The sequence below is a fragment of the Salmo salar genome, chromosome 09, assembly GCF_965601325.2.
Source record: "Salmo salar chromosome 09, fSalSal1, whole genome shotgun sequence".
Lineage (NCBI taxonomy): Eukaryota > Metazoa > Chordata > Actinopteri > Salmoniformes > Salmonidae > Salmo > Salmo salar.
The window spans coordinates 128,775,762-128,886,572 of record NC_138299.1 but is presented as its reverse complement, the minus strand read 5'-3'; the positions used below and the strand labels follow the sequence as shown (position 1 = coordinate 128,886,572).

The 110,811-nt window shown below is 42.5% G+C and overlaps 4 protein-coding genes and 2 long non-coding RNA genes across 11 annotated transcripts; all 6 read right to left on the bottom strand.

The window, feature by feature from the left end:
- Positions 1-6,867: 6,867 nt before the first annotated feature.
- Positions 6,868-54,871, bottom strand: LOC106612542 (ubiquitin-associated and SH3 domain-containing protein B-like). The gene is made up of 14 exons (XM_014213775.3): positions 54,512-54,871; positions 32,664-32,717; positions 27,924-28,110; positions 27,126-27,324; positions 25,917-26,086; positions 25,381-25,589; positions 25,007-25,154; positions 22,992-23,115; positions 22,684-22,806; positions 22,473-22,565; positions 13,064-13,208; positions 11,786-11,892; positions 11,319-11,428; positions 6,868-11,083 (listed from the first exon to the last, which is right to left on the bottom strand). The coding sequence occupies exons 1-14, from the start codon at positions 54,637-54,639 to the stop codon at positions 10,946-10,948; spliced, it is 1,935 nt and encodes a 644-aa protein (XP_014069250.3). The 5' UTR covers positions 54,640-54,871; the 3' UTR covers positions 6,868-10,945.
- A 250-nt stretch (positions 54,872-55,121) lies between these two features.
- Positions 55,122-66,942, bottom strand: gkup (glucuronokinase with putative uridyl pyrophosphorylase). Of its 3 annotated transcripts, XM_014213779.3 has the most exons (23): positions 66,712-66,942; positions 65,270-65,376; positions 63,670-63,714; positions 63,324-63,477; positions 63,133-63,204; positions 62,910-62,998; positions 62,609-62,765; positions 62,247-62,324; positions 61,926-62,017; positions 61,690-61,795; positions 61,476-61,555; positions 61,318-61,386; positions 61,106-61,166; positions 60,820-60,836; positions 60,570-60,627; positions 60,385-60,477; positions 60,187-60,247; positions 57,199-57,312; positions 56,825-56,882; positions 56,305-56,373; positions 55,941-56,004; positions 55,768-55,839; positions 55,122-55,442 (listed from the first exon to the last, which is right to left on the bottom strand). In XM_014213779.3, exons 1-23 carry the CDS (start codon positions 66,766-66,768, stop codon positions 55,344-55,346), a joined length of 1,872 nt encoding a protein of 623 aa, XP_014069254.2. In that variant the 5' UTR covers positions 66,769-66,942; the 3' UTR covers positions 55,122-55,343. The 3 variants fall into 3 exon arrangements, with proteins under 3 accessions (XP_014069254.2, XP_014069255.2, XP_014069256.2); XM_014213780.2 differs by lacking the exon at positions 65,270-65,376 and having other exon boundaries at positions 66,712-66,920; XM_014213781.3 differs by lacking the exons at positions 63,670-63,714; positions 65,270-65,376 and having other exon boundaries at positions 66,712-66,921.
- An 881-nt stretch (positions 66,943-67,823) lies between these two features.
- LOC106612551 (upstream stimulatory factor 1) lies at positions 67,824-74,449 on the bottom strand. Of its 4 annotated transcripts, none has more exons than XM_014213793.3 (11): positions 74,296-74,449; positions 73,570-73,637; positions 73,336-73,385; positions 73,068-73,219; positions 72,777-72,890; positions 72,333-72,486; positions 71,352-71,439; positions 71,057-71,115; positions 70,801-70,913; positions 70,474-70,602; positions 67,824-68,370 (listed from the first exon to the last, which is right to left on the bottom strand). In XM_014213793.3, the coding sequence occupies exons 2-11, from the start codon at positions 73,575-73,577 to the stop codon at positions 68,281-68,283; spliced, it is 957 nt and encodes a 318-aa protein (XP_014069268.1). In that variant the 5' UTR covers positions 73,578-73,637; positions 74,296-74,449; the 3' UTR covers positions 67,824-68,280. The 4 variants fall into 4 exon arrangements, with proteins under 4 accessions (XP_014069268.1, XP_014069269.1, XP_014069270.1 ...); XM_014213794.3 differs by having other exon boundaries at positions 70,819-70,913; XM_014213795.3 differs by having other exon boundaries at positions 73,101-73,219; positions 74,296-74,448.
- A 3,788-nt stretch (positions 74,450-78,237) lies between these two features.
- Positions 78,238-90,030, bottom strand: LOC123744728 (uncharacterized). The gene is made up of 4 exons (XR_006771159.2): positions 89,921-90,030; positions 85,181-85,243; positions 79,429-79,782; positions 78,238-78,438 (listed from the first exon to the last, which is right to left on the bottom strand). It is a non-coding gene; the product is annotated as an uncharacterized LOC123744728 (long non-coding RNA).
- Positions 90,031-91,129: 1,099 nt separating this feature from the next.
- Positions 91,130-91,862, bottom strand: LOC106612561 (uncharacterized). The gene is made up of 2 exons (XR_001330319.3): positions 91,584-91,862; positions 91,130-91,471 (listed from the first exon to the last, which is right to left on the bottom strand). It is a non-coding gene; the product is annotated as an uncharacterized LOC106612561 (long non-coding RNA).
- A 4,482-nt stretch (positions 91,863-96,344) lies between these two features.
- Positions 96,345-105,389, bottom strand: LOC106612552 (murinoglobulin-1). The gene is given in 12 exon segments (XM_014213798.3): positions 96,345-96,557; positions 96,722-96,861; positions 96,945-97,011; positions 97,226-97,459; positions 97,706-97,876; positions 98,019-98,069; positions 101,681-101,852; positions 102,275-102,488; positions 102,588-102,881; positions 104,143-104,199; positions 104,706-104,862; positions 105,192-105,389. Coding segments are annotated over 12 exon segments (1,917 nt in total). The 5' UTR covers positions 105,354-105,389; the 3' UTR covers positions 96,345-96,359.
- Between the last annotated feature and the right edge of the window lie 5,422 nt (positions 105,390-110,811).

Genomic DNA, 110,811 nt, shown 5'->3' with positions numbered 1-110,811 from the left:
GGCCGTCATTTAAAATAAGAATTTGTTCTTAACTGACTTGCCTAGTTAAATAAAGGCACAATACAATACAAAATCTTTACTGAAGCACCTTTGGCAGCGATATCAGCCTCAAGTCTTATTGGGTATGACAGTACAAATCTTGGCACACCTGTACTTGGGGAGTTTCTCCCATTCTTCTCTGAAGATCCTCTCAAGCAATGTCAGGTTGGATGGGGAGCATCACTGCACAGCTAATTTCAGGTCTCTCCAGAGATGTTTGATCGGGTTCAGATCCGGCCTTTGGCTGGGCCACTCAAGGACATTCAGAGACTTGTCCCGAAGCCACTTCTGCGTTGTCTTGGCTGTGTGCTTAGGGTCGTTGTCCTGTTGGAAGGTGAACCTTCGCCCCAGTCTGAGGTCCTGAGTGATCTAGAGCAGATTTTCAACAAGGATCTTTGTACTTTGCTCCGTTCATCTTTCCCTCGATCCTGACTAGTCTCCCAGTCCCTGCCGCAGAAAAACATCCCCACAGCATGATGCTGCCACCACCATGCTTCACCATAAGGATGGTGCCAGGTTTCCTCCAGACATGATGCTTGGCATTCAGGCCAAAGAGTTCAATCTTGGTTTCATCAGAACAGAGAATCTTATTTATTATGGTCTGAGAGTCCTTTAGGTGCCTTTTGGCAAACTCCAAGTGGGCTGTCATGTTCCTTTTACTGAGGAGTGGCTTCCGTCTGGCCATTCTACCATAAAGGCCTGATTGATGGAGTGCTGCAGAGATGGTTGTCCTTCTGGAAGTTTCTCCCATCTCCACAGAGGACCTCTGGAGCTCTGTCAGAGAGACCATCAAGTTCATGGTCACCTCCCTGACCAAGGCCATTCTCCCCCGATTGCTCAGTTTGGCCGGGCGGCCAGCTCTATGAAGAGTCTTGGTGGTTCCAAACTTCTTCCATTTCAATGCTGCAGAAATGTTTTTGTACCCTTCCCCAGATTTGTGTCTCGACACAATGCTGTCTCGAAGCTCTATGGAAAATTCCTTCGACCGCATGACTTGCTTTTTTCTCTGACATGCACTGTCAACTGTGGAGCCTTAAATAGACAGGTGAGTGCCTTTCCAAATCATGTCCAATCAATTCAATTTACCACAGGTGGACTCTATCAATTGTAGAACCATCTCAAGGATGATCAATGGAAACAGGATGCACCTGAGCTCAATTGAGTCTCATAGCAGTGTCTGAATATTTATGTAAATAAGGTATCTGTTTTTAGTTTTTTTTATACATTTTCAAAAAGAAATCTAAAAACCTGTTTTCGCTTTGTCATTATGGGTTATTGTGTGTCGATTAATTAGGAAAACGTAACAAAATAAAAGTTTTTTTTACTGCAGTAATTTTGCAGTATAACTGAAGTTACTGTGCAGTTATTATGCAAATACTGGTCCAAAAAAGTTGACTGCAGTAACTGCATTTTTACTCCTGTTTAACAACTGACATTTTTTTTATAAGGGTAATAACAACATGCACAGTTGTGCAAATACAATGACATAAATTACCATGAAATAACAGTTCAAAGATAATCAAAACATAAACCTTCATCAGAGCCAATTGAACAGCGTTCTCAACAGTAGGTCCTAAAGTCCAAGACAGCCTACAATATAGTTCGGACCAGAGCAACCAACAACACTGACTGGATTGTTGAGGGCAGCCAGCTCGCCTAGAGGGGTTGGAGCGTTATGCCTACCACACAAGATGGCTCTCCAGTGACCCCCACAGGATTCAAATTGCACATAATTTCACAGGCATTTCGCTTTCAGATTTTCTATCACTCGTTTGTCATTTGACGAACGTCCATGCCTGATCATTTATCGATGTCATCGCCAGTTAAAGCCACAAAGTTCATTCTAGAAAAAACTAGAAATATAAATTATAACCTCACACATCTCACTGAATTAGAATACCTGCATATACAACCAGTCTCTCCACTGATTCAGTCGGCACCCAAACATTTGCAGAAAGTCCATTCAATAAGAGGGGGCCTTATGTCAAATGTATCAATGATGTACTGTATGTATAGTGTACACCTTATTATTGCCAAAAGACCCCTTTCATCTTGAACACCATATATTATGCAAATATAAACTTTCCTGGAAACAATCAGAACGTTGAGACACAAAAAGCCGAAATCATGCTGAAATGACCTCTTGATTATGTTTGCCATAGCCACCTGAATTCAAACAATATAGGCAGACAATAAACATAGACCCAGATTTCGACCTACATTTTTGCGTTAATTGCCTGATTACTAAAACTTTAATTGATTAATAATTATGCCATTATTATTATCATTATCAGCATTATTATCATTATTATCTTACCATTATTATTATTACAGCCTTTAATAATCAAATAGGCCAATAAATCAAGAATGGTATAGCATTACCTACCTGGTAATATAGCCTATCGCTTAGCCTACGCGTCAAGTGCAGCGCATAGTTTGGTCCTCTTTTGGTCCCTAATTTTGTCAGAGAATGGTCAGGAGATATTCTTTGGTCACTTGTTATGGTAGACTAGCCTACAACTGAGTTTGCCAGCATCACTGATGCAGGCTAGCCTTTATACTGCTTGAAAAACGAAGTCCACTTTTATAGCCTATCCTAAGGCTCGAGGCAATGCAATTGGCGAATAGATTTCAAGGCAGACGAAAGCAGACCTCAATTGATCTAGCGCTGAAAACAAATTCATTGTCATTGAGGACACCCATTCTTAATGTTTTACTTTGTGGGAGAATGGCGATTCACATCCAAATAGCTCACATCAATTGCGCTGGTCATTGAGAGCAACTCCTGTCACGTGCCGCCTGGACAGGGAAGTCCAGGGGTTCTTGAGCCAACATTTTTGACTCACGGCAATCAATATTTAGCCAATTAGGAGTCGTTTCTTTTACCATTTCACTGTGATATTGGTACATGTTGAGCGATCTTCTAGGTCTAGGATATTTACCTTGGAAGCAACAGTAGCCTAGGCTATGGAACCATATTCAATTGTAATAACAATGCAATACTGATGTATTTCATGCTAAATTGTTTGGTTATTTAGCAGTGCTTTCCATTATTGCACCATCCAGCAGGTAATATTGGGTGCCTGATGCTTTATTGTTGTGAAACAACCTTCTTTATTGGGAAAGGGCACAATGATTATTCAAACGTCTTGAAGTCTATTGACTCAACCAAACAACGAGCAGAGTCGACCGTTTGAAAGTTATAGCTCTTTCAATCAGAGAAAAGGCGGGGGGATGTTTGAGGTGGGAAGTACAGCTGTCTCGAGAGCCTCCGTCACCGATAATTAGCGATCAATCACGAATTAGTTTAAAAGCTTGAGAAGAACACCGAGAGCACTATTAGATTGCAAAGATTCACTGCTTCCCAATAATGACTTGTTTTTTTATAGAGGAATGAAATCGCCTGTGCTTTTATCAGCCTCTTCAGTGGCCTGTCACTCCATAAATCAAGAAATTTAAGGCAACAAACAATGAATGTGACTGTGGAGTAGGCCTATGGAAAAAGGTTGATTGCATATGGAGTAAGGGCTTAATAAATACGTTCTAATCAATTGCAACTACTTCATTATTTCATGAGGATCTATTATTTATTTTCTGATAATCAATACCTGCCTGAAAGACATCTGTACGAAACCCCCAAGTCAATATCATAAATGTACAATCTAAAGCCTGGTAGTTCTTCAGCTGCGGATGCTTCATTTAATTGATAGTGTTGTATGAGAAATGCACTGGAATTAGAAAAGGTCTGTAGCCACCAAAAACCTATTCACTACGTTGTCCAAATAATATGGCATCTTCAATACATATTGTGAGGAATGGCAATAATCAACACAAAGCTACTGACTATATTTGCATTCACACATACAACATGATAGTACCATTATGTATACATAGTCCAGGCGATATGTGAAAAACAATATAGAAATCATTTCATAAAAGCATGAAACTTGGTACAGGCATGATTCCCAAATTAATTTTGATTTAGATTTTTTATTTCAGCTTTATTTAACCAGGTAGGCCAGTTGAGAACAAGTTCTCAAGTACAACTGCGACCTGGCAGTTGTAATAATACCGTTGCCATGATTCTATCTCAGTCACACCTTTTCAAAACCATTATTTGGGGTGTAGACCAATGCGATAAACAACTTCCAACATTTTCCTTATTTAAATATTGGTCAATAAATGAGCATAGTGTACTCTTGTGGAAGTTCCCTAAAAATAACACTCATCCTGTATCTTGTCCAATACAAATTAGGTTTCAGGCAATAAGAGAAGATAAACAGTGAGCCATTTATTTGGGTCCCTCAGACATCCGTGAGGAATTCGTGTGGTTTAGAGCTTGGCATTAAACAAAAGGCTAAACAAATTAATCAACATCAGACTAATGAGAGACTGGAATATAGCAATCACAGAGGATAAACACGATCAATAGAAGAGCTTCGGAAATGATACCGACACAGCCCAATCCAGCGGGGATAGGAGTTTTTTCAAAGTCGACATCAGCCCATGTACTGTAAACATTGGCATTACTAGAAACATGCAAAAACATAGTTCTTCAGAGGCAGCACAGGTCTGCTCTTCCAGGCTGAGTTTGTGGAGATTGGAGTGTGCAGTAACCCTGGTGGGTCCCTGTAATTGGTTGTACACTGATGCCAAAGCCAGCATCTATCCACAGAAAACAATTTGTCTATGAGTTCACTACAGAGTTGAGTGAAGTTTTCCTTGATCAACATAGTGCAATTTGGTTTTCTAACCTAACTTCAACCCATAACCCTAAACTGAACCAATCACATTTGTTTCCTAAAATTAACTAATCACATTTGTTTCTGTCCTCAAGTCAGAGCTGCCTTCAGAATAAGACGGAAGCGCAGGGCTCTCCAGAGGGTGGTGCGGTCTGCCCAACCCATCACCGGGGGCAAACTACCTTCCCTCCAGGACACCTACAGCACCCGATGTCACAGGAAGGGCAAAAAGATCATCAAGGACAACAACCACCCGAGCCACTGCCTGTTCACCCAGCTACCATCCAGAAGGTGAGGTCAGTATAGGTGCATCAAAGTTGGGACTGAGAGACTGAAAAACAGCTTATATCTCAAGGCCATCAGACTGTTAAAAAGCCATCAGTAGCACCTTAGAGGCTTCTACGCTATATACATAGACTTGAAATCACTGGTCACTTTAATAATATTTACATATTTTGTATTACTCATCTTATATGTATATACTGTATTCTATTCTATTCTACTGTATCTTAGTCTATGCCCTTCCGACATTGCTCGTCCAAATATTTATATATTCTTAATTACATTCCTTTGCTTTGGATGTGTGTGTATTGTGTGTATTGTTGTGAAATTGTTAGATATTACTTGTTAGATATTACTGCACTGTTGGAGCTAGAAACACAAGCATTTCGCTACACCCGCAATAACATCTGCTAAACACGTGTATGTGACCAATAAAATTTGATTTGATTTGATTTAAGGAAAACTCCACAATGATGTGAGACAGACATACCACACTCACACAGGTTTAGGGGTCGACTGTCCCTTAACTGCATGCTAGACAGCATCTGGTTCCAGGTAGGCGGCAGCTGGGGGAAGGTGGTGGTGGTGTTTGTGTTGGTGGTGACTTCTCCCTCCTGCAGCAGGCCCAGAGTGGACTAAAAGCTCAATTTTAAGTAGCTCAGGTAGCTTGTTAGTCAACAGGCACAGTTGTGGCAGACCTTGACCAACTCCCGTCTCCAAGGTGACCAGACAAGGGGCAGGAGTCTACAATAAATCAAGTAGAGGAAACAAAAAGGGAAGCACAGCAAAGCAAGTTAAATCTTGCTAAACTAAAAAGACATCATTTCTAATAAAAAGTAACTGCAAACCCAAAATAATTAATAGATACACACAAAAGTGCTGGTCTTCAATTTGAAGGGAAACAAAGGAGGAGAACATGTGACCTAGACACCCCGGATCTCTATACTACTGTAGATGGGGAATAGATTCAACTCTGAAAGACTTTTGAGAGATTATGTCAAAGGTAAAACATCACTCTTGTTTTGACAGGAAGGTTAGGACACAAAACACGAAATGTCCTTACATCAAGTTGAACTGTATATTTATGTTGAATATCTACCTAGGTATATCTAACTGATATCTACCTTGAAATCAATTTCCTCAATAAAACATTTTGTTGTTGACCTATTTCTATACAGAGGTTTTCAACAAAGTTGTATATTCAGCAAAAAAAAAAATTCATACATCAATAAGCATCTGTCTGTCTGGGAGATTTAATAGAAACTTGTTTGTTTTCAGATGGTTTCTGAGTTTTTCTGCACTGCAGTAGTAGATGATGCTTTGCTAAGTGGAGATTTTAGCCCTAGGTAATAAAAAGTCCTGTTTACATCCAAGTGGGTCAATGCATCACTTCTCTCATTTCCTATGTCTACTTTAGGTATTTTAGAAGAGGGCAATCATAGCACAAACCAAAATTCTAACTAAAACATTTAATTTGGCCTACAAATCAGAGTTCCGTTGGGGATGGGGGAGGACTGGCTCATTAAAGGAGAGTTCAGGTTAAATCAGGACAAGAGTGGCAGAGATCGAATATCCCCAGCTCGGATGAACTCGTTGGCCAGGCTTTTTAAGCTGCTGCCGGTGCTGAAACAGTGTCTGAAACCAGAGCCCCAAAGCCCCAGGTGTATTTATACGCTGGCGTAAATAGGGGTGAGCAGGCCACAAAATATAATTGGAAGTCTGTGCAACAATAACCCAACGTCAGAGTAAATAAATGTTGCATTTGGGTCTCTAATTATATAGAGATAAGGACTCAACAAGTGAGAAAGATGCTATTGAAAGAAGGATGCTGTTTATTTCCCAACAAAATTAAACAAGATGATTGATACACAGTTGACTCTCATGGAAGTTTTATGCACATAATCAGAGGTATGAGTTGGTTGTCATATTTGTCATACTGTGGTACCATAGAGTACCACAGTATGAGGAAATGGTTCCAATCATATTTCCACCATTCCCATAGGGTATTTTAGAAACACTTCAAATAAGGGCTGTATTTTGTGTAGGCTTAACCTGGGGTGACATTTTGACAACCATGTAAATCTCCTAGGACAAGGCCTGTATTTACCCCCTTCAAAATGAAAGGCTAATTAGCTGCTAATGTGGCTATCATAAAGAACTACAAATGTCATGATGATCTGGACAAGACTGAAGAATCGAGGCAAAGGTAAGAATCTCTGGATTAACTATCTAATGTTAGCTACATTTAGTAATGAATACATTGGCTACATTTCTTTAAATTGACAATTCTGGGAACTGTCTTGTGCAAGTTTTATACTGACACAATACCTGAAGGCAAAGGTGTCAGCTAGAGATGACGTGCAGGAGCTTGCAGGGATTTGTAGTCTTGCATGATGTCTACTTTGATGCTAATTAGCATTTTCGATTCTGATAGTAAATAGAGCCGAATATATTGATAAAAGTCACCTTGTCCGAGAGAGATTTACATGGTTATCAAAACTTCACGCCAGGGTAAGCCTACACGAAACACAGCCCTTATTTTAAGTGTTTCTAAAATTCCATATGGGAAAAATGAATGGTGGAAAAATTCTTAGAATCATTTCCCTGTTTCACCGCTAGGTTTTATGGGTATTATGACACCTCCACTGTGGGGCTGTATAGCCTACTAGTATGCATGATTACGTGTGTGGCTAGGTACATTATCAGTGGTGCTGACGACATAAATGCATCATCATTTGGTGTGATATGGTCACTTCTGCCTGGTAAATCAGACTGACGGAAGAGCTCAGTCTGGTTTAACCCGGCTTGGGTTGCTTAACCTGTCTTAAAGAGATACTTCAGGATTTTAGCAATGAGGCCCCTCTACTTCCTCAGAGTCAGATGAATTTGTGGATACCATTGTTATGTCCCTGTGTGCAGTTTGAAGGAAGTTGCTAACTAGCGCTAGTGCAATTGCTAAAGTCTATGGGTACATAGACTTCCAGTCACTGCGCTTCGCTAGTTAGCATTGTCTCACAAAACTACCTCTAACTTCCCTTATACTGGACAGAGACATAAAAATTGCCAAAATCCTGAAGTATCCCTTTAAAGGTCTAACACAGCTGTTTTGATCCTAGTATCATATAATTTCTGAGTAACAATTAAGTACCTTAATGTGATTGTTTTCAATTAAAAATTTAGCTAGGACTGTCTGGGAGTGGTCTGAGTGGGGAGGGGAAAAGTGAAAACTAGCTGTTATTGGCAGAGAGGTTTGGAACTCTCTTTCTTATTGGTCTAATTTACCTCCTGTTGATGTCACCAGGCAGGCCAGAAATCCATCTCACCAAAAGCTTGAAAGATTTGTATTTTTTATTTTACACAATATCACAGTATCTTATTCCTTTCAGTTTGTTATTTATGTCTACTGCCAGCATCCTTTTCTAAGGATGTCTTTATTTTTAAATCACTTCAGGCAGGGATGTCATGCACCTATTATTTTAAAGGGGGCACAAAGTACGTAATGATGGAGAATTTTGCAAACACCTGAAACATATTTTTCCTGCAATCTAGAGCCATAATCATTATGCCTAATTCTATGTAAAATTATGTATATTTTCCTGCATAGGTTATCTAAGCATACCTCTTTACCTGTTCAATTATATGTGGGTGGGGGTACTCTTTACCTGGTCCAGTAAGTGTACCCCCTCCACAAAATACAGCTGACAGATCATTTTTATAAATAATGATGATAAAACGTGGACTTAAAAATTAAGTTTAGTAGTTAATTTAACATCTGAAACAAAAAAGACAAATCTGAGGGGGTACATGCCCTTGTGCCCCATATGGGCATGACGCCTCTGCTTCAAGCTCATTTTCCACCTAAGATACTGTATGTAGTCAACTCCAAAGGTCTTACACTTACACCTAGTGGTTAAACCATAATACTACGTATTGAACAAACTGTTGAAGGAATTCTCTATCCCCCCCCAAAAAGATAACAATACACAACAAAATGACCTGACTTTTTTTTATTTGGTATGTAACTTCTACATATCTGAAACAGTGATACTGTCAGTATCATATGGGGGGGGGGGGGGGATTCAGAACCCACCTCAGAGATGCTCATATCTGAATATACAGGGAATACTGTATCATCTCCTCCTTCAATCAGTTTGTTTTCATTTCAATCTTTGCTCATCTTAGCCCACTAGTCCTCTAAACTATAGCATTTTTGTGAAAAATCTATTTCTTAAATTATATACATTTGGAAATATAATATTGGAGAAAATAAATTAACACAAATTGACACAGATGGCTTCCTCCTCAGTTTTTAGGTTTCCAGGGTTTCCTCAACTGTGCATGTGGCTAACCTCTGATGTAGGCTTGCTTTGTTCCTGACTGACGCCTTTTCACAAATTTGTAATTGTACGTGTAAGTATTGTACTTGCATGTATCAATGGAAGAACAGCATCAGAGCATTGTTTAAGAGCCTCCTTAATAATCATTATTTGCAGAAAGATTAGATCAGATAGATTTAGATGAGGCTAAACAAAAGCTGACTCAATGAGCAGAGAACATCTCTCTGACATCACTGAGACATCAAGAGAAATCAGGTTCAATCTTAAGAGGCACTCACAACAATGTTCATGGCCCAATGAAATGCACATACTGTATAAGGTCATAATGAAATCTACACCTGAGAAAAACATGTATTTCCCTACCATAGGACAGGTCTTTTGTATATGATATTTCACAACTGGAAGACTGAAAGATGTTTTCTAGTGCAGTGGTCAACAACTATTCTGCCATAAGACCTTACATTAGGTAAAACAAACACATACAAGTTCCTAACTACTGGTTATTCGACCAGCCTCACCAAGGCTCACCTGTGATTGTCAATAGTGCACTTTGTGCCATCGAGACTGTTTCAAACAAACCGGGTGACAAACCACCCAGTGAAAAACATTTGGCACATGCTGTCTTAATGACGTCATTTTCTGGTTGTAAACTGGTTGTAAACCAGTTTTCTGGTTGTGAAGAAGTCATAAAACCAGATTTCCAACTAGTCTCGGTTACGACCACATAAATATGTATTTTTTATGACGAGCTCAAGATGTCATAGTAAATATGTCATATGTTGGTTGTTATCTTGTCACATAACACATTACAACCAGGCGAAGACGTATTTTTCTGGTTACTTACGTTAACAAAACGTTTTCATACAACCAGCATGCAACGTGACCATAAAGTCATAAAAGACATCATACTGACCACACTGCAATCCGTTTAAATGGATGAATAAGTGGTTGTACATACAGTATTCAAGAGAGCATGGATTAAGTTTAGCAGTTTTTTTCCCCCAACGAGATCAACTTTATACACACAGAAACACAAATTCCACGCTGGGAAACATCTGTGACATGACTTGCGGCTACAGTCAAGGGCTTTTGAGGATAACGTTTGCCCTCGTCAACAGTTAATCTGCAAGCGGGACAAGGAATGCAATTGCTTTTCAAAACACAAACAATTCTGCTAATTTTTTAGGTCAATGTTCTCAACCTTGTGACTCCCTTCTGGTACGCTGTTGACTCGCAGCGGTGTCATATGTAATGGTCCATGTGCTTGCTGTAGCCTGCTGAGTGATAGCCTCCACAATCAACCAGACCCTGAGACTTACGGTAGCCCTGCCCTCTCCAATTTCACTCTCCTCTCTCTCTGTTCTCACTAACAACAATACTGTCAAATTAGAAATGTCAACAATACTGTCAAATGACAATATGTACAGTACAGTACATCCAGGTCCAACCACCCATTGACTCTGGTGGGGTCTCTCACTGTTATTTGAGCAGAAACTAAAGCCTCAGGATGGGGCTGAGCAAGTCTGCTCTCCATGGAAGCGGATGTTATTCCTGAAGGAGGGTCTCCTTCCAGTTGAAGCTGTGGTTGGGTCCATGTGTGAGGGGCAGGATGGGCGGGTCCACCAGCTGCCAGACCCCTGTGTCGCCCTGCTCCTCACAGGAACAGAAACCCAGGTAGGGGATCTACAGGAGGGAAAGAGGCTCTCGTCAGCTGCAACAAAGGCAGTACGGGTGGAAAGGCAGGGGGGGAGAAAGAGAAAGGCAGACAGAGAGAGAGACAGACAGAAACACAGGCAGAAACACAGGTACAGAGAGACCGGCATAGAGTGAAAGTAAGAGTGAAAAAGAGTGAGGGGGAAGAAACAATGAGATCAAAAGAAAAGATCACATTGAGCGAGTAAAATAAACTCCAGCTGACCTTCCTGACTACTTGGATGAAGTCCTTGGAGGTCTGGGGGCTACGGCCCTGGAGCTGTCGCGTGCAGGCCTCCAGAGAGGAAGCGTGGGCAACAATCAGTATGTTGTTTCCTACAGAGTGGGAGATGAGGAAATGAGGGAACAGAAGAACAACCCGGACCAAATGAATCCCAATGTCCATCCCACACATGATGTTTCTGTATCACATCTGGGTTAAAAAAGTATTTGTTTTCTTTCAAATACCCTGAGCGTTTGATTGAGCCTGTCTAGAGTGGAGTGTGAGATGAGAAGTGTTTGCACTTTTGGGATCCGTTTTGGAATCCGTTGATTCCATTGCGCCAGGCAAGCTCAATCGAGGACAGCTAAAGGATTTGAAAGTTAAGTACTAATTGAACCCAGGAATGTTTTTTTTTTTATTCACATCCCATCCAAAGCCACAGCAGTGACTGAACCCTGCATCTTTATTACCCATGTTTTTGCAGTCAGACAGAATGTCTTTGGTCACTTGGTAGCTCCGGCTCATGTACGTGTCATAGGACTCCGACACGCTAAGTTTGCTTATCGGTATGAGAGGTCTGTGGGAAGAAACAGTGAGAACATGTGAGACAGAGGTATGGCTGAAAAGGCTCTGGCCCCGTCCAGTAACAACCGCTTAGCGCGCCTACCGGGTTTGGGACTACGTGGTCATGTGACGTAGGGGTCAGAAGGAATTAAATAAGCATAGGCAATATTGTAGTAGCTCCATCATATTCTATGATAGTCTTAATGGAATGTTGACCATATTATTTGTATATATCTGGTTTGTTTATAGCTGTGCCTAGGTCCAAGGCTAGAGGGGTTGGGCCTAACTCTGCGTTTACACATGGAAGTGGCATCGTGCTGTGAAACATTGGAAGCCATTCACTTTCAGTGGTGTGAAAAGTACCCTATTGTCATATTTGAATAAAAGTAAAGATACCTTAATAGAAAATGACTCAAGTAAAAGTGAAAGTCACCCAGTAAAATACCAACTTGAGTAAAAGTCAAAGTATTTGGTTTTATATATACTTAAGTATCAAAAGAAAAAGGTATAAATCATTTCAAATTCCTTATATTAAGCAAATCAGACGGCACCATTTTCTTATTTTTTTAAATTTACGCATAACCAGGGGCACGGCACACTCCAAAACTCAGAACTTAAGTTACAAACGAAGCATGTGTTTAGTGAATCCGCCAGATCAGATCAGAGGCAGTAGGGATGACCAGGAATGTTCTCTTGATAAGTGTGTGAATTAGACAATTTTTCTGTCCAGCTAAGCATTCAAAATGTAATGAGTACTTTCGTTCGGAATGTATGAAGTAAAAGTAAAAGATGTCAAAAATATAAATAGTAACGTACAGATACTCCAAAAATAACTTTCAAGTATTTTTACTTAAGTACTTTACACCACTGTTCATTTTCAATGTAAGGAAAGGAAAAGAAGCGGAGTGGGCGTGGAAGCTGGAAAGGGCAGGCAGAATTTTCTTCAAATCCTCGGTGATATCGCTATGCGAGTGACCAATCAAATCTTACCATAGCTTCCAACCCCTACTAGATTGGCTGACAATAGCTGTTGATACGTAGCACTACCTAGCTTGCTTTCAAGCTTGTTTGCACCCACATGAGGGCGAGGCTAGCGTGGCTAGACGAGTGACGCTTGTATAGTGTAAATGGCCAGTAAGAGTACAGGTTGGAGGTGAATCAGGAAATACTCTTGCCTGTATCACCTGTATGTTGTGTCAACAGTGAAGTGGGATGCAGCCAGGTCTGTGGGAGGGATCCAGGTAGGAAGAGAGCTCCCAGAGACCCACTTGGTCCACTCGAATAGCCCTGGCTCCACTCTGATCTTCAGCTTGCCATCCTGCTGCAGACCTGCAAGGGGAGACAGAGAGGCACATCAGCAAAAGAGGAAGACTGCAGCCTCTGCTACACACATAAACCCTGTCCAAAAACAACCCATAGTCCCCTAGTCGCTAGTCCCCAGCCCCTAGGCACTTATGTAGATCTGAAAGCATTGGATTGAAACGATCGGATTAATGTAAGCGATATGGAGACAATTTCCCTTAGTCTATCAGCAGTGGCGTATATTCATGGATGCCAACATTTTTACAATATAAATATATATGTAAATATATATATATATATTTACATCAAAACTATGAAATAACACATATGGAATCATGTAGTAACCAAAAAAGTTAAATAAAATAGATTTTATATTTGAGATTCTTTGAAGTAGCCACCCTTTGCATTGATGACAGCTTTGTACACTCTTTCCTTCAGCAGTCCTCATGAGAGCCAGTTGATTTGTTTAAAAAATTTTTGGTTACTACATGATTCCATGTGTGTTATTTCATAGTTTTGATGTCTTCACTATTACTCTACAATGCAGAAATTAGTAAAAATAAACAAAAATCCTGGAATCAGTAGGTGTGTCCAAACTTTTGACTGGTACTGTATATATAATAATAATTTTCTAATATATATATATATATATATATATATTTAAATCTTTTGGCTCTCTGTGCTTCATAATTCTCCTTCAGTTCACAAGAGGCTGAATGTATTTCACCGGAGAATGCATCCGAGCGAGCGAAACAGTGCCCTTCTGTCTCTGTATGTGTAGGCCATCTATCTGGTACCGTTTGCTCCAAAAGAGTATGGCATTGTTGCCACCCATATAAAATAATAGCTAAACTGAGTGAGCTCAACTGTGAATGGTCCTGGCGCACCAAAAAAGTCTCAAGGGAAGCCAGTTTGGATTTGGCGTCAAATCACATTGAGAGCATACGTCATTGACAGAAGAAAAATGGAATTGTTGCATCTCGTTGTGTTGTTGTCCTCCGGTGGCAAGCTAGCTAGCTAAAAATTGTTCCTTTCCTAAATTAGCCATGGATGGAGATAGGGATTTGGACTTGTGGTTTTACTTAATTATCTGTACTGGCCAATGATTATAACGGAAATTCTGATCCAACCATTCATTCATACATTGTCCTCCTGGCCTGAGGGGATGGACGTTCAATATGTAGCTAGATGTAGAAGGTTTACGTTAACTAGCTAACGTTGCCCATGAAAGGAAGTTAGGCTAGCGAGTAAGCATTTTAGCCAGGTAGCCTAGGACAACAAAAAATTAAAGCGTGTACAGTATGACACAGTATGAAAGAGAGGAGGATGGCATTGGTGTTTCTCAACAAGTAGGGTGAGCCAACATGTTTTTTCTACTTGCACGAACGTGCACGCAGACACCACACACACACAGAAATCAGAACCATGGACAGCTGCATCATATTTAGCTTACGTTGATTGGACTAAATAGTTTTGGGTATCTTTTAGACTGTATTAGACTAAGCATAGGTGAGATGATGTTGATATGTTGAAGTTGAAATGGTGCTGGAATAGTGGAGGCAGCTACTGTTTTCTTTGCGATTTGCAGTAACTCTTTTATGGTTCTAAATAAATAGTTGTTTAGTATTCTGAAAATGTTGGAACATTAACTTGCTGTTGATCACTGTTTGTTACATGCAATATGCTTTGTGGAGTCCGGTTTTGTGATGAAACAAAGGTGCAGTTGAAATGATTCTGCCACTGTGTCTTCTTATTGTCTGGGCCTTAGGCCTATATATCACGGTGGCAAGGTATATGAACTAACCGGTTATAGAGCAAACAACGCAATTATCACAACACATAGGTTTTAATATGGCTTTTTTTTCTGTCTTCCCCAGTGATTTTACCAACACACCGCTACTGCCCATCAGAAGGAAAGGGAACTACTACCATATTGACTAATGGTATCAAACCCCTCTCAGATCTACATACAGTAAGTACTTCAGGGGAAAGGGTTGGGGGGTGGGGCTCTGGACAGTACCAGACCACATTATATGCTCTCAACTATGTTTATTGACAACATTTCAACCACTAAAGGGGCAATCCATGGTTACATTTACATTTTACATTTTAGTCATTTAGCAGACGCTCTTATCCAGAGCGACTTACAGTAGTGAATACATACATTTCATTTTCATTTCATGCATTTAAAAAAAAAGTAAAAAAATTGTACTGGCCCCCCGTGGGAATCGAACCCACAACCCTGGCGTTGCACACACCATGCTGGCGTTGCAAACACCATGCTCTACCAACTGAGCCACATGGTTGAAACAATAACAAAGCGTACACCCTGCCACTGTTTCGGGATGGGGCCGGAGAAATGTAACCATTTTCAAAGCTATGGACAGAGGTATGGATGCAAGAACTGACCATCCATGATATCAAATTATATTTTTAACCATGTTTGTAGGCTATACAGTGTATGTTTACATTTACTTTGTTTACAAACATTCAAGTAAAAAAAACATATTTTGGTTCTGATGGGGTACGACAGTTGGTAAGCTTATGAAGCATTTATAAATTAGATTGTTTACATATAATTCTGATTCAGATTCACATCAACTTTATTATCCCACCAGGGGGGAAATTCATTTGGTCATGTGCTTAAAAAGACATAAAACACATAAAAGTACATAAAACATGAAAACACAGAAACTACACAAAATAATTCATTCAAAGTGCAATAGCTACACATTTAAAGTGAAAGTGCAATATACTATATACTGGAGGGACAAACAGACTATCTATTAAACAGCCTAATGGCTGTTGGAATAAAAGAGTCCCCATATCTATCTGTTTTCATTTTCTTTTGAAGAAGTCTCTTTCCCCTTATCCGGCTGCTGCTGTGACTGAGTTTTGAGTGAAGGGGATGAGTACTGTCCTGTAAAATGCTTTCAAGTTTTAGGAGGATGAGTTTTGTGTACAGGTTGGTGGCTGATTCTTGGTCTATACCAATTATCGTTCCCACCGTCTTAATCAAGCGCTGAAGCTTGACTTGGTCATTTACTTGCATGTTTCCGAACACGCATATCAGACTAAAGTACAGCACACTCTGAACAGATTTATAGAACATTTGTAAGATACGGCGGTCATCATTAAAATGGTTCAGTTTGCATAAAAAAAACATTATCTGTTGCAATTTCTTTATCTTTGCAAAGGCACAGTCATTGAATTTCAGTGTATTGTCTATTTAGATTCCCAGGTACTTATATGTGGTCACTCTATCGACTGATTCCCCATTGATCTTCGTAGGGGGTAGTGGAATTTTGTTCCTTCTGAAATCAATTTCCATTTCTTTTGTTTTCTTAAAGTTTATTTCAAGAAAGGTATCTGCACACCACTGGACAAATGTTGCAGTTCCTCTATCATAACCTTGAAGAGAGGCTTGGTCTGGGTGTAGGAAACCCTCCACAGCGGTGGCGTCTGCATATTAAAAAAAAAAGTGGGCTGCGTCAGAGGCTTGGTAATCGTTTGTGTACTGATGAGTTCTGGCTAAACTTGGAATATTGTTAATTATCAGGTATCCTATTGAAATATTGAGTGCTATAATCTAAGGGCCTACACCAGAAGTTAATGGTTATCTGTAGGAGGAATGTATATGGTGGAGGCAATTAAGCTTGGAATGTAATGAGTAAAGGTAATCACATGTGGCAGACACTGATAAGGAGGGAGAGATGTGGTTTAGTGAGTAAGGGGGTCGAGGTCAGGTCAGGTCACATTAAGGGAGAAGGAACAGTTTATTGCCCGTATCACTTCCTGCCTATCAATAAAGATGTAATGTTTAGAGAGGAGAATCCACCCAAATGGGGGAATATATACAGTGAGGGGAAAAATTATTTGATCCCCTGCTGATTTTGTACATTTTCCCACTGCCAAAGAAATGATCAGTCTATAATTTTAATGGTAGGTTTATTTGAACAGTGCGAGACAGAATAACAACAAAAAAATCCAGAAAAACGCATGTCAAAAATGTTATAAATTGATTTGCATTTTAATGAGGGAAATAAGTATTTGACCCCTCTGCAAAACATGACTTAGTACTTGGTGGCAAAACCCTTGTTGGCAATCACAGAGGTCAGATGTTTCTTGTAGTTGGCCACCAGTTTTGCACACATCTCAGGAGGGATTTTGTCCCACTCCTATTTGCAGATCTTCTCCAAGTCATTAAGGTTTTGAGGATGACGTTTGGCAACTCGAACCTTCAGCTCCCTCCACAGATTTTCTATGGGATTAACCTGATATGGATAGGGGGCAGTATTTTCACGGCCGGATGAAAAAACATACCCGATTTAAACTGGTTACTACTCTTGCCCAGAAACGAGAATATGCATAGTATTAGTAGATTTTGATAGAAACCACTCTGAAGTTTCTAAAACTGTTTGAATGGTGTCTGTGAGTATAACAGAACTCATATGGCAGGCAAAAACCTGAGAAAAAGTCAACCAGAAAGTGTAGGATCTGAGAAATGTAGTTCTTCTTTCTAGTCCCTTTCGAAACTACAGTATCTGTGCTGTTACGTTGCACTTTCTAAGGCTTCCATTGGCTGTCTAAAGCCTTCCGAAAGTGGATTGAGCCTTCTCCTGTCTCTGGGCAGAGTATAGGAGCTCAGTTACTGAGTGGTCTGCCTGAGGACAAAGAGATTGGATATGCACGTTCCCGCGAGCACGCTGTTTTTTCTTTTTCTCCTTGAATGAATACACTATTGTCCAGTTGTAATATTATTGCAATTTTACGTTAAAAATACCATAAAAATGTATTTTAAACAGTGTTTGACATGCTTCTAAGTACGGTAATGGAACATTTTGACTTTTTGTGTCTCGAATTGCGCTCGCGCGTTACCTTTTGGATAGTGACCTGAACGCACGAACAAAACAGAGGTATTTGGACATAACTATGGATTATTTCGAACAAAAACAACATTTCTTGTGGAAGTAGCAGTCCTGGGAGTGCATTCTGACGAAGATCAGCAAAGGTAATACAATATTTCTAATACTAATTCTGAGTTTAGGTTGACCCGTGATGGCGAGCTATGTACTCAGAATATTGAAAAATTTGCTTTCGCCGAAAAGCTATTTTAAAATCTGACACAGCGATTGCATAAAGGAGTTCTGTATCTATAATTCTTAAAATAATTGTTATGTATTTTGTCAATGTTTATGATGAGTATTTTTGTAAATTCACCAGAAGTTTTTGGTGGGAATACATTTTCTGAACATCACGCGCCAATGTAAAAAGCAGTTTTTGGATATAAATATGAACTTGATTGAACAAAACATACATGTATTGTATAACATAATGTCCTAGGAGTGTCATCTGATGAAGATCATCAAAGGTTAGTGCTTCATTTAGCTGTGTTTCGGGTATTATTGACATATATGCTTGCTTGGAAAATGGCTGTGTGGTTATTTTGGTCTATGTACTCTCCTAACATAATCTAATGTTTTGCTTTCGCTGTAAAGCCTTTTTGAAATCGAACAACGTGGTTGGATTCAGGAGAGGTTTATCTTTCAAATGGTGTAAAATAGTCGTATGTTTGAGAAAAATGAATTGTGGTATTTTAGTTGTTTTTGTATTTCGCGCCATGCGATTCCATTGGCTGTTGGCTAGGGGTTCCGCTGGCGGAACGGGGTTCCGCTAGAGGAACGCCTAGATGTAAGAATTAAGGCATGGAGACTGGCTAGGCCAATCCAGGACCTTAATGTGCTTCTTCTTGAGCCACTCCTTTGTTGCCTTGGCCGTGTGTTTTGGGTCATTGTCATCCACAACCCATTTTCAATGCCCTGGCTGAGGGAAGGAGGTTCTCACGCAAGATTTGACGGTACATGGCCCCGTCCATCGTCCCTTTGATGCGGTGAAGTTGTCCTGTCCCCTTAGCAGAAAAACACCCCCAAAGCATAATGTTTCCACCTCCATGTTTGACTGTGGGGATGGTTTTCTTGGGGTCATAGGCAGCATTCCTCCTCCTCCAAACACGGTGAGTTGAGTTGATGCCAAAGAGCTCCATTTTGGTCTCATCTGACCACAACACTTTCACCCAGTTGTCCTCTGAATCATTCAGATGTTCATTGGCAAACTTCAGACGGGCATGCATATGTGCTTTCTTGAGCAGGGGGACCTTGCGGGCGCTGCAGGATTTCAGTCCTTCACAGCGTAGTGTGTTACCATTTGTTTTCTTGGTGACTATGGTCCCAGCTTCCTTGAGATCATTGACAAGATCCTCCCGTGTAGTTCTGGGCTGATTCCTCACCGTTCTCATGATCATTGCATCTCACCAGGCCGAGGGAGATTGACAGTTCTTTTGTGTTTCTTCCATTTGCGAATAATCACACCAACTGTTGTCACCTTCTCACCAAGCTGCTTGGCGATGGACTTGTAGCCCATTCCAGCCTTGTGTAGGTCTACAATCTTGTCCCTGACATCCTTGGAGAGCTCTTTGGTCTTGGCCATGGTGGAGAGTTTGGAATCTGATTGATTGATTGCTTCTGTGGACAGGTGTCTTTTATACAGGTAACAAGCTGAGATTAGGAGCACTCCCTTTAAGAGTGTGCTCCTAATATCAGCTCGTTACCTGTATAAAAGACACCTGGGAGTCAGAAATCTTTCTTATTGAGAGGGGGTGAAATACTTATTTCCCTCATTAAAATGCAAATCAATTTATACAATTTTTGACATGCGTTTTTCTGGATTCTTTTGTTGTTATTCTGTCTCTCACTGTTCAAATAAACCTACCATTAAAATTATAGACTGATCATTTCTTTGTCAGTGGGCAAACGTACAAAATCAGCAGGGGATCAAATACCTTTTTCCCTCACTGTACTACCACTGGTGGAAATGTTTTTATGTTTTTATCTATTCAGCTGTTCGTCCTTTGGGTGAATAAACTTGGTTGGAGCTTTTATAGTGTCCGTCAATTTCTTACTCTGATATTTAGAACCTAACAGTACAGTATTGGTGAAAGCACGCAACCGTGAGGGGCTCCCGTATTCACCGTTCTAGATGTAGAGATGGCGGAGGTAAACTTCACTTGTTGAGTACGGTTCAAAAGGAAACTATTAATCCACTTGATCAGTAGAGAATTGACACCCAAATTCACCAGCTTATCCACCAGTAGGTGGGGTTGGATGGTGTTAAACGAGCTACTGAAGTTAATGAATACAATTTTCATTAGGCTATTTGCCTTTTCTAAACGTTGGTAGATATTGTTCAGCATGTCCAGTAATGCATCATCAACACCCCTGGAGGCACGGTATGCCAATTGGTTTGGCCTGTTGTTTTTAGGTATTGGGAAAATCAGCGACTTCTTCCATGAGTCTGGAATTATCCCACTGTTCAGTGACAGCTGGAACAGCTTCTGGAAGGGTAATGCGGTATCCACTGCCTCTTCCAGGTCAGGTATGATAGCCGCTGTTGCGGTTCGCTGTATCCATTAAGGGCTAGGTCGACAGCTTGTTTGGTGCGTTTCACAAAAACGGATTAAACTAACAGCCAAAGTACTGCTATTTGCCTCATTATTAATTATCTGATTTAATACCACTAAAAACTTGGTTGGTTGAGGTAGATCGCAACTTTAAAACACTTTAACTTCACTAGGGTAGGGGGCAGCATTCGGAATTTTGGATGAAAAGCGTGCCCAAATTAAACTGCCTGCTACTCGGCCCAGAAGCTAGGATATGCATATAATTGGTAGATTTGGATAGAAAACACTGTAAAGTTTCCAAAACTGTTAAAATAATGTCTGTGAGTATAACAGAACTGATATAGCAGGCAAAAACCTGAGGAAAATCCATCCAGGAAGTACTATTATTTTCAAAGGCTGTTTTTCCATTGAAAACTTATCCACCATACAAAGACTTAGGACCCAGTTCATGAACTCTATGGCTTCTTCTACATGTGGCCAGTCTTTAGGCATTGTTTCAGGCTTTTACTCTGAAAAATGAGGGAGATACAGCACTTTCAATGAGTGGACAGTGGAAATTTCCAGACATGAGTCCAGCGTGTGATCGGGAGTGCGCCTTTCTTGTTTCTCCTTTTCTATTGACGAAGCTTTGGTCCGGTTGAAATATTATTGATGATTTATGACAAAAACAACCTGAGGATTCATTGTAAACATCGTTTGACATGTTTCTACAAACTTTTATTGTACTTTTTTGACTTTTCGTCTGGATGTTGAGAGCGCGCTTTGTGCCTTTGGATTACTGAACTAAACGCACCAACAAAACGGAGGTTTTTGGACATAAAGAGGGACATTATCGAACAAAACAAACATTTATTGTGTAACATGGAGTCCTGGGAGTGCCACCAGATGAAGGTCATCAAAGGTAAGTGATTAATTGAATCGCTATTTCTGACTTTTCTGAGTCCTCTCCTTGGCTGGAAAATGTCTGTATGGTGTTTTGTGGCTAGGAGCTGTCCTAACATAATCGCATGGTTTGCTTTCGCCGTAAAGCCTTTTTGAAATCTGACACAGCGGTTGGATTAACAATTAGTTTATCTTTAAGCTGGTGTATAACATATGTATCTTTTATGTATGTTTATTATGAGAATTTCTGTTTTGTTGAGTTTCACGCTCTGCAATTTCACCAGCTGTTGTTTGAGACAGTGTTTTACTGAACAAAACGCGCTAACAAAACTGAGGTTTTTTTATATAAAGAGGGACTTGATCGAACAAAACGAACATTTATTGAGTAAATGGGAGTCTTGTGAGTGCAAACATATGAAGATCATCAAAGTTAAGAGATACATTTTATCGCTATTTCTGACTTTTGTTACTCCTCTTCTTGGCTGCTAACTGTTTGTAATGATTTGTCTGCTGGGCGCTTTTCTCAAATAATCGCATGGTATGCTTTCGCCGTAAAGTCTTTTTGAAATCTGACACCGTGGTTGGATTAACAAGAAGTTAATCTTTAAACCCATGTATAACACTTGTATGTTTTATGAATTTTTATAATGAGTATTTCTGTTTTTGAATTTGGCGCTCTGCAATTTCACTGGATGTTGGCCAGGTGGGACGCTAGCGTCCCACACGCCCTAGAGAGGTTAAACAGAAAAACAAAAACAGGAAGAGACGAGCACAAATGACCGTGTCACTGCAAGAACAGACGCCACAACACTCCAACCTCAGCCTCAAAATGGATGTAGCAACTGCAGATTGCCCCTTTAAGTCTTCATCAAGTGTTAGAGAGGATTATGGATATGTTTAAAAAAAAAATCCTAAATAGGATTTGTAGTTGCAAGTAGCTATATGCTAGTTACCTTTGAGGATGTTCTGAGCAGTCTGGACACAGCGCAGAGAGGGTGAACAGTACACAAAGTCTATCACTGTGTTGCTCTCCAATAACGCCTCGCCTGCAACACAGACAGACAGACAGACAGGGGAATAGATTGTTATCACGCTGCAATGAAACATGAGATATGGAATCGGGCAGATAACATAGCCTACTACTATGTGTTGTCAACCACATACCCACTATTCGTGCTTGTGTGGAACCAAACACAGTGATGGGGGTGTCCATGTTGTAATCTCTGTGTCCTCCACTCCACATGGGCAGGCTGACTGGCATGTTCAGGTTAGTGCGCACATATCTACCTGTAGAATAGAACACCACAACCCAGCACACTACTGTTATGGTTTCAAAACCTACAAACAATACTGCTCCTTTATCTATCCAATCAAAACATCAGATTCATCCAAACTCAAAATGTATGACTCCTTTGAAAGCACACTTGCTTTTAGAATTGCATCTCCAGTACCATTGGTCTGACTCTGCTCACCTTTGGAATCAGAGCACAGTGAAAGCCAGTGTTTCCCAAACACCACATCCATCCGCTCACCGTGCCGGCAGACAAACAGGGTCCGCTTGGGCAGCTGAGAGTGATTGCTGCTGACCCGAAGCACCTAAGAAACAATACAGTGAATTCGGGCATTAAATCCATAACATTTCCCAACATTTTCGAGAATTGATCAGTACACCAGAAAAACAGCTTTGCTACTGAAGCAAGGGTATTAGAGTTTTGTCTTTTTATATTCGTTTTTTATTTAAAATTTTATTGTGAGAAAAAAAACGTACAAACTAAAACTGAACATAATTCATGATCGTTTTTATTATATTTTTGTTAGTTTTTGGAGTCAAAGATAATAGTTTCCGTATAGTTTTAGTTTTTCAAACCTGTTTGTTAATTATTTTATTTCAGTTTGTTAAATCATTTTTTCATGATTCGTTTTCGTTTACTATAATAACCTTGAATTGAAGTCATTCTTCAAGAATAATAATAATCCTTTTTCATGATCACGATTAAATGCTAGGCACTAGTTATCCTGATCAGGAAAAGCTCCTGGCCCTAAAAATCACAAATGTATGGTTCAGTTAACCTGTCTGGGCTAGGGGGCAGTATTTTCACGGCCGGATGAAAAACGTACCCAATTTAAACAGGTTACTACTCTGGCTCAGAAACTAGAATATGCAGATTTGGATAGAAAACACTCTGAAGTTTCTAAAACTGTTTGAATGGTGTCTGTGAGTATAACAGAACTCATATGGCAGGTAAAAACCTGAGAAAAAAATCCAACCAGGAAGTGGATAGTAGTTTTTCAAGACTGGGCCTATTCAGTATACAGTGACTTAGGGTTCAATTTGCACTTCCTAAGGCTTCCACTAGATGTCAACAGTCTTTAGAACGTGTTTCAGGCTTTTGCAGGCAACAGAGAGTGAACAAGACCTCCTGGAGTCTGATGACCGAGAGAATGACAGGCCACAATTACGCGCATTCACGTGAGGAGGTAGCTGTGTTCCATAACATTTTTCAAGACATTGGAATCGTCCGGTTGGAATATTCCTGAAGTTTTACGTTAAAAAGGCCCTAAAGATTGATGTTTTACAACGTTTGGCATGTTTCAACGAATGTAAATATAACTTTTTGACGTGTAATTTTCAGCGCGCTTCCTACATTTGGAGTAGCTTACTGAACGAGCAAACAACAAGGAGTTATTTGGACATAAATTATGGACTTTATCGAACAAAACAACATTTATTGTGGACCTGGGATTCCTGGAAGTGCCTTCTGATGAAGATCATCAAAGGTAAGTGAATATTTCTAATGCTATTTATGATTTTAGATGACTCCAAAATGGCGGGTATCTGTATTGCCTGGTGTATTTTTCTGAGCGCAGTACTCAAATTATTGCAAAGTGTGCTTTCCCCGTGAAGCTTTTTTGAAATCTGTCACAGCGGTTGCATAAAGGAGATGTTCATCTATAATTCTTTGAATAACAGTTGAATATTTTATCAACGTTTATGATGAGTATTTTTGTAAATTGTTGTGCTGATTCACCGACAGTATTGGAGGCAAAATATTTTCTGAACATCACGCGCCAATGTAAAATGCTGTTTTTGGATATAAATATGAACTTTATCGAACAAAACATACATGTATTGTGTAACATAATGTCCTAGGAGTGTCATCTGATGAAGATTGTCAAAGGTTAGTGCTTCATTTCGCTGTGTTTTGGGTTTTATTGACACATGTCCTTGCTTGGAAAATGGCTGTGTGATTAGTTTTGTCTATGTACTCTCCTAAAATAATCTAATGTTTTGCTTTCGCTGTAAAGCCTTTTTGAAATCAGACAATGCGGTTACATCAAGGAGACGTGTATCTTTAAAATGGTGTAAAATAGTCGTATGTTTGAGAAAGTTGAATTATGACATTTTGTTGTTTTTGAATTTGCCGCTCTGATATTTCACTGGCTGTGTAGCCCATAGAAGTTAAAGAGACTTCCTTCTGTCCAGTACCTGCATGGGATGACAGATGAGGCTCAAGGTGGGTGTGTCTCCAGCGCTTGTGTTGTCGAGGAGACGGCTGTCCAGCAGCCCATCGAATAGGCCCCTTTCCCTGCTCACTTTGTCCAATGGGGCGGAGCAACTGAAGAAGGAGTGTGATCTGCACAGGGTAGAGGACAAGAGTTAACACACATACTCACTACTACTCATTCATCACTACTGACTACTGAGCAGAACTCTCCATGCTCTTCTACAGTTCCTTCGGGATTGAATGAATTGAAATGGAATTGACCCCAGCCCCCATGTTCTGGACCGAGAGCTGTAAGTAAGAAGCTGGTGAAAATAATACATTCTCAAACTGGCACAGCACATTCTTGAGAGCTCACCCGTGAAAGACCCAGGTGTCACACTCGTCTGCCCGGCTGACGTAGTTCTCAGGCAATAGGCCGGACAGCCCCGTGGCCAGGGAGGACCCGTAGACCCAGCCCTCGCTAGTGTTGTTCTGCTCCAAGGGAGACATGAAGACAAAGTCGCCCGGAACCAGCTCCAGCTCGTCCTCATTCTGAGGGGCGTAGGGATACATCACGCGCAGCGTCTGCAACAGAGGGAGGGAAGGACACAGCTTGAGTACACCCACGCCTTATCTAGCACCATAATACAGTACAATGCAAGGCTATAGGTCTAAATGGGCAAGCTCGTAAAGGGTCACTCTGATATTTACAGCCGTTTCAAAATGAATTATACTGTATATACCCATTGATTCTTGAAAAATATCACTTATTATAAATGCCTCATGAGCTTGTATTGTAAATGGTACAAGGTCCATGTCATGGTACTGATTAGTAGAAAATACAAGAGTAGTATTGGATGTGAAATGAAGGTGGACAGGGTTTGCGTCAGAAAACAAAGTGGTTATTATTACCTCATGATTGGCAAACCGTATGTCCCGGGAAAAAAGAACAGCCAGCCAATCACAGCCTAGCTTCACCTCGATTCCCTTAGCCAGCTTTTCCAGGGAGGTCAGGTGACTGGTGGGGAAGTGGTAGGCTAACGTCACATGGAGCTGCTTCTTATGGGGCTCTAAATGGACATCTGAGACAGAGAGAGGAGGAACGAGTGAATAAAGGTAAAGAATATGAAGAAAGTCACCTCCTGTGTGCTTGCGCGCGCACACATTTTCTTAATGGGTGTTATGATAAAGACCATACACTCTTAGAAAAAAAGGTGCTATCTAGAACCCAAAAGGGTACTGAAGGCTGTCCCTATAGGAGAACCCTTTGAAGAACCCTTTTTGGTTTCAGGTAGAACCCCATTTGGGTTCAATGTAGAACCCTTTCCACAGAGGGTCCTAACATGGAACCAAAAAGGGTTCTACCAGGAACCAAAAAGGGTTCTCCTCTTTTGGAACCCTTTTTCTAAGATTGTAGTTTCAAGTTTGGGGAAGCTTACAATTTATCCTACCATTTCTACCTATCTGCGTGCCATGGAACTATAGGCCAATGCAACAGTAAGCCTATACCTTCCACTTTCAACTAAGTAAAATACATAGGCCTAAAGCCAACAAATTAAAACAGTAAAAAATATCCTGATGAAAATCTCTACTCCTATCTGCCTCACTTTCTATCTGTCTTGAGCTATCCTTAGTGAAGTGCAACATTGTATCAACTCAGCAGGTTGCGTGCTCAGGCGCACGCTCACCCTCAACGTTATCAGAACAGAGAAATCACACACATGCTCATTGCTCACATGGAGCACTCCAAACAAAAGTCAATGAAAAAACTGACAAAACTCCTAAATGATGGTTATGAAATAAACCAAACCGCGTTTCTCACAAGTGTAGCAGGTTGTGAACTCTGCAAATAACGTTTCCACTCCGAGAATGAGAACGGTAAATGACTGTAATACATGTATTAACAGAAATGTATGTAACCAAATGAAGGAGATTAATGCTACATTTACTAGGCCCATGTAATGTTGATTGATAAAAAATAAACAATCAAAGGGCCATCAATTTACACAATGAATGTGCAACAATTGGCAGGAGACAGCCGAGAATATTCTGGAGAGCTGAGTGCATGCATTCTGGAGATTGGGTGTGTGTCCAGGTGTCACAGGCAGAGAGAGTCCCTACCAGCTTTTCTGGCAGCCTCGGAAGCAAAGTCAGCAGCAAACTGCTTGAGGACCTCTGCGATCTGCTCCTCAACAAAGAGGCCTATGAAGTTGAAGGAGGTGTAGAGCTCCAGGGGCAGGGGGCTAGGGAAACGACCCCTCCATTGGCCCACCGTGGCCTGCAGGGCCTCCAACAGGGCGTCCACCTTGTTGTCTGCACACTGGGGGTCAGGGTAGAGTCTGAGTACCACACAAACACTGAGTCTTACATCAACATTTAATGCCAGTTCTCCAAACACAGATTAGTCTAGTCCTGGACTTAGAAGTCTGCTCAATTGAGAATCACCATTAAAAGCACGTTTTTGTCCGGGACTAGGATTCATCTGTGTCTGGGAAACTGGCTCGTACTAGACAGATGATACAGTCTCTTGACCTCAACAGGACTTCCTGGATAAATACACACTTAGAAAAAAGGGTTACAAAAGAGTTCTTCACAGTCCCCATAGGAGAAGCCTTTTCAGTTACAGGTAGAACACTTTTTGGTTACAGTTAGAACTATTTTGGGTTCCATGTAGAACCCTTTAAACAGAGGGTTCTACATGGAACTCAAAAGGGTTCTAACTGGAACCAAAAAGCATTTTTTAAAGGGTTCTCCTATTGGACAGCTAAAGAACGCCTTTGTGAGTGTAGGTTTAATTAAAATGTTAACAAACGTCAATGTTAAGTAACATAATCATAATATTTCATGGTGAGCTAAATTAGAGGAGCATCCATGTGTTGATGTATGAGCGTGAGGCGTGTCATTTCCCCCTAGGCTCACCATGAAGAACTGGCAGAGTGTGATGTGGGGGAAGATGTTGTGGGCCTTGTTCTTTCCGCAGGTGACGCGGGACTGCTGCCAGAAGTGATGGAGCTGATTCTGCAGGGGTCCGCTAGGGCGCAGGTACAGGACGTACTCTCTGGGCAATGGGTCATCCAGGAAGGGGTCATCCACATGGGAGAACAGCCTGAGGAAGAACAGGAGAAGAAGAGGAGGAGGAGGCTTAACAATGACTGAGGTAGAAGGTGGGTGGGGGTGGGGGGGGCTCCAATGTAGCTGTTTTTATCTCAATATCAAATCATTTCTGGGTAAAAATTAAGTACCTTACTGTGATTGTTTTCAATTAAAATTGTAAAAAATAAAGCAAAAAATAGCTTCTTAGAAAAGAGCCAAGCAAGAATTTAGCTAGGACTGTCTGGAAGTGGTCTGAGTAGGTAGGGGAAAACGGAAAAACATCCGATATTGGCAGAGAGGTTTGGAACTCTCTTTCTTACTGGTCTATTAACTAATTTACCACCTGGTGATGTCACCAGGCAGGCCAAAACTCCATCCCACAAAAACAAGCAGACATTTCAGGCAGTCTTTTCAAACAGCTTTTACACTAAAAGGGCATTATCATAACTTTCACAATTTCACAGTATTATTTCAACCTCATAGTGTGGAAATATATATAAAACACTAGAACATTAGTTTTTGACTGCAGTGTGCCTTGAAAGAATTATAGTCATTCACACCTGGCTAAATAGTAAGAGTACACACATACGCAGTACAGCAGAGGGCAGCATAACACTTACATAACATTATCACAGTTCAACATGGGTCATCTCATATCTTTGTCTGTACATTATACATTGGAGCTATTTTATCGCCCCCAGAAATCTGCTCCTTTTACTCTCTGTTCCGGACGTCCTAGACGACCAATTCTCATAGCTTTTAGCCGTACCCTTATCCTACTCCTCCTCCTCTGTTCCTCTGGCGATGTAGAGGTGAATCCAGGCCCTGCAGTGCCTAGCTCCACTCCTATTCCCCAGGCGCTCTCTTTTGATGACTTCTGTAACCGTAATAGCCTTGGTTTCATGCATGTTAACATTAGAAGCCTCCTCCCTAAGTTTATTTTATTCACTGCTTTAGCACACTGCCAACCCAGATGTCCTAGCCGTGTCTGAATCCTGGCTTTGGAAGACCACCAAAAACTGAAATCTCCATCCCTAACTTCAACATTTTCAGACAAGATAGAACGGCCAAAGGGGGCGGTGTTGCAATCTACTGCAGAGATAGCCTGCAGAGTTCGGTCCTACTATCCAGATCTGTAGCCAAACAATTTGAACTTCTACTTTTAAAAATCCACCTCTCTAAAAACAAGTCTCTCACCGTTGCCGCCTGCTATAGACCACCCTCTGCCCCCAGCTGTGCTCTGGACACCATATGTGAACTGATTGCCCCCCATCTATCTTCAGAGCTCGTGCTGCTAGGTGACCTAAACTGAGACATGCTTAACACCCCGGCCATCCTCCAACCTAAGCTTGATGCCCTCAATCTCACACAAATTATCAATGAACCTACCAGATACAACCCCAAAGCCATAAACACGGGCACCCTCATAGATATCATCCTACCAACTTGCCCTCTAAATACACCTCCGCTGTTTTCAACCAAGATCTCAGCGATCACTGCCTCATTGCCTGCATCCGTAATGGGTCAGCGGTAAAAAACAACCTCCACTCATCACTGTCAAACGCTCCCTGAAACACTTCAGCGAGCAGGCCTTTCTAGTCGACCTGGCCTGGGTATCCTGGAAGGATATTGACCTCATCCCGTCAGTAAAGGATGCCTGTTTTTTTTTTTAAATGCCTTCCTCACCATCTTAAATAAGCATGCCCCATTCAATAAATTTCGAACCAGGAACAGATATAGCCCTTGGTTCTCTCCAGACCTGACTGCCCTTAACCAACACAAAAACATCCTGTGGTGTTCTGCATTAGCATCGAACAGCCCCCGTGATATGCAACTTTTCAGGGAAGTTAGAAACCAATATACACAGGCAGTTAGAAAGCCAAGGCTAGCTTTTTCAAGCAGAAACTTGCTTCCTGCAACACAAACTCAAAAAAGTTCTGGGACACTGTAAAGTCCATGGAGAATAAGAGCACCTCCTCCCAGCTGCCCACTGCACTGAGGATAGGAAACTCTGCCACCACCGATAAATCCACTATAATTGAGAATTTCAATAAGCATTTTTCTTCGGCTGGACATGCTTTCCACCTGGCTACCCCTACCCCGGTCAACAGCACTGCACCCCCCACAGCAACTCGCCCAAGCCTTCCCTATTTCTCCTTCTCCCAAATCCAGACAGCTGATGTTCTGAAAGAGCTGCAAAATCTGGACCCCTACAAATCAGCCGGACTAGACAATCTGGACCCTTTCTTTCTAAAATTATCTGCCGAAATTGTTGCAACCTCTATTACTAGTCTGTTCAACCTCTCTTTCGTGTCGTCTGAGATTCCCAAAGATTGGACAGCAGCTGCGGTCATCCCCTTCTTCAAAGGGGGTGACACTCTAGACCCAAACTGCTACAGACCTATATCTATCCTACCCTGTCTTTCTAAGGTCTTCGAAAGCCAAGTTAACAAACAGATTACCGACCATTTCGAATCCCACCGTACCTTCTCCGCTATGCAATCTGGTTTCAGAGCTGGTCATGGGTGCACCTCAGCCACGCTCAAGGTCCTAAACGACATCATAACCACCATCGATAAGAATCAATACTGTGCAGCTGTATTCATATACCTGGCCAAGGCTTTCGACTCTGTCAGTCACCACATCCTCATCGGCAGACTCAACAGCCTTGGTTTCTCAAATGATTGCCTCGCCTGGTTCACCAACTACTTCTCTGATTGAGTTCAGTGTGTCAAATCGGAGGGCCTGTTGTCCGGGCCTCTGGCAGTCTCTATGGGGGTGCCACAGGGTTCAATTCTTGGGCTGACTCTCTTCTCTGTATACATCAATGATGTCGCTCTTGCTGCTGGTGAGTCTCTGATCCACCTCTACGCAGACGACACCATTCTGTATACTTCTGGCCCTTCTTTGGACACTGTGTTAACAACCCTCCAGACGAGCTTCAATGCCATACAACTCTCCTTCCGTGGCCTCCAACTGCTCTTAAATACAAGTAAAACTAAATGCATGCTCTTCAACCGATCGCTGCCTGCACCTGCCCGCCCGTCCAGCATCACTACTCTGGACGGTTCTGACTTAGAATATGTGGACAACTACAAATACCTAGGTGTCTGGTTAGACTGTAAACTCTCCTTCCAGACTCACATCAAACATCTCCAATCCAAAGTTAAATCTAGAATTGGCTTCCTATTTCGCAACAAAGCATCCTTCACTCATGCTGCCAAACATACGCTCGTAAAACTGACCATCCTACCGATCCTCGACTTCGGCGATGTAATTTACAAAATAGCCTCCAATACCCTACTCAATAAATTGGATGCAGTCTATCACAGTGCCATCCGTTTTGTCACCAAAGCCCCATATACTACCCACCACTGCGACCTGTACGCTCTCATTGGCTGTCCCTCGCTTCATACTCGTCGCCAAACCCACTGGCTCCAGGTCATCTACAAGACCCTGCTAGGTAAAGTCCCCCCTTATCTCAGTTCGCTGGTCACCATAGCAGCACCCACCCATAGCACGCGCTCCAGCAGGTATATCTCACTGGTCACCCCCAAAGCCAATTCCTCCTTTGGCCGCCTCTGTCACGTCCTGACCAGTAAAGAGGTTATTTGTTTTTGTAGTTTGGTCAGGACGTGGCAGGGGGTGTTTGTTTATGTGTTTCAGGGTTTTTTGGTTAATGTTCTATGTTAGTCTATTTCTATGTCTGTGTCTAGTTTATCTATTTCTATGCTTAGTTTATTGGTTTGACCTTCAATTGGAGGCAGCTGTTTCTCATTGCCTCTAATTGAAGGTCCTATTTAGTAGGGGTGTTTTTTCATGGGTTTTTGTGGGTAGTTGTTCGGTATGTGTAAGCAGTGTTCCTTACAGGACTGTTTCTCGTCGTTGTTTTTGATTAAGTGTTTATTTTGGTTTTCTTCACAATAAAGAAGATGAGTATTCACATTCCCGCTGCGCCTTGGTCCCATCTTTGCGACAAATGTGATAGCCTCTCCTTCCAGTTCTCTGCTGCCAATGACCGGAACTAACTACTAAAATCTCTGAAATTGGAAACACTTATCTCCCTCACTAGCTTTAAGCACCAGTTGTCAGAGCAGCTCACAGATCGCTGCACCTGTACATAGCCCATCTATAAATAGCCCAAAAAACTATCTCTTCCCCTACTGTATTTATTTATTTATTTTGCTCCTTTGCACCCCAGTATTTCTACTTTGCACATTCATCTACTGCAAATCTACCATTCCAGTGTTTTACTTGCTATGTAGTATTTACTTCGCCACCATGGCCTATTTATTGCCTTTACCTCCCTTATCTCACCTCATTTGCTCACATTGTATATAGACTTATTTTTCTACTGTATTATTGACTGTATGTTTGTTTTACTCCATGTGTAACTCTGTGTTGTTGTATGTGTCGAACTGCTTTGCTTTATCTTGGCCAGGTCGCAGTTGTAAATGAGAACTTGTTCTCAATGTGCCTACCTGGTTAAATAAAGGTGAAATAAAAAATAAATAAAAATAAATAAAACATCTCTGGGAGTGTATTCATGTGTGTGTTAGAACTCACCAGTCACATGCTGTCTGTACACTCCTGCCTCCTGTTGATACAAGTGCCTTCAATCTGCAAAGACAGAAAACAGTGATGGCTACAATGCTTCCCTTTGAAGGTTTTATTTCCAATGCTTGTATGCAATTTCCTTATTTGTATGCACCTATGGTATATTGTGACATTGCTACTAAAATATTATTTAACAAATGTTGTATGGTGTACTGAATCTCACTTCTCATTATAGCCATCCTGAGAGGGACAAAGTCAGAGTTCACCATCTCTGTTCCCTATTTGTCTCAGATAAGTGACAAAGGCTTCATCCCAAATGGCACCCCATTGCCTATTGGACCGCATCAAAAGTAGTGCACAATATAGGGAAAAGGGCGCCATTTGGGAGACACAAATTCACACAGTGGTAATAAGCAATACTGAGGAAGAGTTCATACACTAAACTTCTTCTAAACGTTGGTAGATATTGTTCAGCATGTCCAGTAATGCATCATCAACACCCCTGGAGGCACGGTATGCCAATTGGTTTGGCCTGTTGTTTTTAGGTATTGGGAAAATCAGCGACTTCTTCCATGACTCTGGAATTATCCCACTGTTCAGTGACAGCTGGAACAGCTTCTGGAAGGGTAATGTGAGCTGGTCTGCGCATGCCTGAAGTGCCTTGTTCATGATGCCATCAGGACCATATGATTTTCGTGGGTTGACACGTTGAAAGTGTTGCTTGATGTCATTCACAGAGATCTGTATATCAACAGCTGGTATTCTTTCTATACTGTCCAAGGCCACTTTCTGTCAAACCTACAATAGAAACTGTTCAAATCATTTGCAAAAGCAAGGTCATTTTTGACGGTCATACATTGTCTCTTTGGTTTGTGCCTGTGATGGTTTGTAGCCCTTTCCAGACTTTCATACTGTCCTTGTCCTTGAAAAGGTTTTCTAATTTGTCTTTGTATGCTGCCTTGCACTCTTTCATTTTGCTTTTGAGTTGCCTCTGAATATTTTTCCTTTCCTTGTCACTGCCACCTGATTTAAACACTCACTTTTTCGGGTTGAGAAGCTCTTTTAATTCCTGAGTTACCCACGGTTTATTACTGGGGAAGATGTTGACTTTCTTTTCGGGAATAACGAGATCCTCACAGAAACGGATGTACTCAGAGACAGTATCCACTGCCTCTTCCAGGTCATCGGCGCTGTCCGTCAGGGCTGCCCAGTCAGTGGACTCAAAACAGTCCTGGAGGCTGTATCTTTAGTCATGGAGAGTATGGTTTAGCAGGAGTAGCACAGCCTTTATTATTATTATTATATCTATTTTTTATTTAACCTTTATTTAACTAGGTAAGTTAGTGAAGAACTTCTTATTTACAATGATGGCCTAAACAGTTCAGTCTGATATAGACAGATATGCTAAGCTAATCATACAGTCTTAATAAGACACTCCAGAGGAAAGTGTGGAGGAGACTACTCAATATTGTATGAGTGTGACTTAAACACAGAGGTGTGAAATAAACAACACACCTCACATAATTTCCATTCAGCCATTTCAAATGTCAAAATCAATTCATCTATGAAAATAGACACACATGCTCAGTCACTCTCCAAAATGGCAGACTGCACAGTATGTGACGAAATGACTACCTCTACTACTGCGTTGTGAGACAGCTCCCTAAATCCGGCAACACCTGGAGGCCTGGTTAACAAGCAGTGGAGGGAGCATGCTGATTAAATTATTCTTATTAGGCCCTCAGAATCTAATTAGAGACTACTCAAGGGAAGGGGGAAAAAAACGTGGAAATCTCTAATGCGATTTTCCACTCTGGGGACTATAATCTCCATGGCACCCGCAGTGGTGGAGAACAAGAGAGGACCTAGTACCGAGACCTGGCGGACACCAGTAGTGAGACCAGGTGGTGCAGAGACCCTCTCCAATGTAAATGTTTATGTACATTTCTGACTAATGGGAGGGATGCAGAGCGTCTCAGGGCTCTGATCTAGGTCTGGTTTGGACAGGGCATGACTACACTTAAAAGTGGTCTGGCACCAAATACAATATTGCTCCAGTTCAGCTCACTTCTGTACCCGCACACATGTCGACACAATAGTGTCAAAAGGGTATGGGAGAGCAAATACAGTGGGGAGAACAAGTATTTGATACACTGCCGATTTTGCGGGTTTTCCTACTTACAAAGCATATAGAGGTCTTTAATTTTTATCATAGGTACACTTCAACTGTGAGAGACGGAATCTAAAACAAAAATCCAGAAAATCACATTGTATGATTTTTAAGTAATTAATTTGCATTTTATTGCGTGACATAAGTATTTGATCACCTACCAACCAGTAAGAATTCTGGCCCTAACAGACCTGTTAGTTTTTCTTTAAGAAGCCCTCCTGTTCTCCACTCATTACCTGTATTAACTGCACCTGTTTGAACTCGTTACCTGTATAAAAAAAACACCTGTCCACACAATCAAACAGACTTCAACCTCTCCACAATGGCCAAGACCAGAGAGCTGTGGAAGGACATCAGGGATAAAATTGTAGACCTGCACAAGGCTGGGATGGGCTACAGGACAATAGGCAAGCAGCTTGGTGAGAAGGCAACAACTGTTGGCGCAACATTATTAGAAAATAGAAGAAGTTCAAGATGACGGTCAATCACCCTCAGTCTGGGGCTTCATGCAAGATCTCACCTCGTGGGGCATCAATGATCATGAGGAAGGTAAGGGATCAGCCCAGAACTACACTGCAGGACCTGGTCAATGACCTGAAGAGAGCTGGGACCACAGTCTCAAAGAAAACCATTAGTAACACACTACGCCGTCATGGATTAAAATCCTGCAGCGCACGCAAGGTCCCCCTGCTCAAGCCAGCGCATGTCCAGGCCCGTCTGAAGTTTGCCAATGACCATCTGGATGATCCAGAGGAGGAATGGGAGAAGGTCATGTGGTTTGATGAGACAAAAATAGAGGTTTTTGGTCTAAACTCCACTCGCCGTGTTTGGAGGAAGAAGAAGGATGAGTACAACCCCAAGAACACCATCCCAACCGTGAAGCAGGGAGGTGGAAACATCATTCTTTGGGGATGCTTTTCTGCAAAGGGGACAGGACTACTGCACCGTATTGAGGGGAGGATGGATGGGGCCATGTATCGCGAGATCTTGGCCAACAACCTCCTTCCCTCAGTAAGAGCATTGAAGATGGGTCGTGGCTGGGTCTTCCAGCATGACAACGACCCGAAACACACAGCCAGGGCAACTAAGGAATAAGAAGCATCTCAAGGTCTTGGAGTGGCCTAGCCAGTCTCCAGACCTGAACCCAATAGAAAATCTTTGGAGGGAGCTGAAAGTCCGTATTGCCCAGCGACAGCCCCGAAACCTGAAGGATCTGGAGAAGGTCTGTATGGAGGAGTGGGCCAAAATCCCTGCTGCAGTGTGTGCAAACCTGGTCAAGAACAACAGGAAACGTATGATCTCTGTAATTGCTAACAAAGGTTTCTGTACCAAATATTAAGTTCTGCTTTTCTGATGTATCAAATACTTATGTCATGCAATAAAATGCAAATTAATTACTTAAAAATCATACAATATGATTTTCTGGATTGTTTTAGATTCCGTCTCTCACAGTTGAAGTGTACCTATGATAAAAATTACAGACCTCTACATGCTTTGTAAGTAGGAAAACCTGCTAAATTGGCAGTGTATCAAATACTTGTTCTCCCCACTGTACATAGGAACAACAAACTCAATGTGTGCATGTGTCTCGTCAATATTTCATCATACTCCACGCAACAGAGGTAGAGTGCCCCAGAGATGTGTTGCCTTCTTCTCCTGCATCACTTTCCCCAGCAGATGCCACTAGGGAACCCCCAAGTGCCAGGTCATCTGGAAGAACGACATCACAGCTGAAAAGGGAGATTGTTCAGATGTAATCTGCAAACAGAAACTTGAGTCAATAACCACACCTCCGTGCTTCCGCTGAGGATCCCACACAATCCCTGATCGCTCGTTCCTCCTTCTCTTCATCCTCAATATCTGCCATTGTTATATTCATCTTGCCTATCAACAGAATTCCCACTCAAGTGGGATAGTTTACTACTTGTACTTCTTTAAAGTAACTGTCCAGTGGAAATCTCTGTTATTCTGTTAACTCTAAGAACAATTTTGTTGACTCATCCTGTAGTTGTATTTGTGGCCAAAGCATAAATAAACAAATAAATAAATATATACTGCTCAAAAAAATAAAGGGAACACTTAAACAACACATCCTAGATCTGAATGAAATAAATAATCTTATTGAATACTTTTTTCTTTACATAGTTGAATGTGCTGACAACAATCACACAAAAATAATCAATGGAAATCCAATTTATCAACCCATGGAGGTCTGGATTTGGAGTCACACTCAAAATTAAAGTGGAAAACCACACTACAGGCTGATCCAACTTTGATGTAATGTCCTTAAAACAAGTCAAAATGAGGCTCAGTAGTGTGTGTGGCCTCCACGTGCCTGTATGACCTCTCTACAACGCCTGGGCATGCTCCTGATGAGGTGGCGGATGGTCTCCTGAGGGATCTCCTCCCAGACCTGGACTAAAGCATCCACCAACTCCTGGACAGTCTGTGGTGCAACATGGCGTTGGTGGATGGAGCGAGACATGATGTCCCAGATGTGCTCAATTGGATTCAGGTCTGGGGAATGGGCGGGCCAGTCTATAGCATCAATGCCTTCCTCTTGCAGGAACTGCTGACACACTCCAACCACATGAGGTCTAGCATTGTCTTGCATTAGGAGGAACCCAGGGCCAACCGCACCAGCATATGGTCTCACAAGGGTCTGAGGATCTCATCTCGGTACCTAATGGCAGTCAGGCTACCTCTGGCGAGCACATGGAGGGCTGTGCGGCCCCCCAAAGAAATGCCACCCCACACCATGACTGACCCACCGACAAACCGGTCATGCTGGAGGATGTTGCAGGCAGCAGAACGTTCTCCACGGCGTCTCCAGACTCTGTCACGTCTGTCACATGTGCTCAGTGTGAACCTGCTTTCATCTGTGAAGAGCACAGGGCGCCAGTGGCGAATTTGCCAATCTCGGTGTTCTCTGGCAAATGCCAAACGTCCTGCACAGTGTTGGGCTGTAAGCACAACCCCCACCTGTGGACGTCGGGCCCTCATACCACCCTCATGGAGTCTGTTTCTGACCGTTTGAGCAAACACATGCACATTTGTGGCCTGCTGGAGGTCATTTTGCAGGGCTCTGGCAGTGCTTCTCCTGCTCCTCCTTGCACAAAGGCGGAGGTAGCGGTCCTGCTGCTGAGTTGTTGCCCTCCTACGGCCTCCTCCACGTCTCCTGATGTACTGGCCTGTCTCCTGGTAGCGCCTCCATGCTCTGGACACTACGCTGACAGACACAGCAAACCTTCTTGCCACAGCTCGCATTGATGTGCCATCCTGGATGAGCTGCACTACCTGAGCCACTTGTGTGGGTTGTAGACTCCGTCTCATGCTACCACTAGAGTGAAAGCACCACCAGCATTCAAAAGTGACCAAAACATCAGCCAGGAAGCATAGGAACTGAGAAGTGGTCTGTGGTCACCACCTGCAGAACCACTCCTTTATTGGGGGTGTCTTGCTAATTGCCTATAATTTCCACCTGTTGTCTATTCCATTTGCACAACAGCATGTGAAATTTATTGTCAATCAGTGTTGCTTCCTAAGTGGACAGTTTGATTTCACAGAAGTGTGATTGACTTGGAGTTACATTGTGTTGTTTAAGTGTTCCCTTTATTTTTTTGAGCAGTGTATTTTTAAACACCTCAAACTTGAATCTCAAACAGACCGTTTCAAATGTCATCCTCCTGAGGCGGATGAGCTGGCCAATCAGTCTACTCGCATGAATATTTTTAATGACCATATACGCCCACACCATTCCAACACAGAAAAGCTGCTTTTTAACATGCTTAATTAAAAAATGTTGGTAGCAAAACTATTTCACTTATATTGTAATTAATTCTAGGTCATATTTCATAGAAATCTGGAAACAATGGACAGTTACTTTAAAGGGGGCTATAGTTGCCAGATCAACTGGGTGCCCAACCTAAAACTGAGTTAGACTGAGCTAAAACCTGGGCATTAGTTGAGGTAGCTAGTCTTCAGGTCTAAGGAGCAATTACTCCTTAAACCTAAAGTGCGTGTGTTTCCACACCACCTCTGCTACATCTGTGCATATGACAAGCCCTGTCCCAGAGTGGAAGCTAAATGTGGCCTATGTACCAAGTGAGAATCAGAGAGGTTTAGCGATATCATCACTCTAACTGAATATGTTAGGTGCATAACACAATCATACAAACAAAAGCCACAGTTGTATGAGTTCAGCTACATTCAGCTCAGAATAGTTCCGACCACAATGGAAAAAACAGCCAGCTGCTTTTGACTTGTGGCTTGCTCTCTGTTCTAGAGATCCCCTGTGAACCACACAGGCCTCAGCCCAACCTACTGAAACAGGTAGCGAGAGCCTTCTCCCTGTCAGGCTGTCTATGGGCTGCGCTGAAATGAAACCCCCACGAGTATCGCAGTGCTTCCCCATCCACACTTCATATGCTTCTGACAGGAAAAGCCTCAGAAGTACATCAGCTGAGGACAACGTGGTCGGTCTTTCTCAGATCTGAATGAAGTGTAAAATAAGCTGTGGTCACTAGTATTTAAAGGTGAAGATCATACGCCTTGCAATCAAGGGGAACGGCTGGAATGAAGAGAGAATCGGTGTGACTGCTAGATCACGGCCACATGTGAACACATCATAGGCCAAGTTGACAGAGAAACTGAAAGCCAGCAGGGCTGTGGTGTGGTCGTCCACCACAGTAGGATGACAACAACCTCAAGTATGAACATGGTGTAACAAACTGACTCTTAACTGACCCTAACTTCAGTTTTTTTCTGGTCCCTGAATTCATTTGAATTCAATTCAACTTTATTTTCCCCTAGGGCTGTTACAATAAATGAAGTTCCAAGAAAGTAAAGTTGTTTTACCAGGGCTGGGATCAATTTAGAAATGGAATTGAAATGAATATCATTATGAGTGTATTTGAATTATATTTGAAGAGTTATTAGACTGTTGTGTGTCTGTAGCATGGAAGAGCTTCATCCTGAGGTATTCATTTACACTATTACCCCCACACACCCATGTCTTCCTCTCAGTTTCCCAACCTATCACACCTGTCCTACAACGACATGACATCAACTATCACACAGGTCCATGTGCACTTGTAATCAACTACATTTTGCTCTGTGAGTTTGGGTTGAAGGGAACCGAGAGAGCTTAGGATCCAGTGGGATCCAGTTTCTTCCAGAACGGATGAAGTACAGATCCTGCACAACATTCTGTTTTGCGAGCTAATCAAATTTTTGTCCAATCTCTCTAGGAATAACTAAATAAATATATACATTTCAAAACATACGATGTCTGCAACTGATCAAAGTATGGGGGAAATCAACGTAGAAGACTGTCCGTGAGAGCCTTCTCACCATACCCCAAGTTACCACTCTCTAGGAGTCTCTTCATATCATACAGTGCATTTGTAAAGTATTCAGACCCCTTCTCTTTTTCCCCATTTTGTTACATTACAGCCTTCTTCTGAAATTGATACAATAATTTTGTTCCTCATCAATCTACACACAATACCCCATAATGACACATTTTTGCAAATTTCAAAAAAATCTAAAATGGAAATACCTTATTTACATAAGTATTCAGACCCTTTACTATGAGACTTGAAATTGAGCTCAGGTGCATCCTGTTTCCATTGATCATGCTTGAGATGTTTCTACAACTTGATTGGAGTCCAACTGTGGTAAATCCAATTGATTGGACATGATTTGGTAAGGCACCTAGTCTATATAAGGTCCCACAGTTGACAGTACATGTCAGAGCAAAAACCAAGCCATGAGGTCAAAGGAATTGCCCGTAGAGCAAGGATTGTGACGAGGAACAGATCTGTGGAAGAGTCCCACAAATTTCTGCAGCATTGAAGGTCCCCAAGAACACAGTGGCCTCCATCATTCTTAAATGGAAGAAGTTCGGAAACACCAAGACTCTTCCTAGAGCTGTCTGCCCGGCCAGACTGAGCATTCGGGGAGAAGGGCCTTTGGGTTCTTGGTCACCTCCCTGACAATGGTCACTTTGACAGAGCTCCAGAGTTGCTCTGTGGAGATGGGAGACCCTTCCAGAAGGACAATCATCTCTGCAGCACTCCACCAATCACGCCTTTATGGTAGAGCGACCAGACGGAAGCCACTTCTCAGTGAAAGGCACAACAGCTTGCTTGGAGTTTGCCAAAAGGCACCTAAAGGATTCTCAGAACATGAGAAACAAGATTGAACTCTTTGGCCTGAATGTGAAGCATCACGTCTGGAGGAAATCTGGCACCATCCTTATGGTGAATCATGGTAGTGGCAGCATCATGCTGTGGGGATGTTTTTCAGCGGCAGGGGCAGGGAGACTAGTCAGGATCGAGGGAAAGATGAACAGAGCAAAGTACAGTGAGATCCTGCTCCAGAGCGCTCAGGACCTCAGACTGGGGCGAAGGTTCACCTTCCAACAGGACAACGACCCTAAGCACACAGCCAAGACAACGCAGGAGTGGCTTCGGGACAAGTCTCTGAATTTCCTTGAGTGGCCCAGCCAGAGTCCAGACTTGAACCTGATCGAACATCTCTGGAGAGACCTGAAAAATTCTGTGCAGCAATGCTCCCCATCCAACTTGACAGAGCTTGAGAGGATCTGCAGAGAAGAATGGGAGAAACTCCCCAAATACAGGAGTGACAAACGTGTAGCGTCATACCAAAGTACACTCGAGGCTGTAATCGCTACCAAAAGTGCTTCAACAAAGTACTGAGTAAATCGTCTGAAAACGTATGTAAATGAGATATTTAATTTTAAAAGTTTACAAAGAAATTCTCAAAACCTGTATTTGCTTTGTCATTATGGGGTATTGTGTGTAGATTGATGAGTAAAAAAACAACAATTTCATCCATTTTAGAATAAGGCTGTAATGTAACAAAGTGTGGAAAAAGTCAAGGGGTCTGAATTCCTTCTGGAATGCACTGTATACAACAATCTCTCGTGACAGCCTTAACATCTAGTGGCTTGGTTGTTGGTGCCGAGAGTAGTGCAACAATAACTGTTCAAATAGCGTAGAAATACATCCTCTACTAGAGTGTATTGAGCGACATGGGAAGTCAGCTTCTCTCAGTCCATGCTTCATGATCTGTTCTAGTGTATTTCTATACCCATGGAAACCCACACACAGTACTAGTGCTGGGAATTGCCATGGACGTCCCGATACGATATGTATAGCGATTCTCTCGTATCTATGTGTATTACAATTAATTACTGTGATTTTACTGCGATTTGATATGCCAAACATACTGCTCATCATGTGTCTGCTGCAGAGGGACAAGAGAGAGCCATAAGAAAACAAGTTTTGATCAGTCATGGAAATAAAAGCACTGAAAACAAATTGGCTCATTTTTTAATAAGAAGATGGGAAACAAGCTATGAAGGAAATATACTGGAGTTTGGTGCAGGTGCAGCACACCAGCGGCAAAATAATATTGTCAAAACGATACAATATATCATCAACAATAATATCTCGATATGTAACTGTATCGATTGTTCCCCCTATCACTATACAGTACCCTGCAATACAATAAACAGTGCATGTGCATTGGAAAACAGTTTGTCATTATTAATAGTAAAATGCTTACAGCCTAGATAGATAATCTACCATTCCATAATCAATTGATATACCACTGACAATGCAGCATAATATACAATTGTCACGTCGTGTGTGTAGGTGGCAGGGAAGTCAGGCACAGGAGAAACAAACTTGGTGTAACTGGAGCAGTTTAATAAAGTTAAAACAAACTCCAAAACCAAAGTACATAATACAATAAACATGGGTACAATAACCCGTCGAGCACCAATCCGACAACACGAGCACATAACAACAAACAATCTCTGACAAGAACATGAGGGGAAACAGAGGGTTAAATACACAGCATGTAATTAATGGGATTGGAACCAGGTGTGTAGGAAGACAAGACAAAACCAATGGAAAATGAAAAATAGATCAATGATGGCTAGAAGACCGGTGACGTCGACCGCCGAGCACCACCCGAACAAGGAGGGGCATCGACTTCGGCAGAAGTCGTGACAACAACCCATATAATACTTTTCAGTCGATTGTTTCGCCTTGTGTTACATGGATTGCATGTTATTAAGATCACACTCAGTGGTTGTAAATTATTGCATCACACAAACTATACATTCTTGAAGGTGAGAAAACCACTCGCTTTGTTTAACGCCCACTACGTTATGAAAGTGAGATTTTCCAACCAGAGAGACCCTGTGAGCTTCTCCAGACAGGAAGAGGAACAGACAAGGCACTAAGCAGGACGCCCCCACAATCAGCTCACTCATGTACGTATGTATTGTATAGTCCCCAGAGTGTGTATGTGTGTGTCTGTGTGTGCACGCGCCGTGCGTGTTTTTGAGGTGTACAAAAAAACCAAATACGTCCTTATGCAGCACGGCAGAGAACATCACATTACTCCTTCTGACAAACATAATGTATGACTGCCCACATAACGGGGCAGAAAAACAAGTACACATGGAGACAATGACTAATATTGTCCAAAGGTTCTGAAAAATAATTAACTATGAAGCTGAGGAAACCAGGGGTTAGTTAGTCAGCCTGTAAGCTGAACTTTAGTCACTTTATTTCCACGTGTTGAAAGACTGAATCATAAGGAACAATTGATACCCAAAATGGGTTGTGAAGACCACAAGATGAACAAGGAAACAATGAAATGTCAAGGTGATCAGGCCAGGCTCAGACAGCAATAGCAATATAGGGCATTAAGGCTGGGTTTCAACTCAGGGCACGTTTTAGTCGGGCAGCACAATAGACAGCCGACAATACGCCTTTTAAAAGTAATGTTTAAGACGATATTTCCAGTGTTTATCATGAATGCGATCTCCTCAAACGTAGAGGAAATGACTTTTAAAAGGTGGATTGTCAGCTGTCTAGTGTGCTGCTCTACAACACGCCTTGTATTGAATCATGGCCTAAGTCAACAAAAGGAGGAGGGGAAGGATGTATTTCTTAAATATTCAAACAGGGCCCTTGTTTCATTCCAAAGTTACCATGTGCACTAAAGCCTTCCAATGTAATATTTACAGCTCAGAACGCTACTGCGTTTATGATTATTCCCCCTGGCTTCTTCTCCTCCCAGTCTACTCTTGGCCAACCAGGGCAGCAGACAGACAGTGTGATGTCACATGACTCACCAGGAAGGAAGGAAAAAAGCCACAAATGGGATGGCCAAGCCTTAAATTAAGTGCCTGAGATATTTCTGATCTCTCTCTCTCTGGCACTTATTTGTTTTCAAAAGGGTGACACGCTGATCATTACTGCACTATAAAATAGAACGCTGTATTGCTGGAAATGGGTGAACTAAAGAGAATGGAGGTTGAGTTAATATTTATTATAGCCTGTCAGTATCAGATGAGTGAAATCTATTATAAAAATGTGCTTTCACTTTATAACCCTGGCTATCTCAGTGGGGGATGATCGGAGCAATGGCAAATTTTGGATATTCAATGGCCCCACCTCATTGTCTGACAACAGTTGTGCTCCATCATCCCCATCCACTCATTCATACACACACCACCCATCAGCGATTCACAGGAAATGTCTCCCCAGGACATCCCATACCATTTCAACACCAAACGCCACCACCCAGACAGACGCACTCTCACCCCTCCCACCTCAGCTGTGTGGGGAAATCCCATGGCTCTGGCCCCTGCATCCGGACAGTTCCTGTTTACAAACCTGCCAGAGACCTTGTCACACTGAGGCTAAGCCACTGACCGCTAGCTCTCTCTCTCTCTCTCTCTCTCTCTCTCTCCCCTGCTTTGTTCTATTCACGGAAGGTTGTATTTGTTCTGGGAGACTTTGTTTCCACCTGCATTGTGCTGTGATGGGGGGAGAATTCCGTCCTCCTAACATTAATAGAACCAATCATCTTTTTCACGTTTTCCTGTACATTGTTACAGCCGCTATGTGTCTGCCTGCCTCTACTCTCAGACAGCCAAACCGAAACACAAGGAAGTAGTATAATAACTTGAGAGAGGTCTTTGTTGATCTACTCACAGGAGCTGTGCAGAAGATGTGTTTTGAATTGAAAGTTAGAGGTTCTCAATTTAATGATTTGAATTAAGTTGAACCAATTTAAACGGCATTGGAACATTGGAATAACACTTCTTATTGCACTGTGGCTTACACACGTACACACATACACTCAGGCAGGCAGGCAGGCACGCACACACACACACACACACACACACACACACACACACACACACACACACACATTATTATCAATAACAACGTGTCAATGTAGAATATTGTAATCCCTCACTCACATGCAGACTCTCGCTGGATTCAGAGCCCCCTGAGCAACATCAGTGAGGCTTTTACTGACAACTAATTCTCTGCTGTGTTTTTCTCTCATTATGCATTTCAGTGATGTCTAGAGGAAGACTCGAGGGGTAAACGAAGGACTTACTGTTCAGACAAAATTCCCCAACTGTGCTCTACCACACTGACTGCAATTATCTACCATGCTACAATTATGCTCTAATTATTTGTGAGGGAGGCCTTTACTTATCCACAGTTTGTTTTCACAAAGCTGTAATCCATAAACTGCAAACGATTCACAAAAGTGTTTCTCTTGCCTCATTATATCTACTAATGCAGCCAGTGCCAATTTGTGTCTCCACAAAACCAGTGAACACAAAACAAATCACAGGTTACACACAACGGTGATCAAACAATTTGACCCAGACAAAAATTGTGCTTAACTATGTAATATTCCAAATATATAACATTGAGAAGTGGCTACTGTTGAACTTCTTCACATGAATATTGGAACACAACAATTCTTCCTTTCTTCTCAATTTGACATAAATGTGTAAAAACAATATTGTACTGAAATATTCAGAACCATAAAACGTGTGCATTTTTGCACCTTGAACTGTTTTTGCTTTTTAAATGATTAGTCAAGTGTAAAGGAAAACACATTTATTATGCAGGTATGATGAGCAATATTCATTTAATACTCTATGCCTGGGAACATAGAATCAAACAGTCAGTGAACCGTTTTTTACAAACGAGAGCACTAAACACAGCTTTCCTTCCCCACAGACAATATAGTCCACCTGAGCACCTAGGCCTAAAGTAGAATACCACTCTAATACACATTGAATTAAATCAAATGCTGTTGCATGTCTCTATTGTCTGTCATGGTGTAAAATAGATGCTCTTGCATATTTTCATAGTAAGGGAACTGTTGTATAGAAATAGGAACGCATCTGTACATATGGCATGTGTTATACATTCAAATGCTAGCCTATTTGATACAACTCAGATGAAGAGACTGCTGGTTAAGGAAGGAACCATCCAGTTCAGAAAGACAGTGTGCACAGCCACAGCCCATAAAAGATGCCCCACAACTGTAAGTAGCTTGTGCTTGCCAAACCAAGCCTCAAACACACTTGCCTTGTCATTACGGCTCTACTACAGAGCCAAGAAACCACCTCTTGTTCAGTGCCTATTCTACGGTCACAGAAAACAAGGGTATCTCTGTAACTAAGCCTAATGACATTATTTAGTCTAGAAAACACATTGATGTTTCTCCAGTGAGTTGTTTTTGACTCTGGGTTGGTACACACCTTTGTTTTTCACATTGCTAGTGGGGCGGTCGGTGAAAGCTGGATACAGTATGCTAGACATAAAATATGTATAACAATGTTACCAGCATACATAGAGTAGCCATGTACTGTGTACATAACAATGATAAAGTAGGCTGCATCCCTCACATTTGGGCATCAGAATATCATTGCATAGGCACACAGTGAGGGCAAATGCATTTTGATGTAATCATTTCATCATTCACGCACGCGACGTCATCATATAACATTTGGCTTGTAAGTAAAAGTGCATCAATTGTGATTTAATTTCTGATCATTTGGACCCAATCTACAGAGAACTGGCAAGGAGTTGGAGCTCCCTCACATAGTGACTCCAGTCAGTGGATGGATGCTGCAGTATGCTGGAAGCATGAGGCTGGAAGCATGAGGCTGGAAGGACACTAGCTCTTGGATTGCCTGTCGCAGTTCTGGCAAAGGTAGCACAGACACATATGGCCCGGCCACAACTAAACACACAGACACAGACGCACACAGACACACACACAGAGTACACACACACACACACACACACCACACACACACACACACACACACACACACACACACAGTCAAATACATAAAGGGGGAAAAAGGATGGCTAGCAAAAATGCAATTACCAACAGACCAAATTGCATCCACACATTTCCAAGCAGGATTAGGTCTGTTACTGCTTGTGCCTGTGTGAGGGGAAGGGACAAAAAGGCTGGACTGTATATGTGCTTGGTCTCCCATGTGTCTGTTGCAAAGCTCCAAGTGGTCCGTCGCTGGTGGCATCACTGAACAGATGCAACACTGTCAGTCTCACTCTGAACGAGCCCCGTATGCCTTAATGCAAACAACAGCTGCCTCGCAGGCCACGGGGACTGAGAGAGGGGCAGAGACGGTACTTGTAGCAGAGGGGACAGAAGGAGCACAGCTGTCAGTCCCAAAATATGCCAAGGCGGGCACCTGCGGGTATGTCAGCAACTGTGGCCAGGCCTCGTCAAAGTCGTCAGCCTGGAGAGACAATAGGCAGTATTGAGGAGAGCAGACTGGCACACGCAGACTGGCCTTTGTGCAGGTCACCCACGGGATTTTGAAGAAGAGTCTTCTTAACTGACCCTACTGCGTGATATTGGAGACAACAATGACGACATGATTTGGTATCTGAGCATCTGGACAGAGCAAAGATACACTATGGAGGTTTAGTTGTTTGCTAATTGTTTACGTTCAATTTTGGCTTCAATCTTGGCTGAGGTTCATGATTTAATATGAATCAATTTCTTATCTCATGAAACCACACAAATTCTTAGTTTTAATCAAATCATATATTTTTGCTCATGGGTGTTGGGAGGTGTGCCACTTGCTGACCAATTGAGGTCATTTCAGGACAATATTTCTATCCAAAGGTTCTGTATAGCCTCTTTAACTGGTCATGTTGCGTGATGTTGGAGAACAATGATTACATTATCTGGTGCCCTGAGTTTCCAGACAGCGTTTTAAAGGCATTAGGGACATGAGGGTTATCATCAGTTATCTTCAGAGATGTACCTCTCTTAGGAAGGAAACACATGACATGTACACACCCTAGCATGATCCTCCTGATAAAGAGTGACAGTGACGTGGCGTTAATGCAGCGTTAGTGCAAAGTTGGCCTGTAAACTTAACCCCTGCTCTTAGAATTTCAATATGTATGATAAAATGCCTAAAGGCTCCAGTGGTAAACATGTGAACCCGACTGGCACGTTATACAAAGCAATCCAAGGAACTCTCATTTACAAAACTATTTCAAAGACAGAGAAAATGACCTGAACAAAAAAATAACAACAAAAAAAAACATTTCCATCATCTTTTCTCATCATGGATAATAAAAGTGTTCTTTCTCCATCCAATGATGCTGCCTAAGAAGGGGGAGGCAGCTACAGCGATTCCCTTGAAAGTAGACAGGTTCCACTGTGTCAGCCCCTGTGTTGTCCACACACGTTCCAACACTTCAGACTTTCCAGCCACAGTTAACAGATATGGCTTCCTGCTGCCTCAGCCTCACAAAGTCCCACTCATCATCACAGCGGAAGGCAAGGCAGGAACAGCACATAGGGACCACAATATTTCCACCATTTTCCACAAACCTCCCCAGCAAATACTCTGAACATTATAGAGGTGTGGAGATTTAAAATAAAGTATAAACTAAACTGCTCAGAAACAGGGGGAAATGTGCTAAGACAGCATTCGTAGCATACTGTGTTACTTGAACTGCGACTACGCTGCAATGTTCAGAGATCTCAAAAACAGTGTTTGCCTGCACTGAACCAAATCATATGTGCCAGAAATATCCCTGGAAGCTGCAGTGCATTGCAATTTTGGATTATGCGGTGAACGTAGCTAATTGCTGAAAGCCGCATTTACTACTACACCGGAAATGTGTGGTGAACGTCCCTGGAAAAGAGTCATGTGCAGAATAATGAGATATTATACACCTACTCTTTTCCAGATTTTCCTTGGAGTAAATTTAATCATCAAAACATGATAAGACATACAGTACATAGTTATACAGAATACAGATATAGAGTAAATGTATTGTTATAAATAGGCTGTCTTACTAAATATATTTTTGGTCATCATCAGCTTAAACCAAGTAGAAGAATAATGCTCCATTCCAGACTAGCTGTCGCCATTGGTGTCGAAATCAAATAAAAAATGTACCAGGGCTCAACTCTGTCCCGTGTTCCAATGAATTAACACTGTTTTAGTCAGTCATAGCAGATACTGAGGGAGAAACGACAAACCTCAAGGGCAGCATCTGACAAAAGCATCTCTGAGGCTGTATTGTTTTGAACCCTTAATGTAAATGCAAACCAAAAGAGTAATTTGTTTGTAGACTGGGATGTCAGTCACTGGCAGAAAATAGGGTATCTGGTCATTGTTTCATACCCTCTGGTCATTGTTTTATACCCTCTATTCTTGTGTTGTATGTTTAGTGCATCATTTACTATCAACCAAATCAAAAGGAACTAACACCAAACAGACATTGAAGTGAAATGAGAGAGGGCTTTTCCCCCCCAAGGGCAGAGTTGTACTTTAAACACAACAACTACACCAGTATACTGAGTCTCAGTGTCTCAGTGCCTCTACAGAACCAACCGAGTAGCCTCAAGTACAGGGTCAAATCATTGGCTCTTGGGGGTGCCCTAAAAAATTAGGGGTTATTCATTAGGGGTTCAAGCAGCGAAGCTGTGTGAAACCCTATTGTATTTGTAGGCATGTATTATTCTGGTTCTCCGTGGATTTAGTCAAAGATGCGAATTCCAGTGAAATGGTAAAGCCTAGGGGAGGGTGCAACTTGGCATAATGGTAAAGGCCCATGGGCCACATGCTCTCATGCAATGCCATGCCAACTGGCGAGATGGTGGCGCTATAACAAGCAATTGAAAGGTCGGTACATAGGTCCCTCTATAGCGCCTTATGGTCAGATTCCGAGCAGTTGCCATACCAGGCGGTGATGCAACCGGTCAAGATGCTCTCGATGGTGCAGTTGGATAACTTTTTGAGGATCTGGGGACCCATGACAAATCTTTTCAGTCTCCTGAGGGGGTAAAGGTGTTGTCGTGCCCTCTTCACAACTGTCTTGGTGTGTTTGGACCATGATAGTTTGTTGGTGATGTGGACACCAAGGAACTTGAAACTCTCGACCCGCTCCACTTCAGTCCCGTCGATGTTAATGGGGGCGTGTTCAGCCCTCCTTTTCCTATAGTCCATGATAATCTCCTTTGTCTTGCTCACATTGAGAGTGAGGTTGTTGTCCTGGCACCACACCGTCCTCCTCCCTATAGGCTGTCTCAAAGTTGGCGGTGATCAGGCCTACCACCGTTGTGTCGTCAGCAAACTGAATGACGGTGTTGGAGTAGCTCATCCAAGGGAAATGTGGCCAATTTGTCTTGATGGTGGAGCTATGGGGCCAAAGCGTGAATGGCTACTTGCAGCTATATTTATCTTTGTTTTGGGAGTGCACAGCACGCACCCCTGGTTACAACTGGAATCAAAACCCTGCTGAAGGGTTGTATGTTTGGAAAAATGACTATGTGCAGAAAGCAAGTCTGAAAAACAGCACCTCGTGACTGTGGGTTTCAACATCCCAGATGTTATTCGGTACATTGCTTTTGCTCTTTCACTCCTCAGTGATCTCTCTCACACACTGTAGCTACTGTGGTTCATCCCATCAGAGAGGTTCTAGTAAATGTCTGTTGATGCTAACCCAGCTTTGTTCCCCATCTGCATTGTCCCCCTCCCCCTCCCTGAATCAAAACGCTAGTCAGTGACATCGGTGGCAGGCAGATATGACAAATCTCCTAGGGCATGTCCCTTTAAGTCGGTCAGGAAATGTAGGGGGTCAATGCTTGAGAGAGGGAGGAAGAGGCTATTCATAACTTGCTCTGTCAGGGCCAAGCAGTCATGGGCTGTCCAATGTAAAAGAGCTTGTGGCGTCTCTCACAGCTTCTAGGCATTCTCTCTCCCTCTTTCTTTCTTTCTCTGCTGACAAAGGGAGCCTCGAGGCATTCCTTCTGACGTGTGTGTGTGTGTGTGTGTGTGTGTGTGTGTGTGTGTGTGTGTGTGTGTGTGTGTGTGTGTGTGTGGCATGCGTACTGTCTGTGTCCATTCAGCGTGTAACTCACAACAGACTCCCTATGACATCTGACCTCAATGTCTAGGAGATAATACAGATTTGAGACCGGGACTTAAAGGTGGGAGATATAAAACAATACTATTGTGAATAACTATGATCATAACCACTGGGAAGCACATTTATTATTTTACTGAAAAATGGATTTGGGTCGTGATCCTGATCACATAGAAATGATGCAATTGATGTAGGTTTAAAAGTTAACAATGTATTTACTCTCTATAATGGTGACATTAGGACAACTGCTTCCTTACATGGTGGGTCTGTCTGTGAGTCTCTCCTAGTGAGGACCCAGCTGACATAACAGTTGTACATTGTGCTGCAGTAATTTGGTCACATCAAGAACAGTCAGTCCATTCAGATCAGATTGAGCATGATCCATATGACTCTCTCTCTCTCTCTCTCTCTCTCTCTCTCATACACACACACTTTTCATAAATGTCATGCAATTTCAGTTTCTTCCAGACATAAATGTTTTCTGTAGGCTAGTATTTCTGTGTAAGTGAAGTCTATCTCATCTCATCAATGCCATCAGTATTTATAAGAATTACAGCTTATCTACAGTCTCCACCAACTACCATCAATGCCTATTAAGCACCATAGACTAGACTAGACATAGTATAGTAACCAAACAATGATATGATATGTTTGGTATGGTTAATCTGGAGAAGAAAGAAATGCACACCTCTTTAGGCGAGGTGCTGGCTAGCGGAGTAGAACGCTTGAAAAAGAAAAGGACAGACGCACACTCCAGGAGCTCAGATGCAATAATTGAATAACCAACGTTTCAACAGACAAGCTGTCTTCATCAGGGTATAATGATGTTTGGTATGGTTACATAGACAGGAGGTTACTTACAACCTTGACTCATTGGTAGATGTAATATAGTAAACGAAAATCAAGGACACTCAATTTTGTATGATATGTTACGTTTGGTATTGTATGCATTCATTTGTGGATCCATTTAATATGCCACGAATTACAATTCGTATGTGTTACAAATGCCACAATATATTCCGAATTTGCAGTACGTATGATACGTTATGAATTCCGAACTGTTGTGGCTAACGTTAGCTAGGTGGCTAACGTTAGCTAAACTTGGGGTTGGGTGTTAAGTTTAATAGACAAGTTAAAGGGTTAAGGTTAGGGGAAGGTTTAGTTAGTAAGTTGTAAGTAGTTGCAAAGTTGATCATTTGCTAAAATCTATAATTGTCCGTGATGAGATTCGAACACGCAATGTTTGGATTGCTTGTTTTAATGGTGTTGGTTGTTTGTCTTGATTTTCTAGTGTTGGATTTAGTTTTTTAATCAACCGTTAGTGGTCACATGAAATGACTAATGGGCTGCTTGTAAAACCCATACAGCGCTGTGAAATGCAGACCCAGAGCTCTGACATCATGTATAGCAGCCACTAAGTTCTAATTTAGGTGCTTATTTGTGCCCAAATCCACCATTTTCAACACGTATACGGGTACGTGGGGAAAGGGCTACCATATCATACTAATTTGAGTGGCCCAGATTGTTACGTCTAGTCTATGAGACCAGGCTGTTACTTAAAACTCCCTAGTCCTTCCTGATAATGAGCATACACATAACATGATGCAGCCACCACCATGCTTGAAAATAGGAAGAGTGGTACTCAGTGTTGTGTTGAATTTGTCCCAAACATAACGCTTTGTATTCAGGACATACATTTTATTTCTTTGCCACATTTTCAGCAGTTTTACTTTAGTGCCTTATTGCAAACAGGATGCATTTTTTGGAATATTTGCATTCTGTACAGGCTTCCTTATTTTTACTCTGTCATTTAGGTTTGTATTGTGGAGTAACTACAATGTTGTTGATCCATCCTCAGTTTTCTATCACAGCCATTAAACTCTGTTTTAAAGTCACCATGGTGAAATTCCTGAGCGGTTTCCAACTGAGTTAGGAAGGACGACCTGTATCTTCGTAGTGACTGGGTATATTGATACACCATCCAAAGTGTAATTAATATCTTCACCATGCTCAAAAGGGATATTTAATGTCTGTTTTTTTTACCCATCTACCAATAGGTGCCCTTCGTTGTGAGGCACTGAAAAACCTCCCTGGTCTTTGTGGTTAAATCTGTGTTTGAAATTCACTGCTCGACTGAGGGACCTTACAGATAATTGTATGTGTGGGGTACAGAGATGAGGTAGTCCTTCAAAAAGCATGTTAAAGACTATTATTACATACAGAGTAAGTCCATTTTTACTCCTGAACTTTAGGCCTGCCATTTATTTTTTACCTTTATTTAACTTGGCAAGTCAGTTAAGAGCAAATTATTATTTACAATGACGGCCTACCGGGGAACAGTGGGTTAACTGCCTTGTTCAGGAGGCTGCTATAACAGCCTCCAGTTCAATGGCAACGAGATTTACACCATTCCAGCCGACACTTGGCATTGCGCATGGAGATCTTAGGCTTGTGTGCGGCTGCTCGGCCATGGAAACCCATTTCATGAAGCTCCCGACAAACAGTAATTGTGCTGAAGTTGCTTTCAGAGGCAGTTTGGAACTCAGTAGTGAGTGATGCAACCGAGGTCAGACGATTTCTACGAGCTATGCGCTTCAGGACTCAGCAGTCCTGTTCTGTGAGCTTGTGTGGCCTACCACTTCTCCGCTGTTGCTCCTAGACGTTTCCACTTCACAATAACAGCACATACAATCGACCGGGGAAGCTCTAGCAGGGCAGACATTTGAGAACTGACTTGTTGGAAAGGTGTCATCCTACAACGGTGCCACATCAGTAAGGCCATTCTACTGTCAATGTTTGTCTATGGAGATTGCATGGCGGTGTGCTCAGCAACGGGGGTGGCTGAAATAGCCTAATCGACTAATTTGATAGGGTGTCCACATATTTTGTATATATAGTTTATCATACGAAGTGTAATTCGTAACATATCATACAAAATGGATCAACAAATTAATACCATACCAAACGTAACATTTCATACAAAATGGATCAACAAATTAATACCATACCAAATGTAACATATCATACAAAATGGATCAACAAATGAATACCATACCAAACGCAACATATCATACTAATTTGAGTGTCCTGGATTTTCGTTTACTATGTTATGTCTACCCATTACCCCTGAGTCCATGTTGTGTGAGAGTTTCTGGTCATGAGGAAAAGTAGGACGCTGCCAGCAAATTGCACATGGTGAGAAAGAATATGGGGATCAATAAATTGCCTTAAAGGTGAAATACGACAGCGCGTCAGGAAACATTGTAATTTTAACCAAATACAAATTGTCATTTGAACTAATGCCAAAACTGTACCGAAAGCGCTAGTGTCCACCTCCAAGAGTGACTCCGATAAAGTGTCAGTAGAGCGTGTTATACACGTAGCCTACTTACGCCCTGGTTTTGGGGAAACCCATCGATAAGAGGACGTCCAAATTCGATCCATATTTCACAGTACCAGGTACTTTCGGCCGGAGTCTTCGCGGGATGATTTTGCTGTAGAGATCCTCTTTTGCAGCCATGATTCAGGATTCCATTGGTTTTCAGATCCAGTCTACGGTACTGTAGCGAGCGGTGGAGAAAGATAACTAATAGACTACAACCGATTATTATTGTAGCAATGTGGTCGCTAGCGCTCCCTCCTCCCCGCCCCCAGAAACTCAAATGATGTCTGCTGCTGCGTTTTGTGTATAAAAAGCAGAGTTACGTGCAGAGTGCACAGGATCTATCATGAATCTTCGCCTGTACTCTGTCAGCGACCCAAGGAGTGTCCTAATTACAGTAGCCTAATAATAATTGGCAGAGTGGCATAATAATAGCCCATTCAGTATAGCTTTGATGTTTACAATGTGTCCTCAAAACGTTAGGTTACGTTTGATTCCAAAAATAAAGGGAATTTTAGATAAAGTGAGCAATATGTAATACAGAGTAACGTTAGACCCAGCCTAATATGGTAGATTAAATAAATAAGTGAAATTAGGCTACTCACACTGCATTTGCATAATAAATTAATAAACCATATTTATTCAATGTTCATAAAAATACAAATGTGTTCAATTTATAAAATTACTCAAGCCAAGGCACAACGGTCTCATCATAATCCATTCATACAGGAAATGATGGGCTACAAATTTGTCCACATGAACAGAAAAATATAATGTGTCATCTTAGCTACAGATTTTACACTTGATTGATTATTAAGATGCCCATTATAGATAATTTAAAATCAGTCTTGGCTGTTGGTTCCAATGGTACCAGATGGGTTATATGGCACAATCACACAGAACACACAGCCAGCCTCTTGGAATGCTTTCCTCATCTCCACCTAGTGTCAAAGCAAAGACATGCACAGCATTACTACTGTATCGGTAACACTGGATTTGGATAGTCTACGTAGGTCTACAGACAGACCCGTTTATAGATGCTCAAGTAACTATCAAACTTTAGCCCTAACCCTAGGAAGCTGTGGTGTATCAAGTTAAGTCAAGTTATATAACAGAGTTGCAGTTGATAGCTTGAGCATCAATTAACCATTTATACGGGACTATCAAAATAAAGTGACCAAAGTATGAAACACAATCTCTTTTCCAATGATTCCACAGAGCATACAGTATACATTGCTGTTTAAGATGTGAAAGAATAAGTCTTACCAGTCTTACTTGGTCCAGACACAAGCCCACTACAGCACCACCACTGCCGGGTAGTTTCGCAGCTGAGCCAAACTGCATTGGCAAGCAAACACACCGAACGATAAACAAAAACTACAAAGAAACATCCTAGGAAAAGATAAGATAATCTTGGACATTTTAACTCTATACTTTACCTGTCTTGCCAGTTGCACCATCTTGAGATTGCCTGGTCCCAAACAGTCTTCTGTGTACACAGACCTATAGGACAGAGATCGTTCCAGTATTAGTGGTTTCCCGCGTGAACAATGATGTGTACTTACTGTATATCTTACTACGTAAAATCATGCTGTTCGGTGATGAAAATTAACTCTTTAGGGCCAAGAGTTTTTGCTGATCAAGCCATGTGGGTCAGGAAAATCTTCTGGCCCTATGACAGTTGCTGATCGTGTTTTATCTTTCCAAGGTCACAGATATAAAAACCCAACAACTTCATGGGAGCAAAGAGATTAACTTCCTCAAACCAATGACAGACTCAAAGGATGTCACGCTTGTCTTTACCGTCGCAGTGCAAAGTTCTCATCCATCAACTGGGCCAGCCTGCTCCAGTCCATTCCCTGCAGCGCAACCCTGTGGAGGACAAGAGAACCCAACCGTTTCATTACCAGGTAATGCTCACTTAAAGATGCACTCTCAAACGTTTGTATAATTTCAGCCAGTGGTTTTAAGTGGTGCTTACGAGCCAAAAGCGGTCCCCGTTTTTTGCGTAACTAAGTCCAATTTTGTACTACATTATCCATTTCGTATGATATATGTTACGTCCTCCAAATAAATATGATTATTTTTATATGTTACGAATTTGTTGTGCTTAAGATCCTAGATGGCTTGATTAAGCCATATCAAAGAGACACGCAATAACTTTGTGGGGGAGTATGTAGACAGAGGTTAGACGGGCAGACCAGCACCGGAGGGCTGCTGGTTCAAATCCCATGACTACCATCCACTGTTGTTGTGCCTTTGCTATCGCACCAGGGGCACTACTGCCACTGATCCTGTCAGCCTCCAAACATCTTACACAAACCTGGCTTGATCTGTGAGCGCCGCAAAAGACTTCATGGCCTCAACCACTTCAGCTTCTCCTGAAAAAAAGGAGGTGAACAGAGGGACTAAATACAGATAGAGAACAAAGTTATTCCTGTTTATTATCATCTGATTCCTCTAGCCTACAGTTTAAAATCTATGGAGTGATAATTTAATACAGGAAGTAAACTGAAATTCCAAATGGAATTGACCCCGACCTCGGTAAACATTGCTGCCTGCCAACCGAGCTTACAGTGTGTGTGTGTGTGTGTGTGTGTGTGTGTGTGTGTGTGTGTGTGTGTGTGTGTGTGTGTGTGTGTGTGTGTGTGTGTGTGTATGCATGCATGTATGTATGCATGTATGTATGTTCCTTACCGTTGAGCCAGCGCTGTCTGACGTTGCTGTGAATCCGACCAGAGTCACTGGGATCACTCAGATAAGCTAACCAGAACGGTGGCAAGCTGCTCATGTCCATAGGAATGTAATCCCCTGTGTTCAGTCAACACACAAACATCAACATGTAAAAGGTTCATTGTAAACTCAGTTTCATAATGTATACATAAATGTTCAGCTCTAGATATATGTAAGAGGATGCACACAAAGATATGCACAGGTGCCTTAAACTCGCATGCAAAACTCCCATAGCCCTAAAGAATGAATTACTTTTCAAAAATCATTATCATTAATCAATCATTAGGCTGCAGACGTGTGAAACTCATTCCATGGAGGGCTGAGTGTCTGCAGGTTTTCCTCCACCCTTGTACTTGACTGATGAATTAAGGTGTTAATTGAAAGGAAAAAACAAAAACCTCAGTGGAATGAGTCTGACATCCCTGCAGGGGTTCACAGTTGTTAAGCATTGATTGGTAACTTTTTTCTTAATTTGGCACACCGAAATTAGAGGCCATGAGTAACTTGATCAAAAAGAATGGCATCAAAAAGAAAAGAATGGCATCGATTGGCCTATAGGTGGCACTATTATAAGCAGTCTCAATTAAACCCTAATGTCCATTGTCCGGTTTGACGTAGAGACTTGACTCTTTGTATGAAGGTGTCTTTCCTCATGTTGAACAAATTTTCCTCAAGGACCCATACGGTCCAGCATAATAGATTTTCCTCCATCTTGGAAATTTTTCCTCTCATGAACCAAATTCAATATGTTGGTCCATGGTACATTTCTTAACTTAGTTTGAGAAAAGATAAGGGATTAGTTAAGAGATAGCTAGTTATTGAATAATCAGGAAATCTGATTTTATGTGTTCATTTAAATCCTTCGTAAATCTACTCCACAATGGCCTATCAATTTGAAACATTTTAGGGTCATCAAAGTCATTACTATGATGAACCATGTTAAGTTTGGCATTGATATCTTTAAAAAATAAGGAAACTATTAATACTTATTTTACTTTGTAACGCTATTGCTTAAAATCATAATAATACATCTTCTCATTGACTAAATGTCAGATTCACTCCAAATCTGGTCTTTGGACTTGTAACAATAGTCCATAAAGATTTTGAGAAATGACGTTGATGCATTCAAAGATGGCAACACTATAACAGTAGAAGCATATTAGCACATATGCTAATGTGCTACAATATGTAAAAGAAATACTTCAAAAATCTTCTTCTCATGAACCATAGGACCAAATGACACCAAATGTGGAATGAAGGCCGATGGTACGTCTTAACTAGTTTGAGAAAAGCTACAAAAGATGGCTGAGCTATTGGCAAATAAAAAAATCTGATTTCATGCGTCCACTTAAACTACTGTAAATCAACACCACAGTGGCCTATCAACTTGAAATGTGTTGTCGCTATCATGGATGTCCCTAAGATGAACCACACTGAATTCGGTATTGATATCTCATTATACAAGTCTTGAATGGTTTTGAGAAAAAAAGAATTGCATTCAAATATGGCCGCACTGTACCTATAGATTGGCATTAGCACATATGCTAATGCTATAAAATAATTTATAAATCTTCTTCTCGTGAACCATACGTCAGATTGACTCCAGATTTGATATATAGACTCAATGAATTAGCCTCTAATTAATTTGTGAATGATTAGTTGCTGCAATCAAAGTTGGGTATGCCACACCACTAGATGGCAGCATATCACACCAGGGCTATAAGAACTGAACCGATGGAAATGGGGCCATGACATTTGGTATGTAAATCTTATGTATATGTCCTTAGAAGCTGTGTGAATATGAAGTCACTGCAACCTTAGATGGCTGCACCAGACCTGTTGGTGGCACTATAGATGGCATTGGCACCTGTGGCACCAGAGGATACTAGAGCAATAACTAGTGATCAAGTGGACTTTGTCTCATGCAAATGAATGTTAGATTTGAATTATGCAGACGAACAATGTGAAATATTGTGATTAGTATATCTGTATAATCACATATTGTTGCCCTATTATGTGGTATAAATAAGAAACTGGAAGTGTACAAACATTATGAACACCTTCCTAATATTGAGTTGCACGTTCCACTTTTTCCCTCAAAACCACCTTAATTCGTTGGGACAAGGTGTCGAAAGCATTCCACAGGGATGCTGTCCCATGTTGACTCCAATGCTTCCCACAGTTGTGTCAAGTTGGCTGGATGTCCTTTGGGTGGTGGACCATTCTTGATACACATGGGAAACTGTTGAGCGTGAAGAACTCAGCAGCGTTGCAGTTCTTATCATAAACCGGTGCACCTGGAATCTACTACCATAACCCGCTCAAAGGCACTTAAATATTTTGTCCTGCCCATTCACCCTCTGAATGGCACATGTACCCAATCCATGTCTCAAAGCTTAAACATCCTTCTTTAACCGGTCTCCTCCCCTTCATCTACACTGATTGAAGTGTATTTCACAAGTGACATCAATAATGGATCATAGCTTTCACCTGGATTCACCTAGTCAGTCTATACCATGGAAAGAGCATGTGTTCTTACGGTTTTGTACACTCAGTGAATATAGTATATATATTTATAAATATTCATATATACAACTCAATACATTAAGTATGATTACCTGCTGCATTCCAAGATAACCAACCTACAGCACCAGACTTAACTTCACTTGCTCATCCTTGTAGTACTGAGAGATAAACATGGTAATGCTTTCACTGGTTGCACATAAAGGAAGATAGTTCCTACAGGATAGAGTGCTTGCTTTGTTATGAGACTGATCTTATGTCATTTCTGACATCCTGTGAACCCTGTCTGTGAACCCTGTTCATTGCTGCTCACTGCTGTATTCAGCATTATTATTTGCGTTAATATACTGGCAGTCCTTATTATGTATAGGAGTTCATAAAATATGTTTATGTGCCATAACAGCTATTGAGACTGCACATTTCAAATACCATATCCCTGTTCATCCATCAGTTGTTTGCTAAAGTCCATGTAGACCAAGCCCTCATAGACCTGCAATGAAAAGAAGAACATTTTTGTCAGAAAAACAAACTTTACAGTAACCAGGACAGTACAGTCCAGCTCGGCTCAGCTCGGCGTGGCTCAGCTTAGTAGTGTGAAAAGGGGAGTGTTGTCTTTTCATTGCTGACCTGCACAACTCTGTCCTGAAGACCAGCAGTAATGAAGAGTTCATCCGTCTCGACGTTGAGGATGAAGTTGGCCCTGGTGGGTTTGGGAAGGTCCTAGGGCAAACAGAACAAAACAACTTCAACACAGGTTGATCATTTGGCACATGATTAGAGTGAACTCCAGAGTAACATGTTCTTCTTCTTACACTTTCTGTGATGTTGTAGAATTTCATCAGACACTTCAGGGTGGCAGACACTATTGCACTGTTAGAGAAGAGAACGTTAGAAAATGGTATAAATAAACAGAAATGTAATTATGAACAAAGGGAGTTTGAGCTAGAAAAGATGACAAGACCAAAAAAGGTATAAGTATATGACTCAGAAGAAATATTGATTAGTATGTGGTTAATCTATAAAATATGGAAGAAAAATAACAGTTCACCAGGCAGCACTTACCTACTTCCAGCCAGGCCCTTCAACAAAGCAGAGAGGGGGGAAATAATAATTCAATCAGTCACTAACATTATCACTAGCCTTTTGGCCTAACATAATTGAAAACAGTATTCATATAGATCTCTCAGGGACTTTCTCAGGATACACTGTCATGAACTAGGCTCATGAGACATTTATAAGTGATATTCTTCGAGAATGAATGGGTATCATTAATTCAAATGAACAAAAACACCTACTAAATATTACAGAGTGAGCCTTTACATTTACAGACTGTAGTGTAGACACTTACCACCTGCCGAGGAATGTTGGTATCATACTTGAGAGTGAAGTTCTGCTTCGTCAAAGCGATACTGCCAAAGAAAGCATACAAGGGACTCAAATGAGCACTAACCATGTCAGAATCAGAATGTTCATCTGTAGCACCCCCCCCCACACACACACACCAGAGTTATTGAATACTCTGCATTTGCTGTTACTGGCTCCAACAACATTTTTTCTCACCCTTGTTTTGAGCAGAACTGGTAAAACTTCTTACAGGTAGCCTGGAGTAACCGTAGACCTCCCAAGTACCTGTAGATCAAAAGAATATCAATAAGGTTTGGGAATTCATCATGTAAACATCCTGCATGCATGTGTTGCATTAGGGCTTTTACACTGACCCCTCCTTACGGCTGATACAATACAGATCCTGCAAGCTTCCAAATTCAGTCGGATCATTGAGCGGATGAGGCAGAAGAACCTGAAGAAAACAGAGCAAATATATCAATCATGCCATCTTTATGGTTGAATACATTAACATTTGATCAGAGATGACACTATGGATTTTGTATTGTCCTGCCGTGTATATTAACTGGAGTAAAGCCTGACTGTTACCAGGGTCTGGCTCTCCATGAGTGTGACCTCAGCCCAGAAGTTGGAGATAGTCATGGCGATCGTTTTTCCATTGAAGCCGTCAGAAGGATTCCCCATCAGTCCAACTCTATGAGGAAGTGAAAGATGATGTTAGCTTACATTCACTGAAATGACATATCACTGAAGATAGTCCAAAAGGTAAGAGAACAACCCATCAATACTATTTTTCATAAAGTCTTTGTAGCGGTGCAATCTACCTTGCGTATGAGCGGTATGTTATAGGTTTGGCAGGGCATTGCTGTTGCTGGGCAGAATAGTGGGCAAGCCACTTGGTGTAGTCTGACAGCCCCTGTGATATCCAGAAGATAAATACATATCGTCAATATACATCATCATCAAATCACTCTTTCCAATAGAGATGGTAATCTAAATGATTGTCAATCTATTCACATGCTCTCCAGTGGAGAGTTACATATCTCATGTCATAACAACTTGACCTGAAACTTACACAATACTGACAATTAGAATATTCTGTTAATCAACAGTAGTCTGTATGGGTGGGGAAAAAAGCAACCCACCACTTGTCCAATGAGCTGGAACCCTGTGGGCAGTTTCATGCCAAACACAGGTAACTTCTGCTCATTGATGATCCACTCCTGGGTGAAAAGACAAACAGTGAGTCTCGTGATGTGAGTGTTAGTTGCTAACCAATTTGATAGATAGTACTAACGATACAGAAATAACCTGGGTTGGGGTCAATCCAGTTTTCAATTCAGAAAGTGAATTGATATTCAAATCATGACTAGAAAATCCTCATGTAAAACAACAGACAATTTTCAATTAATTAATTGAATTTCAATTCACTTCCGGAAGTCACTGAATTGAAAACTGAACTGAGCCCAAACCCAAAGATTCCCATGTTCACAGTCCTTATACTGACCCAGAACCTGCCGAAGGTCCTGTCTTGAGCTTGTGGCTGCAGGGTGAGGAAATCTGAGAGGTAAGGCAGTGTGGCTTTGCGAAGGCAGTAGAACACCACACTGGCCAGACGCAATGCTGTCACTCCGTCCTGTGGCTTCTCAAGGAAGCGAGATATCCTGAAATACACAGAGATACCCAGTCTTTTAGACTTTTCTGTTGGTGGCAAATTACCCATACAGTGATCAAATGGGAGTACTGTTATCAACAATATACTGGCATCAAGATAAGTTCTGCCAAAGATTATTTTTCCTGTTGCCTACCTGTGGGTCTCAGGGCATACCTCCACTATACCCCTGGAGCTGCTCTTCTCTCCCTCCTCTAGCTCATAGTATATGGCCAACTCTCCAGGCTAAGTCAAATAGAGAGATACTAACATGTAAACTAACATGTAAACAAACCTACTCTGCTATGAGCGTGGTTACAGTTTCTCAGAGGTGAGGTATATGTTGTTATTCACCAGAAGGAGCACATATGTTATCTTACCTTGGACCTGAAGAAGCGGAGAACCTGAGCAATATCAAAGTTCTGGTCTGCACAGAGCATATCGCCTGCAATCTGTCCACAAACACGTTGTTTGAAAAATAATCCCCACACAATGGAACATTTCAATCCACACAGTTAGGAAATTATAAAATGATAATGAAGTGACATCTAGGATCAGTGCCGTGCCGTACCACCATGATATCGTCTTGCAGCTTGCGGCTGTGGATGGCGAGCTCCAGGTCAGCCACTGCTCCTAGCCGGCCCTCAAGGGTTGTGCTGCCGTCGTTCACTACATTCTCCACAGGGAAATCATTGGCCGTTGCCCAGCGCTCATAGTGCTTATACCTGGAATGGGAGACATATAGGGGAACAGCTAAGCAGTAACTGGTATATAAAATCAATCATTCCCAGCTCATAGGACAACAACTCCCAATACAATTGGCTTAAATGTAAATACATGGGAGGCAGGATCAGTTCAGTCTGCTATGATGAAATACAGCAAGTGTCAACACTGTTACTACATGTTACTGTACTTACTTGTCTGCGTTTGTGACCAGATAGACCTCACTGAACAACTGCCGCCTGGAAAGAAATACATACAGTGCATTTGGAAAGTACTCAGACCCCTTGACTTTTTCCATATTTTGTTACGTTACAGCCTGATTCTAAAATGGATGAAATAGTTGTTGTCCCCTCAATCTACACACAACAGCCCATAATGACAAAGCAAAAAACATTTTTTGAAATGTTTGCTAATTTATGAAAAAAATAAGAAATATTACATTTAAATAAGAATTCAGACCCTTTACTCAGTACTTTAATGAAGCACCTTTGGCAGCAATTACAGCCTAGAGTCTTCTTGGGTATGACGCTACAAGCTTGGCACACCTGTATTTGGGGAGTTTCTCCCATTCTTCTCTGCAGATCCTCTCGAGCTCTGTCAGGTTGGATGGGGAGCATTCCTGCACAGCTATTTTCAGGTCTCTCCAGAGACGTTTGATCGGGTTCAAGTCCAAGCTCTGGCTGGGCCACTCAAGGAAATTCAGAGACTTGTCCCGAAGCGACACCTGCATTGTCTTGGCTGTGTGCTTAGGGTTGTTGTTCTGTTGGAAGGTGAACCTTCACCCTAATCTGAGGCCCTGAGCGCTCTGGAGCAGGTTTTCATCAAGGATCTCTCTGTACTTTGCTCCGTTCATCTTTGCATCAATCCTGACTAGTCTCCCGGTCCCTGCCACTGAAAAACATCCCCACAGCATGATTCTGCTACTACTTTGTTTCACCGTAGGGATGGTGCCAAGTTTCCTCCAGACGTGACGCTTGTTTCTCATGGTATGAGAGTCTTTAGGTGCCTTTTGGCAAACTCCAAGCGGGCTGTCATGTGCCTTTTACTGAGGAGTGGCTTCCGTCTGGCCACTCTACCATAAAAAGACCTGATTGATGGAGTGCTGCAGAGATGGTTGTCCTTCTGGAAGGTTCTCCCATCTCCACAGAGGAACTCCAAAGCTCTGTCAGAGTGACCATCGGGTTCTTGGACACCTCCCTGACCAAGGCCAGTTGCTCAGTTTGGCCGGGCGGCCAGCGTCTTGGAAGTATTGGAGGTTCCAAACTTCTTCCATTTAAGAATGGTGGAGGCCACTGTGTTCTGGGGACCTTCAATGCTGCAGAAGTGTTTTGGTACCCTTCCCTAGATCTGTGCCTCGACACAATCCTGTCTCGGAGCTCTACGGAGAATTCCTTCAACCTCATGGCTTGGTTTTTGCTCTAACGTGCACTGTAAACTGTGACAGGTGTATATAGACAGGTGTGTGCCTTTCCAAATCATGTCCAATCAATTGAATTTACCACAGGTATACTATGATCAAGTTGAAGAAACATCTCAAGGATTTCTATTTGTCATTATGGGGTATTGTGTGTAGAATGCTGAGGATTTTTTTTTATTTTATCCATTTTAGAATAAGGCTGTAACATAACAAAATGTGGAAAAGGTCAAAGGGTCTGAATACTTTCCAAAGGCACTGTATTCCAAAGTTAAAGGTATTTAATAATGTAATTATGTCAACTGGGACTGAGTATAAGACATGTTGTACAGGAAAACTGTAAGGGCAGTCGACAGTCATTCATTTGACTGATTACTCACGTGTTCACCGTCTCCCACCAGAAGTCCAGGATTTTCTTTCCTCCTATCCCAGGCAACAATGCCTTTGGCACCCCAGTCAGCTGTCCATACAAACCAGTGACATCATTCTAGAGAAATCACAAATAAGGAGCCAAGGGATGTGGGTTTGGAAGTTGTTGCACACCGTAGAACTTTATTTACTCCTCTTAAAATAATATTCTCCAAAATATGTTGATACTTGGACATACTTCAGCAGGCCTATAGCATAGTGACCAGTTATCTCTCTCTCTCTCGCTCACACACACAGCTCAGCCTGCCCTACAGTCATAAAGGTGAATAGGGAAAAAAAGAGACTTACAGTGCATTCAGAAAGTATTCAGACCCGTTCCCTTTTTCCACATTGTGTTATGTTACAGATCTAGGGAAGGGTACCAAAACATATCTGCAGCATTGAAGGTCCTGAAGAACACAGTGGCCTCCATAATTCCTAAATGGAAGAAGTTTGGAACTATCTAGACTCCTCCTAGCGCCGGTCGCCCGGCCAAACTGAACAATCGGGGGAGAAGGGTCTTGGTCAGGGAGGTGACCAAAAACCCGATGGTCACTCTGACAGAGCTCCAGAGTTCCTCTGTGGAGATGGGAGAACCTTCCAGGACAACCATCTCTGCAGCACTCCACCAATTAGGCCTTTATTGTAGAGTGGCCAGAAGGAAGCCACTCCTCAGTAAAAGGCACATGACAGCCCGCTTGGAGTTTGCCAAAAGGCACCTAAAGGACTGTCAGAACAACAGAAACAAGATTCTCTGTTCTGATGAAACCAAGATTGAACTCTTTGGCCTGAATGCCAAGCATCACGTCTGGAGGAAACATGGTACCATCCCTTAGGTGAAGCATGGTGGTGGCAGCATCATGCTGTGGGGATGTTTTTCAGCGGCAGGGACTGGGAGACTAGTCAGGATCGAGGGAAAGATGAACGGAGCAAAGTACAGAGAGATCCTTGATGAAAACTTGCTCCAGAGCGCTCAGGACCTCAGACCTATACATTTGCAAATTTCAACAACAAAACATTTTGCTTTGTGTTTATGGGGTATTGTGTGTAGATTGTTTTTTCCCCTCACCAATGTAATCCATTTTTAAATAAGGCAGAAACGTAACAAAATGTGGAAAAATTCAATGGGTCTGAAAACTTTGAATGCACTGTATATAACACTCCAAGACTGACTGAACGTTGTGTCATCGAGCATCCCTTTTTCTTCCTGAGAAAACGTTCAGGAATAAACTACATCTTTCAATTATTTTGGTAGTTAGTCTACCTTGTTCGGCGGTAAGTCTGATTTGCATTTGGTATTATTTAAGTGCAGTGTATGTTTTTGTGTGCATTGACCTGCTTGTGTTGTGAAATTAACCATGTAAGTTATACGACCTCTGCACCCAAACCTCGTCTGCTCACATAAACAACTTACCTTTATCTGAGTTTCTAGAACAGTGCCGTGGCCAGCTACCAATAAAATGCAGATCATTTTCTTGGCCCTTGTCTTATTCGCGTGTAAACGACATCAAATACCTTGGTTTATGCGATTCGGTACAATAAATAGTAAAATTGTTTACCATACAATTTCACGTTGAACTGTGACGACAGGACTGCGACACTGTAGCCTCATTCTTAAAGCGCCAGTATCTCCGAATGATGACCCCCTGCCGGCGAGTTCACATAAACTGCATGCACTCAGGAAACAGTAAAACTATTGAAAATATAGTTAGTACATCCATATTACTCGTAAATTTGTTTTATAAAAAATTCTAATGACAATCATACATTATGTAATAGGTTAGCCAATGATTAAATGAAAACTCAATGATACCACTGATGTTCTTAGTAGATTCAACCACCCGAGCCTGTTCACCCCACTATCATCCAGAAGGCGAGGTCAGTACAGGTACATCAAAGCTGGGCCCGGGACTGAAAAACAGCTTCTATCTCAAGGCCATCAGACTGTTAAACAGCCATCACTAGCACATTAGAGGCTGCTGCCTATAGGCATAGACTAGGAATCACTGGCCACTTTAAGGAATGTAACACTAGTCACTTTAATAATGTTAACATATCTGGCACTCATCTCATATGTATTATACTGTATTCTATCCTATTCTATGGTATCTTTGTCACTTAATGTTTACATAACTGACATTACTCATCTCATGTGTATATACTGTTTTCTATACTATTCTACAGTATCTCATTCACTTAATAATGCTTACATATCTCATATATATACTGTTTTTTTCTATACTATTCTACTGTATCTTAGTCCGTTCCGCTCTGACGTCGCTCATCCATATGTAGTCTTAATTCATTCCTACTTAGATTTGTGTGTATATGTTGTGTAATTTGATAGATATTAGATACTTCTGCACCGTTGGAGCTAGAAGCACAAGCATTTCGCTACACCCGCAATAACATCTGCTAATCATGTGTATGTGACCAATAAAATTTGATTTGATTCAATAAGTAAACTAAACAGAAAGCTCTCAATCCCATGAAGTTTTTCCACTCAAATATGAAGTTCCATCATAATTTATCAATACAAAGATCCTTTATTACAATATTTATCATTATAATACATTTCCCGCTGACAAGTTTAGAAAAACAAAGTTCTGAGTCATTTCTGCAAGTGGGAACATCTGATACTCTAGATGTGTCAAATGTATTTTGAAACCTATACTAAGAGTTATATATATATATATATATATATACACACACACCTGATACAACAAAGCACAATTGTGTCAAAAAGGTAAAAAAGCTAAACAATTATGTACATAACAGCTGAAGAGCTGCGGGAAGAATCTTTACTTACAAGAGCGAACAAGGTTTTCCTTATGTAAAATATGGCCATTTAATGACCTATCTTGCAAACTCCTTCAGACTGATTTCGTAGTGAAGTTTTTGTAGTGAGAATTTTCTTTTAGTTTGAGGTCCAAAGTTCCATTCCTCCACTGAGATATTCTCCCCTGACTACCCTTGCTGCTCCTCACTGAGGGTCTGCGCTTGCTGCTCCAACAATGCCATTCTGTCGCAGCTGGTTCCTCAGAATCTGGTTCTTGGATTTCCAGTCTTCTACCTGTGCAAAATTAGATGAGAAAAGCAGCTCAAACAGCCTATTATTACATCTGATGCATGGATTTTCATGAAAAGTTGTTGGCATTTTGGTTTGGTATTTTGTTTGCAAGTTACATTTTCAACATGTTTGAGGGGTACAGTTTGAGCACGACGAGGTGCAGAACCCCTAACCTCGAGCGCTTTATAAATAGTTAATAAGTTGTTGTTTGGATGCGAGGTGATTTGTACAGTCATGGCCAAAAGTTTAGAGAATGACACAAATATTAATTTTCACAAAGTTTGCTGCTTCAGTGTCTTTAGATATTTTTGTCAGATGTTACTTTGGAATACTGAAGTATAATTACAAGCATTTCATAAGTGGCAAAGGCTTTTATTGACAATTACATGAAGTTGATGCAAAGAGTCAATATTTGCAGTGTTGACCCTTCTTTTTCAAGACCTCTGCAATCCGCCCTGGCATGCTGTCAATTAACTTCTGGGCCACATCCTGGCTGATGGCAGCCCATTCTTGCATAATCAATGCTTGGAGTTTGTTTGTCCACCCGCCTCTTGAGGATTGACCACAAGTCCTCAATGGGATTAAGGTCTGGGGAGTTTCCTGGCCATGGACCCAAAATATCGATATTTTGTTCCTCGAGCCACTTAGTTATCACTTTTGCCTTATGGCAAGGTGCTCCATCATGCTGGAAAAGGCATTGTTCGTCACCAAACTGTTCCTGGATGGTTGGGAGAAGTTGCTCTCGGAGGATGTGTTGGTACCATTCTTTATTCATGGATGTATTCTTAGGCAAAATTGTGAGTGAGCCCACTCCCTTGGCTGAGAAGCAACCCCACACATGAATGGTCTCAGGATGCTTTACTGTTGGCATGACACAGGACTGACGGTAGCGCTCACCTTGTCTTCTCCGGACAAGCTTTTTTCCAGATGCCCTAAACAATCGGAAGGGGGATTCATCAGAGAAAATGACTTTACCCCAGTCCTCAGCAGTCCAATCCCTGTACCTTTTGCAGAATATCAGTCTGTCCCTGATGTTTTTCCTGGAGAGAAGTGGCTTCTTTGCTGCCCTTCTTGACACCAGGCCATCCTCCAAAAGTCTTCGCCTCACTGTGCGTGCAGATGCACTCAAACCTGCCTGCTGCCATTCTTGAGCAAGCTCTGTACTGGTGGTGCCCCGATCCCACAGCTGAATCAACTTTAGGAGATGGTCCTGGCGCTTGCTGGACTTTCTTGGGCGCCCTGAAGCCTTCTTCACAACAATTGAACCGCTCTCCTTGAAGTTCTTGATGATGCAATAAATGGTTGATTTAGGTGCAATCTTACTGGCAGCAATATCCTTGCCTGTGAAGCCCTTTTTGTGAAAAGCAATGATGACGGCACGTGTTTCCTTGCAGGTAACCATGATTGACAGAGGAAGAACAATGTTTCCAAGCACCACCCTCCTTTTGAAGCTTCCAGTCTGTTATTCGAACTCAATCAGCATGACAGAGTGATCTCCAGCCTTGTCCTCGTCAACACTCACACCTGTGTTAACGAGAGAATCACTGACATGATGTCAGCTGGTCCTTTTGTAGCAGGGCTGAAATGCAGTGGACATTTTTAGGGGGGGGATTCAGTTCATTTGCATGGCAAAGAGGGACTTTGCAATTAATTGCAATTCATCTGATCACTCTTCATACCATTCTGGAGTATATGCAAATTACCATCATACAAACTGAGGCAGCAGACTTTGTGAAAATTTATATTTGTGTCATTCTCAAAACCTTTGGCCACAACTGTAGATCAGTGACGCTGCGCAGTCCGACTACAATGTAGTCAAATCTCAAATAAATGTTTTCTGTGGTTCTGTGTGATTGCATACGATTAGTGTTGCAGTAAGTAGGTGAACAGGATTGATAGCACAAAAATCTCTCACTCACTAATCCTACAGCCTGATCATCAAAATCAGAACCCATTACAAAGCGTGAACGAATTAAAGTAGGCTGCGTTTACACAGGCAGCCCAATTCAGATCTTTTCCCACTTTTTGGTATTTTGACCAATTAGCTCTTTCTACAATAATTGGGCAAAATATCAGAATTGTGTAAACACAATCATAGTTTCTTACCTCTTGCCTCAGTAGTTGGTTGTCCATTCTGAGCCTATCCAGGGTGCTTAGGTCATCCCCCAGTCTGAGGTTGTTCTGCCGAAGCTCCTGGATATAGTCACAGGCTTTGGAGAGGATCCCACCTTTACTCTGGACCAAAACACAAAGACTGTCACCCTCTCCCATGTAGAGCCAGGAGGTCTTTCCTGAGAATGTGTTCTGACAAGAAAAAAACTCTTGGTACTCCTTTTTATAGCTACGTTTTTTCTGGTCAGGTGACATGGTCAGTAAAAACTCCTGGCCATACCCATGAGATTTGACAGTGATCCATTTTATGGTGATACTGACCTCATTGCTGATACTGACCTGCCCTGACTTGGTAGGGTCAATGTTGCAGTCTGGGATGGTCTTAGAGAGCGTGACGATCCAGTTGTTGATCTTGTCCCTACGTCTACGTTCAACTTGAAGACAAATTACACAATAACAAATTTGAGTAGGTAGGCAGGGCAACATATGATTCTGTGCACATCGTGACATCCAAATCCAACTAGCATTTAAGAGACATTTCATATGAAGTATTGTATGATGGGTATCTAGGTCTCACCCTCGTTGTGCTGGGCTCGTCTTTTGTCATCTCTAGAAGTGCGTGGGACCTCTGATTTTCTACAAGACACAATTAGTATAGACATGAATAAACAGATATTACCATGAAAACTGTTGGCATACACAGCATACACCCATATGTGCAGCTAAAACCGTAACAAGGCTAACTAAAATCCCAACACAAAGAAACTCATGAATGGACACAGGACAGTGTGACTAACTAGTATGGTAACTGTGATGACTCTCCTGGCTTCTCAAGTCCAGTACCTACTGTACTGATAAAAATGGCAGCTTACGTGTTGTGAGGTTGTGTGCGAGGTGCAATGGACCTCTGGTTGGCTCCCGTCAGCACTTCCTGGGGGGACATCATCACGTACAACTGCCCTGAAACAAAGAAGTCCCTCGCTTCCTTCAATCCAAATTGTCAATATACAGTACCAGTCAAAGGTTTGGACACACCTACTCATTTAAGGGTTTTTCTTTATTTTTACTATTTTCCACATTGTAGAATAATAGTGAAGACATCAACACTATGAAATAACACATACGGAATCATGTAGTAACCAAAAAGAGTGTTAAACAAATAAAAAAATATGTTATATGAGATTCTTCAAAGTAGCCACCCTTTGCTTTGATGACAGCTTTGCTTTGAGAGAATGCCAACATTTACATTACATTTAAGTCATTTAGCAGACGCTCTTATCCAGAGCGACTTACAAATTGGTGGATTCACCTTAAGATATCCAGTGGAACAACCACTTTACAATAGTGCATCTAAATCTTTTAAGGGGGGGGGGGGTGTTAGAAGGATTACTTTATCCTATCCTAGGTAGGATAAAGTAATCCTTCTAACACCCCCCCCCCCCCCCCCTTAAAAGATAGCGTCTGCTAAATGACTTAAATGTAATGTAAATGTTGGCATTCTCTCAACCAGCTTCATGAGGTTGTCACCTGGAATGCATTTCAATTAATAGGTGTGCCTTGTTAAAAGTTAATTTGTGGAATTTCTTTCCTTAATGCATTTGAGCCAATCAGTTGTGTTGTGACATGGTAGGGTTGGTATACAGAAGATAGTCCTATTTGGTAAAAGACCTATTTGGTAAAAGACCAAGTCTATATTATGTCCATATTTGACTGGTACTCTAACTGTATCAATATCAAATGGCAATCAAAATGGAAAGTAAATTGGAAATAAATGCCCAACCTGATGGAACATAGAAATAGAATCTATTCATTCTATCTAGTAATTCTATGTGATTGAGTCTCCATCTCCTCACCAGTGGGAGTGCTCTGACTTAGATGTGTATCAGATGCCTGCACCACGCTGGTTACCATGGTGCCTGGTGAAGCATCAGCGATGGTTGCAGGGTAGTAGGTGTAATGCGTCTCAGTGCCGTCCCCCTCCAACCCCTCGGACTGAGAGTACAAAGCCTACAGCAAGAGGACACCTTTGTCAGTGTTGAATAACAATCGAAACTGTATACAGTGAGTAGTAGAGGAATAGAATAGAGTAGATCATCTTTGCTATCCCAGATTAAAAACAATGCTATGTTTGATTTACAGAATACGAACTTAATCAAATACTACAAGCCTGGTGGGCAAAACTGGTTGAAATGTACGTAATTACAACCAAAAACAGGTTGAAATTACTTATTTTGACATAATTTCAACCAGTGTTTCCAGCTGGGAGGGCCCCAAGTCCTGCTCGTATAAATTCTCACCTGGGTCACAGGCTGTGTGGCTGCAGGAAATCCAGTTAGCACACTGACCGCTGTGGCTCCATCACTTTGAGCCTCCAACTGTCCATCAGACACCTGGATAACTCTGTATGTCACCTTTAGCAAAAGAAAACACACATGTTTGTTGAGCGAAACATGAAATCGGTCATTAGTAATGACAGAAGACTGAGCCTTAGAAAACCTTGGATGGGCATTGGCTGGGCTCAGAGCTCCAGCTCAGGGACTTCGGCTAGATCTAGTGAGCCCTGTACAGTATACTTTCCCCAACTGTACCTGCCCACCGGGAGGGTAGTACAGCTCCCCTACCTGCCCCCCAGCTCCCTCCGTCTTGAATAGATACTTTATGGGATGCTCTGAGGAGAAGGTGGCGGCAGACTGAATGGTGGCGATGGCAGCTGATGGGTCATCTGCTGTAGCCACTGCACCTGGTAGAGAAAAAAAAAATCAGAATACAGTCTCTATAATATCAGCAAGAAAATACTATGGGTGTCTTGTCTTCTGATGTTTTGCGGGTCGTTATTTCCTTTCTACGTGACATTACCTTCTTCAATGACATGTGCACTTTCATCCGGGTCTGGGCTTTTCTGTTGACTACATAACAAAATGAGAAGCACAATGTTAATACACAGTAACAAATATACAGTAACACACCGCTCTTTCAACTTGTGCTAGAATATGACCATCCAGCCCAACACTCAAATTCATTACAACAAATCATGTGGAAGTAGCTTTGGTTCAAATTAATTATGTTTAAATCAATGCATTGTTAGCTCACCCCTTCATTTTCACAGACAGTGTCAACTGGAAAGAGAATCTCCTTCATTCACCCGGGAGCTAAACAGGCTTGAGGAAAAAGGTCAAGTTGGTAATCTTTTGGGGAAAACAAACTAGGCTATAGATACCCAATCACAAACCTGAAACCTCTGATTTCCAAAAATTGGTACTGGCTCGGCGTGTATCCATCTAGAAAGCCTTCAAGGGACCAGCTATACCGTATGTTTGATTGGAGTGATAACAGTACTCTTTAGGCCCCTTCAGTAGTTACAGTCGATGTTGCCCGCTACAATGTAGCCGCGAGCTTGGAACCTCAATCAGCAAATAACTACTGTTACCCTGTAACTTTCCAGATCAGTTCATTGCCGAAGACGTCATGCAAACAGCTGCAGCTAAATGTCAAAATTCGAAATCCAGCGTGCTAAAGTAGTAGTTAACCAACACACATACTGATATTTAATTGTATAAGTTACGAATATGTAGCAAGCTGCATTATTCCAGCGGTTCCTTCAAGCTGCGACGGGTCAGTTCAACAAAGCACCTTCGCTATAGCTAGCTGCTACTAGCTAATGTTGTGAATTAACGTAAACTAGCTATTTAGCCAGTAATAAAGCCAGGCAAATGTCGAACATTTGGCATTTGTATAACGCAGCTTGAAACATTTAATTTTATAGAGAATACAGTCTTTGTACAATAGCTACATACAAGATCGGAATATTTAACTTACCGTGCAATTGGCCTCTCCCCAGTTTGTCAACATTACTGGCTGTCTGTGCCAATGACTGTGTATGGTCTGCGCATGTACAACATTTTAGGTGCGCTTAATTTACCTCGCCTGGCGCGCTCATTGAGCAGATTTGGCCTCTTTACCATGCCACTGCTCCTCGGAACTGCGCCTGTTAAAATAAATCAAACAGATCTAGTGTTGTGGCCATCTTTACCGGGCTTCATCAACTGTGCAGATCTTGGATCAGCATTCTAACCACACCCCTGATATAAATCAGAAGGAGACACAATATATAACCGATCCTGAATCTGGGACCGTGGGCAAGTAGCCTACATTAGAAGTTATTTTGGCCGAAGGGGTTCACTGTTTCACAACTTTGTATCATAGACAGTTATGTGAAAGTGAATCTAAATTCCCAAACAAATGATGCCTGCGTGCACCGTAACTCTTGTCTTGTTTTGTCGTACTCTCTATTTTCCCGCTCAATGCCCATAAAGTGAGGAAAATATGACTGGCGAGTTTACAGTTATCTAGCTACTTAAACATTTTTTTTTAAAATATGGATTGTTTTATTTAGAAGTGGTAGCTATAAATCATAGAAGGCGACACATTAAAACCGAGCTGGATCTGGGACAGTGGGGAGGTAGGCTACATTAACTAAACGTTATTTTTGGCCAAAGGGGTTCACTAAATTCCCAAACGAACGATACCTGGTATGCATACACTATAAACTCTTGTTTTGTTGTAGTCTTCATTTTCCCACTCAATATAATCAAAGGTTCGCTACAGTGATGAAAAAGTGACTGGCAAAACGCTGGACGGCGCCCGTGGTTCGAACCCCTTTGCAGAGGTAGAGGACGTTTCTGATAGAGAAAGTGTTCGAAGTAACCACTGAGCTACACCAGCGCAATATTTCGCATGGGAAATTCGTTTATTATACATAAACCGCGATGATGTCAACATCCTGTTGCAATGCATTGTATATGCTACTCCATGTTTAAACATGTTTAGCAAGAATGTGATTCAGAAAACAAAATGTGAGTCTTTGAACTATCGAACGTAATCTATTTTATAAAATGTATGTTACTCCATACATGTCTTCATAATGCTTGTTGTGGATTGTTGTCTCATGCATGTATATTATCAGTGGCAGTTCTAGCTTGTATGGCTCCCTGGGCGAACCCCCCCCCCCTTCACCATTCTGCACTAACTCATTTTTATTCAGACATTTGGAACAACACAAATAAATAATCATAACATTTAAAACTATATAAATATAAAAATGTACATATAAATAAGACTCATAAATATAAAAAAGAAGTAACAAAGACAAATAGAAACAAATTTGTGTTGATTTGGCTCTCGAACGTAAATACATTACCCATCTCCCAACACTGTCAACCAAGAGTCAAGACTCAACCAATTCACCTTGGTGGTGTGCAGACTGGTTATATATTATTCTTAACCATTTCGCACAAACCAGAAAAAAATGCAACAATATGTCTGTGAAACTATATATTCACAGTATTATGAATGAATTGTGGTTTATTTGGTACCATTTGGTAGTGTGAGTGATTTTACTAATTGCATTAGTACTGTACAAAGTTAGAGGTGCGCTATTTGATAGATTCCCCCGCTACCCCTACCTCGGGCTTCCAGTGGGGAGACCTGAGGTCAACCAAACCCCCTCCCCATCTTGTACTTCTGAGTGGGAGACCTTCCCAGGCAGTAGCCTGCCTAGCTCACAAACTAGAATCAGGGCGCCCACTCCGACAAGGTTAGTTGACCCACAGTCCCACACGGTGACATGATACCATTTTGAAAAGAAGGTTGACGATATCCGATCCTCGTTTGCTAAGTCAAATGACACCGCTGGTCCTGCTCACACTGCCCTACCCTGTGCTTTGACCTCTTTCTCCCCTCTCTCTCCAGATGAAATCTCGCGTCTTGTGACGGCCGGCCGCCCAACAACCTGCCCACTTGACCCTATCCCCTCCTCTCTTCTCCAGACCATTTCCGGAGACCTTCTCCCCTTCCTCACCTCGCTCATCAACTCATCCTTGACCGCTGGCTACGTCCCTTCCGTCTTCAAGAGAGCGAGAGTTGCACCCCTTCTGAAAAAACCTACACTCGATCCCTCCGATGTCAACAACTACAGACCAGTATCCCTTCTTTCTTTTCTCTCCAAAACTCTTGAACGTGCCGTCCTTGGCCAGCTCTCCTGCTATCTCTCTCAGAATGACCTTCTTGATCCTAATCAGTCAGGTTTCAAGACTGGGCATTCAACTGAGACTGCTCTTCTCTGTGTCACGGAGGCTCTCCGCACTGCTAAAGCTAACTCTCTCTCCTCTGCTCTCATCCTTCTAGACCTATCTGCTGCCTTTGATACTGTGAACCATCAGATCCTCCTCTCCACCCTCTCCGAGTTGGGCATCTCCGGCGCGGCCCACGCTTGGATTGCGTCCTACCTGACAGGTCGCTCCTACCAGGTGGCGTGGCGAGAATCTGTCTCCGCACCATGCGCTCTCACCACTGGTGTCCCCCAGGGCTCTGTTCTAGGCCCTCTCCTATTCTCGCTATACACCAAGTCACTTGGCTCTGTCATATCCTCACATGGCCTCTCCTATCATTGCTATGCAGACGACACACAATTAATCTTCACCTTTCCCCCTTCTGATAACTAGGCGGCGAATCGCATCTCTGCATGTCTGTCAGACATATCAGTGTGGATGACGGATCACCAGCTCAAGCTGAACCTCGGCAAGACGGAGTTGCTCTTCCTCCCGGGGAAGGACTGCCCGTTCCATGATCTCGCCATCACGGTTGACAACTCCCTTGTGTCCTCCTCCCAGAGTGCTAAGAACCTTGGCGTGATCCTGGACAACACCCTGTCGTTCTCCACTAACATCAAGGCGGTGACCCGATCCTGTAGGTTCATGCTCTACAACATTCGCAGAGTACGACCCTGCCTCACATAGGAAGCGGCGCAGGTCCTAATCCAGGCACTTGTCATCTCCCGTCTGGATTACTGCAACTCGCTGTTGGCTGGGCTCCCTGCCTGTGCCATTAAACCCCTACAACTCATCCAGAACGCCGCAGCCCGTCTGGTGTTCAACCTTCCCAAGTTCTCTCACGTCACCCCGCTCCTCCGCTCTCTCCACTGGCTTCCAGTTGAAGCTCGCATCCGCTACAAGACCATGGTGATTGCCTACGGAGCTGTGAAGGGAACGGCACCTCCATACCTTCAGGCTCTGATCAGGCCCTACACCCAAACAAGGGCACTGCGTTCATCCACCTCTGGCCTGTTGGCCCCCCTACCTCTGAGGAAGCACAGTTCCCGCTCAGCCCAGTCAAAACTGTTCGCTGCTCTGGCACCCCAATGGTGGAACAAGCTCCCTCACGACGCCAGGACAGCGGAGTCAATCACCACCTTCCGGAGACACCTGACACCCCACCTCTTTAAGGAATACCTAGGATAGGATAAAGTAATCCTTCTAACCCCCCCCCCCCCCCTTAAAAGATTTAGATGCACTATTGTAAAGTGGTTGTTCCACTGGATATCATAAGGTGAATGCACCAATTTGTAAGTCGCTCTGGATAAGAGCGTCTGCTAAATGACTTAAATGTAAATGTAAATGATATCATTGACGTGACGTGCAAATGAACGATAGAAAACCGATCGTGCAAATGTCACCATTCCAAATGTTTTTGTGCAGGCGCCCCGTGCCGTCCCCGACAAGATGCCGCCCTGGGTGGCTGCCCATGTTGCCTATGCCTAAGTCCGCCACTGGATTATGTTAGAACAGACTGGAGTCACTGAGGTTGTCTGTTTGAGAGTGAGGGATTCACTAGGCCTATATGGCAAGATTTACAATAATCTACTCAACAGAAAATCACTCTAAATGTTGATTGTTTTATTTTAAATAAGGCCACAGGAAGGCAAATTATTTATATTTCATTTTTATTTGTCATGTCATGAATTGTACAGAGTGGCCTAATTCAGACAGAGTTGAGCTTCAGCTTGTAAGGGTAGGTTGTGCATTCAGGAGAGGATCTTCCACAGTGACATGAATACCACAGGCCATAGCAGGGTGGGAGCTTGATGCAACATCCACCCCATGGTAGAGCAAGGTTTGATGTGTTCTGGGGAGAGGAAGGTTATTGTGTTCATTAACATGTACAAAGTCATCCACTTGAGGAATATTGTCAGGATGAGTTCTCTCTTCAGCGGTAGGTCTAATCTGTGTTCCTGTTATATAGTGGACATTGGTGTTTTTTCCACTCAGCTATCATCGTTTGTTTTTATCCACCTAATTTCATCAAGCTTATAGGGCTGCATTGCAACTTTCCCCAGTCATATGTGCCTTTTGACAATACATAGGAATGCATGCAGGTCATGCTAGATTTCAGAAATATATTTGAAATAGAGATCTTATGAACTTTGTCCATAAGACTGGAATAGCGTTTTTTTTTTATCCACTGACATACATTTTTGTCTTATTATACAATGTCATAACGTAGCTGGCATTGCTTCAAAAGGCAAATACAGGTAACTGCCAAAATAAAGGAAACACCAACATAAAGTGTCGTAAGGGCGTTCGGCCATCACGAGCCAGAACAGCTTCAATGCACCTTGGCATAGATTCTACAAGTGTCTGCAACTCTATTGGATGGATATGATACCATTCTTCCATGAGAAATTCCATAATTTGGTGTTTTGTTGATAGTGGTGGAAAACGCTGTCTCAAGCGCTGCTCCAGAATCTCCCATAGGAATCCAATTGGGTTGAGATCTGATGATTGAGACGGCCATGGCATATTGCTTACATCGTTTTCATGCTCATCAAACCATTCAGTGACCACTCGTACCCTATGGATGGGGGCATTGCTATCCTATGGGGGCATAGCCATGATAGCCAAAATAATGTCCTGCGCAGCAATTTTAAACATGACCCTAAGCATGATGGGATGATAATTGCTTAATTAACTCAGATACCACACCTGTTTGGAAGCACCTGCTTTCAAAATACTTTGTATCCCTCATTTACTCAAGTGTTTCCATTATTTTGGCAGTTACCTGTAGGTCTATAAGTAATTTCACCTGTATTTATGTATTCTTTTGATTGATACTCACGTTTTTTCTGGGGGTTTATGTAGTTTATAGTGATGTTCTTCCTCTCTTCTCTACCTCTCCGTATCAAAGTACAGTTATAACTCTTTATCTCGTTGAAATGAGTTAGGGCATGGCCAATGAGAATAAGCCGACACCGACCTTTTGCTGTAATGTGAAAGGTTGAGTCATTTGTCATCTGAAAGTTGTTGTGAGAGCTCCCCAACAGGACCCCGTCCTCTGTGGTGAGGAAGTCACAATCAAAGGGCGGTGACTCTGGACATGGTGGGTACTCGCATTCCAACATGAGGCTGTTGTTTTCAGTGATACAGGCAGTAAGTTTTCCAAAATCGCCTTTCTTCTCTGGTGAACAGGTGACTGAAAGTACAAGACATACAAAGACTTACAATACTGCTTCATTTGGTTTTAATAACAACTCCATGTGTTGATACAGTAAAAGGTTCAAGGAACATTTCACTCATAAATGAAAGTTTGTCCGATGTTTTTAGACCTCAAAAGTAGACTAATGTTGAGATACATACAGTACCAGTAAAAAGTTTGGACACACCTACTCATTCAATGTTCTTTCTTTATTTTGACTATTTTCTACATTGTAGAATAATAGTGAAGACATCAAAACTATTAAATAACACATATGGAATCATGGAGTAACCAAAAAAGTGTTAAACACTTTCAAAGTAGCTACCCTTTGCATTGATGACAGCTTTGCACACTCTTGGCATTCTCTTAACCAGCTTCACCTGGAATGCTTTTCCAACAGTCTTGAAGGAGTTCCCACATATGCTAAGCACTTGTTGGCTGCTTTTCCTTCACTCTGCGGTCCAACTCATCCCAAACCATCTCAATTGGGTTGAGGTCAGGTGATTGTGGAGGCCAGGTCATCTGATACAGCACTCCATCACTCTCCTTGGTCAAATGGCCCTTACACAGCCTGGAGGTGTGTTGGGTCATTGTCCTGTTGAAAAACAAATGATATTCCCACTAAGCGCAAACCAGATAGGATGGCGTATCACTGCAGAATGCTGTGGTAGCCATGCTGGTTAAGTGTGTCTTGAATTCTAAAAAAAATCACAGACAGTGTCACCAGCAAAGCACCCCACACCTCCTCCTCCATGCTTCACAGTGGGAACCACATATACAGAGATCATCCGTTCACCTTCTCTGCGTCTCACACAAAAATGTGGACTCATCAGACAAAGGGTAGATTTCCCCCAGTCTATTGTCCATTGTGTTTCTTGGCCCAAGCAAGTCACTTCTTCTTATTGGTGTCCTTTAGTAGTGGTTTCTTTGCAGCAATTCAACCAGGGGGCTCCTAAGTGGTGCAGTGGTCTAAGGCCCTGCATCTCAGTGCTAGAGGTGTCACTACAGACCGTGGTTCGATCCTGGGCTGTATTATAACCTGCTGTGATCGGGAGTCCCATAGGGTGGGGCACAATTGGCCTAGCATTGTCCGGGTTTGGCTGATGTAGGCTGTCATTGTAAAATAAGAATTTGTTCATAACTGACTTGCCTAGTTAAATTAAATAAAAAATGAAGGTCTGATTCACACAGTCTCCTCTGAACATTTGATGTTGAGATGTGTCTTTTACTTGAAATCTATGAAGCATTTATTTGGGATGCAATTTCTGAGGCTGGTAACTCTAATGAACTTATCCTCTGCAGCATAGGTAACTCTGGGTCTTCCTTTCCTGTGGAGAGCCAGTTATATCTTAGCTCTTGATGGTTTTTGCTACTGCACTTGAAGAAACTTTCCGGATTGACTGACCTTCATGTCTTAAAGTAATGATGGTCTGTAATTTCTCTTTGCTTATTTGAGCTGTTCTTGCCTTAATATGGACTTGGTCTTCTGTATACCACCCCTACCTTGTCACAACACAACTGATTGGCTCAAACGTATTAAGAAGGAAAGAAATTCCAGAAATTAACATTGAACAAGGCATACCTGTTAATTGAAATGCATTCTAGGTGACTACCTCATGAAGCTGGTTGAGAGAATGCCAAGAGTGTGCAAAGCTGTCATCAAGGCAAAGGGTGGCTACTTTGAAGAATCTAAAATATATTTTGGTTTGTTTAATACTTTTTTGGTTACTACATGATTCCATATTTGTCATTTCATAAACTCAGCAAAAAAAAAGAAACCTCTCTCACTGTCAACTGCGTTTATTTTCAGCAAACTTAACAAATAAATATTTGTATGAACATAAGATTCAACAACTGAGACATAAACTGAACCTGCTCCACAGACATGTGACTAACAGAAATAGAATAATGTGTCCCTGAACAAAGCGGGGTCAAAATCAAAAGTAACAGTCAGTATCTGGTGTGGCCATCAGCTGCATTAAGTACTGCAGTGCATCTCCTCCTCATGGACTGCACCAGATTTGCCAGTTCTTGCTGTGAGATGTTACCCCACTCTTCCACCAAGGCACATGCAAGTTCCCGGACATTTCTGGGGGGAATGTCCCTAGCCCTCACCCTCCGATCCAACTGGTCCCAGGCGTGCTCAATGGGATTGAGATCCGGGCTCTTCGCTGGCCATGGCAGAACACTGACATTTCTGTCTTGCAGGAAATCATGCACAGAACGAGCAGTATGGCTGGTGGCATTGTCATGCTGGAGGGTCATGTCAGGATGAGCCTGCAGGAAGGGTACCCCATGAGGGAGGAGGATGTCTACCTTGTAACGCACAGCATTGAGATTGCCTGCAATGACAACAAGCTCAGTCCGATGATACTGTGACACACCGCCTCAGACCATGATGGACCCTCCACCTCCAAATCGATCCCGCTCGATTGTGCTAACAAACCTCCAAACGAGCTTCAATGCCATACAACACTCCTTCCGTGGCCTCCAACTGCTCTTAAACGCTAGTAAAACCAAATGCATGCTTTTCAACCATTCGCTGCCCGCACCAGCCCGCCCGACTAGCATCACCACCCTGGACGGTTCCGACCTAGAATATGTGGACAACTATAAATACCTAGGTGTCTGGTTAGACTGTAAACTCTCCTTCCAGACTCATATTAAACATCTCCAATCCAAAATCAAATCTAGAATCGGCTTTCTATTTCGCAACAAAGCCTCCTTCACTCATGCCGCCAAACTTATCCTAGTAAAACTGGCTATCCTACCGATCCTCGACTTCGGCGATGTCATATACAAAATAGCTTCCATTACTCTACTCAGCAAACTGGATGCAGTCTATCACAGTGCCATCCGTTTTGTTACCAAATCACCTTATACCACCCACCACTGCGACCTGTATGCTCTAATCGGCTGGCCCTCGCTACATATTCGTAGCCAGATCCACTGGCTCCAGGTCATCTATAAGTCTATGCTAGGTTAAGCTCCGCCTTATCTCAGTTCACTGGTCACGATAACAACACCCACCCGTAGCACACGTTCTAGCAGGTATATCTCACTGATCATCCCCAAAGCCAACACCTCATTTGGCCACCTTTCCTTCCAGTTCTCTGCTGCCAGTGACTGGAACGAATTGCAAAAATTGCTGAAGTTAGAGACTTTTATTTCCCTCACCAACTTTAAACATCAGCTACCTGAGCTGGTAACCGATCGCTGCAGCTGTACATAGTCCATCTGTAAATTGCCCACCCAATATACATCCCTCATCCCCATACTGCTTTTATTTGATTTACTTTTCTGCTCTTTTGCACACCAGTATTTCTACTTGCACATCATCATATGCTCATTTATCACTCCAGTGTTAATCTGCTAAATTGTAATTATTCGCTCCTATGGCATATTTATTGCCTACCTCCTCATGCCTTTTGCACACACTGTATATAGACTTTCTTTTTTTTCTACTGTGTCATTGACTTGTTTATTGTGTTATTGGCTTGTTTATTGTTTACTCCATGTGTAACTCTGTGTTGTTGTCTGTGTCACACTGCTTTGCTTTATCTTGGCCAGGTCGCAGTTGTAAATGAGAACTTGTTCTCAACTTGCCTACCTGGTTAAATAAAGGTGAAATATATATATATTTTTTAATTTAAATATTTTTTAAAGAAAAGAGTACAGGCCTCGGTGTAACGCTCATTCCTTTGACAATAAACGCAAATCCGACCATTACCCCTGGTGAGACAAAACCGCGACTCGTCAATGAAGAGCACTTTTTGCCAGTCCTGTCTGGTCCAGCGACGGTGGGTTTGTGCCCATAGGCGACGTTGTTGCCGGGGATGTCTGGTGAGGACTTGCCTTACAATAGGCCTACAAGCCCTCAGTCCAGCCTCTCTCAGCCTATTGTGGACAGTCTGAGCACTGATGGAGGGATTGTGCGTTCCTGGTGTAACTTGGGCAGTTGTTGTTGCCATCCTGTACCTGTCTCGCAGGTGTGATGTTTGGATGTACCGATCCTGTGCAGGTGTTGTTACACGTGGTTTGCCACTGCGAGGACGATCAGCTGTCTGTCCTGTCTCCCTGTAGCGCTGTCTTAGGCGTCTCACAGTACGGACATTGCAATTTATTTCCCTGGCCACATCTGCAGTCCTCATGCCTCCTTGCAGCATGCCTAAGGCACGTTCACGCAGATGAGCAGGGACCCTGGGCATCTTTCTTTTGGTGTTTTTCAGACTCAGTAGAAAGGCTTCTTTAGTGTCCTCTAAGTTTTCAGAACTGTGACCTTAATTGCCTACCGTCTGTAAAGCTGTTAGTGTCTTAACGACCGTTCCACAGGTGCATGTTCATTCATTGTTTATGGTTCATTGACCAAGCATGGGAAACAGTGTTCAAGCCCTTTACAATGAAGATCTGTGAAGTTATTTGGATTTTTACGAATTATCTTTGAAAGAACGGGTCCTGAAAAAGGGACATTTCTTTTTTTGCTGAGTTTAGTTTTGATGTCGTCTTCACTATTATTCTACAATGTAGAAAATGTAAAAATAAAGAAAAACCCTGGAATGAGTACGTGTGTCCAAACTTTTGACTGGTACTGTATATATTATTTCAAATGAATTCCATTGCGAGTACTATGTACACTGTTTCAAACTGATGGGTGGTTTTGGTCTCACCCATGTCAAGTACGTTAAAACATGGCCATCTTTAGTATCAACACAATCCACTAGAAGTGACCTCCTCAGCTTTGAAAACGTCTTCACTATTATTGTACAATGTAGAAAATTGTAAAAATAAAGAAAAACCCTTGAATGAGTAGGTGTGTCCAAACTTTTTACTTGTACTGCATGTCAGCACCCTAGACCATCTGTTGTGAAGATCCCGCTATATGCCTCAATCCCAAATGAATGGAAAAGATAAGCACCATCTAATTCTCTGGTTTTATTCAGTGCCTATCTTTTCCACTCACTTAGGGTGGAGGCATATAGGTGGATCTACACTCAGCCAATGTTGTGGGAAATGGTTTTGTCTTGACATTAGACTACTTTGGAGCTCTGAAAACATCTGACAAACTTTGATTTGAAAGTGTAATGTCCCTTTAAGAGAATGTAACAAACAGTCCTCCTTCATCACATTACTTGTTATAGTGTGCATGTGAAAGCCTGACATTTCTAAAAGCCCCCCTACAGGTATAAATGTGATGCAAAGAGAACGTATGTATCTTTATATGAAATAATGTCTTTATATGAATTTAACAAGTGGAGAAAAAAGAAAAGCATGACAAAGTCCAACATGCATCTAGCGAGGTAATTAAATCAGCAGACAGATTTGATTACAGGGATTCTCCTGATTTATGAGCTTGTTGTGCGTGCAGCACTGGTCTGGAGCTTCCTAGCTTACCCACCCAGAAACAGGAAGAGAAGTGTTGTGGAAAAGAGGAACATGTTCCCGACGCCCCAGTGTTGCTCTGTGGGAGATAAAACACACTGGTTCTGAATTACAACTCTAGCCTGACCTCTAGGAACTACCTGTAGATCTGAACTCTGAAACAATTGGATAGGTCTGAGCATGGGGCAACATTTCCACCCATCACAAGGTTGAAGGCAAGTTGAAGCTATCCCCATAATCCTGACTATAAGTCTGAATATCTATCTATTTACATTTTAGTCATTTAGCAGACGCTATTATCCAGAGCGACTTACAGTGCATTCATCTTAAGATAGCTAGGTGGGACAACCACAAATCACAGGCATAGAAAGTACATTTTTCCTCAATAAAGTAGCTATCAGTAGAGTTAGAACTAGAAGGGGGAGGGGTGGGGTGAGGAGGATTATTTAAGATACTGTTTGAAGAGGTAGGGTTTCAGATGTTTTTGAAAGATGGGCAGGGACTCTGCTGTCCTAGCTTCAGGGGGAATCTGGTTCCACCATTGGGGTGCCAGGACAGAGAAGAGCTTGGACTGGGCTGAGCGGGATCTGCCCTCCTTTAGGGGTGGGAGTGCCAAGATACCTGAGGTGGCAGAACGGAGTGCTTGGGTTGGGGTGAAGGGTTTGAGCATAGCCTGAAGGGAGGGGCAGTTCCTCTTTCTGTTCCGTAGGTAAGCACCATGGTCTTGTAGTGGATGCGAGCTTCGACTTGAAGCCAGTGGAGTGTGCAGAGGAGCGGGCTGACATGAGAGAACTTAGGAAGGTTGAAAAGCAGGAGTGCTGCAGCATTCTGGATAAGTTGCATTGGTTTGATGGCACAAGAGGGGAACCCAGCCAACAGCGAGTTGCAGTAGACCAGACGGGTAGTCCACAGGTGATTGAGTAACCCCCATGAGCCTACATGGTGGTTGGGTCAACAATGCATTACTGTATCCAACATTGACTACAGCTGTCCTAGTCTTACAATTTTTCTCAATCGCGTACAAATAATTTTTGGATCTCTGTTGAAATGTATCTATAGCAGAACAGCAATGTATGATATTTTACAATATTGCGGACATGCAGAGAATGAAGTTGGGTTACTTCTACATAACTTTGGGTTACTCCTAAGTTATACTCTCCAACATTGTGACCTTCCATTATTTTAGTGTAGATTGAGGCATATATGTTTCTCCATTGTATTCACCTCAGTGGAGGCTACTGAGGAGAGGGCGGCTCATAATAATGGCTGGAACGGCGCAGATGGAATGGTATCAAACCATGTGTTTGACGTATTTGATACCATTCCATATATACCACTCCAGCCATTACCACAAGGCCGTCCTCCTCAATTAAGGTGCCACCAATCTACTGTGATTCACCTTCCTTATTTCTTTTGTGGATTGTGTTTTGTACGCAAATGGAAAGTCTACAAAAATATGAACAATCCAGGCTATGTACTGAATACATAGAATAGTATTGTTGTCACATCCTGACCAGTATAAGGGGTTATTGGTTATTGTAGTTTGGTCAGGACGTGGCAGGGGGTATTTGTTTTATGTGGTTCGGGGTTTAATGGGATATGTATTTATGTAAGAGGGGTGTTTGATTTATGTGTTCCGGGGTTTTTGGGTAATGTTCTTGTTTTGTATTTCTATGGTTTTCTATGTTGTGTATTTCTTTGTGTTGGCCTGGTATGGCTCTCAATCAGGAACAGCTGTACATCGTTGTAGCTGATTGAGAGTCATACTTAGGTAGCCCTGTTTCACCTGTCCCTTTGTGGGAAGTTGTATTTGTGCGCTGCTATGTTTAGCCTGCAGGACTGTTAGCTGTTGTTCGTGGTTTCGTTTTGTTGTTTTTGTGTGGTGTTCGTAATAAAGTAAATATGAGCATTCACGTACCCGCTGCATTTTGGTCCACTTCCTACGACGGCCGTTACAGAACTTCCCACCACCAACGGACCAAGCCGCGGGCCCAGGAAGAGGAAGGATCCTGGGCCAGGGAGAGAAGGGAGTGGAGGACATTTTGGACATGGGAAGAGGTAATGGCAGGGGACAAGACCCTGCCATGGAAACAGGTGGAGACAGCGAGGGAGGAACGACGAAAGTGGAGCGAAGAGCGGGCCCAACGTAGGATGCATGAGAGGCAGCCCCAATAAATATATTTTTTGGGGGGGGCACACGGGTAGTTTGGCTGGGCCAGGGTTAAGCCCCAAGCCAACTCCCCGTGCTTATCGGAGGCAGCTTGTTACTGGTCAGGCCCCGTGCTATGGGGTGATGCGCACGGCGTCGAGGCTGAGCATTCACAGGCCGGTGTGCGCGGTGCCAGCACCCCGCATTTGCCAGGGGGAAGCGGGCATCCAGCCAGTAAGGGTGGTGCCAGTACTGCGCTCAAGACCGCCAGTGCGCCTTCACGGCCCAGTGTATCCTGTTCCCGCTCCTCGCTCTAGCCCTGAGGTGTGTGTTTCCAGTCTGGCACATCCAAAGCCAGCAACACGCACCAGGCCTCCAGTGCGTCAGCCCAGTCCAACTCGTCCTGTTCCTGCTCCTCGCACTAGCCCTGAGGTGCGTGTTTCCAGTCTGGCACATCCAAAGCCAGCACCACGCACCAGGCCTCCAGTGCGTCAGCCCAGTCCAACTCGTCCTGTTCCTGCTCCCCGCACTAGCCTTGGGGTGCGTGTCTCCAGTCTGGTACCTCCACTACCAGCCCCACGCAACAGGCGTTCAGTGCGAAGTCCCCGTCCAGAGCTTCCGACGACAGTGCCCCGTCCAGAGCTTCCGACGATTGTGCCCCGTCCAGAACTTCCGACGACAGTCCGGAACCGAGTGAGACGGCCCACAGTCCGGAACCGAGTGAGACGGCCCACAGTCCGGAACCGAGTGAGACGGCCCACAGTCCGGAACCGAGTGAGACGGCCCACAGTCCGGAACCGAGTGAGACGGCCCACAGTCCGGAACCGAGTGAGACGGCCCACAGTCCGGAACCGAGTGAGACGGCCCACAGTCCGGAACCGGCGCAGCCAGAGTCGCCCTACAGTCCGGAGCTCCCAGAATCGTCCGTCTGCCCGAGGTCTACAGCGACGTGCCTCAGCCAGAGGTATTCAGCGGGGGTGGACAGGTTAGGTGGGGGACTAAGGCCAGAGCCTGAGCCACCTCCACAGTAGGAGGATTGGGGGGGGGGGGGGGGGGGGGTGTAGCACGGGAACCGTCGGCAGCCACCCTCCCTTTAGTTTGGGGGGTTTATTTTGTGTTTATTTTTGTGTGAGGTGCATCCGGGGTCTGCACCTTTGGGGGGGGGGTACTGTCACGTCCTGACCAGTATAAGGGGTTATTGGTTATTGTAGTTTGGTCAGAACGTGGCAGGGGGTATTTGTTTTATGTGGTTCGGGGTTTAATGGGATATGTTCTTGTTTTGTATTTCTATGGTTTTCTATGTTGTGTATTTCTTTGTGTTGGCCTGGTATGGCTCTCAATCAGGAACAGCTGTACATCGTTGTAGCTGATTGAGAGTCATACTTAGGTAGCCCTGTTTCACCTGTCCCTTTGTGGGAAGTTGTATTTGTGCGCTGCTATGTTTAGCCTGCAGGACTGTTAGCTGTTGTTCGTGGTTTCGTTTTGTTGTTTTTGTGTGGTGTTCGTAATAAAGTAAATATGAGCATTCACGTACCCGCTGCATTTTGGTCCACTTCCTACGACGCCGTTACAATTGTGATGATACCAATGAATGAATCCTGCACACAATGTGCTTATTTTTTTTAATCAGGAATAATATTTTATTTTTATTTGACCTTTATTTAACTAGGCAAGTCAGTTAAGAACAAATTCTTATTTTCAATGACAGCCTAGGAACAGTGGGTTAACTGCCTTGTTCAGAGGCAGAACAGATTTTTACCTTGTCAGCTCAGGGATTCCTGAAATTGTTTGAAATATGCATAAAAGGGGAGTAACTGCCCATAATTGTGAACTTTTGGATAGTTTTAGTTCCAATTTTGATCATCATCATTTAGTGACTGCCAAGAAACTGTATTGATCTACATGGATCTTTGAAGACAGACTAACTTTCTGTTTTGTCTGCGCCAAGATAAGTATGGTTGCAGTCATCTTTTTGCAGGCAGTTGTGTTCTTTTGATGAATGTATTAGCAATTTTGACAGTATAATAGTTTTGATTAATGTATTTGTGTTTTGAGAAGGGAACTACGTTTTGAAAACATATTTATTGTTTTGCAAGAGGCAACAGTGTTCCTTGTCTTGTGGACTCTTGAAAATCGACAACATTGTTCCAAAATAAATGTTGGTTAGAATACAGTTGATTTCCTTTTACCCTTAACAGTAACCACTGAATTGGGTGTGATATTCTTATCTATTGATCTTCAAATCGTTCAAGAATTCCTGCCATTGTTTATCTAATCGGGATTAAATAGATAGGAAGTCAAAGGCACTAGAAACTGTAAATGATGTTAAAAAATTACCAGAGCTGGGAAGCTTGTTACCAGTGAATATCTCCATGTCTTTTCCCATTTGAGGATTTAAAAATGGAAATAGAATAGCTATCCATGAGTTATATTTATTACTTGTACAGCATCTCTGAAAAGCATGTTTTCCATAGTATTATGATCCCAAAGAGTACATGTTAACATTTTGTATTGTTTAGAGTTTGGCTGGAGTGTTTCCAAGACAGTTCCTCCATTCAACAGGTTTATTTCCATGCAATATTTCAAGTGGGAAATGTATTATCTTACCGTTGTCACTGTTGATTGTATTTCAGGGTTGTCTTCGATGTTAATGTGGTTCTTGCTTCAGCAATGGCAATATAAGAGCCCAGAAATCTGAGAATCACTGTTGTAGGCTGGGCAGGGCACAAATGAAGAGAGCAGGAGGAAAAATAAGAGGAGTTGGGAGGGGGGGATGGGGTTTAAAGAGCTACTGTCCAATCAAGTGGGCTTGAGTTGCATCTTCTCTGAGCAAAAAAACAGGATGTATTGTATTGACATCTAAAGTGGAGTGTGATTGAATACTCTTTCTTGATATCAGCTCAGCAGGTACACTTGTTAACCCATAACAAGGACGTTTTTAATTTCCCAATTTTTAGGTCATGAAGAGTCTTGCTGCTCTTCAAAAGTAGGGTTTTTCACAGCGTACTCACATGTTCATAATTCTCAGTATAGGTTTTGATATATTTGTTATTATATTTAGTGAGCTGTGTTGTCAACAACAGGGCTCTATTGTATCTGTTTTGTGAGTGTATCTGTTTGTGTTCTCAATTGTTCTGTTACTCTTTCTCTAAATGGATTTGTGTTTTTGACTACATCTTTCCATACCTTGTCCACACCATTAGCTCAATAAATTATTAGGAGAAATTCATAATGGAGATTATAGCCAGGACTCATTATGGGTCTGATCAGGACAGGACATCCCCTTGTTGATGGAATTTAGAGTGAGTGGATTTCCTGGATCCCATTCCCTGATGAGAAATAAAAGACAACCACGCCTTTATTACCAAAGGGGGTCCATGATGATTACAGATGGAGGAAGAAAAAAAATGAGAACCTGCAAAATTGAGAAAGAGCATTGACCCACACACCTTTGTATATTTGGCAACACCGATTAACAGCACATTGTATTTGTTAAGATGCAGAGAGCTGTGATAATTTGTTTCAGAAGGGATCGTTTTTTTTGCCCTTTGATGTGGTCTAGAACAGTGGTTCTCAACCTTTTTTGTTTACTGTACCCCCAATCACATATTGCTCTGCTCATAAGTCTTCCCAAGTACCCCCTGTGGATAGGCCAGGTACCCCAACGGGTACTAGTACCCCAGGATGAGACCCACTGTCTTACATATAGCCTTTCAATATTCACCTTTTCTCCTGAGCCTACACCTTGTCACACTGTGGCAAGCAATGAGTTCCATCAAAACCTACACGCAAAACGCTGGAAAAAATGCTCAAGAATAGAGTTAATGAAAAACTTTAATTCCAGTTACATAGTTTACTTTAGAGTTTAAAATATGTCTCAGGGGTTGCAGGTGTGACCTCTGTGAATGTAATTCTTCTTATATCTGCAGAGGGGTAAATACAATGATAGATAGATACATGTAAGGAATGAATGCTTTAACAAACTGACCAGCATTTAGGTAAAAGGAATATTGACTCAGTTAAATAAAATAATTTATAGTACATGTATAGTATATGGGTCAGCTATAAAGGATGACCGATAATTCTAGATTTAAAATAGGACAGCAGCTTGTAACCCCTACTTGCAAGGGAAGACATATTCTGTCTCTGCCTGGTCACCTGAATAAAACCATAAGACAGGTAAGTCTCTGTAAATGAACACAAGTTAACCAAATGTTACTAAAAATAAGAGGGAAAAATACATCTTGGTGAGGGTTAGATATAAACTTACTCGGCTGGTAGTAGTCGTAGATCTTGACCACCGCTGGCTTTAGATTCTGTACTGGGAGCTCCTGTATGATGTCCAGGGTGTGGTTGAAAGGTAGGAATAGGGATTGGTCACAATTATTTAAACGCTCTATGCAGAAGTGTAATTTCAGTTTTGCTGACTGAAGGACATTCTACGCAAATAATTTCAGAGTAGAGTTATGTCACGACAAGTACATCAAAATATACAGTACCAGTCAAAGGTTTGGACAAACCTACTCATTCAAGAGTTATGCTTTATTTTTTACTATATTCTACATTGTAGAATAATAGTGAAGACATCAAGACTACGAAATAACACATGAAAACATGAAGCAACCAAAAAAGTGTTAAACAAATCAAAATATATTTTATATTTTAGATTCTTCAAAGTAGCCACCCTTTGCCTTGATGACAGTTTTGCACACTCTTGGCATTCTCTTAACCGGCTTCACCTGGAATTCTTGTCCAACAGTCTTGAAGGAGTTCCCACATATGCTGAGCACTTGTTGGCTGCTTTTCCTTCACTCTGCGGTCCAACTCATCCCAAACCATCTCAATTGGGTTGAGGTCGGGTGATTGTGGATGCCAGGTCATCTGATACAGCACTCCATCACTCTCCTTCTTGGTCAAATAGCCCTTACACAGCCTGGAGGTGTGTTGGGTCATTGTCCTGTTGAAAAAACAAATGATAGCCCCAATAGGTGCAAACCAGATGGGATGCCGTATCGCTGCAGAAGGCTGTGGTAGCCATGCTGGTTAAGTGTGCCTTGAATTCTAAATAAATCAGACAGTGTCACAAGCAAAGCACCCCCTTACCATCACACCTCCTCCTCCATGCTTCACGGTGGGAACCACACATGCAGAGATCATCCATTCACCTACTCTGCATCTCACAAGGATATGGCGGTTGGAACCAAAAATCTCAAATTTGGACTCATCAGACCAAAGGTGTCACGTCCTGACCAGTATAAGGGGTTATTTGTTATTGTAGTTTGGTCAGGACGTGGCAGGGGGTGTTTGTTTAGAGTGTTTCGGGGTTTATTGGGCTATGTTCTTTGTTAGTCTATTTCTATGTTAGTTCTAGTATGTCTATTTCTATGTGATGTTTATTGGGTGGACCTTCAATTGGAAGCAGCTGCTCCTCGTTGCTTCTAATTGAAGGTCCTATTTAAGAGGGGTGATTATCTGTGGGATTTTGTGGGTAGTTGTTCCTTGTTTAGTGTTTGTGCACCTGACAGGACTGTTTCGTTTTGTTCTTTTTTGTATACGTATTTAGTTGTTTCTCCTTCTTCAAATAAAAAGAAGATGAGTATACATATTCCCGCTGCATTTTGGTCCAATCCTTACGACAATGTGACAAAAGGACAGATTTCCACCGGTCTAATGTCCATTGCTCGTGTTTCTGGGCCTAAGCAAGTCTCTTCTTATTGGTGTCCTTTACTAGTGGTTTCTTTGCAGCAATTCAACCATAAAGGACAGATTCACAGTCTCCTCTGAACTGTCATCAAGGCAAAGGGTGGCTACATTGAAGAATCTCAAATTTGTTTAACACTTTTTTGGTTACCACATTATTCCATGTGTGTTATTTCATAGTTTTGATGTCTTCACTATCATTCTACAATGTAAAGAATGTAAAAAATAAAGAAAAACCCTGGAATGAGTATGTGTGTCCAAACCTTTGACTGGTACTGTATATATTATTTCAAATGAATTCCATTGCGTGTACTATGTACACAGTTTCAAACTGACGGGTGGTTTTGGTCTCACCCCTGTCAAGTACGTTAAAACATGGCCATCTTTAGTACCAACACAATCCACTAGAAGTGAACTCCTCACCTTTGAAGACAAGCAGTTCACTGATTATTCATATTGCATGGACAAAAACATTCCGTTTCAGAAAGGTTCACAGATGAAAGAGGAAAGAGCTACATGGAAAAGGTCACAGGTAACACCATAAACATATGTTATCAAAAAAAACTTACCCTCCCCAAAGAGTCTGGGTCTGGGGCAAACCCAGACAGCATTTTCAAATCCACTATAATCATATTGGTGGTCAGCTCCTTTCCATTGTATCTGTGAAAGAAAAGAGGCCCCTGACATCAAAGTTAGATTTTGACAAGTGCTTGTAATAATCAAATGAATGGATACTTTAATTATTGTCCATAAAAAGGCCAGATCTGTTTTATTACTGTTACTGAGCCAAGCCTAGCTACAAATTAGAAGTGAAATAATCTATACATAGGCATAATGAAACCAAGTGATTTGGGTCAAATCCATTCTGTTAGACATGCACCATAATAACACTTTGGAGTGTCATTAATAAACATATTGAAAGAAGGCTTCTGTAAATGTGTCATTCATTCTTACTGAGACTGGAGTTTCAGCGTGACTCTGGGTCTCAAAGAGTTGCTGTTGCAGTCCACCTCTGTCTTCACCTGGATACTGAGTGTTGTGCTGTCAGTAGGAGTAGGGATGTTGTAGTGGAGTGCCACCTGGGAAAGAGGAAAGAAGTAGTCAGGGGGACATGGTTGCCTAAAAATAACCATTTTATAAGATAAAAAAAGAATGACCATTTCATAAACTAGAAATCAAGCCAGAAAATATATTTAAGTTTGAAATTCACAGTAATATATACACAACTGGATTGGGAGGAGAGATGTGTTTTCACTGACATGCACTGAGGCACAAGCACTGCCCTTCACTTCCATTCTGTGTCCTGCAGCGCCCTCTCTTGGTAAAGAAGCTTGTTGTTTTGGTTCACATTGAAGAGGTGCTGTCCCCCACTGGGAGACTGTACTCGTACTGTGCTGGCGCCCTCTCTACTGAACAGCCGTGTGGAGTAGAGAGTCAGGGCCTGGAGGGCTACATGCCAACAAATCACAGGTAAATCAGTTCAAAATGAAAGAAAATACCCCATTTACAGAAAGGGTAGATGTTTACATTGATCAGTTACTAGAGTGACTAGCCCAGGTCAGTGGTAGACAGAGGGGAGGCACTGAGGGAAGCCAGCAGAACGTAGAAGCTGATCTCCACTGCCAGGGAGGCTGAGGTCTCTGAGGAGGTCTGAGTCCAGTGCAGGAAACCCCCTGAGGGACGAGGAGCACACACAAAGACAGAAATCGGGAACAATGGACAGCCACATCACATTTACCTTAATATTTACCTTACGTTGATTGGGCTGAACCGCTTTTTGGTATATTTGATTTGTCATTGTATTAGACTAAGCAGAGGTGATTTGATGATGTTGATGTGGTGCTGGAATAGTGGAGGCAGCTCCTATTTTCTTTGTGACTTGCGTGCGGTAACTCTGATTCTAAATCAATAGTTGTTTACTAGTCCGAAAATGTCAGAAACATTAAGTTGCTTGATCATTCAACTGTTTGTTACATGCAATATGCTTTGTGGACTTCACTGGACAGAGGTTGCTCTCCAGTTTTGTGATCAAACAAAGGTGTGGTTGAATTTATTTCTTATTGTCTCGGCCTATCACAGTGTCAAGGCATATGAACTAACTGCTTATGGAGCTAACAACGCAATTATCACAACATATAAAAGTGGAGGCTTTCTCTTTCAGGAAACCTACGGGAGAAATACAACAAGAGCAAATTTTCCATAACCTATAGGTCGGTAGGACTGGGGTCTGAACAGATAGGTTATAGAGAAGAGCAGAAGCTCTGAATTATAACCTGTAGGGAACACAATATATGGTAGGTTTCTCACTTAACGGTGGCACAAATGTGATATGGGGGAGGGGAATTAGCAGGGTAAATGCTAATTAAATTCTGTGGTATAAAAACTGTTGTGTTTTTGTGGACATTACTGTAGTATTTACTACAGTGTTCTTTTTGTGGATAATACTACCCTATTCTACAACATCCTATAGTAAGTACTGCATATGATCGATGGATACTACAGTGTGTAGTATAGTATTCTACAGTGTACTGTAGTATTCTATAGTAAACTATTCTTTTTTTCATATGGAGCAGCAAGGAATGAAAAAACTGACTGAATGACACTGAAGAGGTACGTTGACAAAAAAGATAAAGATAAATATGTACAAGGGCGAAAGAGAGGCTATGATAGAGTAGCAGAGGCACACAAGGTCTTCTCTGAGCTTGGTAAACACATCAAGACTTTCACAGGCCAGTTTCATGGGCTTCGTAGCCTTAAACAGTAGCCTCTATATGAGCTTCTTTAGCCTCAAACAATCTATTTTAGCAATTCATAATCTAAGAAGAGGAATGCTTGGTGACAGTACGGTGAATTGCTTTTACAAGGGAGGAAAAGAGGCTTGAAGCTAACAGGAAACAAAGCAGAAGTTAGCTGAAAAACTTCATAAGGGTAATTTTTCTCCTCAGGTGGTCGATCTGGGTATGGCATTACATATCTCCTTGGTCTTACACGTAAATAAGCTAATGAATCTTCAAGCTTGTATTAAATATATGTTGTCTCCTTGACTGGTAGCATATCAAATATCTGTGAGACATGAAATGACCTTGTCGTGTTTATTGGGCACCAACCAGAATGCAGGGACTACTTAGACTTGTCACTTTGTTTTCCATTGCTAAACATTTTCACATTTCTTTCCATGCCCTAATGAACACAACTAGTATGAACTCATAAAGTACCAATTGGGATATGCTTTCCAGTAGATGAAAGCATACCAAATGGCCACTGTGAACAGACCCACTCAAAGTCTGCTGTAGTCACTTCTTATTCCCCTGAAGCTGGTTGTTGTGGCCAGCACCACAAAAGCAGTTTATATGGTGGTATGACTGTTGACATTCACTTCAGTGAGCTCTATTACCTTGTCAGCATCCAGCCTCTTCCCTGGCTCCATGATGTGAACACTCTTGTCCACAGTGCTGAGGCCACAGAGGGAGCCGGGCTGGGCCGAGAGCTGCAGGGTGTTCTCCTCCCCTGGGACTGCTTTTGAGGGTGAGAACTCCACCAACACCTGGCACACAGGACATACATAAGGGTACATTATACACCTTTACACAAGGTATGATATTTATGTGCATGGAAATACCTGACACTTTTTATACCTTCCAAAAAATATTCACAATATCTTTGTGATGTGAAGTCACTGAGGATATGACCAACTCAGCACACACACACCTTGTGCCTGAAGCATTTCTCAGGGGGGAAGTTCATGCTGTAGGCGATGACAGTCTCACTGGGTAGCAAACTGTACACCAGGACCTGTACCAACGGCGCCATCTCTGGAACCACGGCCAAGGTGACTTCACCCTCAGTTACTGCTGCGTAAGCGCATGTCACACTGTCATTGTCATCAAGCACCTCCCAGTACGTCCATAATTACTTAATAAAACTTCCTCACCAGGACTCCCCTGCTGTACAGTAACCTTCATATGTCCATGCTGAAGTATCGCCCCTCTGGATAAGGCCTGGAGGAGGGAAAAACAGTTTTCCCATCAAGTCAGGAATAAGGAGATGATGAGGAATATTGGTGTTGTATAGGGACATCCTTCCTTTAAAGGTGAGAGGCTGGGACTATGTCTGAAATTATCCTGGTCAAAATAGTGCACTATGGAATAGGGTGCCATTTCGGACGCACCCTGGGTTTGCAGGTTGTCACAACTTGTTTCTGGTTCTACTCACCAGGTAGACGACATCCACGGAGCCCTTTGGGACGGTCTCCCCTACGATAGCGTACTGGATGGTGATTGACACTTCCTCCCCACATGCCAGTGGTTTCTCCATCTTCTGAATAGCCAGAGAGCTGGATGTTTTACTGTGAGGGGAGGTGGGCTGGATCAGTGAGAGTATGTGTTGCCCTCTGTTGAAATAGGGGACCCTGTATCTAGTGTTCTCCACTGCTGGTGTGTTGCTAACCTGGAAATCAACAGAGGGAAGAGAGAGTATAACTAAAGGCCCAATCCCAAATCGACCCTTTGAGCTCCACCTCACCCTCTGATAGGATAGGTGGAAGTTTCACCATATTGCTTATTATACCAATGGAATCTCCTCAGATCTCCACAAGAGCATGATAGACCTCAGGGTGTAGGGTCAATGGGGTGATTTGGGATTGAGCATAAAGAGTCTCGGAGTCTTTCAAAACCTAGAAGGAATCATACTTACTATGAGGTTAATATCCTCTTTGGGCATAGTGGTTGTGTTGAGGGAGAAACTGGCAATACCACGACTGTCTGTGGTTAGGTTCTGGAGACGATGTGAGGACCAGCCTTTCTTCTCCAACAGGTAGACTAACATGTCAGAGATAGGTGTGTTGTTGAAGTGAACAATGTTTATCTGAGGAAAAAAGGAGGAATGTGATGCTACATGTGTCACTGTTACCTACCATTAGTAGTTAAGTAAACAGAAATGTCAAAGAACAAATGGCATCCACAATTCAACAAAGTACAAAGAACAATAACACTGGATTTGGACTTACCTTGCCCTCGATAACTGATCCATGTTCTTAGATTTCGGGTGTGTCGACCAATCACATAGAAGAGTGCTATGTGTTTTCCCTCTGATTGTAATACCTGTTAAAGGAAAACAAATTAAAATAGGATGGTTTATTTAACAAGAACACATGCCACCATGATGCACAATGGCAGTTCACAATGCAGAAACTGAAATGCAGTGCAGCTTACATAATATTTTTAAACATGATTTAAAAAAAGAAGACATTAATAAAAAAAATATAACATTATGATGTAGCACTGAAGGTCAAACACACAGGCCTTCATGATGTAATTAAATATATTGACATCATGCCATTCACTCTCAATAAAAAAACATGTTTTCATTTGACTTTTAAGAGAGCACAAACAATAATCAGTCAATTGGCCTCAGGGGAGCTCATCAGTAGCGGCTGTACCTCCGCCCATCTCCAGGACAGGGCGCTGTCGGGCCACTTGATTTGGCTGATCGCTCACACATCCCCCGCTCAGGCCAGACCAAGGGGGGCTCACGCCAGCCGGACCTACCAGGTCTCGGCGAGAAAGCTCATCCGCGTTACCGTGTAGTTTTCCGGGCTTGTGAACCACCTCGAATTTAACTTCTTTGGGATAGGGGGCAGTATTTTCACGGCCGGATAAAAAACTAGAAACTAGAATATGCATATAATTAGTAGATTTGGATAGAAAACACTCTAAAGTTTCTAAAACTGTTTGAATGGTGTCTGTGAGTATAACAGAACTCATATGGCAGGCGAAAACCTGAGAAGATTCCATACAGGAAGTGCCCTGTCTGACAATTTGTTGTCCTTCTGTTGCATTTCTATCGACATTACAGCATCTGTGCTGTAACTTGACACTTTTTAAGGCTTCCATTGGCTCTCTAAAGCCGTCAGAAAGTGGAATGGGGGTGTCTGCTGTCTCTGGGCAAAGTATAGGAGCAGAGTTTGTAAGTGTTCAGCCTGGGGACAGTGAGACTGGAGATGTGCGGTCACGAGAACTCGCCATGTTTTTCTTTCAGTCTTTGAATGAATACAACGTTGCCCGGTTGGAATATTATCGCTATTTTACGAGAAAAATAGCATAAAAAGGGATTTTAAACAGCGTTTGACATGCTTCTAAGTACGGTAATGGAATATTTTGACATTTTTTGTCACGAAATACACTCGCGCGTTACCCTTCGGATAGTGACCTGAACGCACGAACAAAACTGAGGTATTTGGATATAACTATGGATTATTTGGAACCAAAACAACATTTGTTGTTGAAGTAGAAGTCCTGGGAGTGCATTCTGACGAAGAACAGCAAAGGTAATCCAATTTTTCTAATAGTAATTCTGAGTTTAGGTGACCCCGAAGTTGGCGGATGTCAAAATAGCTAGCCGTGATGGCCGAGCTATGTACTCAGAATATTGCAAAATGTGCTTTGATATAAATATGAACTTGATTGAACAAAACATCCATGTATTGTATAACTTAATGTCCTAGAAGTGTCATCTGATGAAGATCATCAAAGGTTAGTGCTGCATTTAGCTGTGGTTTGGGTTTATGTGACATATATGCTTGCTTGGAAAATGGCTGTGTGATTATTTGTGTCTATGAACTCTCCTAACATAATCTAATGTTTTGGTTTCGCTGTAAAGCCTTTTTGAAATCGGACAATGGGGGTTAGATTAACGAAAGTCTTATCTTTAAAATGGTGTAAAATAGTTGATTGAGAAAATTGAATTGTGGTATTTTAGTTGGTTTTGTATTTCGAGCCGTGCGATGCCATTGGCTGTTGGCTAGGGGTTCCGCAGGCGGAACGGGGTTCCGCTAGCGGAACGTCTGTCCTCAACAGGTTAACATGCTCATGATGGTTTTATTCAGCCTCTCGCACAGTCTGTCTGTCTGGGGGTGATAAACACTCGTTCTAATCTGCTATACACTGTATAGCTTACATACAGTTGAAGTCAGAAGTTTACATACACTTAGGTTGGAGTCATTAAAACTAGTTTTTCAACCACTCCACAAATTTCTTGTTAACAAACTATAGTTTTGGCAAGTCGGTTAGGACATCTACTTTGTGCATAACACAACTAATTTTTCCAACAAATGTTTACAGACAGATTATTTCACTTATAATTCACTGTATCACAATTCCAGTGGGTCAGAAGTTTACATACACTAAGTTGACTGTGCCTTTAAACAGCTTGGAAAATTCCAGAAAATGATGACATGGCTTTAGAAGCTTCTGATAGGCTAATTGACAACATTTGAGTCAATTGGAGGTGTACCTGTGGATGCATTTCAAGGCCTACCTTCAAACTCAGTGCCTCTTTGCGTGACATCATGGGAAAATCAAAAGAAATCAGCCAAGACCTCCGAAAACAAATTGTAGACCTCCACAAGTCTGGTTCATCCTTGGGAGCAATTTCCAAACGCCTGAAGGTACTACGTTCATCTGTACAAACAATAGTACGCAAGTATAAACACCATGGGACCACGCAGCTGTCATACTGCTCAAGAAGGAGACTCGTTCTGTCTCCTAGAGATGAACGTACTTTGGTGTGAAAAGTGCAAATCAATCCCAGAACAACAGCAAAGGACCTTGTGAAGATGCTGGAGGAAACAGGTACAAAAGTATCTATATCCACTATCTATATCCACTATTGGTATATCGACATAACCTGAAAGGCCTCTCAGCAAGGAAGAAGCCACTGCTCCAAAACCGCCATAAAAAAGCCAGACTTACGGTTTGCAACTGCACATGGGGACAAAGATCGTACTTTTTGGAGAAATGTCCTCTGGTCTGAAGAAACAAAAATAGAACTGTTGGCCATAATGACCTTCGTTATATTTGGAGGAAAAAGGTGGAGGCTTGCAAGCCGAAGAACACCATCCCAACCGTGAAGCACAGGCGTGGCAGCATCATGTTATGGGGGTGCTTTGCTGCAGGAGGGACTGGTGCACTTCACAAAATAGATGGCTTCATGAGGAAGGACAATTATGTGGATATATTGAAGCAACATCTCAAAACATCAGTCAGGAAGTTAAAGCTTGGTCGCAAATGGGTCTTCTAAATGGACAATGACCCCAAGCATCCTTCCAAAGTTGTGGCAAAATGGCTTAAGGACAACAAAGTCAAGGTATTGGAGTGGCCATCACAACGCCCTGACCTCAAACCTATAGAAAATGTGGGCAGAACTGAAAAAGCGTGTGTGAGCAAGGAGGCCTAAAAACCTGACTCAGTTACACCAGCTCTGTCAGGAGGAATGGGCCAGAATTCACCCAACTTATTGTGGGAAGCTTGTGGAAGGCTACCTGAAACAGTTGACCCAAGTGAAACAATTTAAAGGCAATGCTACCAAATACTAATTGTGTGTATGTAAACTTCTGACCCACTGGGAATGTGAAGAAAGAAATAAAAGCTGAAATAAATTATTCTCTCTACCATTATTCTGACATTTCACATTCTTAAATTAAAGTGGTGATCCTAACTGCCCTAAGACAGGGAATTTTTACTAGGATTAAATGTCAGGAATTATGAGAAACTGAGTTTAAATGTATTTGGCTCAGTGTATGTAAACTTCCGACTTCAACTGTAGGTCTTTCATGAGCCGGGACATAAAGGGAGTGCCTTGATCTGTTAAAATAGTCGAGGGTAATCCTACTCGCAAAAACATGACCAGCTCCTTGGCTATGCCTTTCGTCGCCATGGTGCGTTTTGGAATAGCTTTGGGATATTTGGTCGCGTAGTCCACTACTACGAGGATGTATTTTGTCCTCGGGCTGACCGTGGCAGTGGCCCCACTAGGTCCATGGCAATAGTTTCGAATGGGGTTTCTATAATGGGAAGAGATACCAGGGGATTGCGAAAATGGGCCCTGGGGGCCGTACATTGACACCTGTTGCATGACCTGCAATACTTGGCTAAGTCTCTGGTCACCCCCGGCCAGTAGAAACAGGTGACTACCCTCTCAGCCGTTTTCTCCCGTCCTAAATGTCCACCCAAGACATGGGAGAGGGCCAAGTGCAGCACAGTGTCTTGATATGACCTCTGTACTATCAATAGTTCGAACTCCCCCTCCCTTCTCCTACATATCCAATATAATAGGCCGTTACATATGGCAAAATATGGGAAACGTAACTCACCCTCATCCTGTAGCCTCTTCCCATCAATAACTGCCACTTTGGCCATAAGCCTTTGCACCTCCGGATCTCGCTATTGGGCCAAACGGACTCATAAGGTCTTCGGAAAGGGAAACTGCTGTAGCTGTCGGACAGGGTGGGGGTGGGGGCGATCTATGTCGCCGTCGTTGGTCTCCATGCCAAACCCCGGCCAGGACTCCTCTGGTGTGGACTCTGCGAAGATCCGTCGAAGCAGTTCTCTTTCCTCCTGCCTCCTATCCTCGTCTGCCTGGCTGGATCCCACTTCCCCTTGGCTCTCGATTCTGTGGCACGTCTCATCACTGGACGTCTCTTCGAAGACCCGCCGCAGCAATCATGTGGACTCCTCATCCTGCTTCCTGTTCCCCTAGTAGACCGGCTAGTCGCCCGTGTGGTTTACTTTTCCCCCACGGAGTTTATCGTGGGCAACCAGGTTAAGTGCCAGGCCCATGCGGTGCTGTGAGCTCCTCCTATCTTGTCGGCCCCTCTCATGCTTCTCCGCATTGGTCCACAACCCGTGGAAGACTGGGCAGTCACGACCAAGGAGGACGGGAACTGACAAGTTCGGTGACAGGCCCATCACCATAGTGACCTTTTCCACAGGTGTGGTCATCTTTACTCGAAAGCTGCAGAATGAGAAAGCTGCAGAATGATGCCACTGGATGAAGTACTGACCCACTGTCCAATCCTGTTCTGATGAACATCCTGCTTATTCATAGAACAAGAGACACATTGAGCAGGGCACAACCTTGTGGAATGTTCAGATACAAATATGTTATGTAGGCCAAACATGCCTGTCTGACATGTAGAATAAGGAGTCACGTCAGTTCTATTCATGACATTTCTATCTGCAACGTTCTGAAGTTTGCTTACTGAAGGTGGCCCAGATGTGTTCACATAAAGCTGATATGGAGGCTTCTGGTAACTGCCATGTGGAAATGAATGATGACCTACCTAGCTGGTGGAGTCATCGTCTTATCATGTTGTAGTATTGAGTGACACTCATCATAAATTGACAGACTAATAAGGGTCTTACCTCAAGTTACACAATGTTGTACTGTGAAGGGCAAGACAAAATATTGGCTAATGTTTAATGAATAACTCTCATATTCCCAAAAATCAACAGAAAGGGAGATACCTAGTCAGTTGTACAACTGAATGCCTTCAACTGAAACGTGTCTTCTGCATTTAGCAAATGTATACAACTATATGAACTAGGCAGGTGATTGGCTTTGTCTCTTCAACATCACAAGTAGCACTGGGACTTTAATGTCAATTCAGTAGATTAACTCAATCTCAGGAAAAACATTCTCATACATTCCAATCTGACCTATATGAATGGAAAACCCCATGTCCTGTGGTAAATATTTGAGGACCTTCAAATCAGCCGATAAAGGTTTACTTACCTCTGCAGACATGCACAGTATGTTTGCATTGAGTGCTATGTCTCAACTGTTTGTGTAGCCTTATCAAACAGATAACATAAGCTAAAGATTTGGATTTTGTCCAATAGTTGTTCAAAACATTTCCCATTCCCGAAGCCTTATTGTTCATGGAGTACTAATGCGATGTATAAGAACCCCCAAGCTTCCATTCTCAGGGCGGACACTTTAACCATAAGGGGGGCACTGTAACCATTTGGTTGAACAACACTGTACATAGTTTTACATAATAGCTGATTGCCATGTCTATCGCACAGTATTATGATTTACATTTACATTTTATTTTTTTTACATTTTAGTCATTTAGCAGACGCTCTTATCCAGAGCGACTTACAGTAGTGAATGCATACATTTCATTTCATGCATTTGTTTTTGTACTGGCCCCCCGTGGGAATCGAACCCACAACCCTGGCGTTGCACATACTATGCTGGCATGCAAACACCATGCTCTACCAACTGATCCTTGTATCTCTTTTTGTTTGAAATAGTGTACTGTTCTAAAGGAAGACCAAATATTTCAACACCCACCAGCTGATTGACAGGGCTAAAACTGGAATCCAAGGTGATCACTCTAAACTGCACTGTAAAAAGGCAATAAAAAAAAAGACAAAGACAAGCGCTCAATGAGAGTTTTAGAAGCATCATTTTGCTAACTTTAATTGGTTTTCCAGAAATCCCCATTGAAGGATTTCCAGACTCCCGGAATCTTTCAACCGGGATTTCTGGAAAACCTGGGATTTTCGGGAAAGTTACCAGAATTTTGCAAGACAAACTTTCGACAGCTACTCTGAATAATATTTTTCACCGTTGGTACTAAGACCCCAATTCAGATAAAGGAAAACTGCACTGCAAGTTTGCTGAAAATATTTACACTATCAATATCCAATGATAATGTCCAGGAGAGGAACAGCTTGTAACATGGGGTATGTTGGTTCAAACTCCAGTGTACATATCCTGAGTGAACCTGCAGTGGATTATTTTGTTATCTGCACCTTTACTGTCCTGTTTCAAATGTCCTTTAGGAGCAACATGTGATGACAGACCAAACCAGTCCAACAGACTGTGTACTGGCTCTGTGTAAAATTACCTGTGTGTCCCGGGTTGTAGATTGGTTTATCCGTTTGGACGAATGTCATCGGGCTGTACGGTTTGATCATGACCTTTCTCTCCTCTGTCGACAGAAACGTTTCACCTCGAACCTCCACCTTAAAGTTTTGCACTTCGTCACTCTCCACATGAGGGGCCTGTCAGGGAGACAATGAACCAATAACACATGATCCAGTGTGGCTTAGTTGGTAAGAAGGTGCTGCAACAATGTCAAGGTTGTGAAGATTCAATCACTTCTCCTTTCATCAGTGTGTTTTAAAAATTATTTTTCTTTAGTAGTTAATGTCATCTTTTTTATGTCAAATTTCAGCCAGAATTCCAGAAAAGTTATAGTAAGCCACCACATTTATATTTCCCATAAAATAACCTGGCATTGCACGCAAAATGAAGAGATGTATCACAAAGCTAAAAAGTACTGTATACTCTTATTGGAATGGTTCTGGATGTCCACCAGTGCTAGGCTGACCTGAAACTGGAAGCAGCGGTGAAACTCTTGGTCAGAACTCTCTTGGAGAAGAATTTTGCTCTGCTCATCGGCAATCAGAGATATGGTCATGACCAGGGTCTCGTTGGGCTGCAGAAGACTAGCACAAAGCTTGGCCTCTGAGCCTGCAAGAATGGCTACCATGTAAACACTACAGAGACCATACACACACCAACAAACACACAGGAAAATCAGTACAAAATGAGAGTGCACCTCTAAACAAGAAACTACAGATGTAATGTAGGATCTTAATTTGACCAGTATTGTCATAGAAAAATTATCCTGTAGCAACAGGATTTGACCGTTTAGTCCATAATGTTGCTTGATCTGTGGTTCCGTTACGAAAAAAACCCATGAAATTCACATGTGAATACATCAATGAGAATACATTACTTTAAAATGCATCATTTACATTAATTCAATTTAAACAGTCATGGTCCACTGCAAGTTTTTTGCTGTTCCAGGTTTGTTCCAGGGACGTCCCCAAGAATGTTTTTAGGACGTTCTTAGAACGTTATGTCATGGTCCTCTTGATGTTTTTGTCTAGATCAAATCAAATTTTATTAGTCACATGCGCCGAATACAACAAGTGTAGACCTTACAGTGAAATGCTTACTTACGAGCCCCTAACCAACAATGCATAAAAAAAAATACAGATAAGAATAAGAGCTAAAAGTAACAAGTAATTAAAGAGCAGCAGTGAAATAACAATAGCGAGACTATATACAGGGGGGTACCGATACAGAGTCAATGTGCGGGGGCACCGGTTATTCCAGGTAGTATGTACATGTAGGTAGAGTTATTAAATTGACTATGCATAGAAGACAACAGAGAGTAGCAGTGCTGTAAAGAGGGTGTGTGTGGGGGGGCACTGCAAATAGTCTGGGTGGCCATTTGACTAGATGTCCAGGAGTCTTATGGCTTGGGAGTAGAAGCTGTTTAGAAGCCTCATGGACCTAGACTTGGCGCTCCGGTACCGCTTGCTGTGCTGTAGCAGAGAGAACAGTCTATAATTAGGGTGGCTGGAGTCTGACAATTTTTAGGGCCTTACTCTGACACTGCCTGCTATAGAGGTCCTGGATGGCAGGATGCGTGGCCCCAGTGATGTACTGGGCCGTTCACTCTACCCTCTGTAATGCCTTGTGGTCGAAGGACGAGCAGTTGCCAGACCAGGCAGTGATGCAACCAGTCAGAATGCTCTCGATGGTGCAGCTGAAGAACCTTTTGAGGATCTGAGGACCCATGCCAAATATTTTCAGTCTCCTGAGGGGGAATAGGTTTTGTCGTGCCCTCTTCACGACTGTCTTGGTGTGCTTGGACCATGTTAATTTGTTGGTGGTGTGAACACCAAGGAACCTGAAGCTCTCAACCTGCTCCACTGCAGCCCCGTCGATGAGAATGGGGGCATGCTCGGTCCTCTTTTTCCTGTAGTCCACAATCATCTCCTTAGTCGTGATCACGCTGAGGGAGAGGTTGTTGTCTTGGCACCACCCGACCAGGTCTCTGACCTCCTCCCTATAGGCTGTCTCGTCGTTGATCAGGCCTACATCTGTTGTGTCATCTGCAAACTTAATGATGGTGTTGGAGTCGTGCCTGGCCACGCAGTCGTGCCTGGCCACGCAGTCGTGGGTGAACAGGGAGTATAGGAGGGGACTGAGCACGCACCCCTGGGGAGCTCCAGTGTTGAGGATCAGCGTGGCAGATGTGTTGCTACCTACCCTCACCAGCTGGGGGCGGCCCGTCAGTAAGTCCAGGAACCAGTTGCAGAGGGAGGTGTTTAGTCCCAGTATCCTTAGCTTAGTGATGAGCTTTGAGGTTACTATGGTGTTGAACGCTGAGCTGTAGTCAATGAATAGCATTCTCACATAAGTGTGCCTTTTGTCCAGGTGGGAAAGGGCAGTGTGGAGTGCAATAGAGATTGCATCATCTGTGGATCTGTTTGGGCGGTATGCAAATTGGAGTGGGTCTAGGGTTTCTGGGATAATGGTGTTGATGTGAGCCATTACCAGCTTTTCAAAGCACTTCATGGCTATGGACGGGAGTGCTACGGGTCTGTAGTCATTTAGGCAGGTTGCCTTTGTGTTCTTGGGCACAGGGACTATGGTGGTCTGCCTGAAACATGTTGGTTTTACAGACTCAATCAGGGACATGTTGAAAATGTCAGTGAAGACACCTGCCAGTCAGCACATGCCCGGAACACACATCCTGGTAATCCGTCTGGCCCCGCAGCCTTGTGTATGTTGACCTGTTTAAAGGTCTTACTCACGTCAGCTACGCAGAGCATGATCACACAGTCGTCCGGAACAGCTGATGCTCTCATGCATGCCTCAGTGTTGCTTGCCTCGAAGCGAGCATAGAAGTGATTTAGCTCATCTGGTAGGGTCGTGTCACTGGGCAGCTCACGGCTGTGCTTCCCTTTATAGTCTGTAATAGTTTGCAAGCCCTGCCACATAAGACGAGCGTCGGAGCCGGTGTAGTATGATTCAATCTTAGCCCTGTATAGACGCTTTGCCTGTTTGATGGTTCGTCGCAGGGCATAGCAGGATTTCTTGTAAGCTTCCAGGTTAGAGAAAGCGGCAGCTATACCCTTTAGCTCAGTGCGAATGTTGCCTGTAATCCATGGCTTCTGGTTGGGGTATGTACTTACAGTCACTGTGGGGACGACGTCCTCGATGCACTTATTGATAAAGCCAGTGACTGATGTGGTGTACTCCTCAATGCCATCGGAGAATCCCGGAACATGTTCCAGTCTGTGATAGCAAAACAGTCTTGTAGTTTAGCATCTGCTTCATCTGACCACTTTTTTATAGACCGAGTCACTGGTGCTTCCTGCTTTAAGTTTTGCTTGTAAGCAGGAATCAGGAGGATATAGTTGTGGTCGGATTTACCAAATGGAGGGCGAGGGAGAGCTTTGTACGTGTCTCTGTGTGTGGAGTACAGGTGATCTAGAATTTTTTTCTCTCTGGTTGCACATTTAACATGTTCATAGAAATTTGGTAGAACTGATTTAAGTTTCCCTGCATTAAAGTCTCTGGCCACTAGGAGCGCCACCTCTGGGTGAGTAGTTTCCTGTTTGCTTATTTCCTTATACAGCTGACTGAGTGTGGTCTTAGTGCCAGCATCTGTCTGTGGTGGTAAATAAACAGCCACGAAAATTATAGCTGAAAACTCTCTAGGCAAGTAGTGTGGCCTGCAATTTATAACAATATACTCTACTTCAGGTGAGCAAAATCTAGAGACTTCCTTAGATTTAGTGCACCAGCTGTTGTTTACAAATATGCACAAACTGCCCCCCCCCCTCCCGTCTTACCGGAGTGTGCTGTTCTATCTTGCCGGTGCAGCGTATATCCCACTACCTGAATATCCATGTCGTCATTCAACCACAATTCCGTGAAACATAGGATATTACAGTTTTTGATGTCCCGTTGGTAGGATATTCGTGATGGTACCTCGTCTAATTTATTGTCCAATGATTGCACGTTGGCGAGTAATATTGACAGTAATGGCAGCTTTCCCACTCGCCTCCTGCGGGTCCTCACGAGGGATCCCGCTCTGTGTCCTCTATACCTGCGTCTCCACCTCTGGCAAATAACGGGATGTTGGCCATGTCAGATGTTTGGAGAATGTCCTGTGCTTCCTGCTTGTTGAAGAAAAAAATCTTTGTCTAATCCGAGGTGAGTGATCGCTGTCCTGATATCCAGAAGCTCTTTTTTGCCGTAAGATACGGTTGCAGGCCAGGGGAAGCTCGGGCGGGTAGCAGGGAACCAGAAACTGAGGCTGGGGCAAGGGGAGTAGGGGCATGGTAAGCAGGTCCGGAGCGGAATTCAAGGAAGCAGTAGAGTGGGGGTCCAGGGCAGGGAAGTTGGACTGACGAGACGAGGGACTGGAGACAGGGACCAGAGTCAGAGCAGATGGAACTGTAGCGGAGAGAAAAGCAGCATCAGGCTAGGGAAACAGGCACAAGAGGATAACAAGATCTATGCAGGAACAAACGGCTTGAACCGCAGACTGACTGAGCAGAGGCTACAATCTGGCAGCGTGGAAGTGGCAGGGGTTCAGGTTGCAGCTGGTGGGGTTCTGCTCTGACTCCAGCACACCTGTCTCCACTCACACAATCACATACACCCACACAGAGAGAGAGGGAGAGAGAGCACTAAGGGAGTGGTGGCAGGTTAGGGAGACACAGGATGAAAATAGTGCCCCCTACCCTAGAGAAGTTAGGGAGACACAGGATAGGAAGTAGAGGGCGTGGCAGGAGCAGATGTAACAAAGTCCAACAGGTCATCAGGTGCACTGTAATTCATATAACATTTGTTATGTTTATGGGGAAACAAAACTGGGGGGGCACAAATTCTATCTGGGGGGTCCATGCCCGGCTTTGCCACCTTGTAGAGTCGGCTCTGGGTACGGTGTTGTTCCCTGAGGTACAAAAAAGTCAAAAGGTACACTTCACTGGTACACATATGAACTCACATGGGACAACCTCAAGTGAATCTTCCAGCAAGACAATATCCCCAAGTACAAATCAAAATCCCCCTAAAAGGGTTAATTGACCACAAAATCTACATTTTGCAATGGCCATCTCCATCTCCAGAAACCTGTGGTTTCAATTGAAGAGGAAAGTCCATAAGCGCAGATGGAGGATATCAAGAATTGGGAAACATTCTGTATGGAGGAATGGTCTAAGATACCTCCCAATGTGTTCTCTAATCTCATAAAGTGAGGGTGCTGGATTATTCGAAACAGGGCATCCAATCCTTTGCATAAATTAGTCATACAATTTGATCTGATCTTCATCTTAGTCACAACAATAGACAAACACAGTGTGCTTAAACTAATAACACACAAATTATTGTATTTTTCTTGTCTATATTGAGTACATCATTTAAACATTCAGTGTAGGTTGGAAAAAGTATGTGAGTCCTATCAATGAGAAGAGATTGGAGATGTTGGTTAGAGCTGCCCTGTGCTATAAAAAAACTCACAAAATTAGAGTTTTCTATTCACAAGAAGCATTGCCTGATGTGAACCATGCCTCGAACAAAAGAGATCTCAGAAGAATTGTTGACTTGCATAAAACAGGAAAGGGTTACACAATTATCTCTAAAAGCCTTGATGTTCACCAGTCCACGGTAAGACAAATTGTCTATAAATGGAGAAAGTTCAGCACTGTTGCTACGCTCCCTAGGAGAGGCTGTCCTGCAAAGATGACTGTAAGAGCACAGTGCAGAATGCTCAATGAGGTTTAGAAGAATCCTAGAGTGTCAGCTAAAAACGTACAGAAATATTTGGAACATGCTAACATCTCTGTTGACGAGTCTACGATACGTAAAACACTATACAAGAATGGTGTTCATGGGAGGACACCACGGAAGAAGCCACTGCTGTCAAAAAAAAAACATTGCTGCATGTCTGAATTTCGCAAAAGAGCACCTGGATGTTCCACTGTGCTTCTGGCAAAATATTCTGTGGACAGATTAAACTAAAGTAGAATTGTTTGGAAGGAACACACAACACTATGTGTGGAGAAAAAAGACACAACACTCCAACATCAAAACCTCATCCCAACTGTAAACTATGGTGGAGGCTGCATCATGGTTTG

Coding starts and splice junctions, on each gene's coding strand:
- gkup (XM_014213779.3), bottom strand. CDS start 66,768: ATGATCTGCATTTTATTGGTAGCTGGCCACGGCACTGTTCTAGAAACT. Junction 62,766..62,909: donor GTATGCCCTGAGACCCACAG/GTAGGCAACAGG, acceptor TGTGTATTTCAG/GATATCTCGCTTCCTTGAGA. Junction 62,325..62,608: donor GGACCTTCGGCAGGTTCTGG/GTCAGTATAAGG, acceptor CTTTTCACCCAG/GAGTGGATCATCAATGAGCA.
- LOC106612551 (XM_014213793.3), bottom strand. Junction 70,914..71,056: donor ACGAGCCCAGCACAACGAGG/GTGAGACCTAGA, acceptor TTTGTCTTCAAG/TTGAACGTAGACGTAGGGAC. Junction 68,371..70,473: donor ACCAACTACTGAGGCAAGAG/GTAAGAAACTAT, acceptor AATTTTGCACAG/GTAGAAGACTGGAAATCCAA.
- LOC106612542 (XM_014213775.3), bottom strand. CDS start 54,639: ATGGCTGCAAAAGAGGATCTCTACAGCAAAATCATCCCGCGAAGACTC. Junction 25,590..25,916: donor TACGGTTTGCCAATCATGAG/GTAATAATAACC, acceptor CCTCTGTTGCAG/ACGCTGCGCGTGATGTATCC. Junction 22,807..22,991: donor ACTGTGCTCTGATTCCAAAG/GTGAGCAGAGTC, acceptor TCTATTCTACAG/GTAGATATGTGCGCACTAAC.